This window comes from Oryza sativa, chromosome 1 (genome assembly GCF_034140825.1).
Source record: "Oryza sativa Japonica Group chromosome 1, ASM3414082v1".
Taxonomy (NCBI): Eukaryota; Viridiplantae; Streptophyta; class Magnoliopsida; order Poales; family Poaceae; genus Oryza; species Oryza sativa.
This window is the reverse complement of record NC_089035.1, coordinates 18,544,791-18,666,011: the sequence shown is the minus strand read 5'-3', so window position 1 is coordinate 18,666,011 and position 121,221 is coordinate 18,544,791. Positions and strand designations below refer to the sequence as shown.

The 121,221-nt window shown below is 41.6% G+C and overlaps 9 protein-coding genes, 4 long non-coding RNA genes and 1 pseudogene across 29 annotated transcripts; 8 read left to right on the top strand and 6 right to left on the bottom strand.

Moving 5' to 3' along the window:
* The first annotated feature begins 4,327 nt into the window (after positions 1 to 4,327).
* LOC4323983 (probable protein phosphatase 2C 3) lies at positions 4,328 to 12,219 on the top strand. Its single transcript, XM_015766952.3, has 8 exons — positions 4,328 to 4,835; positions 5,259 to 5,430; positions 5,521 to 5,674; positions 6,221 to 6,284; positions 6,436 to 6,543; positions 6,727 to 6,852; positions 6,995 to 7,227; positions 11,650 to 12,219. The coding sequence occupies exons 1-8, from the start codon at positions 4,458 to 4,460 to the stop codon at positions 11,870 to 11,872; spliced, it is 1,458 nt and encodes a 485-aa protein (XP_015622438.1). The 5' UTR covers positions 4,328 to 4,457; the 3' UTR covers positions 11,873 to 12,219.
* Positions 12,220 to 21,635: 9,416 nt separating this feature from the next.
* Positions 21,636 to 22,345, bottom strand: LOC107276156 (protein SGT1 homolog; annotated as a pseudogene).
* Positions 22,346 to 25,234: 2,889 nt separating this feature from the next.
* On the bottom strand, positions 25,235 to 26,291 carry LOC9266166 (zinc finger protein GIS3). Its single transcript, XM_026022554.2, has one exon. The coding sequence runs from the start codon at positions 26,240 to 26,242 to the stop codon at positions 25,514 to 25,516; it is 729 nt and encodes a 242-aa protein (XP_025878339.1). The 5' UTR covers positions 26,243 to 26,291; the 3' UTR covers positions 25,235 to 25,513.
* Positions 26,292 to 35,548: 9,257 nt separating this feature from the next.
* LOC4323982 (STOREKEEPER protein) lies at positions 35,549 to 37,670 on the top strand. Its single transcript, XM_015788585.3, has one exon. The coding sequence runs from the start codon at positions 35,854 to 35,856 to the stop codon at positions 37,381 to 37,383; it is 1,530 nt and encodes a 509-aa protein (XP_015644071.1). The 5' UTR covers positions 35,549 to 35,853; the 3' UTR covers positions 37,384 to 37,670.
* A 7,473-nt stretch (positions 37,671 to 45,143) lies between these two features.
* LOC4324036 (AP-3 complex subunit delta) lies at positions 45,144 to 48,277 on the bottom strand. Its single transcript, XM_015766572.3, has one exon. It carries the CDS (start codon positions 48,214 to 48,216, stop codon positions 45,379 to 45,381), a length of 2,838 nt encoding a protein of 945 aa, XP_015622058.1. The 5' UTR covers positions 48,217 to 48,277; the 3' UTR covers positions 45,144 to 45,378.
* Positions 48,278 to 49,744: 1,467 nt separating this feature from the next.
* On the bottom strand, positions 49,745 to 57,952 carry LOC4324035 (chaperone protein dnaJ 15). Its single transcript, XM_015766688.3, has 12 exons — positions 57,843 to 57,952; positions 57,589 to 57,733; positions 56,450 to 56,573; positions 55,627 to 55,709; positions 55,426 to 55,537; positions 55,250 to 55,354; positions 55,085 to 55,135; positions 52,246 to 52,335; positions 52,054 to 52,162; positions 51,831 to 51,979; positions 51,680 to 51,733; positions 49,745 to 50,127 (listed from the first exon to the last, which is right to left on the bottom strand). The coding sequence occupies exons 2-12, from the start codon at positions 57,717 to 57,719 to the stop codon at positions 49,924 to 49,926; spliced, it is 1,212 nt and encodes a 403-aa protein (XP_015622174.1). The 5' UTR covers positions 57,720 to 57,733; positions 57,843 to 57,952; the 3' UTR covers positions 49,745 to 49,923.
* Positions 57,953 to 63,252: 5,300 nt separating this feature from the next.
* On the top strand, positions 63,253 to 66,113 carry LOC9270562 (uncharacterized). 2 transcript variants are annotated; one of them, XR_010739766.1, is made up of 4 exons: positions 63,253 to 63,521; positions 63,621 to 63,861; positions 64,556 to 64,621; positions 65,841 to 66,113. It is a non-coding gene; the product is annotated as an uncharacterized lncRNA (long non-coding RNA). The 2 variants fall into 2 exon arrangements; XR_001546945.3 differs by having other exon boundaries at positions 63,598 to 63,861.
* Positions 66,114 to 69,179: 3,066 nt separating this feature from the next.
* On the bottom strand, positions 69,180 to 77,878 carry LOC107279866 (uncharacterized). Of its 9 annotated transcripts, XR_010742080.1 has the most exons (4): positions 76,301 to 77,878; positions 75,157 to 75,438; positions 74,638 to 74,768; positions 73,722 to 74,510 (listed from the first exon to the last, which is right to left on the bottom strand). It is a non-coding gene; the product is annotated as an uncharacterized lncRNA (long non-coding RNA). The 9 variants fall into 9 exon arrangements; XR_010742074.1 differs by adding an exon at positions 69,180 to 70,102 and having other exon boundaries at positions 74,471 to 74,510; positions 74,638 to 77,878; XR_010742078.1 differs by lacking the exon at positions 73,722 to 74,510 and adding an exon at positions 69,180 to 70,102 and having other exon boundaries at positions 74,638 to 74,751; positions 75,157 to 77,878.
* Positions 69,440 to 73,275, top strand: LOC4324034 (uncharacterized). 7 transcript variants are annotated; one of them, XR_003242777.2, is made up of 5 exons: positions 69,440 to 70,498; positions 70,595 to 70,657; positions 71,388 to 72,280; positions 72,745 to 72,806; positions 72,961 to 73,275. It is a non-coding gene; the product is annotated as an uncharacterized lncRNA (long non-coding RNA). The 7 variants fall into 7 exon arrangements; XR_003242778.2 differs by having other exon boundaries at positions 70,745 to 72,280; XR_010742082.1 differs by having other exon boundaries at positions 70,198 to 70,498; positions 70,595 to 70,833.
* Positions 77,879 to 82,812: 4,934 nt separating the features above from the next.
* Positions 82,813 to 86,154, top strand: LOC4324032 (plastidal glycolate/glycerate translocator 1, chloroplastic). Its single transcript, XM_015773000.3, has 8 exons — positions 82,813 to 83,179; positions 83,278 to 83,593; positions 84,228 to 84,489; positions 84,606 to 84,721; positions 84,797 to 84,906; positions 85,061 to 85,238; positions 85,381 to 85,510; positions 85,831 to 86,154. Exons 1-8 carry the CDS (start codon positions 82,883 to 82,885, stop codon positions 85,979 to 85,981), a joined length of 1,560 nt encoding a protein of 519 aa, XP_015628486.1. The 5' UTR covers positions 82,813 to 82,882; the 3' UTR covers positions 85,982 to 86,154.
* Positions 86,155 to 87,227: 1,073 nt separating this feature from the next.
* Positions 87,228 to 87,909, bottom strand: LOC107281399 (uncharacterized). Its single transcript, XR_001546728.3, has 2 exons — positions 87,567 to 87,909; positions 87,228 to 87,453 (listed from the first exon to the last, which is right to left on the bottom strand). It is a non-coding gene; the product is annotated as an uncharacterized lncRNA (long non-coding RNA).
* Positions 87,910 to 96,967: 9,058 nt separating this feature from the next.
* Positions 96,968 to 100,474, top strand: LOC4324031 (26S proteasome non-ATPase regulatory subunit 13 homolog B). The gene is made up of 6 exons (XM_015766902.3): positions 96,968 to 97,164; positions 97,446 to 97,892; positions 98,022 to 98,102; positions 98,823 to 99,019; positions 99,115 to 99,214; positions 99,953 to 100,474. The coding sequence occupies exons 1-6, from the start codon at positions 97,018 to 97,020 to the stop codon at positions 100,136 to 100,138; spliced, it is 1,158 nt and encodes a 385-aa protein (XP_015622388.1). The 5' UTR covers positions 96,968 to 97,017; the 3' UTR covers positions 100,139 to 100,474.
* Positions 100,475 to 102,112: 1,638 nt separating this feature from the next.
* On the top strand, positions 102,113 to 105,281 carry LOC4324030 (uncharacterized). 2 transcript variants are annotated; one of them, XM_015770537.3, is made up of 3 exons: positions 102,113 to 102,402; positions 103,348 to 104,189; positions 104,870 to 105,281. In XM_015770537.3, exon 2 carries the CDS (start codon positions 103,356 to 103,358, stop codon positions 104,154 to 104,156), a length of 801 nt encoding a protein of 266 aa, XP_015626023.1. In that variant the 5' UTR covers positions 102,113 to 102,402; positions 103,348 to 103,355; the 3' UTR covers positions 104,157 to 104,189; positions 104,870 to 105,281. The 2 variants fall into 2 exon arrangements, with proteins under 2 accessions (XP_015626023.1, XP_015625946.1); XM_015770460.3 differs by having other exon boundaries at positions 103,343 to 104,189.
* A 929-nt stretch (positions 105,282 to 106,210) lies between these two features.
* On the top strand, positions 106,211 to 108,983 carry LOC4324029 (universal stress protein A-like protein). Its single transcript, XM_015765504.3, has 4 exons — positions 106,211 to 106,517; positions 106,635 to 106,744; positions 107,409 to 107,527; positions 108,622 to 108,983. Exons 1-4 carry the CDS (start codon positions 106,322 to 106,324, stop codon positions 108,698 to 108,700), a joined length of 504 nt encoding a protein of 167 aa, XP_015620990.1. The 5' UTR covers positions 106,211 to 106,321; the 3' UTR covers positions 108,701 to 108,983.
* Positions 108,984 to 121,221: the final 12,238 nt, after the last annotated feature.

The window sequence follows — 121,221 nt, the reverse complement described above, 5'->3', positions numbered from 1 at the left end:
GCACCGCCATTCACCCTCTCTTTCGGTTGGGTCACTGTCCAGTGGGCCCTCATGACAGTGCACGATGGTTATCCTCAAATATGTCAGTTTTGCTATGGTTTGTGAACCCTTCAATCCATGTACTCGCTTCTAATTGGCCAGAGGTATGTTTCTTCGCATGGTGGGTGGTTTTTGTTCATAATTCACCTTTATACAAATATTCACCAAGACTTATGGAAATGGTTAGTAATAACCACTACCTCTAAGTTTGATATCTATTTTATATTCTTTCATTTGCTTTTATGCATGAATTCACAATCAGATCTGGTACTTAAGGACTGTTAACAACACCCCCACACTTAGCTTTTACTCGTCACTGAGTAAAGATCATGGATCACAACAAAGATATGATTCTCTTTGTAATGATACCTGCATAATAATTATTCCAAGCCATACTTGTACTTGTGAATCTTGAAGTATCTACCACGTCATCTTGGGTGATTGAAGAACGGAACGGTCTTGATTCAAGTTACCTCCACTCCTCCTGATGAGTACATTGGGTTTTTCGTTTTGCTCATAAAAACATAACTCTACTTTATTCCTTAATTGTTTGTCTCGGATCACTCAATGTGTATAATTCTTCACCAAGGTATTGATTTTGCGTTTTTTTTCTTATCCTACTTCTAATAAGGATTATGTGGAGCTCAGGGTAGGGGAAAGAACAAAACATTACTTACATCACATATCTATACTTTCTATATAGTTAGTACCCACTAACTCCTAAAGCTCAACATGCAAGTGTGCCACATCATCACCGACTAACAATTATTATCTAGAGTATTTTAGATCTCATGCTAACATGACATATCATTTGTAATTTTGTTGTATGTTTAGAACTCAGCATGCAAGCAATGTCAAATCACCATCTTCACATCATTTTCACATTATTTAAACATATACTCGATCATTTTTATAATGTATAACATGCATTCATCCACATATTCCACAGCAAAGCGCGTGGTATCAATTAGTATTGCAAAATCAAAGAGTCAATCCATGGAGAAAACAAGACATACAAACTTGATCAAGATGTGCATAGTGTATGGATATGTGGTGGTAAGTGGCACTCTAATTTTGTTGCTCTCTCATTTTGCTTTTGTTTGGAGACAGGCTATTTCTTTCAACATTAAGTCTTTGAGAATGATTGCACCTCCTTTTGTGAGTATGCATCTTTTCTCTTTTTCTCATATGCTTGTAGAGACATTTTGCAAAGCTTTTGGGAGAGGCACTTTTGTGGAGTGTTTATTTGGCGGATGGATGACATGTTTTTGCTAACTTACAGTGCAGAGGTCAAGCATATATGGTGGGTGCGCGTGAATCTTGATCAAATAGGCAAGAAAAGTATCTCACTAAGGTCACATAATTTGATAAAACTCAATGTAATGTCAAGTAGCATATATATAAGGTTTATCAATATGATCAATCATATGGCTTTGGTGAGAATAAGAATATCACCTCGAGCGAAGGGGATGGAGTCCCGATAGCTTTTGGTGAAGGCAGAGGGGTGGCTGAGGTAGTCTTACATGGCGGAGCTAGGGAAGGGGGTGGAGTGGGCCGACGATGCCCCAATAGCCGGTGGCGGGTGACTAGAAGTGGGAGTGAGCGGCCGCGGTTTGGGCGTGCGGTGAAGATGGCACTCGGGCGGTGGTTTGAAGAGTTGGAGTGGCGACCGAGCTTCTACACGGTGTGGCGATGACGATAGAATCGGTTGGGCGGTAGGAGGCGGCCTCGAGCAACGAGACGGGGCGACCGAAAGTGGTGGTCGACAGCGACGCTTGATGCTCATGATGGAATTGGTGCTTCGCTAGCCATTGGTGTGGGAAAAGATATGGCCGAGGTGCGGCACGACACAGAGAAGTCGGTGGGGGTGGCGGCACAACACGATGGCGCACGGCTGGTATACGGCGGTGGTAGCGGAGTTTGGAGGGTGGTGAGGGAAGCGCGAGAGAGTGCGTGGCGAGCTCGAGGAATTGGGTAAAACGAGAGCGGGAGGCACGATGAACCTTTTTACAAGCTCAGGAAGTGGCGGGAAGTTCGCGGAGAAGTCGAATCATGTGGCAATGGCCGGCGGAGGCGGGTGCGGCGTTGTGGGTGACATGTGGCTCTACGCCGCGTGATTTTTGCGAGGGAAAGTAGGAGAGATGGTGGAGGAGGTAGAGGGGAGGGGGGAGGGGGCTCGTGAGCTTGCGGGAGATATGGCGACGTGGGGGAAGTGGTCGGCGGTGTCGGCCCGAGCGGCTAGAGGTTAGGGTTTGGAGCTGATAGGTGGGCCCTACTTGTCGGCGCTCAAGGGAGGAGGGAGGTGTAGTAGACTTCGCAATGGGGGAGGAGGCGAGCTAGGCTAGGCATGAGGAATTGGATTGGGCTCGTGGGGAGTAGAATGAAGCCGAGGCCGAGGACGAGGGAGGAAGAGTGGACTGGCATGAAACATTTCTTGTTTGTAATGATGTTTGTATTATTAAAATTACTTGTTGAGCTCTAAAAATTCATGGAAAATTCCAGAGAGTATTTTAGGGCATGGAGAATATTAAAAAAATATTCACCGTCATGATTTCTAAAGGAAATTTTATTTCCCACATTAACTTTACTTGATAAATTGCTTTAACATTTAATGTAAAATCTAGAAATGCATTATTAAATGATTTTTAATCCCCGAAAGAAAATCGGGGCGTGACATCGGCGTTGGGGCTTGCCAGTGAAAACCAGGGTTCAAAAACCGATGGAATTTCACGAAAATTGGTCAGCTTACGTGAAACCGCTAGATTGACAATGCCCCCGTGGGCCGTGGCTGGCTTTCCGACATTGTGGAGGCGAGATCGTGGCAGCAAGGAACAACAGCAGTAGCCCCATCGGCGGTGCACTTGAGCTCGAGTGTCGAGCTGCAGCAGCAGTAGCCCTAGTCAGCCTTGGCAATCACGGTCGCTCCTCTTCTTGTGGTCGCTTAGCAAGCCCTAGCGATGACCCCTTGATCACCTAACTGTCACGAAGCTCGAGGGAGCTGACGGATGTTCCTCTCATGACACCCCCACCGCTAGCTTCCTGATGGCGTGACAGCTAGATCGGGGCAAGTGGACCAGATCAGGGCAATGAGGAGCAGTAGTAGCAGCAACCCCAGTGGCAGCGGTGGCTCCTCGTCTCGTCATCCCAACGAGCCCCAACGCCGACCCTTTACCACTGCCACCGCCGACGACCCCTCCACCACTGCTGTAGATGTCGCCCTACCACCGCCGGCCTTGCTAAGCTAGAGGAAGAGTTGGGGAAGAAGATAAGTCTGACTTATGGGTGCCACTTGTCAACCTCTAAGGGTTGAAAGTATTTTGGTGCATACGAAAACACGTTATGAAAAACCCAATCAAACTGTGTCCAAGACATATATAGTAGCATAGTTCAAATGTTATAAAATACTAATGACACACAACCGAATTGTGAATAATAGTGATTTTCAATTTGACAAGAGTTATAATAACATAGATCCAATTAACCTTATTATATATGGTACACAAATCATACACTCTCTAATTCTGTGGCTTCTTCTGTTCTTACGGGTTGCCAAGCTATTTGAAGCCACTTGCCAATAAAAGTATTTTTTTTTCTAAAATCTTATTTGGAAATAATTTTAGAAAGGTTTATAAATAAAAAAAATATTTTTTTGAGAGAAGATAAAAGAAAATATTCTCTAGCATTGGCACGATAATGGCCTGTTTAGTTCGCGAAAAGAAAATTTTTAGGTGTCACATCATATGTTTGACCGAATGTCGGAAGGGTTTTTCGGATACGAATGAAAAAAATAATTTCATAACTCGCCTGGAAGCCGTGAGACGAATCTTTTGAGCCTAATTAATCTATCATTAGCACATGTAGGTTAATGTAGCACTTATGGCTAATTATAGACTAATTAGACTCAAAAGATTCGTCTTGTAATTTCCTCTCTAATTATGTAATTAGTTTTTTTATTTATCTATATTTAATGCTTTATGCATGTGTCCAAAGATTCGATATGATGTTTTTTGAAAATTTTTTTTAGAGAACTAGACGGGGCCTAAGCCATGGTCCATGAAGAGTAGCTAGGTGACAATCGAGTTTACCACACCCGAGGCGTGACACCATCCCGGTGAACACGTCGTGAGTGAGGCGAGCATGAGGTACCAAAGGTCCAGGTGGATGGCGATGAAATTAAAACCAAAAAAAAAAAAAAAAAGGGGGAGAGCAGCAACTGGGCTGGACTCCGCTAATAGAAAAAAAAAAAAGAAGGGCGTAATAAAAACGAGACAAAACCGCGTCTCGTCTCGTCTCGCCCCTCGCCTCGCCATCTTCCTCCTCCCCCACCTTTCCGCGTGCCTGTCCGCCCCTTCGGCCCCGCCCCGCCCCCTGCCCTGCGCCCTCCCCTCCGCCTCGATCCGATCGGGGGAAGCGGGGTAATGTCGTCGCCGTCGCCGTCATCGGAGGCGGCGGCGGCGCACCACCACCACCACCAACGGCGCCAGCATGCGGGCGCCGCGGGGGGGAGCGGGCTCGTGCCGCTCGCCGCGCTCATCAAGGAGGAGGCCCGCGCGGAGCGGCCGATGGGCAGCGGGAGCAGGATCTGCGCGCGCGACGAGGAGGACGGCGGCGGCGGCGGCGGCGCCGAGGGGGGGCGGCGGTGGCGGAGGCCGCTGCTGCGGTACGGGTGCGCGGCGCAGTCGAAGAAGGGGGAAGACTTCTTCCTCCTCAGGACCGACTGCGCCCGGCCCTCCACCTCGTCGTCGTCCTCCTCCTCCTTGGCGTCCTCGCCTCCCCACACCTTCGCCGTCTTCGCCGTGAGTTTGTGTGCTCCACCGTCGTGTTCGTGTTCGTGTTCGTGAGTGTGTGTATGGCAGTGCGGCTCGATTTGGCATTTCGGGGTGCCTGCTTCGAATTTTCCCCTTCCGGTCCTTGGGTTTGTGCTCCTGAGTAGCTAAATAGCCAGCTAGTGGGGTATTACCATCAGCCGTGGCATGCGAAGCTTGGATTTCGCTCCCGTTTATGGGGTGTGTGGTTGCTAAATTGCTATGCTGTGCTATGTATATGTTATATAGTTTCAGATCTTGGTATGCTAGTTCTTTGTATGGCTTTAGGCATGCTAGTGAGACCTTGGAAATTGCAACTACGCATGTAACCATTGTATGGAGATGCTTTGAGTTGTGAGTGCCGGGATTGGACTGTTTTCACAATTCACTAATTGGGTGTTTCTCTGTCTGTAGGTTCTTGATGGCCATAATGGTAATGCCGCCGCAATATACACCAGGGACAATCTGCTCAATCATGTCCTTAGCGCAATGCCAAGAGGACTCTCCAGGGAGGAGTGGTTGCATGCGCTCCCACGTGCGCTTGTCGCAGGGTTTGTTAAGACTGACAAAGAATTCCAACACAAAGGCATGATCCTGTATTTGGTGTTTGGGATTTACCTCTATGTATAAGTTATGCCAAACGTTGAGGCAATTTTCCTTTTTGGCTATGCACCAGGCCAAACATCTGGCACAACTGCCACATTCGTGATCATTGACGGATGGACTATCACCGTTGCTTCCGTTGGTGATTCCCGGTGTATTTTGGATGCTCAGGGTGGCGCTGTTTCTTTGCTTACTGTGGATCACAGACTAGAAGAAAATGTGGAGGAGTGAGTATCTGTCGCTTACCATTAATATGGTATTTTATTTAGAGGCTCTGCAAGTCAGCATGCATTGCATATTCTTTGCTTTGCAAATGGAATATGAAAGGGTTAACTAGAATATCTTGCATGACTGTTTTCCATATATTATCTAATTAGTTATTTGTATTGTTCTATTCAATTTCTATTTAGAATGTTCATATGTCTTCATGCAACTGCTACTTCTCCCTTCAATAAAAAAAATGATATCCTGTTTCTATTTGCACACAAATTAAGTGGACCATGCTACTACAATTACTGGAGTTGTACTTACTACTAAAATAGTTCCTCAGATCAACAATTAAACGGTATGGAGTGAAAATGTGTCCATTTGCTGTATTCTTGATTTTCATTTAGACTCGTAGTCTTACACAACTCCAAGTGATTTGTTGTTTTATATTTTTCTGTTAAGTTCCTTTGTCCCTGAGCAATAGCATGTTTTTTTTTTTTGGTTGACTGCTGAATAGAAAAGTAACTTGTAAGCTTTAACCAACCTTCTATATAAAATGATTGTAGGAGGGAACGTGTCACTGCGAGTGGAGGTGAAGTTGGAAGGCTTAGTGTTGTTGGTGGGGCAGAGGTGTGTTTCACTGCCTTTCTGTTACAACTTACAACGATATGGTTGCAAACATAGCTTGCTATGCTATGTAAGATAGCTCCATTGGATACATGTGCTTAGTTTTGGAAGGATTACAAAACAATGCTAACAAGCTGTATCACCCTTTTATCAGATTGGTCCACTGAGATGCTGGCCAGGAGGTTTATGTCTATCAAGATCCATTGGAGATATCGATGTTGGAGAATTTATAGTTCCTGTTCCCTATGTCAAGCAAGTGAAGGTAAAACTTTGACACTTTGCAAATAGACGCCTGGAATTCCTCCTAGGTTTCTGTTTGGCAATAATATATTTTTGACAGCCCAACAACAAAGAGACAAGAACACATGTTCCTGCTCGATGTCCTATGTTATTGGTGGAAGATAGCTAACTGCCTTCTTTATTAATTTATTGTTATTTTCCGTAGTTGTCGAATGCTGGAGGGAGGCTTATTATTGCATCAGATGGCATTTGGGATGCCTTGTCATCAGAGGCAGCTGCAAAGTGTTGCAGAGGTTTGCCTGCTGAGCTTGCTGCTAAGCAAGTTGTTAAGGTAAGAAACTATCTAGTGTTCTCTAAATTCTTAGCAATCCTGCTGTAAAACTAGTTATTGTGCCTCGAATGGGTACCAAATTACTAATGTTGCATCATCAGACATGTTTCCTTATAAATGAGTTGTTTCCCTAATTTTTTAGGAGGCGCTCAGGACAAGAGGGCTAAAAGATGATACGACCTGCATCGTTGTTGACATGATCCCACCTGATCAAACAATACGTCATCCATCTCCACCAAAAAAGATAAACAAGTTGAAGTCTTTAATCTTTAGAAAAAAGACAAAAGACCATCCTAATAAACTGACTAAGCAGCTGTCAGCAGCGGGTATGGTGGAAGAGTTATTCGAAGAAGGTTCAGCAATGCTATCAGAGAGGTCAGTTGTAGCTCTCCTCTAAGAGTGTTTATGAACTTTCTAAGTGTTTCACTGCTAGCTCCCTGTTCTTGGGTGTAAGCAGCTGGATTCATAGTCAACCATACATCAGTGTTTATGTGTATATACATCAGTAGTTTATTTTCTTGAGCTAACTAACCACTATGTTAGTCCAGTAGTCCTGTTTTAAGTATAGCATGACGCCATGACACCCTGTGGATTATATACCCAGTCAGATTGGATCGCCATGACCCAGTCTCTTGCTTGACCAAGACCATTAACACAGGTTGATTGAGTCCATAAACTTGGCCGTGGTATTCTTGTTGAAGGTCAATGAAGTACAAAGCTATTTATCATAGTACAACCCACATATAGGAAAAAAAAAAGAAGCTGTTCTCCTTGAGCCTAATAATCCATCTGAGCAGCATTGACCACTCCTGTAGCCTAACAGCCCATAAAGGCTTTTTTTTGGATTTAAAAACACAAACAAACACGGAGGGTTTATGGATATATTGCAACTACACAGGCCGCTGGTGCCATGAATGTGAATGGAGTATGAGTCGTTGTCCGCCATCCTCTTTTCTCATGTTCTCTTCTCTCAAGCTAGCAAGCCGTGATGATGGTGATCAGCAACTTTGCCAGTGATGAATCTAGCAAGCAGTGATGGCAAGGGGGTGGAGATAGCAAGTAATGGAGGTGTTAACTGACATTTGTAGCTAGTTAGTTCAGGTTCACTATCATCTTGTCCTCTATTGTCTATCAGCAGTGATCAGGAACTAGCACAGTCTGGTCCGGTTTTGAGCCAAGACTGTTTCAGCAAGGGAGTCTCCCTGAGCTAGTGACCACTGTGAAGGGCTGGTTTTGTGCTGAACTGACATTATTACTGGAGCAGTTGGATGAAGTTGAAGCCAATAAGGTCTCTCTGTGGAACCCGACTAGTCTATGTTCTACAACCCATTTAACCAACTAGCGCACGATGGTATTGCCTTAGGAGGGAAACATGTACTGTAAGGCCTGTTTTCTATGCCATACCGACAATGACTTGTTTTATTAATTCTTTGAACAGTCGGTTGAACTGGTAAACCTGTGTTCCTATTGGGGAACCACTAAAGTGAGTTATTCACAGGCTAACATCTGGTTCAGTTCTTTAAACTATGCCTACGATCCCTATCCTGACAGTGACAACTCTGGTTGAAACCATACCAGATCGATTTTGTTTTCTTGCAAGTCACACCCAATTGGTTTAGTGTCACACTGTCACCATTAGTTCAGTTTGACTAAGCAATAAGTGTGTTCAAACTATGCAAAAGTTCACATCAGTGGTTATCATAGTCAAAAGGAATAAATTAGTGATCACAGCCCCCGTGTGAAAGCACTGGAAACAAGATCCAATTAATATTTGATACATATTGGCCACTGACACAGTGCCAGTTAGACCCTTTCTTTTTCAGATAATAGTTAGACCTTGGTTTGAACACATTGTTTAAAATTGTGCTTCGTCTTGGCTCATTGGCTGCGTTTTTGTTTCAATTTCTTATCCATCTCATTCCCTCCCAGATCTTACTTTTTTTTGGTTCAATTCAGATGATAACAGAACACAATAATCCTAGTCTGCTCACCTATGATTTTCTGGTCCATTGTACTCCTAATTTTGGAGTGCACATTTATTGCTTACTCAGTTCTCTGATGGTACTATATTATGTTGGCCCAAGATTGGCGCAACTTACTTCCTGCAAGCACAATACTTGAGCAATATGTTCCGATGTGGTGACACACTTGTCAGATGGGATGAGCTCATTGAGCCCTGGCATTAGTATTGTTCTTATTATTTAATATTAGCTCTGGGAGAGTTAGACAGTAACTATTACTACCTTGGTAAGTAACGATCAAGTAATAATGAGCAAATACAAACAACTTGAGCTGATCTTATAGGTGGACATTGCATGCTTCATGCTTATCTAGAACAAGGTGAGGATGCTTGAAAATGGACTGCTTAGATAAATAGCATTTTTGGTTTGGGAAAATAGGCCAATTTGGTCCATCAAGTTCCATTCCAGGGTCGCTTTGGTCCTTGAAATTTGATTTTGTCCAAACCAGTCATTTAACTTTACCTTTTGGGTCAATATGACCCTTGGGCCCACCTTATGTGCCATGTGGGCAAGACAGATGGCAATCCTTATCGTGAAAACACTATTTGTCCCCCTATATCTCTAGTTAGAAAAACATCATGATAAAATTATCCAGTCATTTCCTAGCCAGTCGATCGCATACTTGTTCATGCCAAAAGACAATGATAAAGCGCAGGGGCGTGCCCAGGATTTAGAGGTTGGGCGTTCAAAATATGAAGGGTAATGTAAGTTCTTTTAAACACCCAAATGCCTAATAATTGGCTTCTATAACATCAAACACTAGTGTTTGTACGATATCTAACATATATATAACACAAAATTGAGGCTAAATTCACATTTTCATAGAATTGATCATTACTTGAAATTGTTCAACATATAGAAGTGCTAATAGCCCCTTGTCCCTCTTCATTTTTGGACCTAGAATTTAATAGCCAACTGTACTTCTATTCTTAGAAATTAAGCCATTGCACAAGTCTAAATCCTGGTATATATACAGTAAGCATCTAAAGCCATTCCACAAGCACAAGTTCCTACTTCCCTAAATGGCTAAATCCTAAGTGTGAAATTGTGAATAACTCAGATGAGTAGAGCAAATCAACTATTCAGAAAAATTCACTAACTTCTGCTTGAGATTTTAGAAGGCAGAGCAGATGAGTAGCAATAGTTGTCAGCCGAGCTCACCCAACCCAATCACCCTTGTGGCCTCACTGGCTTGCCGCCTAGCACACCGTCCAGCCCGACCCCTTGCCCTGTCACTGCTCGGCGCCTGCACCTATGCCGCTCGGCCACTGTGCATACCTCCTTGCCACTAACATCGTGCAGCCGTAGCACGCGTGAGGCGTGCTGCCATTGCCGGTCGTCGCCAATCAGCCACTAGCAGCCTGTGCCACACCGCCAGCCACCGCCACCCGTTGCCCCTGCCTTGTTTCCGCCCAGCGCCCTCGGCCGCCCCTGCAGCACCGCCCGGCCACCGCAGCCCGCGTGGTGGCGCGCCGCCGTCACCCGATTGCCGCTGCTCAGCCACCAGCCACCCATGCCATGCCCACGCCACCGCCACCCACTGTCCCTGCCCTAGCTAGGGTTTGGTTTATGTGGGTGCCTTGGTGGTGGGTGGGCCTGGCCGGCCTGTTTGGCTGTTTGGGAGTGGGGGAAAAGTTGGGCCTAGGCTAGCGAATGGGCCAAAAGATAGGGGAGGAGGGACACGGCCTAGTAACGTGGCTTGTTTGTTCTATGGGCTGATTGAGGTCTTTTTTCTATTTTTTAACACATATACCAAATACATAGATATATGTTAGTTTTTTGCTAAAAATCTTGGGTATACATCTGAATACCCTTGAATAATGCAGGGCCCACCCCCTGATAAAGCGGTCAGCTTGTTCTATTCTCAAATAGGTATACAAGGGTAAACTAGTTTTCACCATTGAGATAGCCACCAAGCTGAACTTATACTGAGTTGTCTTGCTAACATGGTGCTCTCAGTCCACTATTAAAACAATTCTTTGTATGTGTACACAATCAACCATTCCTTTGTCCCCTTCGTATTCTCGTATATAAGGGAGGATTGGAGGAACCCTGTTGGCTGGTCCACCAAGTTGCCAAAATGCTTAGAGTCTTCCTTTCAACGTGGGAATGAGATGAGGAACATGGAGAATTGGAAATAGATAAGCTACATTTTTTTTGTGGGGGTGGTGGGGGGGTGTACATTATTCTGTTTGAGCACTTAGATCACAATTTATTTTGTACAGCTTAGAGGAATACCCTCTTCATTCATCCTTTAATTGAAAGGACCACAAGTTGGTTTGTACAAGCCTTGTGTGAGACAAATCCAATGTTTTGGGAGTGGTTAGTAATGTCATGCACATAAAGATTATAATGCTTTAGCATTTTAACTTGTTCGTTTTGATTGAATCAGCTGTTCGTCTTGGTTGATTTCCCTAATCTGCATGAATAACTTGAACAAGCTCTTTTGAGCTTGTTTGCTTGCTGCTTTATATATATAGATCAGCTTATGCTTAGTCTATATGTTGGCAAAAGTCCATGTAACTGCTGATTTACCACCCTTCTTGCTGACTATTTTGACTGTTAGCTTGGTACTATACTGTGCTACACATAAGAATAATGCAACCATATGTTTTTTGTAATGTGATGTACAAATTTCTCTTCAGCTCGGGTTGTTTGCAATTTTTATTTCTAATATTCGTTCACTATCTTTCTTTGCAGAGATCTTATGCTTTCTGTCCATAAGACGTGCACTTTAGAATATATTTTCTGATTTCATATGCTTTTTACTACGCAGGTTAGGCAATGACTCAAGTGGTCGGAGAACATCATCAAGCTTGTTTACATGTGCCATCTGCCAGGTGGACCTTGAACCAAGTGAAGGTATATCAGTCCATGCTGGTTCAATCTTCTCTTCCAGCTCCTCTAAGCCATGGGAAGGCCCTTTCCTTTGTTCCGATTGCCGCGACAAGAAGGATGCCATGGAAGGTAAACGACCAAGTGGCGTCAAGGTTCTATGATATCACTTGCAATCAGCCACCATTGTAGCTCCCGCAAACTCACCTTCTTTTTCAATTGTGAGCGCTCTTTGTGTTACAATTTTTCTCTCTCTCGATTTTAGGCGATTCGGATAATTTTAGGTTGCATTTTAATTTATTATGTGAGGAACTAGCCGCCGTGTTGTAAGTAGTATTGGGGAAAGGAAAATGTGAAGCGAGTGAATAGAGTATGTCTCCATTTTTCTCTTGTAGGTGCATGAACTAACTGCAGCTTGCCTCTCGCGAGTTGAGTATGATAGTCCGATTATTCTTTATTTGTAACTTATCGGTGCCTTTATTGCTAATGGAATATCCTATTCTTGCGTTCTCTTCTTTTTTTCTCCTGCTCTTCTTTTTTACACGATAATCCATTGCCGAAGGATATGCCAGTGATCCTAACCTGATTAACTTGTGAAGGCCAAGCAAAAAAAAAGGTCTTGTGAAAGGCGAAACCATGCGAGATATTGTTACGCCACTGGTGGCGCTGTCTAGCACAAGAGTTTCGAGTAGCCAATCAACTAATGAATTGTTGTTGATGCGGCGGAATTAACTGTCAATCGCCTCTTCGCTAGTCATCTATCGTCTTGTGCAAGTTGATCAGCGTCGTTGCTGGACAGCACCCCTCCTTTGCTGTTGCAGATGCGCAAGGTCAATATTATCTTGGGTCATAGATATCTCTCGCGTCGCTCTCCCGCGGCTCGGGAGGCGACGACCTAGCCGACCCTCTCCCCCACCTTCCCTCTCTGCCTCGCCGTCACTTGAGCGGCCACACGGCTTCCGCCTGTCGAAACATGAATTCGGCAATAATAAAACGGGGTAGCACACGAGACCTAAAAGTGGATGGATGCGGAGACAAAGTATTTAGACAGGTTCAGGCCCTCTCGATGGGAGATAATACCCTACTCCTGTTTGGGGATTTAAATCCGCCGGGTGTAGTATAGATCTGATGATCATATGTGCTCATACCCCCTAGAGGGCCTCCTGCCCACCTTATATAGGGTGGGGGGCAGGATTATAAGATAGAAACCTTAACCAAATACGGTATCGGTTTCCTAAATCTACTTTACAATATTATCAAACCAGGACTTTAGGCCGTTCCGTAATATACAAGGAAACGTAATACCCAAGTCATGATCTGTTACATATTCCATAGATATAACTTATTCCCTATAACTAGTCGGATAACCATGCCGTGTGGCCCACATGGCATGGTTGTGGGGCGGGGCGGGACGGCCCGCAACCCGTCCCACTTGCAATCCTACGTGTGGGTATGGGTACCCATAATCTCCACAGTAGCCCCTAAGACCTTAACAGACGAAAAGATAATCTTCTCTCGAACCAGATTACTCCAAAGCCAAGTGCTTCAATCATCTTTGCCATGGTCTCCCGAGTACTTTTACCAAATATGAAGACTGTGGAGGGCTGAAAAATAATTGAATGTAAATTTAGGTGCATCGAGTATATGCACCTAATAGGTGTAGCCTCCGACCATGTGATTAGTTGAACAAACCAAGCATATAGTCAAGGAATAAATAATCTAACTAACTGAGTGGTTTTGATAATTGTAATAAACCAAATGACTTGATATCAATATATAGCATATGCGATGTGAATCCCCGAATAACATGATCCAAGTGATATACCGACTGCTTTGTAAACTATGATGAGTACAACCTAAAGTTGCCTACATCATTAAAAATTCACATAGCAAAACAGCTATAAAGAAGCTTGAATGCTGCGAATAAAGAAATTTCCAAAGTATTGGGCATACGCCATGCGCACACTGCTTTAACAGATGTGCTTAAGTCCCTAAAAAACACATGGTTTCACCATACCTGGAAATATATGGCATATGTGGTGTAAAATCTGAGTAAATAAACTCATAAATGATTTACCAACCGCCTGGAAAATGACCACAATGTATAATCAGCCTAAGCCATAATATTAGTCAATAAAAATGCACACTTACGTGGCAAAAAGCAACGATATTGTATCCAATCAATTGCTTGATAAACCCAAACAGTGCCTTGACTATATAAAAAAGTCAGCGAGGCAGCTATATAAAGCTTTACTGTTTGACACCTTTTAAGATGCATTGTACTAACTCCTAAAAAGTTGAGTAACTGCGGTATAAAATGATTTTAAGGTATTGGACACTTGATCACGCGCACTTTGGCCTAAGCAAAAAGTGCCTAAGTCCCTAAAAGAACGTGACAGGCCACACCTGAAAATATGGGCTGCAGACATATTAGGCCTAGGCCAAAAAATATGCCTTCGACACCCTTTAAAGGATGACGCATATAACATGCTCCCGAGTAATACATCTTCCGGGTGATATAGACCAAGTGTAGCTCATATCAATAGTTTCTGATCTGAGTGATTATCCCTTATGGGATACTCCAAAATAGATATAATAATTGAATCCCGACTGGCGCAAGTATTCGGTTGATAACCCTTATGGGGAATAATAAATAGTCCAGTCTTTGAGCATAGAAAATAGACCCATGATCATGAATTCATGTTGCATGTATTCGGAGCAAGTCCAAATTGAAGGTATGATACTTGTGTTTGAGCTAGTAAGCCCTAAGCACGTAGTCACAATTGTTCATTGATGGTAGCTGACGCAGTTGGCATAGAGACAAGACGACCAATATAGAGATAATATTGCCCAGCAGAGGTGGCAAAAATATTGGTGGTAGTGAAGATAGTGATACCAATCAAAAGTGATGAAGTTGCATAGCCGTGGAGGCGAAGAAACCAGTCGGCAGCAGTCAGGTCAGCCATCAATGAAGATGAAGGCGCCTAGCGATAAAGTTGTGTAGCCATGGCAGCGAAATAATCAGTCAGTGACAGACGAGGCAGATCAAAGGCGATGACGAAATCCACCAATCATGAAGATGAAGAAAAATAGTCGACGACGACAAACGCAACCGACATGATGAAGATGACGATGTCGGTGATCCAGTCAATAGCAGTGTAGCAACCAATGATAATGACGAAGACACTCATCAGCATTTGCATAGTAGGTCAACCATGAAGGCGAAATAACTAGTCGGCAATGACAGAAGCAGCCGGAGGTGAAAACGTAGTCATCCATTAGCAACGGTAGAGATGTCAGGGCCGATGAAGTAGAGGTGCTGGTGATGATGTCAGTGACAATAATCCATCAAATTGTTGAGAAGATATCAAAACTCGAGTAGTTTCCTTGATTCGAGTGTGTGCATAAAGAAGACTGATGCAAAGCTTCTTGATTTACGAAGATGACTGCAAAACTTAGTGTTATAGCTAATGTAGATGCTTCACTTGAATGAAAGTAGAAACTGTTGTTCAACTCATTGGATCTGATCTGAGTTGATTGGTTGATGACTCCAAACTCCCAGACATGTAAATTAAATCTCAAACTTAAGAAATTTGGAGTAGATTGTGGCGGCATGAAGAAGCCAAAATTGCCGATGTAATAATTGGAGTCGCTGAAATTAAATGTCGGCTCTGAAGCGAAGACGAAGATAATAACTCCCCGAATTGATTCGTTGATTGATTGATTGCTTCATCTTGACATAAGGCTTGTCGAATTTTGAGAGTCTTGTATTTGTGTAGCTCCCGACTCTTTGGTTAGTTGAGAAACAACTGAACATAGAGTCGAGAACTGTAGCTTCTTGTCGTCGAATAGTCATTGCTTGAGTGAAGATACGTGTTGAAGATGTCCGAGTAGAAATATTGGAGATTGGAACACCACTTGTTGTAGTAAAATAACACGGCATAATATTTCGTGACACATGCCGAGATGCTCGCTCTTGTAGACATCGTGGTTGGTGAAGTGGCAAATCATGCAAAGTATAGGCTATAGAGTTTGCCGATGTCGAAAATAATAAATATGAAGTAGCTCCACCATGGTGACAAAGTTGCACAGCAGTCAACAGCAGACGAGACGACCGGCGGTGAAGACAATAAGGCCAATAACTAGTGGCAGAATCATGCATTCAAGGAAGTGAAGAAACCAGTCGGCTGCAGACATAGACAACTTGAGTTGAAGGTGATGACGCCTATTTGTGGTGGCGGCAACGTGGCCAGCCGTGAAGACGATAGCATCAATTGGCGTCATATGAAGCGGCCGGTCGGTGAAGATGTAGACGTCCGACAACGGCGGCATAATAGGCCAGCCGTGCAGACGGAGACACTAGTCGGCGGCGGACAAGGCGGCCGGTTGGTGAAGACATAGACACCCAACAACAGCGGCATAATAGGCCAGCCGTGCAGGCGGTGACACCAGTCGGCGGCGGCGAAGGCAAACCGGCAGTAAAGATGTAGACGCCTAACAACGGTGGTGTGACCAACCAACCGTATAGGCGAAGACACCAGTCGGTGGCGACGAAGGCAAGCCGGCGGTGAAGATGTAGACACCCAACAACGGCGGCATAATAGGCCAGCCGTGCAGGCGATGACACGAGTCAGTGGCGGCGAAGGCAAGCCGGCGGTGAAGATGTAGACGCCTAACAATGGTGGTGTGACCAACCAACCGTATAGGCGAAGACACCAGTTGGCGGCGACGAAGGCAAGCCGGCGGTGAAGATGTAGACACATAACAACGATGGTGTGATCAACCAACTATATAGGCGAAGACACCAGTCGGCGGCGACGACGGCAAGCCGGTGGTGATGTTCTGACTGATCCATTCCTGGAGCGTAAGAGATAAGCTTAAAGCCATGAATCCCTTTTATGCATATCTGGATCTGGATCCTGCAGAACAAATATATAGGATGAGTAGTATCTGATGTAAATATAATACTCGAGGAAAATTCAAGTATTTTAAAATATTTATAAATATGTATTTCTTCTTTTGTCAATTTTGATTTCCCCGAGCGGATGACTCCTTACGTTTAAACACTCTGTCCGACTAGTCATAGCCCCCAAGCATCGGGAGTCGGCCTAGGCACTTCCCAAACATGCATATGAGTGACATGAGTTTGTCATTAATGGAACGAAGTTTCACGAATTGGAATTTACTACTCGGGTACTTTTGCAATTGTTAAGAGTAGAAAATAAATTATCTTATCTTTATGCTTTTGATTTCTTCCGAGTAATACTTAGCACCTTGCGTTACTCGGTCCATCCAACGAGCCTCCGGGTGCTAGGAATCGGCCCAAAGGCAACTATCCATTGGCAAACCAAACGGAAAGCATAGGAAGATGGAACTCCATAACTCGATAGGCACTTTTGTACTCAGATTATGTCGCGAGCAAATCAAGATAAATATTATGAAAATTGTTGAAAAAATATGACATAACGTCTATAGCCCCCGACTAACAACTCAACGGAGAACCAGTTGATGGAGTGAGGCAGAGGAAAAGGAAAATATCATATCAGAAATATAATAAAAGATGACTTAGCTTTGTAATATTCTCCTTGGTGATGGCATAAGTAGCCGATGTGGGGAGAAGGTCATCCATCAATGGCAATAAAAACACCCGCCGTGGAGGCAGCCTAGGCGGTCGGCGGTGAAGTCGTAGACGCCCAACAACGGTGGCATAATAGGCCAGCCGTACAGGCGGAAACACCAGTCGGCGGTGGCGAAGGCCAGCCGGTCGGTGAAGATGTGGACGCCTATGAACGGTGGTGTGACCAACCAACCGTATAGGCGAGGACACCAGTCGGCGGCGACGGAGGCAGGCCGGCGGTGAAGTCGTAGACGCCCAACAGCGGCGGCATAATAGGCCAGCCGTGCAAGCGAAAACACCAGTTGGCGGCGGTGAAGGCCAGCCGGTCGGTGAAGATGTGGACGCCCATGAACGGTGGTGTGACCAACCAACCGTATAGGCGAGGACACCAGTCGGCGGCGACGGAGGCAGGCCGGCGGTGAAATCGTAGACGCCCAACAGCAGCGGCATAATAGACCAGCCGTGCAAGCGAAAACACCAGTTGGCGGCGGTGAAGGCCAGTCGGTCGGTGAAGATGTGGACGCCCATGAACGGTGGTGTGACCAACCAACCGTATAGGCGAGGACACCAGTCGGCGGCGACAGAGGCAGGCTGGCGGTGAAGTCGTAGACGCCCAACAGTGTCGGCATAATAGGCCAGCCGTGCAAGCGAAAACACCAGTTGGCGGCGCTAAAGGCCAGCTGGTCGGTGAAGATATGGCGCCCATGAACGGTGGTGTGACCAACCAACCATATAGGCGAGGACACCAGTCGGCGGCGACGGAGGCAGACCGGCGGTGAAGTCGTAGACGCCCAACAGCGGCGGCGAAGTCCGCCAACCATATAGGCGAAAACACCAGTCGGTGGCGGTGAAAGCAAGCCGGTTGGTGAAGCCCCCGGGCATGCGACGTGATGCCTTGGACGCATGTGCCACGGGGGTAGTCGGGCCGCGTCAGCCACGCAAAGGATGAAGCCCCCGGGCGTGCGGCGCCGTTCCCCGAGTGTACATGCAAAAAAGGAGAAATCAATCTTATAAGCAATCATAGATTAAAGCATATGTATATGTGTAGATGAAAAAATTAAGGCGTGCAAAGCACTCCTAGCCAAGATCCTGTTGCAAGGTGTTGTATGGTCCTATAGCCTGGCGATGATGTGTCTTCACCTCATTGGTCGGCCATGTTGCCATGGTCTATAGTGTAAGGATTGGATCTCCCAGCCATAAGCCATGCATGGCACAGAGGCGACGCTCGCGCTTGGGCGTCATGCGCGGGTCACGTGCGCATGGGCATCGGGGAGATCGGCAAGGTCAGGCGTCCGTGCCGTAGAGGATGGCGACAAGGCCGACCACCGTCTGCAGCTTGGCCTGCTGTCATTGTGGATGATGCTGGCGGGAGATGTGGATGTGGCCTCCTATGATCGGAGGGAGATCGATCGGTGGCGAGGCGTGATGCTGTTGATGAAGATGATACGGAAGTTGCATCTCCTCCTTAGCTAGATTGAATCTCTCCCGACTGGTTTGAATCCAAGTCAAAGAGCGAGAGTTTGTTGTAGTCGTCGGCAGCGAGGAAGCAAAAAGCTCCCAAAGCGAAGACGAAGCGAGCTACTCATCAAGTTGATTCCATCACACTTTTCGACGGGAAACTCGACGCACCCCTACCTAATGCGCCAAATGTCGAAACATGAATTTGGCAATAATAAAACGGGGTAGCACACGAGACCTAAAAGTGGATGGATGCGGAGACAAAGGATTTAGACAGGTTCAGGCCCTCTCGATGAGAGGTAATACCCTACTCCTGTTTGGGGATTTGAATCTGCCGGGTGTAGTATAGATCTGACGATCATATGTGCTCATGCCCCCTAGAGGGCCTCATGCCCACCTTATATAGGGTGGGGGGCAGAATTACAAGATAGAAACCTTAACCAATACGGTATCGGTTTCCTAAATCTACTTTACAATATTATCAAACCAGGACTTTAGGCCGTTCCGTAATATACAAGGAAACATAATACCCAAGTCATGATCTGTTACATATTCTATAGATATAAGTTATCCCCTATAACTAGTCGGATAACCATGCCGTGTGGGTATTGGGTACCCACAATCTCCACACCGCCGGCAAAGCCGCGCGGCCGCAAGGACGGTGGCGGTGGGGACGGGTGATGGAGGCGGTCGAGGTGAGTTGCGCTGGGTGGAGTTGTGGGTGATGGCCGGCGGGAATGGCGATGGCGATGGAGCGGCGGTGGTGGAGGCCACAGATCCGGCGGCGGCGTGGCGGCCGGCGGTGGGCAGCGCACGCAGGCATCCCGCGGCTGCCACTGGCGTTCTCCGGCACTCCTTTGGCGTCGGCTGGCATTGGTGGTGAGGAGAACGGCCGGATCTGGCTCTCTTGCCCAGATCCGGCGCGTCCTCGGGTGGGGATGGGAATATTGCAGGTACCCTCGGTGTGCAGGTAACATTTGGTGGCTCCCGTCGTAGATGCTATGGTTGATGGGTGCTCCAAGGCGAAAGCCTTGCTCCGCTCTCGGTGCTAGCAACGGCGACGCCCTTGGGCGCCGTTCACCTTCTTGAAGGCGTTGCTACTGGAGCCCTCATTCAACTCCACTTCAAGAGATTTCTCCGGGTGAAAACCTAGATTCATTAGGATCGGATGATGTCGCTGTTCTGTCGGCGTAACCTTCTTGAAGGCTTCGTTTTAGGAGCTTTCCTCTTGTTGGACGGTTGTACTTAGGTTCAGTTTGTCAATGTCGAGGTTTTTGCCGGTTTTCCTTTAATAAACCGTGCCGTTGTAAGATTTTTAGGTCCGGTTTTCCTTACAAACTGAATCAACTCTCTTCTTCTATAGTGAAATTGCAGGAGCTCCCTGTTTGTCCCCTCGAAAAAAAAATATTATCTTGGGGAGGGGGGAGAGCAATTTTTTAGCCCTTGTTATTTTTAGATTATTCATCGAATTATCGAAACTATGTGCTTTATGTTTTTTTTAAAGAAAATGTTGTCTCAAAAATCCATTTTCCCAGGAGTGGATTCTAATCTCCTGTGGGGATGTCCCCTCATGTACCTTTTCCTTCCATATTCGATACAAATGGTTGTGAAAAATTCTAAAAATGACATTGAAGAGTATCGTATTATCTACTGGTCCACCAAAAATTAAGTTCAAACTCGCCCTACACATTGAAAAACAAAAAGATAGATTCATATGTAAACAGTACGTTGCTATTCATATGCTGAATTTGTCTTTTTTATATCTCAATATGTGAGTTGAGTTTGGACCTAAGATCTTGTGGAGTTGTATATGTTGTATGAGTGTTGTCAATTTTTCTTTTAAGAATTTTTCATAACTGTTGGATGGATTTTAAGTAAACGAGGAGATATCTCATCGAGGGATCATAAATAGTTTCCCTTTTTTCCCACTACATTACATTACTTAGAACACTTATTTTAAGCTATCAGCTAAGTATATTTTCTAAAATATCCAATTTATCCGCTCAATAATTTTAAAATAAATTTCACTTAGGGTCACTTTTTAACCTAAGTTTTGCAATGGACCAGAACAAACTCAATATTTTCACTTATCAATATGTATTATCGCCTTGAATTATACTTAACAATATGTTAAATGATTTGGTCTGGTCCATTCAGGCATGCAGGCAGGAGCTTTGCCATCTACCACGAGTAGCTGGCACGACTCTGCCACCGTAATCGCTAACTTACACATAATAAAAGTTCCAACTGAGTTTATTAAACTTGTAGCACATTAGTAACACGCCCAACAAAGAACATGTACTACTATGTGTATAATGATACCTTAATAAGACAGTACCACATTTTTAAGGATACTGACAGAAAAGGTTACAAATAACAAAAATTATATAAGGTTACAAATAACAAGAATTATATACCTATAATACCTATAAAAGAGAGTAATGATGGTGGTGAATTAGTGATAGGTGAATCTGTCACCACTTCTACCACCAACTCCCTACTTTTTAGAAAAGAAAAGTGAATCTGTCACCATTTCCACCACTAACTCCCTACTTTTTAGAAAAGAAAAGACACCACTAACTCCCTACTTTTTAGAAAAGAAAAGACATGTAGGGTCAGAGGGTCTATATGTCAACCACCCCCACTATCAACTCCCTACTTTATATGAAAAGGTAAAAATTACCCCGCAGAGTTTAGAACATCCACATATAAGTAAGAAACAGTATATATGATGTATATAGAAAATAATGCTAATACTGGATTAAAAATATTTTTAAAATTAAAATCTCATTGCAACTCACGGACAATATCCATTCCTAATTAGCCCGACTATATATATAATAATAACACTATCAATACTCCCACTTGTGCAGCTCCATGCCTTCCGGCGCGCTGGCCTCAATCTTCTTAGAGCCGACGTCCTTCCAGTCCGTGGACAGCACGTAGGACTCCACGTAGGACTTCATGATGGCTCGCCGCATGTCCTCGTCGCCGTTGCCGTACATCTGCTGGAAGAACCTGTTCACCACCGGCGTCGCCGTGTCCACCTCCTCCTCCTCCTCCTCCTTCTTCACCTCGGCTTCCAGCTTGTCCCAGTCTACCTTCTTCCTCGTCGTTGTCGTCGCCGTCGCCGCGAGCTTGTTGTTGGCCTTGCTCGTGTACTCCAGCGACGTCCATGTCACTTGCTCATCCGCCTTGGCGAGACGCACCTCGATCTTCGATGGGAGGATGCTGTAGCGGCACTTGGCCGGGACGACCTTGCGCCCGACAGCCGTGGCTGGAGGTGGTACGGCGCCTCGCCGGGGACCTCGACGGAGACGCTCAGCATCTGCTCGCCGAAGTCCACGGACACGTGCTCCGCCGCCACGCTCTTGGCGAACACCGTCACCACCACCTCGCTCGCGCCGTTGTAGAAGTCGTGCTTGTACTTGGGCTTCCCGGAGCTCGCTGCTGCTTGGTCTTCTGATGCTGCCGGTGGCGCGGCCGCGGCCTTGGGCGGCGCCTTGTCGTCGAGCTCTTTTGCCAGCTTCGCGAACCGCGCGTCGCCGGGCGCCAGCTCCATCGACGTCGCCATATTAGTCGTCCCTGAGACCCTGACACGTAAGTAGCACGGCACTTATAACTGGTGGAGAAGTGCTTTTTAGTCCCGGTTCATAACCCTCTGTAGTCCTGGTTTTCAAACCGAGATAAAACCGGGACTACCAATCCAGGACTAAAGATCTTTAGTCCCGGTTGGTGTTATCAACCGGGACTAAAGAGAGGGTAGCGGCAGTCCATCAGCTGGTCCTTTTTTTTCTTTTTTATTTTCTCCTGAATACGCATGATTGATTATGACCACGACGACTGAGACTGACTCGAGATCTCGGTTTCGTCCACCACGCATATATGAGCACTAAACGAACTCTAACTAGATGACACCCCGCGCATTGATGTGGGAATATAAGAGTAATGTAAAGATGAAAAATTAGGTATGAATGATCGTATTGATATACACTGAACACTTCACCAACAATGTTATAATAATAAGCAACTGAAATTTGAATCATAACAGAATACGCTGATTGTTTAGTGAATGGTCAATTCCTTTTACTGGAACCAAGGCCAATTGAACACAGATGCAATAAATAGAATGGTACTAACATAGATTGTTCTATGCTATGTTGCAAGAAAGAAAAATGGTAGACAATATACGTCATGGTGATTACACAAAGATGCTATGTAATTGCTTATTCCAAACTATAGTTTTAATGAAGTAGAAACTTTCAAAAGTTCAGTCGAAGATGTCAATAACCTACTGAAACAAAAAAGTATTCTTATTTATTTTAACCAACTGAAACAAAAAAAATGTTCTTATTTATTTCAACCGGTATGTGAATATAGTAATGCACCAACCCTTCAATTCTCTCTATAAGATCTGCAACCTTCACAAAGAACAGAAAATAAGAAATATTTGAAACTGCTACTTCTTTTCTTCTCTTCAGATTCTACAACTAAACAAGAAGTGATATTAGTAAGAAAAAGAAAAATAAATCCATGAGCAAGCAAGCAAGAGAGAGATGACCAAAGCGGATTGTGCATGTTGATCTGTTGAAGCATCAGCATGAGCAGAGGAGTGGGCAAATAAATCAACTGGATGCATGGAAAGACTGTCAAGCGCAGATGATCGATCAGGAACAAAGTCCTAGTGAATGAGAGAGTATATAAAGGCATAACTGTTCATCTGATTCACCGGTTACAGGAGATAAAATAACTTCAATGGAAGATTAAAGAGCTTATAACTGCTGGGGTACTACATGCGTTGCTGTTGGTATTCCAACTGTATGTTTCAAAATTAAGAGATGGCTAGGTGGGCCTCTTTAATTAGTCATTGCTAAATGTTTATTTTGATTGCTATCTCCAGTTGATTGATTGATTGCTATCCAAACGTTTATGAGCAATCCGATGGCTGGAATGAATCAAGGTGACGTGGCTTACTCTCAAAACAGGAAATTAGTTTTAATTGCACTTAGTGGGGATGACTTGTATATGTATATAGGATTAAGCTGTAGTCATAGTCATACACAGATTGCCGCCACATAATTTGTGTATGACTCTCTAATACTTCCCCTATTTCATAATATAAGTCATTCTAGTATTTTTCACATTCATATCGATCTTAATGAATTTAGATAGATATATATCTAGATTCATTATCATCCATATAAATGTAGAAAATGGTAGAATGACTTACATTGAAACGGAGGGAGTAATATCGATGGCTCTATTATTGTCCTCGGAACTACGTAGGAAAGAAAATTGGATTTACAGATAACGGGAAACCCAATTCATCCTTTAAGGAAATATCCCCTTATTTTGCATGTCACTTAAAAAATCATAAAAAATTTGAAAAAATTTAGTAGGATAGATCAATATGTGATATGTCACTTCACAAACATGCAAATTCAAATTCAACTTATATAAGTAGAAACAAAAATAACAAATTTGACTATAAAAACGTGTAATTCACGGTCAAATTTATTATTTTTGTTTCAAATTGTATCAGAAGAATTTTAACTCACATGTTTGTGAAAAAATATATCATATATTGATCTATCTTAATAATTTTTTTAACGACATGTACAAATAAGGATTGTCACTCGAGTTAGAAAATCCACTTCCGATGAAACGTCGCCAGTATTTCAGCTTGACCTCAGTCGCTTGTTTCTCGCCGTCGTGTGTTGATCGGTGTGACGCTGTAGTGTCACTGTCCCTCTGCAGTACTTCTTCTCCATCCCTCTAGTAATTTGTGTTTGCTTGGGTTAATCTATTCTTGTTAGATTGTTTGTTAACTCGAGCTAGCACGTTTAGCTTGTGAGCAAATACAGACAACAATAGTGGGAGTAGATTTTTATCCTTCGAGGGGATATCCCCTCATTGTCTGTATATCACTTAAATGGTTATGAAAAAAATTTGAGAAAATATATTAACATATGATATATTACTCCGCAAACATGCAAGTTTAAATTTAACTTCTACATCTCACAACGAAAAAAAAACAATTTTGACCATATACGTTAACTAGTTGTTTTTTAACTTATAGTGTACGTATCTGTTTTGGCATATATTCGTCCTATATTTGTGACCGATATTATCCGAGTTTATATCTATATTCAGCACTATCCGTGATTGACCCAATTTCAATTATAAAATACGGGTTAGGATACAGGAAGGGTAAGATCCAACCAAACTCGACCTGTTTTCACCCCTACTAATATTGACGATGGTGAAGAGAGGTAAATAATCCACGTCTTACATTGATCATCGAATGACTAACAAATAATTAAGGCTTTGTTCGGTTAGTCCCCATGTGGGAGGGATTGGAGGGGATTTATTCCACACATATTTTGGTGTGGAAATATTTCCCCTCAATCCTCTTCAATCTGCTCTAAATCGAATAAGGCATAAGATGGTGTGACTTGATAAGAGAGAATTATAAATTAGCGATAATTACACCAAATGCAGTGGGGGCAACTGTGTGAGTATACATAGGTATATTAGCTTGATGATTGATCAAGCATGTACTGTATATATCTCGAGCTCTTGCATTTTTGCGAGATGTGCAAACAACGAAAATAACAGGGTTTGCCCTAAAAAAATGGGAAGAAAATGAAGGGGATACACACGAGAATAGTTACATGTTAAGTCGGCCGCGGTGCACCAAATAAAGTTACTACTCCCGGCCACCGGCCGGTCATGCCGAGCTCGCCGGAGCTAGGCTGAGATGGAGGTCCAACCCCATCGCCGAGGCTTCCTCGTCGCTGTCATCCGCCGGAGCCGCAGGAGCACACACCTCGTACGAGTGAGCGCTGCTGCCTGCAGTGCTGCTGCCCCGCCCAGCGGCGGCGACGCTGAGCAACCGCGTCTCGACGTCGCCGCCGCCGTGGCACGCGCCGGCTGCTGCCTGAACGGTGGCGTGGAACGGCAGGCCCACCGCCGGGGGCTGCAGGTGGTGCGCCGCGAGGTAGACCCACCTGGGCAGCGCGTAGGAGGCAACCGACCCCGCGTGATGCCCTACGGCGATCACGTGCCCCGGCGGCGGCGCCGGCGCCTGTGCCGCCGCGAAGCCCATGCCCGCCGGCGTCCCCGCGGCGGCGACGGCGAGCTGCAGACGCGCCCGCTTCAGCTGCTGCCGCTCCTTCTTGTGCGCGTTCTGGTGCCCGCCCAGCGCCTGCGAGTTGGCGAACTCGCGGCAACAGTACTGGCACTCGAACCTCCTCCCCGCCCCGACGACCACGTCCGCCGCCTCCCGCCTTGCACCCGCCGCCGCCGCCACGCCTCCTCCTCCACCACCACCCCCCACCTCGTACCCAAATATCCTCAGCGACGCCGCCGCCGCAGCCGCAGCCGCTGCCTCCGCCGCCTCCGTCAGCTGCTGCTTGCTCGGCTGGTCGCACTGCACGGTCTGCACCACGCCCGCCATGGATCGAGCGAGCGAGCGATATTATCGGTTTAGGTTGGCAAGCTGCACCGTTGAAGCCGAAGCGGCGAGCTCGCCAAAGCTTTATGTAGCGCGTGCGGCGCAGCGGCAAGTCACAACCACACGGAGAAAACGGGGGTTTTCCGCATGTGTGAGTGGTAAGATTTGTGGGGTTTTGGGTGGTAGGTGGGCATGGGGGAGAAATGGCCACACGCAAGCTTCCAACACAAAGTGCCCGTTTCTAGAAATAATTGGTCATCAGATACTCCTAGATAGCAGTAGTATATATATTCAGGTGTTCAAGTACAACATCTATATCTACCTGTACACAACAACACACACAACCTTTGGGGTTGGAGAGATTTGCTCCTATGCATGCATGTAAAGCTACTAGGTGTTGTCAATTTCAAGCATTGTGACTTTTGTCATCTTGTCAGTTCGAAGTTTTGTGAGCTAGCTTGTGACAAGGATATATGGAAGCCTTTTTCTTGCATGGATGGATGCATACAGGAGTACGTAGTAGTGGATTACCTGCATGCGTGTGCCTTTTTTCCTTAGCTTGATCGTCAATACCAACCAATAAGGAAATGTTTCCACAGGGTCTTGGCCAACTACGTACGGATATATGTACCTCGTAGTTTCACTTCACTTGGAGTAGCTTGTCATATTCTTTACTATGTTCTCTAACCAATTTATTTGAGTTTGTTCAATTTTTCCCCTTACCTGTTAGTCTACTATGCATGGTGTCACTTTTCTAATTAGCATATTTATGTGCATAATATATTTGTTACTCTCTCTGGATTGATAATACTTGTTATTTTGGACAAGAACATAGTCTCCAAAAGACCATTATAATTTTGACCATTAATATATATATATATATATATATATATATATATATATATATATATATATATATATATATATATATATATATATATATATATATATATATATATATTAATAAATATATGATTTTATTGAATTACTTCTTAAAACTAATCTATACATATGGTCTCATAAATATTTTAAATGTTATTAATAACCAAAGTTTATAAAGTTTGATATAGTTTTCACCAAAACGATAAGTGTTATTAACCCTGACAGAGTATTCTAAAGTAGACATTTCGAAAAGACGTGAATATTAGGGGAAGAATCTAATACTACCTTGTGAACCTAAAGTATTAAATAATTAGAAGGGGTGAGGCTTCGAACCCAGGTCGTCTAGCCCACCACCTTGTGGAGCTAGCCGGAAGACCCATGTGTGTTTCTCAAAATAGACATTTCTAAATTTGTATTACTCATCAAAATTAATCATAATATATTTACGACATTTTATCTCGTTCTTAACTAAATAATCATATTAATAGATTTGACTTAAGAAATATTCTTCCGAGAGTACATTTTAAACTCTCAAGGGGATGTCCCACGTTGTTTGCATATCATTCAAATGATTATGAAAAAAATTAAAAGAATATTGAGATGATGTAACATGTGATATAGCACTCCATAAACATGCAAGTTAAAACTTCTACATATCACAACAAAAAAAAACAAATTTGACCGCGGATATAAGTTTACTAGCTGTAGTTCAATTTGTTTTTTTTTGCGAGATGTAGAAGTTGAATTTGAAAGGTACATATTTGTGGAGTGATATATCACATGTTAATACATCTTCTCAATTTTTTTTTTCATAACCATTTGAGTGACATGCAAACAACGAGTGGACATCCCTTCGCGAGAGTTTAGAATAGTTTCCCATTCTTCTAGAATGTGCAAGTCCCCAAGTACATATTTTCATATGGATTCTAAGAATTTTAGTTATAGAATCTAGAAAGTGAACTAAAACCAGAAGTTGAGAGATTCAACTTTAGATTCTCATCCCACTACTACAAAAACCCTTATAGGGACCGGCCTTATAGGTGCCGGTTCATTTATAACCGGCACCTATGAGACTTTTCCCACATCCGCACGTTGAAAAAATATACGACCGACACCTTTAAGGATTATAGGTGCCGGTTCATTAGGAAAAACCGGCACCAATACTATAGGTACCGGTTTTTAAAAAGAACCGACACCAATAATATATAATAGGTGCCGGTTAATTAAAAAACCGACACCAATAATATATTATAGGTGCCGGTTAATTAAAAAACCGGCACCCATACCAAACCGAGCCGAACTGGGCGAGCCGAGCCGGCCTCATCTCCGGACTTATCCGCGCGTAGGTCCCTGCTTCTCTTCCTTATCCGCGCATCTTCTCCTCCGGCCTTATCCACGCGCGAGAGAGAAGTTTCGACTCCTCTCCACCGCGGCACCGCCCTCCCCTCCTCCTCCCCCTCCCGCCCACTCCTTCTCCTCCGCCGCCCTCCCCTCTCCCTCCCCCTCCAGCACCCGCCGAGTCCCCCTCTCCATCCGCCTTCACTCTCTCCGGCCGGACGCTTCCCTCCCCCTCCGTCCCCATCTCCTAGCCGGCGAGCAGCGACGCATGGACTGGTGGCCCACGACGAGGAGGAGCACATCTGGTCCCCTCTGCCTCTCCCTCTCCATCGGCTTTATCAAAGGCGGCCAGATTAGGGGAGGGGGAGGTCGGGGTGGTAGGTTGGTGGCGGTGATGTCCGGCGGCGGCGATGGCCAAGGGAGGTGGCGGGCGGCCTCCCCATAGGTGACCGGGTGCAGATCCGGTCTCCCTCCTCCTCTCCCTCTCCGGTCGGGGCAGCGACGTGCGGCGGTGACGTGCGGCAGTGGCCGTGGCCAAGGGAAATGGCGGTGGCAGTGGCGGTGGCAAGGGACCCCGGCTGTGATTGGCAGCAGCACATTGACGACGACAGAGTGAGTTCGTGCATTTGCTTGTGTTGTTGATCTGTGATTTGTGATTGATTGGATTGTTGTTCACTTGGGACTTGTGATTGTTGTTGTTGATTAGTGATGGATTTTGTTGTTGTTGTTGTTGACCGGATTGAATTGCATATGTGATTGTTGTTGTTAACCGGGGAATTGCATCTGTGATTTGTGATGGAATGCATCTGCTTGAATGGTGTGGCTCAAAAGCATTGGCTCGGCTCGGCTTGGAGCCGGCTTCTTCATTTTTTTTTGAATCTGGGAGAGCACAAAGGTACCAGTTCTACAACCGGCACCAATGACATACGGTCATTGGTGCCGACCAAAAGGTGTCGGCCGGGAAACTGGCACCTATTGCCGGTTCCCAACCGGCACCTATAAGGGTTTTTGTACTAGTGTCCGCTGCTTATCATAATTTGGCCTATAATTTTTTTAGAAGGAGGGTAACTTTTTAGAAAGTATGTGGTGAGTTCTATATTAGGTTTGCCTGAATGTCCTATATTTGAAGCTGGGTTTCCAGTGATTCTTTCAAAAAACATGAATCACTCTGGGGTGATTCTCCTCTTGAGATATCAAATATTTGCCTGTTTGGATGTGATTCTACTTATTATCCTGAGAATCAGGGGTGAGAATAATATTTCAGCTTATAGTTTGTATGAGTGGGACAATATTTAAGTAGTTAATATTATATCTTTGAGACAATCTCAATGTCCAATGTTACAACACTTTAATTTAAATAAAGTAGGAGTATTATAGTTCAATTCAATTTATATAGATGATACAAGATGGTTGTTCTTAGGCATGAGCAATGGAGGCTACTCTTACTAGTGGTCTCGAGGAGAGAGAACACGTCACCGCTACTGCTACGAGCAATGGAGGTAACTCCTACGTATGTGCCACCTAAGATGAAACTACTGTGAAGATACTAGGTCTACAATGCAAGCCACTCTCCAATGAATTTTTGTGTTACAACCCTTGTCAACCTTTTACATTTCGTATTTAAATTATTAGATTTTTTTTGCAATTCAGATATATATAAGTCCAACATTTTACTTTATACACTCTCGAAATCAGAAACTGATATAAAATCCCACCCCTCCTCTTTTCTCTCTCTATCTCGGTCACTTCTCCTTTTCCCATCACGCTGCACCAAGAACGAGCAAGAGAAGCTACTCTAGCTAGTCGTGTGGGGTGGGCGCTCGCACTCAGAGACATTCACGGCGGTGGTCTCGAGCTCCCCTCCTCCCTAGTTCAGCGTGATAGGGGCCAACAGAGCTCTAGGTAGTGTGAATCAGGGCACCGTAGGCCGGTCGACCTCCAAGTGGCGTGGATCAAGGCAGCATAGGTGCACATTGTGGCAACGTGGTGTAGATCAGGGTAGCACATCAACAAGCTCTCTGGCGCAGCCTCGATGGCAAATCTGCCCAGGGTGATGGGTGGATTTTCCCATGGTGATGGAGTAGCCAGCAATGGCACATCCCCAGTCCCCACCATCACGGTGGGTCTTCCAAGCTGCACGGATCAGGGCATCGGACCTGAGTGGAAGAGCGCGCTAGGTGTGGCAATTGATTGGTCAGCGTGAAAGTGGATGAAGGACGATGATACTATATCTGTGGCGGGTGATGGTAGATTCACCATCATAATTAGTCTTTGAAAGGAATGTAGATATGTGTATGGGTTTTCCGCTCTATTAAGTTGTTTTGTTCATGCTGTGAGAAAGAGAGGTTAAAAACCGCTGATAATCATTTCCCAACAATAATCCCCGAACAATGAGAAATCGCGTGTTCTTTTTTATCTTAAAGGGATGATTGGATTAGTTTATCTCACTTCACACTAACTGGCCTGGCTTACCTCTGCTTCAATCTCTCATTTCTTGAGTCACTGATTTCTCTTTGGCAGTCTTCTACCGAATCCTGCCAGGGCCCTCAGTTGTCGCCTCTAGCTGCAGCTGTTAAAATTAATTGAGTAGCTAGTTGTGTGAGTCCATGCGAATCTTAGGAAGAATAGCACAGATTTTTGGCAGGTTGCGGAAAACAGTCGTACCGACCGATTAAACGGATGTGTCCGGTTCTTTTCTCCAATAAAAGTTAATAAACTTTTGGATACTCGTGGCACGCTTTTCAAACTGCTAAACGGTACGTTTCATGCAAAAACTTTCTATATGAAAGTTGTTCTAAAATATCATATTAATCCTTTTTCAAGTTTGTAATAATTAAATCTCAATTAATCACATGTTATTACTATTTTGTTTTGCGTGAAACATTTAATCTTTATTTTTATCTTTATATTTAGGAGATTCAAACACTTAATGAAACAGTTTGTTATCGTGATACGGTCGACATTTATTTTTCATGAACATTAAAAAATTATTTTAGCGATTAATTCACCATCTTCCGTTTAATTGTTCGTGGCATGTGTATTTGATGACTATCCAAAGTTGTTTTTGGGACTTTGTTTAGTATTTCTTATATTCTGTTATGTTTTACTTATTGAATATAACCAAACATGCCATTGTTTGCTGTATGAATGACCGTTAGAAACTATATTTTAAGTTGATGTTAATTATAACCATTCAATTAAAAGATAACATTAATATATTCAAATTATATAGTTGTAGCCATTTAAATGTCCAAATTACGTACTTGCCAACGTCATATTTGCCAACATCAAATTTCCACATAGTTCTTATTAATCTTGTATTCTGATTATCAGTGAACGATACCCTTTTCGTCTGAAAGCATATTTCGTCTTCCACAACAATGGTTTTTCATCAACTTTGATTTCCACGCATTCTTGTATTACGTCCAGAAATATGCACCACCATGGCATCATAAATTTTAGGGGTCTGCTTATATTGTAGCTAAAATAAACCTTATCAAATTTTGGCATTGTCAAAATTCCATCTTACTAAAATTTTAGTAGGATTTCTTATGTGTTTACCAGATTTGATAACAAACTAAACGTAAATATTTTTAAAAATGGTATGGTTAAAAATAACATTAATTTGAACAGCCCCTAGGCCATGCGTGTGTTTGCAGTCACTATAATCTAGTCACAAACTAATACCTTTTGACCTAATTTAGAGTAGATTATAGTTATTTTTTAACTCAGAATAGTTGCATATACCTATATATTTGAGTTTTGAGATTGCAAAGCAAAGCACGGTACAATACTAATGTTTGTATAGGGGAAAAAATATAAAAATCAGCTCAAACGAATTACCAGGTCTAAACTCTAAACACTGGGCATAATGCCTTTCTGATGTTCCAGAATCAGATCTCCACCGGTGAATGTTTTTTCCACAACAATTCTGTCAAAATGGCTTGCTTGCATCCATCCATCCATCCACACATACATATATATATATACACCTACCGGTCTGTAACTAACAAAAATTATGCACAAACAAATTAAACAAATATCCTCTTCTAGACATCGGTGCTGTCCAGCCAACCCCATGTCATCAGTTCGCGCCAAGTTTGAACTAGCTATGAATGCTGTTTCTTTTTTTCTTTTCTTGAGCACATAACCTTGAGTTTAACCAAAACCCTGGGAGATCTGTTTGGTACATGTACAAAAGGTAGCTCATGTGTGTAGCTTGTTTCCTTCCTTTTCCTGCCTCCTAGCTAGCTTTCTTTGTCCACAAGACAATATGTATATTGTATATGCATGCAAGACATAGCTAGGCTTAGAAACTAGTAGAAACAACTATTGGAAACTATCAAGCCAACCAAATGGGCTCAATTTCTGGTACGACTCCCACGAACACAAGGTAGTGATTAAGAAGTGAACCTCTTAATTAGTTGTGTAATTAGAATAATATATAGAAATTCATGGTAGGGGAAATATCCATTGAAAATCATCAAATAAGTGAAAACCCTTGAAACCATATCTAAAAAATTTGTAAATTTACAAAAAAAAATTACATGAGATAGGCTTGAAATACATTCATACCAAATCTTAAGTCCAAACATAACTTCATACGAGAGAAACATAAATGACAAATTTCAGGTGAATAAAGTCTTGTTACTATTCGCTCAAAATTTATCTTTTTTTGCTCCATAATAAAGTTGAGTTTGAATTTGAAATTGGTGAGAATGTATTTCATACCTATACCTGTCTCTAGTAATTTTTACATGAATTTGCAAAACTTTTAGGTTTGATTTTCACGGGTTTTCACCAGATATGTCCCCTTCTTGGTAGTTGTCATCATAGAGCTATGCTAGATTCTCCTTAACTTGTTCAATTGTGTATAGTATCACTGACATTTGTAAATTTATTTTTTTCTTTCTAAGCCTTAAATAACCTTAAGCACAAAGTTCAAAGCCAAAGCCATGAGTAGAGGAGCTATATATGAGCTTAAGCAATTATGATGCTTGTATTAAGCAATAAATTTGCTAAGAAGAAAAATAAACAGAGCTCCAAATTGACACTATTGGAATGGTAACAGGTTTTCTATCCAATGGTTAGAGTTTGATTTCCCACCAAAGTTGTAAGTGTTGAAGTATGTGAAGCCTCCTCCTTATAGAGCCTCCATATTGCGGTTGTGGCTTGTGGCAGTCATCCAGGCCGAAAACCGGGAATAACTGTCATTGGGAAGGCATCTGGGACCTACACGTGGAAGGCCAGGATGGGGCACCACTATGGCGGTTCAACCGAATCCCCTGTTCGGCCGAACTGCGGGCCCCACCTCCTAGCCTCTCTCTTGGTTGGGAGGTTGACAATGGGCTCCTATGGTGGTTAAAGACAGTTTGGTCCCATCTTAAGTCGGTTTCAACAGTCAAGTGGGCCCCTATGGTGTATTTTCTCCTTAATTAACCTGCATACATATATTTACCAAAACTGGTGGAAACGGTTAGTAGTAAACTCCCACCATTAAGTTTTGATAATATATTTGATATCTTTTATACATAAGTTGACGGTTAAAGTTTGCACTTAACAACTGTCAACATTCGCCCACATCACCGTGGTTGTCGGCCATGGTCTTGAGCTTGTGGCAGTAGTCCGTGACGAAGAGGTCGCCTTGGTGGAAGTTGTGGAACTCCACTTGGAGGTTGATGGCACAGTGCTCGCAATTGCCAAGGAATTGCTGCTCGAGGCCGCACCAAATGAGGCGAGCCATTGTGGTGACTTACATAACGGACTCGAGGAGATCGCCGAAGATCGTTGTAGAGCCATGTAAGGATGACACAGTCTATGCGCATCCAATCTGGTCGGTCAGGGCGGAAGATGTCGGCGAGGGAGTACCTGCCGAGCGTGGCGAAGAGGAGACCGCACTAACGATTATAGTTGCTGGCATGGATGTCGAGGGTGACGGGGACCAATGCCTTGATGTTCAGGATGGCGATGGCTTGAGCGTGTAGAGACGCGGTTGGGCGGGAGGTAGGCCGGTGACGCCGCGGCTGGCGCCCGTGGGGGCGGCGTGGGGCATGCTAGACGCGCTGTGGAAGGCGACGTTGAGGACGCTGAGGAAGTCGGCAGTAGCACCATGGGCATCGGCGGACGCGGTAGGACCGGCGTGGGGCGTGCCGGTGCTGGTGGCGTCGGGGGCGTTGAACGCACCATGTGAGATGTCGATGCTGGGAGGTAGAGGTGGCTCGCCAGTGGTGCAAGCGCCTGGGCCAACGAAGTGGCGAGCTCCGACGGAGTGGCGTCTGCCGCGAACGATGACGACTTGGAGGAGGAGGACGCATCAATTGTGGCGTGCTTGGCGAGGAGGGCAGTGATGGCCTTGCGAGCGGTGGTAGACGTGGTGGTCACCACGGAGGCGATGAGGGTGGGATCGCCCGAAGCACCATGCGGGTGGTGGGCATTGAGCACGGTGTCGGCAAGGGCGAAGGATCGTGGAGACAAAGGCTCAGAAGGTGTGGGCATCATGGCGGCACCAACAGTGAGCATGGGAGAGAGAGGTAGAGTTTTAGGGTTTGGTGACGGAAGCGAAAACAACTAATACCATGTTAGAATAAGAGAATTGGACACGATAATTCTTTTTTTTATATATACCGCTATAACATTCCATATATATGCTCCCTCAAAAAATAACATTTCATTTATCCTCAACCGATTTATAGAAACAACGATAGAATATGAAAGATTCATCAATTGGAGATTAACACAAACAAGGAAATAGGAGTATATCTCTAACATTGCCTACACCCGTAATACGAGTCAGGCATCGTGCAGGTAACCAAACTTACTCCCTCCGTCTCAAAAAAAAAGACAAACCCTAGGTTTTCGTGTCCAACTTTAACTGTCCGTCTTATAAGAAATTTTTTTATAATTCGTATTTTCATTGTTGTTAGATGATAAAACATGATTAATATTTTATGCGTGACTTGTCTTTTTAATTGTTTTTATATATTTTTTTTAAATAAGACGGACGGTCAAACGTTAGACACGGAAATCAGGAGTTTGTCTTTGTTTTTTTTTATATACGGAGGGAGTATTTCGGTAAATACGGCCAAACCCGCCCTGCTGCATCGTACTCCCTCCTCCGTCCCTGTTGAGTTTCTCGGCGCTTCGTTTCTCCACCACCACCACTCGGCGAGCCATGGACCCGAGGAGGCGTTCGCTGGCTATACGAGTCCCCCCTGAAAGAAACCCTGCAAAACCCCACAAATCCTGATCGATCCTTCCACTTCGATCTCATCCCCAAGCAGCAGCATCCATCCATCCACCCATGGCGCCCAAGCGGGTGCGCGTCGCCCGATCGCCCTCGTTGCCTCTCCCTTCCAGCTCTTCCCCCTCCGGAGGCGACTCTCCGCAGATCGACAATGCGGCGGAGGTCGCCGCCTCCTGCTGCGGCCCAGCCCCCTCGACCGCCGACGCGCGCTGCCGAATCGGGGGAGGAGGGCGGCGATCCCGGCAAGGACGAGGTCGCCGCCCCGCCCAAGGGGGACTCCGCGCTGCCGCGGAGCGGCTCCGGCTTCGGCTCTGGCAATGCCGCGGCGCCGGACGGCCCCGCCAAGTCGCCGATGAAGCCCAAGAAGAGGGTGACGGCGCCGCCGTCGAGCGACCACGGCTCCAGAGAGAACCTCGCCGCCGGGTCGCCGTCGAACGAGGTGCCAACTCCGCAAGGAGATGATGCGGCGCAGGAGGACGATCTCCCCGAGTCCCCTCCCAAGTCGAAGAAGAACCGCAAGAAGAAGAAGAAGGCCCTGCGAGCTGGCGACTCCGGCAAGGTCGCTGCTCCGGACGATCCCGCTGAGCCTACGCGCCCCCAGCAAGATGTGGGGGAGGTGGACGGCCGCTTGGCCGAGTCTGAGCAAGAGGTGCCACCCAACGCAGGGAAGGCAAAGAAGAAGGCATCAGCGCAGGCAAGGAAGAAGCCATCGGCGAAGCAACATGCTGCTGCTCAAGAGGAGGAAGATGGTGATTTGATGGCAGAGGCTGAGGAGGAGGTGGCGCCATGGCAAGGGGATGAGGAAGACGGCAAGGGTCCGTTGCCGCAGCGGAAGAGCAAGAGGGTTGCCGCATTGTCAGGCAGCATTTGCCCACCTGATCCCAAGAGGGCCAAGATTGTGGATGCGCAGAAGCCCGGGTTCGGGCGCAAGTGGAATGGCAATGACGAGATCATGATCCTAGAGGCTCTTGTTGATCAAATCCGCAGTGGTGGAAATGTGCCGCAGGAGCCGGGCCACCCCTTGTTCCATGAACTCGTGCAGCGCCTGGAGGGCCGCACCTTCAACCACAGTGATGTGAGGGATAAGGTGCGCAGTCTCAAGCGTCGGTACAACGATGTTGTCTTGTCGGGCCTTGCTATTACCAAGGATCATGACCTTCAGCTTCATGAGCTCTCCTGTGAGATCTGGGGGCGCTCTGTTGCTCATGCCGGGGACGACAAACAGAGGTGCCTTGCCAGAGACGAGCAGAGCTCCCTTGCCAGGGATGAGCAGAAGTCTTTCGCCAGGGACGAGGAGAAGTCTTTGGCCAGAGATGAGCAGAGCTCCCTTGCCAGGGATGAGCAGAAGTCTTTCGCCAGGGATGAGAAGTCTTTGGCCAGGGACGAGGAGAAGTCCTTAGCTAGTGATGAGCAGAGGTCATTCGATGATATGTGCAAACAGTTTCCATTGCTCGCAAAGGAAATTAAGGTGCTCATGGAGGGACAACCTGCTATCATGGAATTGTTCCCTAGGTTGGACGGCGACCAAGTTGTCGCAATTGAGAAAAAGTTGGAGAACCTGAGGTGGATTGATATGAAGAGGAAGAAAAAGATGGCAGTTAAGATGGCCAAGATTAGAAAGGGACTAATTTACAAGCTCGAAGGAGCTGCGATCCTAGCTGATGGTAATATGATCCACTAGTCTCTCCTCGTCATCTTCGGTTCCATAGTTAAGTATCAGTTAGCTCTATACTCTATAGGTTAATTAGTAGTGTCCTTTTGTGATGGTAATTATGTCCTTTTGGTGGTTTGATAGTGAATAGATTGGGCAAGTATGCAAAATCCTGCTGACATTCTAAGTTAATATGATGCTTATGGAAGAAGCTGTATGTTGGGAAAGTAACATCATCGTTATGTAGTCTGTTCCCTATGCTATGGCAAAAACTTAGTTCCGGCATTATATGTTTCTACATGACATTTGGTTTGCCATTCTGATGTCACTTGTGATTATTGTTGTTTTGATACTGGGTCATAAATTGCTCTTTCTTTCTTTGGCATGAAATTCAGTTGACAAAATCTTTGTCTTGGCACGCCTGGCATAACAGCTCTTTGTGCAATAGTACAAACTACCAGCTTAACATGAGATGGCAAGTTAGTAGTAGTAGGTGGCAAAGTTGATTTGATATCTATTTTATTAGGAACCACATAATTTTTTTGTACAGACCATCGCATTCACACATTTCGATCCATGTGACCATATTAATAATTTTGAAGAGGTTCTGTTTGCTAGCATTTCCCTTTTGATACTTGATAAATCCTTGTTTTTGCTTCTTTTGTGATTGGCCTGGCGAGGGGGAACAATGAAGTATTCATCTGGATCATGTTTTTCTTAGGTCTATTGTGGAATATTGCTAGTTTTTCATCCGACAATAGCAAAAGCCAGATAATAGCAAGCCATGTGTACCATTTGCAGTTGTGTATGTGAGAATCACATAGTTGAGTATCTACCTTAAACTTCAGGGTAAATAGCGGGACCCAAAATTTGTACTAATCCTGCGTAGATTCCTACTGAAGATTAGTAGTACTGTCTTTGTTGTTCCTACTGAAGAATGTCAGCCGCCTCCTAGCCAGCTGAACATTAAAGGGAAAGAAGATAATTTTGGCAGTAAGATCAATTAATTTTTCTCCCGATTAAATCATATCAGTTTGCAGATAAGCAACTATACAATCAAGAGTTCAAGACTTGACCAGCTTAGGCAGGTAACGGCAGACTTCAAGTTTATTTAGTTGTAGTAGTTCTTTCCTGCTGAAGGATTTTACAGCGCCCGGCCAGCTGAGCAGGAAAGGGAAGGCAGTTAATTTGGCGATCCTGCGGAGTGAGTTAGGGTCAATTATCTTATCTCCTGATACAATAAGGTTCTGCAGGTATGCAACAACAATCAGGGCTTAACTAGCTTCCCAGTTAAGCTAGTTTCCTTATTTAATTGATTGACTAGTTAAATTTATTTGATCGACAGTGAAGATGACGGATTGGCGGCCCTTTTGGATAATTCGATATTGAAATGTGGATTATGCCAGGATGAGTTAGTTTGTTGTTTGGAATTAGTCTTCTGCTTGTAGGACAAATTAGTCTTCTGCTTTTATCATTACATTGCAATCTCTTTCAATATTCCTAGATTGTCTTCAGCGTTTACCATTACGTTGTAACTAATATATTTCAGCATCCTTGGAATTTCTGTTAGAAACCACCAATTGTGCCAACGGATCAGTATGACAGAGTAAAGTACACAAAGGTGAAAACCATAAGGGCAATTAAACTAACATCAGAAAAAAAAAATGCTCGTGCATGTACATTATTTACGCGTGCCGACGAAAATAGTGTATGATTAGGAGCAGAGCAGAAGTCCTCCAGATCAATCGAGGTCTTAATTTACCACAAAATCGAAGTTATTACCGTGCAAGGAATACGCTCACTGTTCTTTTGAGATCACGAAAGAAAAAAAAAGTTTCTAAGTTGATATATTCCGTGAATATATCTCGTTGTTTAAATCTTATCCACTAGTTATGTTCACTCTGAAGTAATGTTATAAATATGTATGGGTTACCCAAAGAATCAGAAAACAATGAGTTAACGATTATTATAGACGGTTAGCAAACCAATGTTTGGATCGAAATTTTGATTGCAAAAGAAAAAAAAACAATTATCAAAAACATTGTTGACGTGTTTTCAATTTCATTGAAATATTTTTACTATCTACTTACGGTGATTACATGCATGAAAATTTATCAACACCTAATTAATAAAATTACTAATTTCCTAGTACTCGACTTCACATGAGCGAATGGTGTTGTTTGGTCTCTGACCACAGGAGCCAAAATGTGCGATGTGCTTGGCCCACCCACTCACACACGCCAAACAGAAAATTTTTATATTTTAAATTTTATAAAAAATGCCCATGTGTTATAACGGGTAAAAACGTTTATTGAAACGTTTAGATCGGTATACATTATAATTGAAAAAGTTATAAAAATCCATCCTTGGTTTTGGGATGGGAAGGCCCTGCATCCCTTCCTTTACGGCGCTACCTCTCTTCAGCCTGCGGCTCAAATTGTGGACATTCATTCCTTCCTTTAAAGCAAGCCCTGGCTCAAATTGTGGGCTGCACGCCTGCGCCTAACTCGTATAGCCGCCGCTATCGTTTTCAACCTTCGAAAGATTCTCTCGATATCCCAAAATTAGTTGATGGTTTTTTATCCACTTGATTTCTATTTCCGTTTTTTTCAAATCGGAGAGAATTCGCAAAACTCAAGATAAAAGGTTGGATAAGCTTACCGGTAGGCCATCTGAAATAGAGATTAAATTCGACGAATTAAAGTTGAATAGAAAAGAAAATTACGGGGAAAATATTAAATTCGATGAATTAAAACTGAATAGAAAAGGAAATTACGGCGAAAATAATGAGGGAGTGAGATTTTTGCAATAGGAAACATATGTGGAGGCAAATCTATGATCGCAGTGGCGTACGGTTCGGTCCGGGCGGGGCGAAGGCGCGTTATGCGCGTAGGTTCTTCCCGGGCGGATCGGAGGCGCGCTGCCTGCGTGGGATCACGTGGGAGGAGACGGAAAAAAATCCAAAATACTTATGTACATATAGATGTATCGATGAAAAACTATATAAGATATAAGATACACGAACCTCAAACAAAACAACTGCTCCAAATCGAGCTTGTGTATCAGTGTATGCTTCTGGAATGTTATACATGAAAACAGTACTACGAAAAGAAATATTTTTTGGGTTGAAGAGCTAAAGTTATCTAGTTTGTAGAGCAATTGATAGATTCTCTGAATCTGAATCACTGGGATTGAGGAAGTTGAAGTGAGAGCAAAACAGTTAAAATTAATTAATATTATCAACATTAATGACGGAACACAACGATATAGAGAACTATGGTGTAGGGGTATACCTCATCGGGATGTTTGTACGAGGGATGAAATGCGTTTCATATATATATTTCATATATATATATACAACTACAGCACAAAGAATAAGCTTCTGCAAAAATAACTCTTGGGCAGGTATGGAAGAAATCATTTGAATGAAAGATGAATGACTTTTTCAAATATTAATAAAACCAAAGGGCTAATGAAAGAATTAATGATTTTTTTAATAGAAGACGGCAAGAGAGTTGCCGGTTATATTAAAAGGAGAATAGGTGCCTTACATATACACAGGAGACAATGCAATATGGATACACTTTAACAAGAGAAGAAAAAGAACATTAACGCTTAAGGCGGTTTGAAAGCAAATTCCCTATCTCGTATGTCATCTAGAATGCACGCTACTGCACGGCTGGTATTTGGGGGTGTCTGTTTGAAAATTTTATCATTTCTCATTAACCATATATGCCACCAGGTTGTAATTAGGGCACTGCAGGCAGAAAGAATTAATGATGGATAGCATATATTTTACCATCTCATTCGGTCACCCCATCTTTTGTTCGGTGGGTCATTTCATCTCACACATGAGTGGGTAATCACGTAACGCACTCCCCCATCTCAGCCTCTGCTAAGTGCTAATAACGCTGATTAGCATTAATGACATTAATTAGTTTTAATGATAATTGTTAGTATTATTATTTTTAAAAAAATAATACATAAATAGAACTTTAACTCAAACTTTCAAACCTAGATTTGAAAAAAATTCAAGTCAAGATTTGAAAACTTTCAACTCGGATTTAAAAACTTTTAACTAAAGATTGAAAACTATCAACTCAGATTTAAAACTTTCATCTGAAAATACAAAACATTTTATTCAAATTTAAAAATTTTCATCTCAAAATTCAACTTAAATCTTAAAAACTTTCAACTCAAATTCAAAACCTTCAACTAAAATTACAGATGAAAGATTCAACTTCTAAAATAAAAAGATCACGAAAAAAATGGCAAAAAGAAACGAAAAAAATGCGTGGACGTTAGCTTTTCCGGGGAAAAAACATACGGACATGGACGCCATCCGCCTCACGCATGCACGCTAGGTTATGCGTGGGCCTTAGCCCTTATGGGCCTAAAACGGGCGCCGTCAACGCGCGCGCGCGAATTAGCTATCGCGATCACATCAATGTCAGACGTGAATCAGACAGGGAAGTCGCGTGGACGAGCACGGGAATCGGACTATGGATGACGTACCAAACTTTAGCAAAAAAAAATACCTTTAATTTTTATAACATTAGAGTAGATAGATTTATTAAATCTTTACAAAAATAATTTTTTGTTTCAAAGTTTTACAAATCTACGCCCCCTAACATCCTTTAGGATGTCGTTTTTTAAAATGCCCTTCCAAAGGGCGTTATTTATGACGTGATGCATTCTAACGGTCACATGGAGAGCGGTCGGCCATTTTACAGGCAACCCCTGGCCGCCCTCCCAAAGGGCTAAAGGGGGCGCTTGCAAAACAACCGGAGCTGACCATTTACAGGCAAAACTCTTGCCACCCTCGTAGATGTTCACCCGACCATTACAACACCAACGGGCGTGTGCCATATCATAAAAAACGCCCTTTGAGAAGGCGTTATGGGTGTAGATTTTTAAAACTTTAAAACCAAAAATTATTTTTAAAATATTTTAATAAATAAAATTAAAAATTAAAAAAATTCCGCCAAACAGATCCGATCATCATACACATTCGGTCTTTTTGTTTGTATATATATATGACACACATGACAAGGTTATGGACAAAAATATATTTTAAGCACAAGTTTAAGAACCATTCGTGTATTTTACTCTTATGTTTTTAATAATTTTTATGAAGTATGATTAAAAAATTAATAATCAAATATGTTCATGAAAGATAGTCATGACAATATCCTAATGTTATCTAAAAAAGAACATAGGTACTCCCTTCGCTCAAAATATAAGAGATTTTGGGTAGATGGGACACATCCCTTCATTCATAAAAACAAGTTGTTTTAGACATTGGGGCTACAACTTTGTCCGCTATTTTCCATCGCAAAATATTTATAAAAAACACTAGTATTGTAATATTATGAAAGTACCTTTCAAGGTAAATTCTAGACATAATTCCACACGTCTAATGTAAATCTTAACTACTTAAAAAATTGGTAAATTTCCGTTTGTCATACTTATTTTCGTCCATCAATCATCTGATTCCCTCTCCCCCTCTCACTCGTGTGTGCGTGACGCTGCACTTTGTCTGTCTCCGATCGTTAGCACGGGAAAAAAACACACGTCGCATCGTATTAAAGTAGGAAAAATAGGGTTTGGATAGGGCTTTATTCACAGCTAATACGAAACAGATTTGCTCCGATTCTCAGAAAAACGGAAAGAGGACATAAAGATTGAAACCCCCTCAATCAATTTCGGATTATCTCCAAGGATGTGGCCCGATTTGACGGAGGCGGCGACATCAGGAGGCATCGGGAAGATGAGGAACCCTGGACGGAGGTAGGGGACGACAATGTAGCGATAGGCCCACACAACAGTGAGAGAACCATGGGGAGGCTAATTGTACTTTCGATTGCTTGCTGGGCCGGACGCGTGCTTGCGGGCCGAGGCGGAGGGAAGGGATGAAAGCAGGCCGGCTCGGTTGTGGGCTGAGGGAGGCTATGGGCTGAAAATGGCCCAGAGTGTAATGAGGATTTTTATTTAAATAAATATTGAAATGATGTTTGTATTATTAAAATTAACAATTAAGCTCTGAAAATTTCAAGAAAATTTAAGAGAGTGTAATTAACTATGGAGAATTTAATAAAAATTAAATCCAGCCATATCATTTTTATTTCCCACACTTACTTACTTTTCAATTAATTTAAACACCTACCAGCTTAAAAAAATACAAGTATTCCGGAAATTTGTATTTACTTAATTAAGTAATGTAAATATTTCTTAACCTCTCCTCAATTTTCTCATCTTTTCTTCATGTTGCAACGCACGGGCACTTTTTCTGGTAATTAAAAATATATTTATGTGTAAAGTTGACTTGAAACATGTCCATAACACTATAACAGTACGTTTTCATACCTGGAGGGAGTAATAACTAAATAATGTACCTCCATCTTGAAGGTATGGTTTTCAAAGGAAAGAGTTTCTATAGGTTTTTAGGTTGAGAAGACTGACATTGCGTAGCATAATGACATTTAACCCTCAATGTATATATAAATGGGGCTCCTAAGCACAATATCATACATTATGTAACATTATGTTGTTACATGACTACTCTATATATCTCAAAATAAACGAATGCAGTACGAAAATGAATCTTGTTTTACTACAAATCCTGTCCAGATTGAAGAGTTGCCCTCGTGTGTATATCCTGCGAGTTTATTTTTTCTTACTCTAGTTCCCTAACACGTGGTAAAGAAAAAGAACAAATCGGACCACTGGTTCACCCGTCCAACCGCCAGTTTATCGGTCTAACCGCCGGAGCAATAATATATTTACTTCATGTTAGGCAAAACAGAACAAGTTGTGAAAGGTAAGTACATGTATGTTTAAAAAAAAGAAGAGTGAATAATACAAAAGATTACAGTAGCATCAAATCAAGAATAAAGAAACAAAGAGAATCTAATAAAATCAATTCCATAATTTATGCACTACAGAAAACATTTTAAGTAGTCTGGATAGTCTCTACAAACATTTTATTTAGTCTGGATAGTCTCGAGAGTAGAGACTAGATCTGATGAAAAATTACAAAAGTATAAACATTCGAACGGGTGACCAGGCTTCAGTTTGGTGGGCCCAACTGCGAACGTGACACTGGATCCCATCTAGTCGTAGACGTGGCAAGCTCAGGCCAGATGACAAATCACCGCACTGTGAAAGCCCTTAGAGCCTGAACCAAGCTGATAAAGCCACTAGTTTTCGCTTTTCCAAGTTTATTACGTGCGATCCGTCCAATTCTTGTACTGTGCCTGACATCCTTGGCTGGCTGCCTGGCTGTTCTAGGTCACCCTCTCACCAAATGGTGTCTGGCCTAGCGACTAGCATCACTTTTCAAATCATCACGGTCTAGCATACTTCTGAAGGATCTTTTCCCTCGGTATGTACTGTAGTACATCTTGAAAAGAGTTTTCCCTTCTAAATTCAGTTCATCTTATTTAGCATCTATAGGACATGTTTGCATTGTTCAATCTAGATTGTACATATATAACTGGATTTATGTTATGTGAAGCAAGAACATGAAAACGATTTATGAATGTGTATAACTGGTACATTCCAGTAACTATGTAAGCCTATGGGGATATGCATAGCGAAAGTACCCATGGTCTTACAGTATTAGGGATAATTAGTTTGCAAGGTTACATCAATTTCTTAGAGGTATAAGGAGGGATGTAAAAGAAGTCTACATTAATACTACCACCATCCCAAAAATAGTGCATTTCTCACTACCTGGACAGCACTCTTTTTGGGACGGAGGTAGTAAAAGATAAAAACATTAAGTCTGGTTTTGTACACTATGAACAAATATATTGCCATGGAGCTATGAAGAACATCAAGTGCTATGCTCAAGAAAGATATACAGGATACAACAGTGGCAGTTAGACCAGCTGCCACAGATAAACCAACTAAATAACTTCCATGAAATGAAAGTGAAAACTAAAAACCGCTGAATGTGAATGAACAAAAGGTAACATGTACTTGGCAATAGAAATGTATCAAAAACAAGGGAGTCCTCAGCAACTATAGAAGAAAATCCTGGATTATAGGAGCTTGAGGTACATCAGGTTGAGTGCAATGCCTTTCTCTATGCTTATGTTTTCCTTGACGATGCCCACTCCTAGATCTTCTGTGTTTTCTCGCTTCCTTCCCATCACTTTCAAGAGGGTTTGTACTCTCTTTATCATGGCTCTGTTGAATACTTGGTCTAGAACTTGAAGTGGGATGGCCTACGAAATCAGCATCTACATTATTTTTCCACTGAGAACTAGATTCACCAGAGTCCATTTTGTTTATAATTCCTTCGTAAGCCTTATCTGAAGCCTTTTGTGAAGATGATGGCTTGAGATCTCTACCCAACAGTACACCACGTACAGCACCAGATAAAGAATCTTCTTTTGGAACACTTGCACTAGCCACCATAGAACTTAGGAAATCCTCACCATCCAACTTCACTACTTTTGGTCTGGACTTGACGGCCTTCGGTTTTTTCCCACCGGTAACAGGCTGGATAGTCTTCAATTTATCATCCAGAGCACTTTCGCTGCTAGCAGGCAGCAGAGGATCATTGGCATGAGGATAATCAACTGGCCCATCCTCCGCTTTTCCTGTTGGAAGATAGTACAGTCCGTGCCTTTTACGGTGCTCAGAAAGAAGAGAAGATGAACCAAGTGATAATGCAGGTTCATCTCTGGTTTCGACTGAACCACAGCTACGAGGGTAGAAAACAATTGAAGATGACAGAGTAGTGTCATCTTCACTGATGATGTCAACAAGCTCGGCAAGATTTTCATTCAGGACAAGATCATCTGGAAGGGATACTTTCTCTTGTGCATTTAAAGAAACAGGCCCTATTTCGTGAGATAATACTGTTTGCATATTCTTAACAAGCTCCTTCACCCTGCTATGCTTATCATCATCAAACTTGCTTTCCTTCAATTCTTGAATCTCTCTTAGCGAATAAACAAAACCAATCAAGTTTCTTGCCCTTTCCAGGACCTCAACCTCATTGCACTCAACAAGTGGGCCAACTGTTGTTTCAATCAAGTTAATCATGTGAACAACCGATTTAAGTGAAAAAGGGTCCTTTTCCATCATCCTAGGGACTGTAATTTGTCCATTGCTAGACCCAATTGGAGCGTCACTTCCCCCACTAACAGTTTGATCCATAGATAACCCATTCAATGCTACAGACACTTCCTTGCTTGAATCACTCAACCTCTCAACATACAAATTGCAACAGAAAGTGATCACTTTAAGTACTGCCTGGATGTAGACAGCTCTCACGGACATCGGCAGGAGGCTGATCCTTGGCTGCAGAAGTGCCTCAACAAGCTCAACAGGATCCTTCGTGAAGTTCACATACTCACCTGAGACCCATGCAGCAGCAGAAAGAACAGGACAAAGGAGGTGGTTCCCAAGCAAAGCAGGATCAATGAGAAGAGTTCGAGATGAATGAACAAGCTCTGGCCGTGCATCCTGCACCCTCAGTCCCACATCAACAAGCTGCCGACCAATCTCATCCCCCTGTGCACAATGAAGGTTCCTACCCATATCTGTGAGGAGTGAGACATACCAATCAAAGTCCGATACCAGCTCATACACATTGCGCCCACATGCTGAAAGAACAGCGCCAAGAATGTCATTTGCAAACTCTGGGTCTGACTTCGAAGCATGACTGACCAGCATGCCAGCAATGTCCGTGACATTGCTGTCATCGATCAACCCCATCATGAGGTGCAACGCCTCCCGGCAGATGTTTGAGTCAGCATCACCCAGTGATTGGGCAATCACACCACGGCATTCATGCAACGTCGATGCATATGCCGGTCCAAGCATACCAAGCGCAAGGAGGCCAAGGTACCGCAGGTTGGGATCATCCTCAGCAGCAAGGAACTCCTTGGCCTTCCCAATGGCAAGGCGCACGGCAGCATCATGTGCCGGCAGGGCAGTTAGAACAGTCCGGATGCACTCAAACGTCAGGGACATAGCAGCAGAACGCGCGAGAAGCTGGCACACCGGGTCGACAATCCGTGCGGCGAGGCGTGATTCCAGAGGAGCCAGCCGTGCAAACACCTTGAGCACCTTGATGAGCGCCCAGTTGGAGCGGGACGTGGTGAGCAGATTGTAGAGGTCGGGCGCCAGCGGCAGGAAAGGAGCAGCATCGGCTGGCGGCGCCGACAGCTCACAGAATGCAGCTGCGGCAGCAGCCGACGCCCGCGGGTCAGGCGACGCGAGGCACGCGGCCAGTGGCTTGAAAAGGACCGGCACGGCCGCGGACGGCGAGGCGGCTATGACACGCGCGGCGGCCGCGATCGCCCGGGGGCTCCCGCGGGAGAGGTGGGGCACGAGGTCGTGCGCGAGGTGGACGGGGAGGTCGGGCGCGGCGGCGGCGGCGGGGGAGGCGAGCAGCTGGAGCGCGAGGGCCGTGACGTGGTGGTTGGCGGCGCTGGAGGTGGAGGGGGAGAGGTCCTTGTGGAGCTGATGGGTGGCGAGCGGGAGGAGGGAGAGCGAGGCCGGGTGGAGGGAGAGCGAGGCGGCAAGGTAGGCGAGGCGCCTGTGGGGTAGCTGCGGCGAGGCGATGAGCTCGATGGCCGGGAAGGCGAGCGGGTGGGAGGCGACGGGGGCGAAGTGGAGCGACGAGAGGTAGGTCAGCTTCTGGAGCGCCACGGCCTTGGTGGCGGTGTCGGGGGCGCGGATCTCCCGGTGGATCTCGGAGAGCGCGCGCGCGACGGCGGCGGACTCGCCGGCGGCCGACGGGTCGGCGCGGAGGGACTTGACGAGGTCGTCGAGGGAGCGCTGGAATAGCGTGTCTACCAGCGATGGCGCCGGCGCCGGCGCCGCCGGCGGGGCGGAGGCCATCGGAGGTGGATCGGCGTGAGTTGGGCTTGTGGGGGATTTGCCGGCGCGGCGGATCGGAGATGGGGGGGAGGCGTGGGTTTGGGTCTGAAGAAGACCAGGGGACCGACATGTCAGTGCTGGCCTCTTCTTTCTTTTTCTTTTTTCTTTCCTTTCACTACTGATGAAATTTTCCTTATGCAACTCTCTCCTTTACCGTCAATTCGTTTCTTAAATCGCCAGAATGTACAATTTCTAAAAAATTTCTATACAAATATTTTTAAAATAATTTTTAAAATTTATAATACTTAATACTCAATTGATCATACGCTAATGAGATTTATCGTTTTGCAAGCAACTCAATACTCATTCCTAAATGCATGAACGAACAGACCCTTAGCTTTATATTACCTCGATCTTTAAAGGCAAAATTGGTTATATAGCATCGAAAGTTCACGTTTTTGGTTTTATAGCACCGAAAGTTACCGGTTCACTTTAATAGCACCCAAAGTTCACCATGTTCCTATTTTTAATACTTCCGTCAATTCTCGATCATTTTCCGTCCGTCTTGATCCAGCCACACACACGATATGACGTTTCTACCCCTCACAAGTACAAGTATAATGCATGTCAATGAGGGGTAGAAATGTCATATCATGTGTGTGGCTGGATCAATAACGATCAAGACGGACGAAAAAAATAACGGAAGTGCTAAAAATGGGAACATGGTAAACTTTGGATGCTATTAAAGTGAACCGGTAACTTTCGGTGCTATAAAACCAAAAACGTGAACTTTCGATGCTATATAACCAATTTTTCCTTTAAAATATAGCTATTTCTAGCATGATGTCTTGTTCTAAAATGAAGCTATTTCTCCACCTACCTTCTCCTCACAACCAATTATAACCATTCTTCTTTAACTACTTTTTTTTTCAACTAATCATAATCTTCTTTCAATCATTTCCACATATTTTCTTAATATCCGTACTAATCTCAAAAATACTATATTTTAGGACAAACAAAGTACGAGACTTTACAAGCACCAAGGCTACATAGTTACAGGTCATGCCCAGCACGATGATGTGTCGAGTCCAAAATCTGGTGATTTCATCCCCAAATTTTTGTCGGAATGCTAATCCCAAAAGAAATAGCTCATGTCGTCCTTTGATCAACGTGATGGCAATTTAGCAGATGACCTCATAAATAAAAAAGGGTCGCAACTGCCATCGTTAGCATGAACAAAAAAAATACCAGGATTTTCTTGCTACCTGCGATCAAGTCGGTAATATTTCTTCTGATTAATGAAAGTTTTGACCTTAAAAGGCCCAAAGTAGTGGCTACTACAATACGTCCATAAGTAATGGGTAATGCCAAGGAGCTCGTTCTGACAATGTAACTGCTGAAATGGGATAATTAGCACCGAAAACAAACAAATAATCAACAATTGCAATAAAGAACCTACTCGAGTTCCCACTTCCAACACCAGTGCGAATTACCTTAGCAATTTCTCGACCGGCAACAGAGGTAAAAGAGCAAGAGGAAGACGAGATAGTGGAAGAAAAGTAAGACAGGAACATGGAATTTAAAGAAGGATAATACATGACTTTCTGTGTCCAAAACTTCTAATGCTACAAAACTCCCAAGAATTGGTAACCGTTATAGCTCACAACGCACAAATACAATAGGGCTTCTGAAATGTACAACAGCGGAAGATCCTTGATGAAAGATTACTCAAGCTTTCTTGTCAGACCTATTAAGATTCAAATTGAACCACTTCTTTTTACTTGATTTATCTTTACCATCTATGTTACCATTCTCGGGACTCTCAGTGGGGTATCTACTACTGCTGCTACCAGCTCCAACAGAGTTCACCATAGTTCGTTCGGTCGTGAAGGAGGAGTGGATGTCATCCCTTTCTCTCAGCATATCATCAACCTGCAGACCTTACAACTCTTTAGCAATAATCCAATATTATTAGCAAAAGTAATGAAGAATCATCAGGGTTCAGCCTGAGAAAAGAATATGATACAAACTTTATCATATTGGTAGATATAACTATTTGATGAATTTTTGTGAAGGATAAATTGATGCCATTTGGTTTCAAATTTTTACAGCGCACGGTTCTGTAAGCTACACTACTATGTACTCCCTTCGTCCCAAAATAAGCGCAGCCATGAGTTTCCGTATTCAACTTTAATCGTCTGTCTTATTTGAAATTCTTTTGAAAAAACTAAAAACCAGAAGTCACACGTGAAGTACTATGCATATTTTATTATAATCTAATAACAAGAAAAATACTAATCATAAAAAAAATTAAATAAGACGGACGATCAAAGTTAGACACAAAAAAATCATGGCTGCGCTTATTTTGGGACGGAGGGAGTATACTTCAAACTATTAACAGCTAGGACACTATTTAATTGACGAAAGCTCAGAAGAAACTGCATGTCAACTGACAAAATAATTTAACAAGTCAATTCTTAATAACAGTATTTCTGCTGCATTCACTGAACATGGCTGCACCAACCATGTAAATCCACTGTGCAGACTTAATTATACGCAATTTCAGTTTGAGTGGGTACCAATATTCATATAACCAAACATCAGTGTTGGCAATCAAGTACTAGCTGCAAATATGCAACTCACTTAGAATTTGAACACAGCATGGAGCCAAGCACTTATGGCCTCATCTTTTCGCTTATGCTTATGCTTATCATCCAAATTTGAATTTTCAACCTTAAATTTGGAGTTGATTTTGGGATTTTTTTCATCGTAGTTTATTTTTCAGCCTTTGCTTTTAGATCGTTAAGAACACGTATATAAAAGTTTTATTTACAAATATGCCATTTCGCTTATGCTTATAAACAGCCAACTGATGGGGCCGTTAAAAGGTTCTAACAATGCAATGAGAAAAGCATACCATGGATTCACACAATTCAGAGTCAACGTTCAGACTGCAAGACTGATAGAAGAAGAGATATATGCTAATAAGAAAGATAACACACGACTGTTAACCTAGGCTACAAGTTATAACACATTTCTTGCAAGTTATAACACAGTGATTGCTTTTCAAAGTGCCCTCCAAAGGAATGTTTGAAATCATATTCTAGTTTGACTTATTTTCTATGAAAGAAAAGTTTGCCGGTGCAAGATAGACATCAAGAAAATGTGGACATGTAAGAATTTAGAGACATTGTTTGAGAGCTAGCCTGACACCCTCTGTCTAGAAGAACAGAGAGGCATCTACATAGTCAATATGCTGCTGTGCCAGTTCAAACAGGCACAAGCTCACTACAAAAAAACGGTAGGTGTGATATGTCTAAAAAACATCACTATGTAGTCTGCTTCACCCTTACATAGTTATGTTAGACTCTACAATTAGAGGGCAAAAATACGATGACTATTTCTTTTGTCTCTACAATATCCACAATGAAGTATCAATTGTGAAAGAAGGAAAAGGCATTCAGAGGAGAAAAGATGTGCTCACCGCTTCTTTTTCTTGGGTGTATCTGTTGGTCACTTCTTGAAACCGCGCTAAAGCCTGCACACCATTTAACTCGATCAAAGCTCTCTCCAAATTGAAAAGAAAACTAAATACATATTTCATGTGTTATGTAGAAAAAGATGTAGTGGCTGACTTTTCTGTACTCAGTTTCAAATTGGCGCAAATCATTTCTCTTCTCTAGAATTTTAGACTCTATTTCCTTTAGCCTCTGTGTTGTGTCTTCGTAACTCTTTGCACACATTGCTTCAATTGTATAGCTAGCTGGCTTGAAAAAATTATCACCTGAACATATTAATTAGGATGGATCAGAACGGAGGTATGTCATTCATATAAACAGATAAAGTAAGTTTGCAGACCGTATACAGCAAATATATGAGTTCCAGATTTGAGAGCCGACACTTCGCACGGCTGGAGACCTTCCAACCTTTTAAAGAATGCAGCCTCAGGATCCTTGGCCATTGCCAACTGTAGTAGGAAGCAGCAAAGTCTCACATCACATCAGGCCCAAAGAGCATAAAAACTAAAGCTATATAGCAGAACATACATACCGCATTCACTGTTGAATCCATACGATACACTTGAAAATGCAAGAAATACATGCCTGCAGATGTCACCTTACCAGTCTTCTGACTATCTTCCTGGAAGTGCGGAAAAAAACTGGAGGTTATTATTTTTCTTGAATATGCAAGAGAGCTGCGTATCATTTAATCATTTAAAGAAGAAGAAAAATAAAGAACAAACAGATCCAAGTATCCAACCCCTTACAACGTTTGACACATAAGAGCCACATAAAGAAAATACACAACCAACACTAGTAGCAATGCAAACAACAAGCTCTCAAGCTCCTTTGCTCCAATACCACACCAAAGGGTGCCCTCCATTTCCACCAAACGCACTACTAATACAACATCCCTGGCTACATCATTTCACTGCAATATGTCCATATCTCCCAGGCTATTACAATAATCAAAGAGTTGAGCCTTTTCGTTTCAGTTTGTGAACTTGCTTGCTCGGTACTACTAACTCGAAAACCTAACCGAATCTGGTTGGGTATCATAGCATGTAGACCCGAGCACTTCAATCCATATTTGCCGGGCGACCATGCAAGAAACCAGCAGGTGTTGGATAATCTCATCGTCTTGATCACAAAGACGGCAAGCTGCTGGGTGTGGCAAGCCACGTTTAGCAAATCTATCCGCCATTCAACAACGATTAAGCATGGCGCCATAGAAATAACTTACAATGTAATGGTGCCCAGGTTTACCAAATGCATTATTAAGCTAGGCTTCTAATTTTTTTTATATGCAGCACATTAACATACCCAAAATGAAAAAAGAAAAAAACTGCAGATTAATGTAAAATATTAAGATCATGTTCATAGCTGGTTAACAAAAAAAAAATCATTGTTGACCATTCATACTACTCCCTCCAGCCACAAAAGGTGAGTTGTTTTTTACTTTTCACACTCAAAAGACATAAGTTTGATCACTTAGTTTATTGCATGAACCAAAATAAGAACTTAGACAAGTACAATATTAATGTTCTTGTTGTCACAAACTTGGCTACATAATGTCCTTATGCCTAAAAACTTACGTTCCAAATAATAATTACGGTCAAAATTAATTTGTGTTGACTGTGTGCATCCTAAAACGACACTCTTTTGTGATTAGAGGCAATAAAGAAGTCAATGGCAGAACTAGAGACACAGATGCAAACTTGGAGACAGCTAGAAAAACATTGGCTCTTATCCATTTGGCAGACAGTTATGTACAGCATGCATTGGTCACTTACTGCACAATTGGTATCAAAATTAAAATTGGAGAAGTCCAGAAATATCACATTTTACATAAATGATAAATTTTTATATACTTCTAGTCTACGCCATGGACTCTTGGAGAGCTCCCACCCCTACCACTCGCATTACTCATAAGTGGTAGCCCACAATAGTAAATGGGTCAATCTTGGCTGTAATAAACTGCTTCGACCATAAGCAGGTATAAACAGAGTACAAACGGTCCAAAACCCTAACTACCCACTCCTCTTCCTCCCTCCTCAACAACCGCCTCTCAATCCTACTCCAGCTGACAGCATCCCAACCACTCCCACTTCAACACCAATGGTGACGATGGCAGTGGCCTCCAACGCTCAACATGGCACCTCCTCTCCTCCACCAGATGGATCCATCAATGAGACAATGACACACCATTGCTCCCCCAGCCCAGCAGTGGCAACCTCAGGAGTTGGAATAGATCTGACAATAGCGGAAACCTCCAGCGCTCTACAGGCGGCCTTGTCTCCTCTAGCCGGATATATCGACAGCACCCCTGTCCTCCAGCACTCGATGCCACCGCATCCAAAACTCCTTCAACCAGATCCATCAATGGCATCCCACTTATCCACCAGAATGGTGATGAAGGCAGCCTACTGTGCTCGACAAGCTCAAGCCACCACCACCAAACCTTGTCACACTGTTGGTTTCACTGCCTTCCTTCCCTGACAGAGAGTCCTTGCATGCTGGTCCTTGCAGCCTCCTCTCCTATCACCTCAACCTCCCATTAGAGAACACAAGGCAGTTACTGCCGTTGCGTCACCACTAGGGCCTTCTTTCTTTTTGTTGTTGGTTTGGGTTGATAACACAGAATGTAATGGATCTACATGTACACGCATTATTTTTCTTGTGGTCGTAAACAAGTACCATTGACTGTAAGGTCTCATGAACATGGATGTAAATAGAATTTGCTTGATTATAATGAAATACTAATGGGATTGTAATGGTAGAACCTTTTAGCTCAAAGTGTAATCAAAATTTACCCCTAAAAAGTGCCATGGAGCTATATTACAATTCTGATAGTATTTATGGCTGCGGACTACTTCATTTACAATTATGTGGTGTCATTTTATCTATGTTACGATTACAGCCATGGAGAAATCATTTACAATCGCTGTGAATCTCCTTCATTCGAGGGAGGTATTTGTAGTTGCAAGGGAGGCATTTACATCTTGCTGTAAAAAATAAAAGGATCTTAGCCACCCATATAAAAACTCATATAGATAAACGGTTTTTATATGGGTGGCTAAGATGCTTGCCTTTTTTAGGGCAAGATGCTTGATTCATTTATGGAAAGATAAGGGTGCATTTTCTTTTCATTAAGGTGGCCAAGATGCTTGATTTATTCATGGAGGCTAAGGGTGCAACAGAGAACCTCATTATCCACCAAAATGCAAAATGTCACGTTGTTTAATATGCCGAGTGTAAAACGCCAGGTATTTATGAACAGAGAAAGTAATACTAATCCATGGCCGCATGGCATTCCATTGACAAATAATGAGAAAAACTACAGAACACATCAATCATGCAATTATATAAAGGCGAAGGCTCGAAAGTACCTGAAGAGCTAGTCCATAACCTCCATTAATTTCTTGTTCAAAGAAAAGCAGCTATAGAGAAATATTTGGCAAATGAGAGAATTAAATAATATCCTGAAATTCAAAGAGATGCAGAACATAAAAGCTTCAATTCCAGAGCAATTGAAGGAAGAATCAACCTCATACCTTAAATTTACTTTGTGCGGCTGAGGTGACTCTGACTACAATGCCTGACTGAGCTTGTTCTTCACTTATTGTTACACCATAAAAATGAGCACTTTGCTTGTCAACCTATAAATAGAAAAATATATATGGTAGCCGTCCCATTATAAACAAGACCATAAAACTGGTATTGGCAGAACCTTTCCCGTTGCTGATGATCCAACTGGGAGAGGTCTCACTGTAACTGTTCCACTCATAGCTTCTTCAAGAACATTAGGAGATACTGTGGTCTTGATTGGAACACCGAGCTTGCTAAATGGTATAATATGTAAGAAAGTTAGCAGGCAATTAGTGATCCTCGATTCTTTCTAGAAAACAATTCATACAGATGCTACAGTCACCTGAAAAGTGCAGCAAACATTGTGTTCACAGTTCCAAGATTAGATAAGTCAATTTCCATATCCATTCCTTCATTCTCCAATGCCTAAGAAAGCATATTACAACAGATGGTTAGATTACAAACCAACAAAGTTACATTATTTCTGCCAACTATGTGAAACTTGGCAAACACATCTTAACCTACACGCCCAAAATAATTGAAGTGCCCAAAAAAAATGCCACTGAGTTCAAATTTGTAAAGGATAAGCTGTGGCCCTTGGCTACTTGGTACAATTATCATCTTAAGCATATTATCCATGACAAAGGTACTTAGTCAAATGGTTTTGGAATTAAAATAGTTATACATGGTGGAAATGCTTCTAATAGTTTGTCATTGTTTAGAGGATACAGGTTCTCCATTACCTCTTAAGTGGTTTCCAGGGATTGTCTATCTATGACAATAAATATCAAGCTAGATGAGTAATCTCCATTTCTTCTTTGACAGATTCCAGGGATTAAATCTCTCTCTATGAGTCTACGACGTTATATACCAAGCTGCCTTAGCTAATCTTCATTGCAACAGAAGAAAGGATTGGAGATAAATAAGCATCCAAAAATCTCATCAGTTATCACATGGTCTAATAAATACACAGCAACAGTATGATACATGTCGGTGCAGCACCACCAAAAATCACCTTGCTGGTCATTTATCCCAGCCAAACTTCTCCTTATTGATTGATCAGAAAAGGAGAAGAATGCAGAACCATTGGAGTAAAAGCAAAATACACACAAAAAAAACTGTTCGAAAATAGTCTGGTAGTCAGCATGAGATTATGAGAATAGCACCTCAAAACCAGCAGTATCATATTGCCTCCGTTTCTCAGGATCTGACAAGATACTATATGAATATGCAACCTCTTTGAAGAGTTCTGATGCTTCTGGGTTACTAGCATTCTTGTCAGGGTGATACCTATCAATTATATCAGGAACTATGAGTACAGAAAATCATCAAGACTGCAGATGCAGGAATGAATAGATAGAGCAGCCAAGCACATCAGTACATCACACATGTAAATACATGACAGACCTAATTCAGTAATCAACAGGGTGTAATGGGGTGACAGTATTTGAGATGACACATTAATAGAGAGGACTAATAACCCAAAGAAGAATCATGTGGTCATCAAAAGGTAGTAAAGTATAGATATCCAAAAGAAGGAAAAACTCATTGCCATGGAATTTGCTCATATAGAGCATGCTAATCCAACCCTTTATGACCAAACAGTTTCTAATCCCACGTAAATAATCTACTATTAGAGTACAAGTCACTCTAATGTTCTCTTTTCTGTTCCATTGTTAGTATTGCACCAATCAAGAAACAAAATGTTCTATGGTAACCCAGAAACAGTACAAAAATAAGGAAAAGACAGTAAGCTCTTATGTTTGTGGTAATAGCATCTAACAAAAAATGTATCTATAGAAAAGAATGCAAGTACAACAAAGAAACTTTTGCTCTCATTCAATGCTTCCTCCCAAATTTAATCCAAAACAATAAATACACTTGATTCAGTTTCATCTAGAATGATGTTTGCGACATATCGTTTCTTCAGAAATAATGTTACATATCTACTCAGCACAATAAAGTAAGAGCATCATTCTTCATGTTGCATTGGAAAAATGCGGTTGTTATGCGTTCAGTGGTCCATTCAATAAACACAATTGGCACATCATTAGTCAATTACACATGGGCATAAAGTTCAGCGCTGTTAAATGCATCTGGATGAGAAAAGTTCAAGTGATTCTGAGGAACACCACAGCTGATGTGGTAAATTGCTGCAGCTGATCCAAACAATTGTGACCATGAGCAATGAAGCCGCAGAGAACGCATTCAACTAAACTAGCAGCACGTTCACATTCTGCAATCTGAATAGCGCGATCGAAAGCAGCAGCAAGAGCAGGGCGGACAGGTTAGGGGGAGCACGAACTTGAGCGCGAGCTTGCGGTAGGCGGACTTGATCTCCTGGTCGGAGGAGTCCCTTGGCACGGAGAGCACCTCGTACGGGTCCCGCCGCATCGCCGGCGCCGACGGCCCCTCCATCTTCCCCGACGACGCCATCACGCGACGAAACCCTAACAACAACAACAACAACAACAACAACCACACGACAAGGTCACCTCGCCCTGCCCCCCCGAATTGGCAGGAAACCCGCACGAGATCGGGCCGGGAGATGGGGCTCACCTGACCACGGCGCGAGCGGGAGCGCGGCGCAGGCAGATCTCGCCGGCCGCCTCGCGAGAGAGGGAAGGCGTGAGCCGGCGAAGCGGAGAAGGGAGGCCAGGGGGAAGGATGGGTTTGCCTTGCCTCGAGGTCGGGGAGAAGGAGCACGAGCCGCAAGGGGATTCAGTTTTTTCCTCCTCCTTTTTTTGAATTTTTATTCGTGGAATTTTCTCTTTTTTTCTTCCCCTCGACCTTGGATTCGGTGCTCCTCTAGTCCTCTCTGCTCCAAGGAAGGGGAGGCCGCTGCTGCTTTGAGGGGCGTGCGCTTTTCTTTTCTTTTATATTTTTTTTCTTTCGATTTGATTGATTACCACGTCGATGGATTGTTTCTCCGTGCTTTTTGCCGTTTTGGGTTTTCCAAGTCGAGCTGCGAAATTTCGCTATGCCGAAATTTCGTCACTTTTGGGAACTTCCGCTGGCGACAGCGTGTCATCAAGTGGCGTGGACGGCCGCGGTATGAAATACTCTTCCACTTTAAAATTAATGGTATTTTTAAATATTATGATATTTATAGCAATAATATCATAATTATATAAAAGTAAATACAAATATCGATCAATAATATTATTTTTTTATCAAATAAAACTTAATTTATAATCTACCCTATAGTTCATCATTGATATCCTACGGACCTTATTCATCAAATCTAACGTCCGAAAATCATCCAATACATCAGATCTGACAACAGCGCATGCACGCAGGGTCACCAGCTGAAAATCACACACGCCAGCAAATCAATCACGGCCCATTTTCCTTCGCATGCCTTCCTCTACAACCCTCACCCACTAATCACCGCGTCCCTGTACTGTCTGCCACCGAGGTCGCCCAGATCGACGCTTGCCCTAGCCTTCCTAGATCCCTCCCACCATCTACCTCCTGTGACTCCCGTCTTTCGCACCCTCTCCCACCTTTTTTTCACACGCTCAATGCCCGCTGGCAGTCGCCCACCTCGCCGATCTCCTCTGCGTCGCCACCACCGAAACGTAGGTCATCATAGTGCTCAGCTTGATGATTGCGGCTTCACCAATACCAGTGCTATATTATATGTATTTTCTTTAGTATTGGTTATGGCACACATAGGATTTTGTTTCCAGATAAATTGATGAGTGTGAAATTCTCCTGACTTGGTAAGAAAATCTATAATTTGTTGGCCAAGTAGTTCCTGCTTAAGTACTTACTAAACAACTTTTGCAAAGACGTCCTTTTTTATAGCAGACTGTGAGACTTGTCTATTCTCGATCAATTATATAGATTCGACAGACAAAGCAAGTAAATTCAACTAATTTCTTGGTGTTGGAAAATTTGACTGTTCCTTGCTGCTTCATGAAAATGTTAAATATTTTGTCTTTCCATTGAAAGAGAGGCAAAGAGATGATAGATTTAATCCCTTCTATCTGTTTTTATATGCTGCATTGCACTTTGACTAGTGCTTTTGCATTCTCAATTTCGGTTAAAGTGTTGGTATGAAGGTTAATGAATTGTCTAATTCCGAAGTCACCCAATAATTTGTTCCGTTTTGTGTGAATCTTATACCAATCTCATTATATATTTAATTGTCAAAATAACTGTTAAGCCGTAGCGTAAGCATGTGCATGTTACCAGTAAATTATTGTTGGTTAAATATTTAGGGAGTTAAATCTTAAAATGTGTGCACGCTTTATTGGGATGGAGAGAGTTCTATAAAGTTGCTATTGTTTTCCATATATATAAATAAATTTCATGAAACCTTAAGTCTCATATATTTTTATTTGTTTAAAGAAAGTATTGAGGCAAAAAGTTTTGTACAAGCTTATATTATATATTTGATTATTATATTTATACTAGTAAAGTGTCTCAGCGTTGCAACGGAAAAAACTACCACATACCATGCATGCACGTTGTATAGTATTTGGGGGCAACGGATCGTAATGTTGATGTAGTACATCGTGTTCTCTTTACCCGATCATGAAAATTGCAGGGATTCCTATTTCGCGTGCACACTGGCTACGGAAGTAACGCGCAGCCACGCCCCCCTCGACGCCCTGCGCGGTTAGCTCTGTAATTAGTTTCATTAGTGCTAATTATGGTAATTAGCAATATTTTCCTTTTTTGGCAGGGTTTTTTACTAGTAGATTGAAAAGAAATCTACGTTGAAGTCAAATTTTAAAAACTTTCAATCGAAATTTGAATTTTTTTCAAGTCAATTTTTGAAAAATTTCAACTTTTCATCTCAAATTTGAAAAACTTTCAATTCAAATTTGAAACTTTCAACCCATATTTGAAAACTTTTAACCTAGATTTTAAAACTTTCGACCCAAATTTGAAAACTTTCAAGTCGAGATTTGAAACTTTCAATTCGGATTGAAAAATTTTTAGGTTAAGATATAAAAACTTTCAAATCAAGATTAAAAAACTTCTAACTCAAAATTTTGAAAACACATGTGTTGAAGATTGAAAAAAGTCAAAAAAAACACGAAAAGAAAACGCTAAAAATAGGAGAAAATTGAAAAAGGAAAAAAGAAAATCGCAAATAAAAAAGGAAAAGCGCCATGTGGAGGGGTGTGGAGGCTAAATGGTAAAAGAAATCTGACCATTGCCCTTGGATGTAAATGAAAATAAAAAAATATAAATGATGAAAATAAAAATCTTTATTTGGCGATGATTTCACTAGTGACCGGTAGTAATAAGGATTTTACTACGTTGGGCATGTTCGAAAGCTAGAGCAATGCTGCGGTCAGCTTTAGGATGGATGAAACACATAAGGCCATCCCTAACCTAATGACTAAAATGGTGTCAATAGCATTAAATAAGTTGTCACCTAGGATGAAAAATGATGTAGCAAGTGAGTAAATGAGGAAAGATAAGAAAACCAGATCTTGCATGACACATAGTTTCTACACATCATCTAAGACATCATGTGATATAAGAAACATTAAATTTAAGTATGGAAAAGTGGTGTTTGCATTGAAAGAGTATATCTAGTACTAGTTTCTTGATGATATGGAGTTTATGACAACTATGTCTAGTGTCTTGGGTTGGGAATGGCCTAAGAGTTGCATGGGAAATTTAGCCGAAATTACTTGTAGCTTCCTATCTGGTGCTTGATGAGAGCAGAATTAATGTTTCCTCTGACCTTGTTGAACATTTTATGGAAGGTGAAGGATCCCTGAGCAAGTGCGAGGTGAGAGACCGCATAGGCCCTCGAAATTTAGGGCCAAGTGCAAGGTGATTGAAGGGCCAGTGGCTGCGATGCAGATCAAATAAAAAGACAATGTTAGTAGAGACATATCAACGTTTGTGAAAAACATATAGCCTTGCTCTATTCATATAATTTGTATTTTTTAACACAAGGCCTTATTTTGAATTTGGCACGGGGCCCCCAAATTGCTAGGGACGACCATGGAAAGTTGTACGGCATTTCCCTAATTCTTATACACTTGCAGTTGCAATTATCATATCTTGTAGATTTTTTTCAAGTCACTCGGTGAACTTCTGTTGCGACATCAAGTGTATGTGGTATCTTCCTCAAATGAAATATTCTTGAGTTCTGGCTTTGTAGACTACTCTAGAGAATCTGTTTCTGCCGTCAGGTTAGACCAAACTGATGGCAATTGAGATGTTCAATTGATAGTTCGGTTTGGGCCTCTTGCAAATCGAGAAGGAAAAAGTCTATATTATGGTATTACCTCCTTCGACTATGGACCGAGTCAGATTTTCCTCTCTTAACCAAAAAAACAGACACATAGTCTCCCTCAATGATGTGGCCATCAAGTATATGCATACAACCAAGCATGAGAAATATAAAACATTGCCAAAGAATACGTTGGATGAATGGAGGATCTACAAGATATTAAAGTCCAATGAGTTTTGGAACCCAATTCGGCCTCCGGAGACAGCACTGACTTCAAACGGACCTAGCACCTTCATGCCAACTCGAATTTGGATGATCTTGGACTTCGTGGAAAGCTTATCTCGCTACCTTTCAAACGCATCCAGTCTCATGTCCAAATTCATCTCGAGTCAACGGGAATCGCCAAAACAAGACAGTGTTGTTGCTGAAACCGAACTTGGGCCTTGGGCCTTGTAATAGACTAGGCCCATCTCGGAAGTGTCTCCCTCCACCTCCACGAATTAGCACTTAACCCTAGCTTTATTTTCCTCTACAAATAGCTTTGTACATCCTAAAAAAATAATTGGGTTTTGTTTAGTTGAATTTTGCCAAGTGCCATTCACCTTGTCTCTAGTCCTCGTTCGATTAGTCGGCGACTATTGATTCAGAGCCCACAATAGTTGGTGTGTTGATTTGCCGGGTCGATTAGATCTACCACTTCAATCGCAACTATTCCTTTGTGCTTAATCACCTATTCGCAATATTTAGATTGCATCTTATCTTGTTCTTGCAGTGTTCTCTCGTTTGCATTGCAGGGATCATCAACCGCGCGTCACGGTTGGTATGACATCGTTTGTGGTGTAGCGATTGCACGACGTCCTAGACTTGTTCTGTTGGTAGCCACGTCGCAAACGTCACACTCGATCAAAGCGAGAGTTATCCCCTCACCAGAAGATCGGGCCACGAGAGAAAGCGTCATCACTCAACTATCAAAACGGTCAGTTTACCTCATTTAGTAGTTAGCACAACAGTCTCGTCTAACGTGACGCATTGACTTGGCCCACTTGTATCTACGTGACATCATAGTCAGTACTTCAACTTTTTTAAAATAGCTGCCATATTTGTCCCCCATTCCTCCACCTCTCTCCTCTATTCCTTTTGTAACAGCCCTACATTCATAACCAGGTATTTAGAAGTGCATTTGTTGTCGTTTAGATTTCATATTTACTATATTGCAATTTGATCATTGGCGATAACAAAATTAATTCTAATCGGTAAAATTGAAACCACTTCTATTTGAACAATAACTTGAACAGAAGTTACATGTGTAATAATTTATTCAAATACTAGTTTATTTATCACCAACAAATATAAATTTTGTGGAATTTTTACTCTCTGTTTAGGCCTCCTAAGAATTCAAACCAACTTTCAGCCTAACCAATTTCATCTTTTCACCAGAATTAAAATATTTCGAATTTTTGAGTGAAACTTTGAAAAATGGAACCTAGAAACCAACACCTATCACCACAACAAATCCCTTAATTTTTGAACTAGTTTTACCTAGTCAAATTGAATTTACCAAGAGAGGGAAAGAAAATAAATCCTGGAAATTGCAAAAACGAATATGTACTCAGTTTTTCACCTACCTCTCTCACCCTCATTAACAGCCACGACTTGGGCCCACTTGTCACTGACCTTGGGTGCCTCTTTAGCCCCACAACACACCCATGGGCGTGCTTCCACCTCAGGACTTAAGGGGGGGGGCAGAGATAACCCCTTCTTCTTCCTCCCCTTTCATCTTCACTGCTTGTTCTTTCTTTTTTTTCCTCAAGCTGAGCTCTCATCTCACTTCTCCTCCCCAAATCCCATCCAATAGCCCAAGATCAATTCATGCATGTTAGATCACAACAATCCCCATCATCCAAGCTTTCCATCCATCCCAACATCTTGCACATGCATGGAGAGTTGAGAGAGATTGAAATAGGAGAAGAGAGTGGTGGTTTCAGCCTGCATGGTTGCAGCAGCAACATGACTTTGTTTCCCTCTATTTGGTGAGCTTCCTTGCCATCCATGGTGCCTTTTTTTTTATTTCCCTTCATGTTGAACATCTACAGCAACATTCAACAGGTCATCCATCTCCATTATTGCAGCTAGGAGGTGGCTGCAGCTCATCCGGTGTTAATCTCTTTTGATTTCGGTTGAAGCAGCCCTAGGCAACGTCTCTTACCGTCAGCCCGAGGCCTTGCTCCGTCTCTTGCCATCAGCCCGAGGCCTTAGCCTCATGACCCTACGTCCAGGTTGCTACCATGTGAGCGAAGTCTGGTGGAATTTGGAGAAAAGGGGGAGCGAAAATAGAAATCGATTTCTGAGATAGCTTTTGAGCTGAAAGAGGTTTGCGCTTTAAAAATTCATAACTAGTTCATATGAACTCCGAATTCAGTGAACCAAATTTCTGTGGATTAAGAAAAACGTGATCTTCAATGTTGTAAAATAAAAATGACCAACATTTGTACTGGTTTTCCCAGTAAAAATATAAATAGCTATATGTATCCCTTGTGTGGTCTAGCTCTTATGAAATTCGTAAGAAATTATTGGTAAAAGCTAAAATTATGAAACCAATTTTGTTGAGCTTATATTTTAGTACTCTTTGCTGTTGTGGTGTTGTTTTTGGAAAAACTACCTCTTAAATCATGTTTAGGAGTTTATTTAGCATTCCTATGTTTCTAACTTGTAAGATCTATAAATAAATAATGACAACACATATAGCTGTGAAATAATTTTTCATAGGAGCTGTGAGTGATGTAATTTACTCTAAAAATAATCATTATTATGAAATCTTGGTTTGAAATGCATTTTACTTGTAATGTACTAAAGGAAACGTTAATATTTACAGAACTGCCATTTTCAGCACCTAAGAGCTTGTCATTTTCATATCTCCCAAACCATAAGTGATAATCTGGTGATTCTTTCACCTAAATTCAAGTTAAAATATGATCTACCCACTGTATTTATTTCATAATTTATTGATCATTTTGCATGTGCATGTTTATTTGGCTCTTATTCGCATATTGCTTCTTTTCGATAGATTCGGAGATTCCGGAGAGTAACGAGCCATATCCCGAGGAGGATAGTGACTACCCTCAGCAGCAAGGCAAGCACCTAAGCATATAGAACCTATACTTTCTCTAAAAATGATTTGGTTGCAATCTATACGTATATATATGCATGCATTGCCTAGATATTAATATTGTCAGTTTATGGTGTATGGGTAGAACCTATTTATGCATTTAGTTCTTGTGTTATTGCTGTCCTTATATCCTATTACCACTTGTTGGGATTACTTGGGATTTCTTATTCATTAATGCTTAGCCATGCTTAGTGCTAATAGAACTATAGGGATGGACAGTGCTATTAATTGTGGTATATAAACAACTTGCATTATTGGGCATAAAACTTGAGCACTTACACTAAATAATGGTTGATGAAATATGTTGGACTTGGACGGGTGATAGGGCGATGATGGGAGGTTGGTTTCCCCTGATGCAAGTAGCCCCGTCTAGGTCGTTAAGGACCGAACATTTTGACATCTATTCAAGCACCCTTCGTACTTACCACATGTCTTATTTGGGACCGGCTTGTTCTTACTAGTTCTACTGTGATCATTTATACCACATTGGAGAGTTGTGAGGCAGGTAGCCTTTGGAGGGCCTCGGGTGCCTAGGTTTGGCCGGGGGTGCCTCCTGCGTGGCGCGCCCACCTTGGTCACATCACGCACGCACGTGACTGAGTCGTCGGGAACCCCAGCGTGGTATAGGTGGTTGGGGTGGGGCTAAGAAAGGGCATTTAATGAGCTTGAATCACTTGTGTACCGCACTTGACGGGGTGTGTAGCATTTGATCTTTGTTCATTTCGTGTGGGTCCAATTGTACACCTCTGATCAAAGTATAATCTATTCGAATAGCCGCGTCCTCGGTTATGGACAATGCTTGATGTGTTAGCTAGTTATGTTAGCATCAAATGTGGATTATTATGGATGTGATTATGCTTGATGGTGGTGTTGGCATGTTGTGCCATGTTGGTATGGACTTTGGTAGTCCATGGATGATGATGAGAGCGCCGTTTGGGCTCATTTGCTTATACATTTCAGAATTATATACTTGCTGTCCATAAATTAAAATGATGCTAGATTTACTTATCCTTGCTTATTTTACTCATTAATTGCTCAATAAAATTAGCTTTATGCAAATGTTGAACCTAGAGACCCACTGTAGGCTAGAAAGCTTGCATATTTCTCTCTCCCTTATGTATATATAATTTTGGGTAAGACTTGCGAGTACAATCTTGTACTTAACCGGTGTCTGCAATTTTAGGAGAGGATTCCGGTTATGAGTTATGCTTCTTGTGTGGTCATTGCTCTGCCGAGGGCGGCGAGGGCAATGAGTGATCTCTTGCAGCTTGGCTCTTGCTCGGTTGGTTTGCCCTAGTGGAGTTGTGGCACCACCGGTTTTATCTTTTGCTTATGAACTCTATTTGAGACTTCCGCTGCTATATTTATGTGTTGTATGTTGAGACCTCGGACCCTATTATGTGTCATATACCTCGCTGCACTTTAACCCTATTATGGTACTTGCTATGTTTATTAATTGCTTGCGATGAAAGTGTGAGACTAGTCGCATTCCTAGGGACTAGCTAAGCACGAGTAACGGGTTTTGATCGCTTGAGATAATTGGGGATAGCGCTTTGGATCGAGTCACTGGGGTATGCTTTTGGTCGCCACCTTCGAGTGGTTGACGGGCATATGACGTGGTGGACTGGCAAGCTATCTTACGGTTATGTCTTGCGCTCACTACTCGACATTTCGTTTATTATAATAGAAGGTTGTCAACCGCGATCATGGACACATTGAGGACGAGTGGCTATTTATGCGTGTATGGATCCCACTTCTCCAATAGTATGTGGTGGTCGCGTTGGACACTGGATGGTATAATACTCGGGGTGTCCACACCTTTTATCTACCATCTCTCTATAAATGGGTGACATCCAAGCAAAGCCATACCATCATTGTCAAGTCAGGTGTACTCTCGTCAGCCTTCGTCTTCCTAGTCAAGTCTGGTACCCCATCATTCGCTTCTTGCGCCTCTTCTTCGCCACCTTCTTGCCTCCTCTGCCGCATCCCATCATTTCTGGCCGTCGATAGATGCAGGAACAACTGTCCTCATTGTTGGATATCGAGCTCGTTGATGCTCCTCCTCCAGTCAGCACTCAGACGCAAGCCTATCCCCACACCCCCACCGTCGAAGGAGTCGATTTGCACCGGTTTTGATTGATGTGGAAGGTGTTATACCCGGTTTTATGGTTAGAGAGATGATTCGATCGAGGGTAAGAGACGAGAGAGGCAAAGTAGACTTATTCTATCCCACGACCACACCCACCCAGGACCCAGCTATCGAATCGCCACTTTGCCAGCCGACGAGGCGACGATGCACACAGCCACGTGCCATCCTGGCGGAGATGCGGACTCACACGAACGGAGGGCGATGGACTGGGGCCCGCCGGGCCGTGCTGGCGCTGGTGAACGGAGGCCGGTTGGCGCCTGGCGGCGGAAGAGCGGTGAAACTTGAAAGATGCAGTGGATGGCGGAGTGGTTCGGCATCTGACCGTGGTGGCGCGGGAAGCCAACGGCCGCTGCGCTCCCTTGAGAGTTGAAGCCGAGAAGTCGATGGCTCGCGGACGACGCGACCATGGATGTGGTCTTCTCGTTGCCCACTGCCCAGGCATGGAGAAGGTGATTCACCGGTGCTTCGGTTTAAACTAAAAACTTTACTGTAGTTGGGGGTTTTCGGCTTGGGTTTTATATTTTTTTCCCCTTCGTAGTTTTTGTTAAAGTAACTAGCTGGGTGGCCCGCGCAGTTGCGTGGCTAGCACCAATATAAAATTATATATTTTTTACAGAACTTTTTATTTTTGTTGCTTTGAAAAGTCACACCAGTCCACTACTTATTCCTTTGCCATCCCTTTATTAATTTGCTTGCTTGATCTACCGCAACTTCTATTTATTCTTGTTGGAATATTTCAAAATTAGGTTTTTAGAGTTAATTGTCTCATTGGGTTTCTTTTTATAACTTTTAGAAGTCCGTCAAATGTCGCTATTGTACTCGTCTACGGCCTGCCCGCTGCCTCCCCTCTTTATCATTGGGATTTTCAAAATCGAATATAATTATTGTTGGGTTCATTTTTTACTTCCTAGAAGTCCCGCCAACCGTCGGCGGCTCCACCACTATACTACTCTACAACCTACTCGTTGCCTCCCCTCTTTATTGTCATTGAAATTTTAAAATCGAACATAATTATCATTGGTTTTTTTTTTCTTTTGCTTTCTAAATGTCCGGCCAACTGTCATGACAGTGCTACTTAATGGTTTACCCATCGTCTCTTTTCTTAATCGTCGGATTCTATTTGGGGTTTTGTTTATAGCTTTTAGATGTTCAATCAACCGCCACCACTCTGGTCCTTTATAGGTTTGTTGCTTCTCCCCTATTTATTGTCATGTGTCATCTTTATGTTCTAGATGTACTATTTTTAAAAAAAATCCATATTTTTTATTCCGATATCTTGTTGTATTCCTACTTGAACTTTTATAATTATTTTTCTATTTTGGAATTCATTTTATATTTTATTTCAAATTTCAATTAATCTTCTTGTCCTTTAAGCAAATTATTTGCTTTCTTTTTCTACCATTGATATATAGAGGTAGATATCTATATCTATACTAATATAAAAAGGGGGAGTTATCTCCTTGCAATGCTGCAGGCTAAATCAACATGTTGGTCCTATCATCATCTGCATCCTCATCCGCATAGCTCTCATCCCTACCGTCCACTGCGATTCACCCTCGCACAGCAACTCCATGGAGACCACTACACTTCATACGTCCGATGGATAACAGAAAAACGGACGCTTGTTATGTTATATTTCTGACACATGCACTGATATGTGCAAAAACACTTTAATCTATTTTTTCTCTTAAATTATGTATACAAATTATGATCCGATTACACTATTAAATTCGTTGCAATTAAATCTTCAAAACAAGACCACACATGAATATATTCTGACGAAATTTTTTTAGCTAATTATTGAATTATTTTTAAATGTTGCACGATGTTCCACCAGGTATATTGGAATTGTTTCACTGAATAGATCGAAAATGTTTCAATCGTTTAAATCAGGCTTTGTTTCACCTTATATAAAAACAATGTTTCAGCAAATAACGAAATAATGTTCCAGTTCACGGCAACATTTGATATATACATAGTGAAACACTATAAATACACTAGGTGAAACATTTTTGGTAGAACAAAAAAATAAAATAAATTCTCTTAATAGAGGGTTTCTAAAATATGTGGGTAATTTGTTGCAAAAGAATGTTTCAATTCACTTCAACATTAGATCTATACATAGTGAAACATTTTTTTGAACAAAAAATGAAACGAATTCCCTTAATATAGGGTTTTCAAAATATGTGGGTGATTTGTTGTAATGGAGTATGTGGTGGAGACACGTGGCAGTGTGACCGGGGAGACGTGGTGGGTCCCAGGGGGAGCATGTGCGCACGTGGTGGGGGCGGGGGGAGCGCCTGATTTTCTCCCCCTCCCCCGGGCGACCAAGGCGGGATCTTTATTGTAAAGATTTAATTGAAACGAATACACTGAAATAAACGGATCATAGACTGAATGAGTAGTTTTGGAGAAAAATGATTTTAAAGATTACATTCAACTTACGTATGCATATATACTTGCACAAAAGTTGCATCCTGAGTTTCTAACATGATAAAGAGATGAGGAGGTATTAGCATGTAACATTAAAAAGGTGATTCAAATGGGGGAGGAAATGATGAGGCGTCCGAAGTTTCGCCGTGATCGGACGCTAGATGGGAAGTATTTCCGCAACTCCATCCTATCTCCACCGTGATTTTCGCTCCCATCACCGCACGAAGACTTCGCCCGCGGTACTCGCTACTACCGCTCTCGAACCCCTTCCTGCCACACCCCCGCGCCGCCGAATCTCCCTGACCTGCCACCGTCGCCGTGTCCTCCTCCTCCCCACCCACCGCCACTGCATCGCCTCCTCCCCATCGCCTCCGCGTCGTCCTCCTTCACACTCACCGCTGCTGCATTGCCTCCTCCACACCGCCTCCGCGTTGTCCTCCTCCTCACCCACCGCCGTCGCGTCCTCCTCCTCCCCATCACCCGCCATTGCCCGCCATTGCCTCGCCGATCTCCTCTCTCAGCGCCACCATCAATCCCGCGGCGGTCACCATCCCCGAGTCCCCTTCGCCGGCTCAACAGTCGTCGTCAGATCCGCCGACGGGGTGAACTCGGCAACGGTGGTCCAGCTCTCGATCCCTAACACATGTCGCGCCGTCCTGTCCACCGCCGCCGCGTCCGCCTCCCCATCACCCACCGCGTCGTCCTTCGCCTCGCCGATATCCTCTCTCCGCGCTGCCATCAATCTCGCGACGGCCACCGTCGCTGCCATGCAGCCGTCGTCGTCAGATCCTCCTCCACTGCCCCAACGCCGGTTGTGTCGTCCTGTCCGCCAACACCTGCGCACCCTCCGTCGCTTGATATTCCTGCGAGTTTTATTAAGAAAATTACTTTTTTCCTGCTGTTGTTACACTTGCTGTGTGGAGAGAAAACTTTGTCAGAAGCTAAATATTGTTGTTAATGTTCTTGGTCAATCTTTTTTCAGGCATTACAGTTTGCAACCAACTGATGACGAAATTGTGATGGCTCCATGTTATTTGCACCAACTGATTAACTGAACTATGCTATACACATGGGAGACTTTGGTTAAAGGATTAGAAATCAGAGTAATTAGAAAAAGATACATGTCCAATGCTAATGCAAAGGCTTGTAGAAAGATTATGTAGAGTGTTTACCCGAAATAATCTCTAGACACTACAACACGATCATGTATTCTGAGAGCCTTCTAGCTACTTCAGACGGTGACAGTGCTTACCTCTAAGGTATTGTTTCCCTTGCACTCTGAATTAACATGACAAATTCTATAATAAATTATATGCAGCAATCAATTTGATTTATCTCCGTACATGCTGCAATAGAAAAGTGCAGGAGCTGAAATATTTCTTCGCCAGGTCAAGAAGAATAGGAACCTAAACGGTCAGGTATAATCCTAAGGTTCTTTATTATGTTTCACCCGTGAGTGGTCATGTGGTGGTTTGTGTGCATCTAACTACTGTATCGACTAACAGTTCAACATGCCCTATTGATCCGGTGCTAATCCCCAAGAGCTACTTGATTAAGCTCACTACACAAAACAGCGTGGATATGACTTCATTTGGTGAATATTCATGTATATACATTATGTTTCGTGATATGTACATATAGACATATCAAGGAATGGTTTTGTTATTTATTTGTAGTTTTGTTCCATACTCCACAAAAGTAGAAAATCAATGATTAAGCTCAATTATGATTTATTCCTAGTAGCTTGGTTTATGTGACTTGGGACTGCTAAACAGTACACAGCTAGCATATTTTGTTTATAGTGCTCTAGATAATATGGAGGCTCTAGACAATGGTGTCTTGGAGCTCCTTTTGGTTAAACAACATATCCACACAAACAAGGTACATTATGCTTGCTCTCAAGAAAAAAAAGGGTTCGTTTATTCAGTGAGTATGCTTTTCCTCTAGAAATCATTAGCTGTAGTGTTAGATTCACAATTTCATTCATTTGCAAGATATTCAATGGAATTTCTATGTGAGTAAATTGTTGTGCATATGAAGGTGCATTTGACAAAGGTCAAGGGGAATTGGCGAACTAATCAGTACGACAACTGTTAGTCAACTAATTAGACTGTCTAGTGTTTAGTTTTAACAATTCCATTGTTTCAGGCTACCCAAACTTCAGACAGAGGCAGAGGAGCAGGACCACATGAACTCCTTAATATAGATGATCAACATGTCTCCATATCTATCCAGGATGTTGGTCGAGGAGATTTTGTTCTTTTATTTAGCATTGATTGGTCTCTAGTTGATGTATCTAATTTCATATACTCCGTAAGCACAACATGAAGGTAATATCCATACGTGCAATTATTTCTTTACTTTTAGTTTTTACTATTTTATAAGATAACGGTTCACTGGTCAAGCAAGGGCAAAGACCTATATTTGAGTAGTACCTATTAGATGAACTAAACTTGGCATGGAACAATTCTAATTCTGACTATGAAAATTGATCCATTTCTCTGGTCCAGGAATTTGAGTGTTTATCTTTTCATTACCAAGGCTTAGATTGCCTCACAATGAACCTGCCCAAGGACCAATCTCTTAAAATTTGGTTTGAGTGGATCCAAAGACAGATATATTAAAAGAAATGATGCATCTTTCTTTAGAGACATTTTATTGAAGCACAAGGTGTGTTGTGTTCCCGACCTCCGTGCTAGGAGCGTGCAACCGAATTGCATTCCATGAATCTAATTAATTTTGCCTTCATATTGGCTTGTTATTTTCAACCTTGATTGGCATGGTCCGGCATAGTAGTAGTTCTTTAAATTTCACAAATACAAAAAGGTAACTACTGTTTTTCTTGATATTGTTGTCTGATTGCTCTTATGTTGTCCCCCTTGAATTTTTCTTACATCCCTGATCAAGCAAATCAATGATGTGTTGAAGAATATTATCATTGTGCTGCAGGTTCGTGGTACCTAAGTGGTCCTTATGTGTACAAGGATCAATCTGCTGATGATATAAAGATTTTGGGCTACTATTAAAAAAAAGTGTAGCAGGTACCCAAATCTCACACCTTATTATGACATAGCTAGCAGAAAATAGCTTGAATTGATATTCCAGTATCACACAAGTATAAGACCTCATCTAATATAAAGATCTACTGTTGCCACCTTTTCTTTTATCACGGATTGGCCCATTGGATTGGTTCTGAGTTATTCGCTACCTGTAACCTGTTGACCTCAATAAAAGTTTTAGCAGTTGAACTACAGATCATAACTGATTTTAATCTGAATGTTTTCTAAATGCATCCTTGCTTGATGGATCTCTTTAGCATAATCTGGTGATCGATACGATGCATGCACTTCATAAGTACAGTGCAAGTTGTGTTAGTTTTTCAATGTTGCTAGCTAGCTTGAGGGAATGGTTTGTTTCAAAACAAACGAGTTAGTTGTATCTTCAATTCTTCTCATTCTTCATATTCTGCGGAATTGTTCGTTAAAATCTCTCTATGTTCAATCAGATATTGGCCTAGCGATTCACTGCCAGTAAGCTTGGGATTACATTGGCTAAGTATCATTAAGTGTAAGTTTTTTTTTAAAAAAAGAAAGCTATTCTAAGAGCAGGTTGCAATATATGCTACTTGGAGTTACAAGTTAGCTGTTCTTTTTCTAGAAATATTGCAGGGTTTTTGTATTTTCTAACAAAGCTGATTGACCATGCTATGCTGTTTTGTCAGGTTCAAAGGATCATAATATATATCTGCAACTCTACTTTATTTAAAACTTCTAGGAGAAGTTGAGGATCACACATTCACATATAAGTGACCATTTCTTATACAAATGTAAGCACAATTTTTTTATGACCAGTAGCATCGGATGATCAAAGTGTCTTTTATCTCCGTTTTCCACATTCTCTTGAACCCTGAGGTTTTTTTTTCTGTCTAATCCTTAATTCATACAAGGAGGACCTTGTATTATTTTATCTTATGCTTTTGTATTTCAATGAAACATGGCTTGAATATAAGTTTATTTATTCTTTATTTGATGTGAAATGAATCGTATACTTTAAATTTAATAAACTTATTGTTGTTGTAATATCGGTGATATGCTAATCTCAAGTTAATTTATATTTGCATGACGTGCCTTGCACTTGCACGATTACTAGTATTATTCAAGCTTTGCTTTCACGATGTAACACGCAACATGCAAAGACGACAAGACATTCAGTGCACTAGTTATCGTGCAGATGTTTTGACAATAGAATTAACAAATGAAGAAAAATCTATGCAATCTTTTTTAATGTAATGCACTCCATAATCTGAATGGTTATCTCTATAAAACCACTCTGTTGAATCACTACTTTCTGACCAACAAAGATAAAAATATTTAGAGGGTACAAAATTGCTAAGCACAATTTATACATTGCGATGTTGCTACTTTTTGGAAGCCAACAATTATAGATCAGAGCTTGGATGTGGACATAGGAGTACAGAATTCATTACTTTCATCTTTGTCCGTGACCATTTTCATTATCTTGTCATAAACAGTTCACAAAATACAATTCGGTAAAACAAAAGAATCAATTCTAAACTCACTATTTCTTCTCCATTTATTCATCAGCAAAGTGACTCTTCGACATTCATGTATGCAAATTGTAACATCTGAAAACAACAGCCCACCATAAAACATACCTATCATCTAGTAAGAGCCATATCTTTGCAAGGACTCTTTGCTGCAATTTCTATCTATTGGTATTCCCTCTTAAGGCAATAAAAATATACAACTATCTGTGCTGAATAACAAACCATTAAAAGTATATAACATCTTTACTCAATCATTATCTAAAAAAAATCTTTACTCAATCAACCAATTCATATAATAACTGCGACGTAACGTCAACAAAAAGAGGCAAACATGGGCCAAGAGAAAGCTACAGAGACCTAGTTTGGCACAATTTTCTGGAACGGCAAGATGCAGTTATTGCAGATATCAAATTACCATCAGTCAATAGGTGCAGGTTTTACTAAAGCCAAAAGTACATCAACAGAAAAAAGAAGCCATGACATGCACTGTTTATAATAGAAAAATCGAAGCTCCATTTATCAATTACTTCTGTGTTGAACTGAAACCATCCATGTCCGTGTAATATACAACTTAAAAACAGGCAACAAGGCCATTAGTTGATCCATCTCAATTGATTTAATCTTCAGACTGACAGACCATATTAATAGCAAAGCACATAGTTACCTATGTAAAACATTCTGCATCTGCTTTCAATTCGCATAATCTATACAATACAAACGAAAAAACAGTAAAAAACATGACATGTGGTCAATGGTACTCTAACTTCTACACCTACTGAAAGGTTCAATCTGAGGCAAATACATGATCAACAGGATATATTAGATTTGTACCCTTATGGAGAGCTCGACAGCTAGCTTCTGCCTGATCAAGTGATGATGGGGATGGGCCAATATTTGGTAGCGCTATAATCATATACTCGATATGTACAGAGAGATTTGGAATACCTATCGAGAGGGTTTAACTGTTAAAATCAGGGAGCCAGTTAGAGACCATAACTTGTCTTATAGAATAGCATCATTCAGTGGAATGAAAACACAGATGTATTGAGCTCTTTCTTAGCCTTCAAAAGGTTATCAATTTTTAGACAACAAAAGATATAGATAAGTGGCAGTCATATTAGGAACGTCAAGCAGTAGTCCTAACCCAACAAAATAAAGAGCAGCAAGTAAGGCATGAAGAGGGTATGGTCAGAAATGAAAAATGAGAGTCAGCTGCCCAGCAACAAGTCTCGTAAAATCACTTTTTAATACACACACTACAGTTGAGTATTTCTATAGGCCAATAAAAATTTTCTGCAAGTAAAATAAAGGTAGCAAACAAATCAAATGTCAGACAAAAAATAATAGTACCTGTCGTGGCACAATTTTGCATTGTAGGGCTTCGTACATTATCCATTGAAAGTAATCAGAATGAACGGCTATGTCGTGGAGCACGATTATGGTATAGAATTGCAAATGCAAGACACTCTTGTGCATCAGTACACCATATGACACAAACTTCACGCGAAGCCCTATCCAAAGATGGTTCACTATAATGTCTTTGAATATATGTAAGCCATATAGGGTCCTATCACTAAACTTGTTGAACACCTGGCAAAGATGGTTCCCTATAATGTAGAATCCTCCTAGTCCCTGTATATGCAAGCTCAATATCTATACATAATGATTCAAGAGTGCCACCATAAAACAAAATAAAGAATTCTCATCAATATGCCAAATCAAGGCCAAAAGATAATTAAATAGCCAATGCCTGTGTCTAAATATTCCCTACTGTAGCTGAAATGCCATGACTATTAAGAAGTTTACACTTAAATCGTTGCCGGCTATTATTGTTTGACAATTCTAGTACAAGGCATCACTTCTCTATTCTCCTCTGTAAGTATTCCCACTGTTGGAAGTTAGTTCATATTGGATTTGTTATAAAACAGTGATTTGCTATACAGCCATGTGAATCGCCGGTTCCAGATTATATCCAAATTTTGGTACGAAATGGCATATTCATATGTTATCTTCATGATCTGTCATTGCCAAATTTTACTGTATAAATAGAAAAGAAGCTTACTTTTTAGGTCAACTGTAGAAATAGAAAATACATGTTCATATATATGTTTTCTTACTTATCTACATGGCTGGATTTTACCATAGAAATATAAAAGATGAAGTGAAGCAGAAAACAAGCTTACTTTTAATTTCAATTGTTTGCTTGTTTGGTTCTTTCCCTCTCGATTTCAATGAGAAACCCATTAAAAAGGAACCGAATTAATTACAAACTTCAGAAAACTGTAAAATCCTCTAACGACAACATGCTTACCAGTGACAACAAATTAGGTATCTGTCTATGTGAAGCTCTAGTTTTCTAAAAAAACATGAATATGTACTTACCTCATGATTTCATTAAACATGGCCACTAAAAATCTTTATAGTAGATGAGATTTATTTAATTTCTGTAACATCAAAATTTCGGTTCAAGTTAATATAACATTGATTTACTCACATTGCAAGGTGGTAGAAACAGAAGATGAAACTGAAACTGCATATAGTTATACAAAGTGCAACATCAAATTGAATCCAAGCCAGACATGTGATGCCTCATCTGCCCTATGTGATGCTTCAGTTGTAGCTCTTGTAGGTGTGGTTGTCGGCAGAGCTAGAAGAGTAGTGGGCTGCAGCAATGAAATAGCCTGCAATATGAAACAGAGGAACCAAAAAACAACAAATTTAGTATTTAGACCATTACAAAGCTGAGAAAGGTCTGGGTATGTACTCTCCTAACAATTGTTTTTGAAGATCCAATTGTAGGAGGATCAAATGCTGCTCCCTAAAAACCAAAACATCCATTCAGGATAAGAAGCTAAGTAAGTAAATATGCAACAGTTGAGGCGGAACTGGGAAAAATTATTATTAGAGGTTAGAAAGCAGTACATTGCAATTAGCCTGAATTTACCACCAAGAAATTTACTCTTCTGAATAATTCTAATAGAAATACCATTAGTCCACTAAACCTACATAGCCATTAACAAACAAATACCAAACATTAATTTTCTGATTCATGGTGAAATTAGCATTTTCTTATTTTGAACGAACCTGAATGTTGGTACTTTCACATGTAAAGTACGATGATTACTAACATACACACCAACCAAGAAATTTATCGAGATAAAGTTTCATGCCTTGATATCCTTAAGATATTCGGATCAGAAAAGCCAGAGAAATTCCTGTGTTTGTCACGCATAAAAATAAGTTGCGGACCTAGAGTTGACCATGGATTACTACATATTTTATATACAATAATCCTACCATGGCCTAATACATCTCAACAATAGAGTCAAATAAAACAAAATTATCAACACGGAGATCAAATGATTCCCCCTATGTGCGAGTTGTAGATGAATCTAACGTACACTCTATCAGACAAATATATAATGATATAAAAGAGACAGAGAGGTATAGGCTTGCCTCCATGGCTATCATGGCTTGCATCCCTACCACTGCTATTGTTTGGCTAATTGCCTCATCCAGTCGAACCAAAAGTAGGTGCTTGAGAAAATCAAAATATCATGTCTCGGTGCGCCAGTAATGGAAGCAAACCAAACCTAATGGAGTATATATAAAGGGGATTCTTCTTTTTCACCTGGGAAGAAATCACCACAAACCTATCCTCTGGTCTCCTCATCACCTCCAGTATACCGGCCGCAGTCGACGGCTTGGAGGCGATGTAGCCGGAGGCGTCGTCCTTCACATGGGTTGCTCAGGCTTGTGAAGGGGATCAAAGTGACTTCAGAGGAGGAGAGTCGCAGACCAGAATGGCGTGTGCCGCAGCTAGTCCAGGGAAAGGGCATACCACCCCGGCGCCGTCGGGGTAGTCCAGGCAGGGCTCCAGTGGAAAGGGGGAACCACCCCGGTGCCGGTGGGGGCAGACCATGGTCGCGACGACGGGAAGAAGCGAGGAAGCGCGGAGCGAGGTGTAGCGCGGGGATGGGAGGAGGGAGCGAGTAGCGCTTGGGGGCGTAGTCATCGCGTGGGGACGGGAGGAGGCGGAGTCATCGCAGCGCGCGGGGGCAAAGGCGGAGTCATCGCGACAGGAGTGCGAGCGGTGGGGAGGATAGGGTCGTCGAACCACGAATTTTTTTTAAAAGCAATATGATTTTAATGGAAAATCGCAAAACTATAGGTCAGTTAGGCAAAATCGCAAGTTTAGCACCCTGTCGAACAACCGCGGTTCGACAGGGATACCTATCGAACAACCACAGTTCGACAGGTACATGTCGAACTACGTGAGTTCGACAGGGTAGGTGGTCCAAAAACAAATAAAAAATTACATGAACAGTATCACTACAATGCTAGTCAGGGACATATCGAACAGCCAAAGTTCGATAGGGTTGCGTGAACAGCGTGCTACAGTGATGCTACAGTGCTCGCAGGCACATATCGAACTGCCTTAGTTCGATAGGGTATTGTGAACAGTGTGCAACAGTGATTTTTCTCTTTTTTTTAATTATTTTAATCACCTGTCGAACTACCGCAGTTCGACAGGTACCCCTATCGAACTGTGGTTGTTCGATAGGTACCTTGTCGAACCACGGTTGTTCGATAGGGTGCTAAACTTGCGATTTCGCCTAACTGACCTATAGTTTTGCGATTTTCCATTAAAATCATATTACTTTTAAAAAAAATTCTCGAACCACTAGGGCGCCCGGACCTGATGAGATTAGATGTGATGGCAGATGGACGAATGAGATGAGATGGGGTGATTTCACCTTTAGGATTGGAGGGGTGCAACTTCGAAAAAGCTAATCGGCGACCAGTCGCGCGCGCCCTCCCCTGCACAACTGGACACGTGTCGCACGCGAAGGAGGCGGCGAACGGCGCCCGCGCGTGAGTCTTTTTTTTTCGGTTTTTCTGTTTTGGTTTTTTTTGTTTCTCTTCCGTTTTTTTGGGTTCTCTTTCTGTTTTGGTTTTTTTTTGTTTCTCTTCCCTTTTTTCGGTTCTCTTTCTGTTTTGTGTTTTGGTTTTCCGGTTTTTTTCTCTTCCTTTTCCGGTTTTCTTAAGATGTACATATGCAAAGTTTATATTCGTATGTATACTAAATTTTGTATTTGTACACATACAAAGTATGTATTCGTGTTTTTTTCTCGGTTTTTAATATATACATACAAAGTTTGTATACGTGTATGTAAAGTTTATATATTCGTATGCAAAGTTTGTATACGCGTATGTAAAGTATTTTTTTAGTACACATAATTTTTTTATATACGTATATATATACTTTGTATACACATATATAAACTTTGTATTTTATTAATATAAAGTTTATATATATGTGTATACAAAGTGTATATAAAGTATATACATACGTATATACACACTATACACATCGTAGTAGTATTGTTGTAGTAGTACTACTACTGTAGTAGCAGCAGCAGCAGCGCGCGCCAGTAGCAGTAGCAGGAGCAGAGTAGCAGCAGCAGCAGGAGTAGGAGTAGTAGTACTACTAGTAGAAGAGCAGTAGCAGCAGCTGTAGTAGGAGCGGACTGGTCGCGCGACCAGTCGCTCGTTAGGGATTCCCGTGCAACTCATTTTTATATTACTCCCTCCTTCTCATAATAGGGATTTTGAGTTTTTATTTGTAACGTTTGACCACTCGTTTTATTTAAATTTTTTTAAAATTATTATTTATTTTATTTATGACTTACTTTATTATCTACATTATTTTAAGCACAACTTTTCGTTTTTTATATTTGCAAAAAAAAAATTGAATAAAACGAGTGGTCAAACGCTGCAATTAAAAACTTAAAATTCCTTATATTATGGGACGGAGGGAGTAGTACGGAAGTACTCCATTTTTCGTGTACAACTTTGACTGTATGAAATTTTTTTATAATTCGTATTTTTATTTATGTTAGATGATAAAACATGTTTAATATTTTATGCGTGACTTGTCTTTTTAAATTTTTTTCATAATTTTTCCAAATAAGACGGACGGTCAAGTGTTTGGCACGGAAACCAGGGTTTATCTTTTTTTAGACGGAGATATATATTATTATCCATTATTGTAATTGTAGTGGGGAAAGTATTTCGTAGTGCTAGAGATGGGACTAGCTAGCTGTCTTTCGACAGATTTCACAGCCCATATCACACGGATTTATCGATCATTAGATTAGAATCCAACGTATATTAATAAACAACTATAGTAACTATCTAATGGACCTCCATATGAACGAACCCAATAATACACATATGGGTTGCAAAATATTTCATAATGCACCAGTCTATTAGTAAAATATATATCATGTTAAAGTTACAAATGTAATTACACTATAGTTACGTGGTACTTACATCGTAGTTACAAATGTAATTACTATGTAGCTAAATTGTAGTTACGTGGTAGTTACAAATGTAATTACACTATAGTTACGTGGTAGTTACATGGTAGTTATAAATGTAATTACACTATAATTACAATGTAGTTACGTGGTAGTTACAAATGTAATTTTAGTATATTTACAATATAAGTTCTAAAATTACACATGTAAGTCTCTAAATTATATATATAATTTTAATGTATTTATAATATAAGTCATAAAAATTACATATGTATATCCCTAAATTACATATGTAATTTTTTCATGAAAATACATGCTGGCGAAATGAGAAATTTAAATTTAATTGTTTGGATCTCTTAAAATTTGGATTGAGTGGATCCAAATACAGATATATTAAAAAAAATGATGCATCTTTCTTTAGAGACATTTTTTTGAAGCAGTGTTCCCGACCTCTGCGCTAGGAGCGTGCAACCAAATTGCATTCCATGAATCTAATTAATTTTGCCTTCATATTGGCTTGCTATTTTCAACCTTGATTGGCATGGTCCAGCATAGTAGTAGTTCTTTAAATTTCACAAATACAAAAAGGTAACTACTGTTTTTCTTGATATTGTTGTCTGATTGCTCTTATGTTGTCCCCCTTGACTTTTTCTTCCGTTTCTGAGCAAGCAAATCAATGATGTGTTGAAGAATATTATCATTCAGCTGCAGGTTCGTGGTACCTAAGTGGTCCTTATGTGTACAAGGATCAATCTGCTGATGATATAAAGATTTTGGGCTGCTATTAAAAAAAAGTGTAACAGGTACCCAAATCTCACACCTTATTATGACATAGCTAGCAGAAAATAGCTTGAACTGATATTCCAGTATCACACAAGTATAAGACCTCATCTAATATAAAGATCTACGGTTGCCACCTTTTCTTTCATCACGGATTGGCCCATTGGATTGGTTGGTTCTGAGTCATTCGCTACCTGTAACCTGTTGACCTCAATAAAAGTTTTAGCAGTTGAACTACAGATCATAACTGATTTTAATCTGAATGTTTTCTAAATGCATCCTTGCTTGATGGATCTCTTTAGCATAATCTGGTGATCGATACGATGCATGCACTTCATAAGTACAGTGCAAGTTGTGTTAGTTTTTCAATGTTGCTAGCTAGCTTGAGGGAATGGTTTGTTTCAAAACAAACGAGTTAGTTGTATTTTCAATTCTTCTCATTCTTCATATTCTGCGGAATTGTTCATTAAAATCTCTCTATGTTCAATCAGATATTGGCCAATCAATTCACTGCCAGTGGATGGATGTACTGATATTGAATTTTAAGACTTGTGAAATGTGAAATGCATTTGATATTGCAATCATTTGTGGAATGTTAATTCATTTGAATCTGATTTTGTATGTACTGAAATATTGTATCTGGGCTGAATTGTATGGGCTGAAAAAATCAGATGAGTTGTGTGGGCTGAAAAAATTATATGGGCTGGAAAAATATATGGGCTAAATTGTAGGGGTTGAAAAAATCATATGGGCTGAATTGTGCGGGCTAGAAAAATCATATGGGCCGAATTGGTGTGGGCTGAAAATTTGTACAGGCTGCACTCATTAAAAAGAAGCAAATAATATACTGGGCCAGCTAGAAACAACCCCAGAAAAAAAAATTTTGTAGCCCGTGAGCTACATGGGCTTTAGCAAGCCGAATCTTATTTTGTGACTTTTTTTTTCAACCATGTCAACTGCCAAGTCAGCTGCCACGTGGCAAGCCCCAGGATTTTGTGATAATAAAGCAATGTCATATGCTTGTGACAATAGATGTACAAACGTCACATACTAAATTTATGACGGTGGCTTTTTGACGTTTGAAATTACGTCAACTTCATATATTATGACCTAATAAAATGTCAAAAAGCCACACACCTCTCGTAGTGTTAGCTGTGGGATTGCTTGGTATTTATTGGATGCGAATCCGATCAGCATAGGAATCAGCCGGTTCGGTGAATAGTAGTAGTAATCTGTAAAAGTTTTTGCTGTAAAAGTTTTGGCCATAGGAATCTCTAGAAAAGCTATTGCATGTGAATCCGTGTATTATAGCGTTTCGTAGTAGTATTTTTATGTCATGTGACAGGAGTAGTAGTCTGTAAAAGCTTCCAATTCCATAAGAGCTATTGGAATACGTGTAATAAACCTTTTCGACTTTTGAACTTCTAAACCGGTTCTGACTTGATATTACCTTTTGTCCGGTTTTTATTGTTGTGTATATACTTTGCGAAACTCTGATTAAATCTTACCGCTAAAATCTAGATCTATTATGATCCAATGGTTTAGATATTTTTCTTTTTCTTCGATTAATGTGGGAATTTTTAGCCTGCACAATAAATACGGTGTCTCCTTTAATTTTAAGGCTGTTTTAATAATTTAATTTAATAGATAGATAGATAGATAGATTTTTTCCAATCATAATTTCAGTTTACTTTTCTTCAATGTTAAAGTTTTACCAAACATAGACCATACTAGTGTAAACCGAATCGAATACCCACGCCTAAAAGCAACGACGATATGCTGGCGCGTGGTAGCCCAACAATCCCAATCCCCAAATCATCCCAATTTTCTGGCCACACTTGCATCCCTCTGCCGCCCTCCTCTCTTCCACCTGGCCTCTGCCACTGCTCCCAGCTCCCTTCTCATCCACTGTCACTGCCACTGCTCTCTCGCTGGCCAAAGGAGAAGGAGAAGAAGAGAAGAGAAGAGAAGAGATGGCAGCGACCTCATCATCATCCTCCCCCTGCATGATTGCCTCGCTACGCAGCAGCCATCGCTGCCGCCTTTCGCCCTCCGCCACCGCCACGTCGCCGCCCCGCCTCCGCACGCTTCCTCCCCGCCGATGCCGACGCAACCCCTCCTCCTCCTCCTCCTCCTCCCGCCAAGCGGCGGCAATCTCCATGGCTCCCGCCAATCCTCGCCACCGCCTCATCGCCCCGATCCACGCCGCCGCCGCCGCCGGAGGAGGAGGAGGAGGCGCGGGCGCCACCTCTCCCTCGGGCCTACCCAGCGTGAGTCGTCAATCAGTCAAAATGCACGCAGCCTCGTCGCGATTTCGCATGACCTGCCGATCGAACTGACATGCGTGAGCTATGTATGGATTTTATAGCTCGTCGGGATCGCGCACCTGCTGGTGTCGCTGGGGATCGTGCTGGCCTCCGACAAGTTCCTGAAGCAGGCGTTCGCGGCGGCGTCCATCAAGTTCCCCAGCGCCCTCTTCGGCATGTTCTGCGTCTTCTCCGTCCTCGTCGTCCTCGACGCCTTCGCGCCCGCGCTCGCCAAGGGGTTCATGGACTTCTTCGAGCCGGCCACCCTCTTCATCCAGAGGTGGCTGCCCCTCTTCTACGTCCCTTCCCTGGTCGTCCTGCCGCTCGCCGTCAGGGACGTCCCGGCTGCTTCCGGCCTCAAGATCTTCCTCATCATTTGTATGCACATCACTACGCTCCTATCGTTGCATGCATTCTGCTACTTCTTTCTTCCTCCTGATCATCGTGCTTATCTGCTCCGCCTCTGCTTCCTCCGGATTTTACATTCTACTACTTCGTATTTGATATGCTGATCAATTAACTTGCAGTAAATATTACCACACCAACTTGCATTGTGGATTGGCCCCATTCATAAATCACAACAATTTTACTTAGAGGGTGTTTAGATTCAGGGGTGTAAAGTTTTACCGTGTCACATCGGATATTATATAGGGTGTCGTAATAGGGTGTTTGGATACTAATAAAAAAAACTAATTACAGAATCCGGCAGTAAACTGCGAGACGAATTTATTAAGTCTAATTAATCCGTCATTAGCAAATGTTTACTGTAAAACCACATTATCAAATCATAGAGCAATTAGACTTAAAAGATTCGTCTCGCAAATTAGTGGCAATCTGTGCAATTAGTTATTTTTTTAGCCTATATTTAATACTTCGTGCAAGTGTTCAAACGTTCGATGTGACAGGGTGTAAAATTTTAGGGTGGGATCTAAACATGCCCTTGGTTTCAGATTAATTTGCATTCAATCTGAAAAAACCGATGGTGTGATGTTATCTGGTTTTCATTTCCCAGTTGGTGGCTGGTTTGCTTCACTCATGGTGGCCGGATACACAGCACTCACCGTGAGGAAGATTGTCCAGACACAGCTTATACCAGCTGAGCCGATGAGCAAGCCGTCTCCGTTCGCGACGCTGGAATTCTGGGCCTGGGGTGCTGTCTTTGTCGCATCGTTTGCTGTTGCGTATGTTAACCCCACAGCGCTTGGCACCACGGCAAGAACATGTCTTCCTTTCCTCCTCGCTTCAACTGTACTGGGATACATGGTTGGTTCTGGGTAAATACATATGCTTTTTGTATACACTTAATCTGTAAGATCTGACGAAGCCACCAGCTGCCTTGTTTACTCCATTTCTCTAACAACATACATGGGTCTTATTGATTACTTGGCAGGATACCATCTGGTGTCAAGAAAGTGCTTCACCCAATCATTTGTTGTGCACTCTCTGCAGATTTGGCAGCAATAGCATATGGGTATCTCTCCCGGTCTGGAGTTGATGCAGTGCTAGGTTGTAAACTAAACCCTGATCAATAGTGCTCTAATCAAGTTGTGAATTCTGAAATAAGTTGGTTTTAATTGCCAGGTGATTACCTCACAAAGGCGCCATCTAATCCTGGAGCTGGTGACGTCCTGATGGGATTTCTTGGTTCAGTCATCATATCGTTTGCATTCTCAATGTTCAAGCAGAGAAAGGTAGTGCTTGCTGCTGTTTCTGCAGAATTATTCTCAGTTAGCATGCATGGTTATGGTGTGAGATGATTCATATATATCCTGAGGCTCTGTGTTTGTTGTTGCTGGTGTGTGTTGGCTAATCAACTAATAATGTTTTGCGGTGGGTAAAACTCAGCTTGTGAAGAGGCATGCAGCGGAAATTTTCACATCAATTGCCATCGCATCAACATTCTCGTTATACTCAACTGCCATCCTAGGACGGGTGATAGGGCTAGAGCCTTCACTGACCATATCAATATTACCGAGGTGCATAACCGTGGCGTTGGCTCTGAGCATCGTGTCTTTCTTTGAAGGTACGGACCTAGTACATACTTATATTGCTGGAAATCAATTTCTGTTCTTGCTGGTCGATCAGCTAGATATATAATATGGAGTACTCAGCTAGCTTATTATATATGGTATGGATGACTTAGTTTGTGTGTCCCGGGCATGCAGGTGTAAATTCTTCGCTAACCGCTGCGGTCGTCGTCCTCACCGGGCTGATCGGCGCAAATTTTGTGCAAGCAGCCATGGACAAGCTTGGCCTCAACGACCCCATCGCGCGAGGAATAGGGACGGCTTCCAGGTACATATATACCTTTGAGTTTTACTTTTGAGATTTGTTCCGGTCCAACAAAAAGTATTTCGAGATACCGATACCTCACGGGTTCACAGTATCAAATCGTTTCCGATCGTTAGATCTAACAATGTCCATCCTACATAACTAGATCCAATGGTCGGAAACGATTTAGATCAAATGATCGAAAATGATTTGGTATACCACGAGATAGCAAATTTCTTTACTTTTACCTACCTGCTGGCTGCTTTTTTTAGTAAGTTAAGCTGCATATATATACATACATACAGCAGTATGCTCTATGAATAATGTTTGCATTTACGTTGCAGTGCTCATGGACTGGGAACAGCAGCGCTGTCGGCCAAGGAGCCTGAAGCGCTGCCCTTCTGCGCCATCGCTTACGGCCTGACGGGGATCTTCGGTTCGCTCATTTGCTCGGTTCCGGCCGTCAGGCAGAGCTTAGTGTTCATAGCTGGCTGACAACACGCACGGTACATCAGTTTTGTTTTTGTTTGTTTTTTCTTTTTCACTTTCTTTTGGGTCGTCGTGCGTGTATAGAGCGATGCTCGCAAGATTGCAAGAATATATGTATACAGACACATTTTTTGTGATTATGTCTCCGTTGTAATAAGAAGCAAGAGAGTAATTTTGTACCCCTCGGTGCTCACTACCACTAAACTAGCTCCAACATTCCATGAAGCAGCAGCAGCACTGCAGCAGCCAGCAGGTGAGCAGGGTACAGACAGTGTCGTACTGCTAGAGCTTGCATTTGACCATTTTGTGACCCAACGAACTAAATGCTTGTAATGTCTTAGGTCAAACATCATGTGGCATATATACGCTAACAAAAATCTTGACCGTAGCAAATACTCCCTCCGTTTTTTAATAGATGACGCCGTTAGACTTTTTCTTACGTGTTTGACTATTCGTCTTATTCAAAAAATTTAAGTAATTATAATTTATTTTGTTATGAGTTATTTTATCACTCATAATACTTTAAGTGTGATTTATATCTTATATATTTGCATAAAATTTTTGAATAAGACGAATGGTCAAACATGTGAGAAATGTCAACGGCGCCATCTATTAAAAAAACGGAAGTAGTATCTACTTTTCAGAAGCACCAATGATTTAGCCTTATAGCAAAACTTGAAATTTACTGAAGAATCAATAGTCGTGTTGTGTGGAGTTATGGATGCATCCTAATCGGGGTTTAAATTTTGATGCCTACAAATATTACAAACATGCAGTTGTGCTTTAAATAGGAACTAGCATGGTGGCCCGCGCAGATTGCGTGGTTAGCATCATTATATTTTCTCTCATGTAATAGCATATATGTTTTCTCATTATATTATTCAAATATATTAAAATAACAATATAATTTTAAATTTTGCAATAACTTTACAAAACTACTAATGTGTAATATTCATATCATATTTATTTTAGGGGTAATTGTGTTCTTACCCTTGCTTTACAGTTCAATTGTGATTTTACCCCGCTTTACAGTTCAATTGTGATTTTACCCCTTTTTTTTTTAGGGTTTGTAATATTGCCCCTGCTTTTTTAAATGAAGCAGCTGCTTGCCCCTACTATGTTACCTCATGTAATGGTTTTAAATGTGTAGTGAATGGACAAATATACCTCTACTATAATTTTGGCATGAACACCGGACATGTTTCAAGTTAAATTTGTGCGTATTTAATATGGGACCTAAATGTTAGACAAATTTTGTACAAGTTGACAGAACACTATATTTAGGATAGTTTTGACAGAATTTTAGCAATAATTTTGACACAATTTAAAAAAGATGACAGAACACATTATTTGGGACAATATGTACAGCATCTCCGTCATATGATTAGAACACATTATTTGGGACAATAAACTCCTCCGCCGTCGCCCTGCCGATGCCGCTGGCGCCGCCGGTGATGACGGCGACCTTCCCAGTCAGCCTACAAACCCGCAAATCACATTCACATCCATCCCCGATTCGCAATCAAGAAGATGAAATCAGCGTCCCCAACCAATGGCTCAATGCAACTCCAAGCTGAATCGATCAAATCACCTCTGCGAATAGGAGGCGGTAGCGAAGGCACTGACGGAGGAAGACGAAGCTGCAGGTGTCCTCCTCCCCCTGAATTACAAAAGTTTTGATCCCTGCGCGTGCGCCCGCTGCTCCGCGCCCTCCTGCGCACTGGCCGCGGGGCTGCCGCGCCTCCCTGCGCGTGCGCACGCCGCGCCGCGCCCTCCTGCCTGTCCGCCTAGCGCGCGACGATGCCGCTCCTCTCCCCAGCGCCTCCCTGCCCGCGCGCAACACCGCCGCCCTTCTCCGCCGCGCCTCCCTGCCGCGCGCGTCGCCGCCGCCGCCGCTTGTCGCTAGGTTTTCGATTTGGGGAAATCGTTCCAGCAAGAGAAGTGGTTACTGGCTAGCCCTTTTAGTGAACCAAGGGATGGTCATTCACAAACTATAATATCATTTTCTTTCTTCGTTTTATTGGGAAATTCCGGGCCCATCAAACTACCGTGAAAACTAGGGGTAAACGGGTGCTTCATTTAAAAAAAAGCAGGAGTAAAATCACAAACCCTAAAAATTAGGGGTAAAATCACAATTAAACTGCAAAGTAGAAGCAAGAATACAATTGCCCCTATATTTTATATACATGTTAGTTATTAATTATTTTTACTATCAAATTTTAGTTATTTATAAATTATATATATTCCTATATGGACTCTAGACTCGTCTTTTAATTTCTTTTTTTATTCTGAATTTTCTGTAAATTGTATTTCTATATAGACTCTATGCTCTTCTTCCAATATTATTTATTTTTATTTATGAATTTTTATATTATATTTTATATACGTGTTAGTTAATAATTTTTTTTAATATCAAATTTTAGTTATTTGTAAATTATATATATTCATATATGGACTCTAGTCTCGTCTTTTAATATTTCTTTTTTTTATTCCGAATTTTCTGTAAATTGTATCTCTATATACACTCTATGCTCTTCTTCCAATATTATTTATTTTATTTTTGAATTTTTATTATTTCTAATTGTATTTCTATATGGACTCTAAACTCATCTTTCAATATTTTTTAATTTTTAATTTCGAATTTCACTTACTTCTAAATTGTACTCTGACCTTAAACTCTTCTTCCCATGTTTTTCTTAATTTCGAATTTTAGTTATTTGTAAATTATATTTTTATATGGACTCTAAACTCTACTTTTAATTTTATTATGTTTATTCCAAATTTTAGTTAGTTTTTAAATTCCTATATGGACTCTATACTCTACTTCTAATATTCCTTATTTTTTAATTTCCGGATTTCTATTTTTTTTCTTAATTGTATTTATATATGGACTCTGTACTCTACTTCTAATATTCCTTATTTTTAATTCCAAATTTATATTATTTCCTAATTGTATTTCTATATGGACTCTATACTTTACTTCTAATATTCCTTATTTTCTAATTCCGAATTTTAGCTATTTTCTAAATTGTATTTCTATATGGACTCTGCTTTTTCTTTTTCTCCTATTAATGTAAGAATTTTTAGACTATGGGAGTGAACGTGGAGGCTCCTTTTTCTATTCTGAATTTCAACTATTTCTAAATTGTATTTCTATATGGACTCTAGTCTCCTCTTCTAATATTCCTTATTTTTTAATTCTGAATTTCAGCTATTTCTAAATTGTATTTCTATATGGACTCTGCTTTTTCTTTTTCTCCGATTAATGTGAGAATTTCTAGGCCATGAGAATGAACGTGGAGGTTCTTTTTTCTATTCCTTTAATAATATAATAGATAGATTTAGTGAGGTTTTGAGATTTGCTGCCGACCTCTGGCTATTTGAGCACGTGTTTAGGGGTGGGTTCGTGGATGTGTGAATATGGTAAACCTTTTGTATAATCCTCACAGGATATTGATGACTCTAATCTTACTCCTCCATCCAACATATGAAATACCCCATGCTTGCAGGATACCAAGAATCCTTTTTAACAGAATTTCTTAGGTCGCCTTAGTACAGCGACTCCATATGTGACAAGCCCTAGCTCAGTTGCTATCCTTAGAGCAAATCAATCTAAATCGTTTTCGCACCAGTATTTTGAATTTTTTTTAAAGAAAACATGAATACACCTAGAAGGGAAAATGCTAAAGCTATCTTCACGAAATCTAAGACAAACTATGAAGTCCAAGGGAAGAGCCAAGGTAGAACGAAACTAGTGGGGTTAGAACGTTACCAAGAGATATTAAAAAAATATATCCTCAAAAAAAAAATTTGAGAACCCTAAACAGAATTTGATGCATGAAAATAGTCGTCTTTTCCAATGGATGCCTAAAACTGATTCCCTACAATTGATAAGTGAGCTCGGTAGAGAAGAAATCTGATTTTTCAATATAAAAAATCACCCATTCCTACCAACAGTTCCTCGTGCTCGCGTTCGGATCCGTGGATAGAAACAAGGAGGACTCCCAACTTATGGAGAGCGAGATATGTGGAGATGGGGTTTTTAATTTTTTTTTGGCACCTCTCTAGTGGAACTGGAATCCTATTTAACACATATGCACTAGCAAGATAAGTAGCGCACACCTTATCCAATCTCCTTTTTCTCTTGTTGAAAATTTTTAACTCGGATTTAAAAACCTTCAACTTAAGATTTGAAAACTTTTAAGTTAAGTTAACTTAAAAGTTTTAAACTTAGATTTAAAGACTTTCAGGTCAAGATTTAAAAACTTTTCAACTCAGAATTGAAAACTTTAAGTCAAGATTTGAAACTTCCATTTCAGATTTGAAAACTTTTAAATCAATATTTGAAATTTTTAACTTGGATTTGAAAACTTTCAGCTCAGATTTGAATTTTTGAGTTGAGAGTTTTAAATTTTGAGACGAATGTTTTGAAATCTGAGTTCAACATTCGAATTGAAAATTTTCAATAGAATATTTTAAAATTTAAGATGAAACATTTAATTATAAAATACAATGAAAAAATTGCCAAAAATCGGCATGCTAACGCTAATCGCTATTACCTTAACATTAATCTCTACTAGCGCTAAGCGTAGGAGGTATGCTGCGGGCGGGCTTGCTGGTGTGGTGTGCTCTAGGAAAATGCGGAAATCCAAAATTATACTCCCTCAGTAATAAAAAAGTCAAATCTAGTCCATAAAAAAAATCAAATCTAGGACGTACAACGAATCTGGACAATCAGATTCATTATATTAAACGGGAAATCTATTTCGAGAGCGCTCTCGGTTTAGCTGTATAGTGCGACACATCTCAGAGCCGTCTAATCGTGCACGTCATCGTGGCGTCCATCCACGTGGGTGTCTTTTTCCTCTTCAAATAAAGTTTTCTCTCAAATTACTTATCCGATCTATAATCCGATTATACCATTGTGTTCGTTACGATAAATCTTCACAACAAGATATTACATGATTATATTACGATGAAAAAATATTTATATTTGTTAATTACTTTTATTATATAAATAAGTTACTTTTATCATATATATATAAGTTAGTTTTAGATTTGACTAAATTACTTTTTAGACATATAAAAGTAAATTCAATAAAGTCTAAAAGTAATTTACATATATTATAAAAGTAACTTAAAACAAAACGGAAGTAACTTTGTCACAACATTAGAAGTAAATTCGTTGTAGGGATAAAAATATGACTTTATCTAGAAATTAAATTTAATCAGCACAGATCAACACACGTAAGTTTAACAATTTTTAAAAGTAACTTCAATGTTTTTCAAAAGTAACTTCAATGTTAATTGGAAGTAACTTTTGCATGGTTAAGAAGTAACTCTCTATAAATATGTTTAATTACCGATTTTTTTTCCTTTCATTTTTGTTTTTCATGTAGAAAGAGAAAAGAAGATAAAACCTTTGATGGATTGTAAATAACATTGATGGAATAACTAATGAGAATTAACCATGTATAAGATGTAATAGTTACTTCCTGATAACATAGAAGTTACTTTCTAACATGTAATAAATTACTTTTAAATTAATTAAATGTTTGAATATATTCAATAGGAAAAAGTATGAATTACCCCCTCGAACTATCGCGGTCGTCTGAATTACCCCCCCTGAACCACAAAACTAGACATTCTTCACCCCCAACTATGCAAACCGGACGAATTACCCCCCTCGACCCAATCCACGGTGGTTTTGGTCTACGTGGCGTACACGTGGCAGTACAGTCAGTGTTTTTTTAATTAAAAATTGTGCGTCCCGCATGTAATACTCTTCTTCCTCTCTCTCTCTCTCTCGCAGCGCGCACGGCGAGGACGAGTGCGGGGACGGGCGGTCGGCAGGAGGCTGCACCGCGTCAGCAAGAAGCCTTTGGCTGGGAAGAAGCCTCTGCTGCTAAGGTGGATTCAGACGAGGATGACGCGGCGGAAGAGTGCGACGATGGTGCGGTGGTGCTCGGCGGCGTTGAGCGAGAGGTAGCAGGCGAGGAGGTCCTGCAGGTCCTCCAGCCACCAGACGCCATTGGTGCACAGCATCTTGATCATGCTGTCCACCAGCTTGATGAGGACATCCTCTACTATTACCCACTGGCAAAGACGCAAAAGTCGAGCGCTAACCGTATGAGCCTCTGAATAATCCTACCTTGCTTAGCTTGGGAGAAGGAAGACACCTTAAAAGGGAGAGCCACCCTTCCCCTATTGGACTATTTTTTTAGGGGAGATTGGGCCTTTCCCCGAGTGGGTGTGCCTAAGAACTGTTGGGGTCTGGGCAACCTTAATTTGTTGGGCCTCGGCCAACCCCACCTGGGCCAGATCTTTATCATTTGGTATCAGAGCTGGGCCCTTGTTAAGAGGGTGGGAATGATGAGGACATCCTCCACTATTATCCGCTGGCAAAGACGCAAAAGTCGGGCGGCGACCGTGTGAGCCTCTGAATAATCCCACCTTGCTTAGCTTGGGAGGAGAAAGACACCTTAAAAGGGAGAGCCACCCTTCCCCTATTGGATTAGTCTTTTAGGGAGATTGGGCCTTTCCCCAAGTTAGTGTGCCTAAGAACTGTTTGAGTCCAGGCAACCTTAATTTGTTGGGCCTCGGCCAACCCCACCTAGGCCGGATTGTTATCATTTTGGTGGAGATGCGGGGTATTCTTGAATACAAAGAATACAATACCGTGAATAGATTATTCCAATTTGCTTGCAAAGCTGAAAGAGAAGTGCAGGGACGCAACAAGCATAGGAGTTCTTTTGCAGGTGCTACTTCCACACGACAATCAACACCACGTCAATTTACTACGGCCGTTCGTCCACCTACCTCCACGCCATCCCATGCTCAAGAAACAAGCAAAAATGCTTCAGTTCAGACTCCAGCCAAGAGTGCAACTTCGGTAGCTTCCACTGGACGTACCCGTGATATTACATGTCATAGGTGCCATGGCATTGGACACATTGCCCGCGACTATCCAAATCAGCGAGCTCTATTTGTGAATGATGATGGTGAGTATACTTCTACTAGTGATTGTGATGATGAATATGCTTTAGTTGCCACTGACCATGTAGGAGGACAAGATAACGATGACATCGAGGAAGTCCATTTGCATCCAGAGTCGCTAGATCAGTATCCTAGCCTAATTGTCAAGCTAGCACTTAGTGCTAAAGAGAAGTGTGAAGAGCAAAACCAACGCCACAATTTATTCCAAAGCAAAGTTCTTGTGAAAGGCCATACCGTCAAAGTGATTATTGATAGCGGGAGTTGCAACAATTTAGCAAGTGAAGAGATGGTCAAGAAGCTTGGCTTGACTACCCATCCACATCCACATCCGTATCATATTCAGTGGTTTAATACATGTGGTAAGATGAAGGTAACCCGCTTAGTTAAAATACTTTTTCTATAGGCTCCTACCATGATCAAATTGAATGTGATGTTGTGTATATGCAAGCTTGTTCTGTTATTTTGGGGCGACCATGGCAATATGATAGAGAAGTTGTTTTTGATGGTAGGACTAATACATATAAATTTATATTCGATGGTAAAAGAGTTGTTTTGCATTCTATGACTCCAGCCGCTGCTTTGAAAGATGATCTTGCAAGTCTTGAATGTGAAAAGAAAGCGAAAAGTGAAAATCAGATTATTACTAAGAATCTTGCTTCACCTAGTACAACAGAACCAAGTGCCACAAAGAATGAAATTAAGTTGACGGGTGCTTTGTTAGCTTCTAAATATAATATTTGTGCACTAGAAGAGCTAGATTCTTGTTGCTATCCTCTATTTTGCAAAGATCATATACCCACATTGGCTACTGCTTCCAGTACTTTATATTCTTTGCTACTCGCTGTTACTAACCTTTTGCAGGAATATGAGGGTGCTTTTCATGATGAGATACCTCCAAGGATGACCCCTGGACGACAGAGTGAACACGATCAAGAAGATGGGATTGAGTCGAGGACGACTCCAATTCAAGAAGGGGAGGATGATGAGGACATCACTTCGTCGGAAACGCACATAACTTCACACGTTCCAATGATAATTCCAAGTCCAAGTCCATTTCGGCCTCCGGAGACAGCACTGACTTCAAACGGACCTAGCGCCTTCTTGCCAACTCCGATTTGGGTGATCTTGGACTTTGTGGAAAGCTATCTCGCTACCTTTCAAACGCATTCGGTCTCATGTCCAAATTCATCTCGAGTCAACGGGAATCACCAAAACAAGACAGTGATGTTGCTCAAACCGAACTTGGGTCTTGGGCCTTGTAATAGACTAGGCCCATCTCGGAAGTGTCTCCCTCCACCTCCACGAATTAGCACTTAACCCTAGCTTTATTTTCCTCTATAAATAGCTTTGTACATCCTTAAAAACAATTGGGTTTTGTTTAGTTGAATTTTGCCAAGTGCCATTCACCTTGTCTCTAGTCTTCATTCGATTAGTCAAGGACTATAGATTCAGAGCCCCTAATAGTTTGTGTGTTGATTTGCTGGGTCGATTAGATCTACCACTTCAATTGCAACTATTCATTTGTGCTTAATTACCTATTCGCAATATTTAGATTGCATCTTATCTTGTTCTTGCAGTGTTCTCTCGTTTGCATTGCAGGGATCATCAACCGCGCGTCACGGTTGATACGACATCGTTTGTAGTGTAGCGATTGCAGGCGTCCTGGACTTGTTCTGGTTGGTAGCCACATCGCAAACGTCGCACTCGATCAAAGCGAGAGTTATCCCCCTCACCAGAAGATTGGGCCACGAGAGAAAGCGTCATCACAGCTCCAGCTCTGCTCCGTCGACTCCATCACCACCGCCTCGCTCTCGCGCAGCCACATCCGCCACCACCGCGGCCGCCGGCTCGGCCTCCCCGCGCTCACCGACGACGACGACGCCGGCACCGGCGCTGGCACTAGTGTGCCGGCATTGTTGCTGTCGTGGCCGCCGCCGCTGCTGCCGACGCACGCGCGGCCGCCGACCCAAGCTCCATGTGTCATCACCGAGCTCGCATTTGGATCTGGGGTGGTGGAGCGGGATTCCCGGTCGCCATTCACGCCTGCGTCCTCGGTGGAACCGCGTCCGCCAGTCTCCATCGCCGATCCTGGCACGGGGAGGTGGGATGGGGCGCGGCGCGACGGCTCGGAGGAGGAGCTGCAGTGGCGGTGGTGTCCCCGTGCGTCCCCGTGCGCCCACAACGAGGAGGGGGAGCCTACCGGCCACCGCGCGTCCCCGTGCACCCGGTTGGCCTCCGCCTCCGGTGGCCGCCGTCGTCCTCGGGCCCGCTCCGCCACCCACAACTGGCTCCGCCCCCCATGCGCCGCCGTCCTCACCTCGCCAATCGAATCAACGATGTGTCCGCCTCCGCGCCGCCACGCTCGCCTCACCTCGCCGACCGCCCACACCGACCGCCCGTCCCCGAGCTCGTCCTCGCCGTGCGCGCTGCGCGAGAGAGAAAAGAGCGAGCGAGAGAGAGAGAATAGAGAGAGAGAGAGGAAGAAGAGTAAGATAGGCAGGCCCCATAATTTTTTATTAAAGAAACGCTGACTGGACTGCCACGTGTACGCCACGTAGACCAAAACCACTGTCGATTGGGTCGAGGGGGGTAATTCGTCCAGTTTGCATAGTTGGGGGTGAAGAATGTCCGGTTTTGTGATTCAGGGGGGTAATTCAGACGACCATGATAGTTCGGAGGGGGGGTAATTCGTACGTTTTCCTAATCAATATGAATCTCGTTTTGTCACATATTTTGGGTGGAGTACAATGATGCAAATAGATCTTAAAAACAATATGTGATTTAAAATATATAATTTATTAAAGGGATTAGAAAAAGATACATACTATTGCATTTTTCAAGTTAAAATGTGACATTAGATGGAGTACAAACCAGCTATCACTAACTGTGTAGTCACGTCCACAATGAAAAAAGTATGCATTAAAGTTACTTTCTCTTTGTTATAAGTTACTTCTATAATATATGTAAATTACTTTTAGGCTTTATTGAATTTACTTTTATATGTCTAAGAAGTAATTTAGTGAAATCTAAAAGTAATTTAGATATATTATAAAGTAATTTATAATTTTTCATCAAAATATAACCATGTGAGATTTTATTATAAAGATTTAATTGTTACGAACACAACGGTGTAATCGAATCATAAATCGGATAAGTATTTAAGAGAAGATTTTATTTCAAGTATAGATGGATAGGGTTTCTCATAGATGATGTGGTAGTTGATTTAGACAAAACAATTACCACTAGATATGTAGTCACGTCCTATATTAAAATAAGACACATTCAATTCTATATTTATTTTTTATGGGATGGGGTAAGTATGATTGAGTGTTACATTTAACTATTTGCCTTTTTTAAGATGTGACAATTACGGATTTAACACTCACTATTTATGACATGTGTACCATCATGTGTCTATAACATATGAGTTTAATGGCAAATCCTTTATGACCATTCGTAAAAGTGGAAAATAGTTAATTATTCCTGATTGAGTAGTATAGGGACGCACACTTACACACACCACGCGTGTAAGTGTGTCCCTGTATTACTTACACGTGTGGCGTGTGTAAGTGTGCGTCCCTATACTACTTACACGAGATTGGAGGCACTAGGCCTCAGTACATGGCACGCGTGTATACCTTATTACCGCCGGGACCAACTGAAAGAAGTCAGTCCCGGATAAAGAGGGGAAAAAAAACCCGGGCGAGGGACGAGCGTCGAGTCTAGGGGGTCGAACCAGACTCGTAGGCTGGTCGGCACGGAGCGAGCCACTGGCTCCTGCCACCCGCGCGTAGCGGTCCTCGAATCAATCAATTTCCTCCCACGGGAACTCCATGGTGATGGTGGGCTGGGCCAGTCCGGGCCGTGTTACCATCTGCAACTTCGTGCCGGCCGGGCCCAGTACGGGAATCCCATCCCAACCTCCGGCAGGAGCCCAGGACGGCACGGCGCAAGTATCCTTGTTCCTCCGGCTCTGCTCCTCCTCCTCCTCCTTCCAACAAGAGTTGATTCTACAGTACAGATCCCTCCCTCCTCCAAGCTTTCCCATGGCGCTGCAGTACGTGGAGGCACAGCGCCAGGCGCGCCCCGACCTCGCCGACGCCTACGCCGACCTCGCCGACCTCTACCAGCGCAAGCTCTGGCACCAGCTCACCCTCAAGCTCGACCACTTCCTCCAACTCCCCGCCGCCCAGGTCTGCACTTTTCCCCTTCCTCTTAGATGCGCCTCTTCTAGGTTAGCCACTGCCCCCCATACGGATCTCGCCGCAAACCCTACCCGCCGCGTTTGTAGGTGCTCGATCTCAGCCCTAGTTGAGTTGGCCCTGCCCTGATACCGATCCGGCCGCCGCAAGAAGCCACCACTTTGTGTAGACTTAGCTGAATGTTTCAATCTTGGATTACTTCAACAACCATATGCTTAGGGTTTTAACTGATGGGCAATCCTGCAATTCTAACGGCATTCATTCTCCCACAGACTGGCGACACCATCATACAGCTCTACAACAATTTCATCTCTGACTTCGAGACGAAGATCAATCTTCTCAAACTTGCCCACTTCGCGGTCATCGCTTCACGCCAGTACCCTGACAAGGATGCCGCGATTAGTTTCCTCGAGGGGGTAACCGCAAAACTGCGCGAGACGAGGGAACGGCGCATCGATGAACCCGTTCTCTATGTCAAGATGCAGATAGCTGCAATTAACCTTGAGAAGGGAGATCAAAAGGAGTGCAAGAAGCTTTTGGATGAAGGGAAATCCACCCTTGATAGCATGACTGATGTTGATCCCACAGTCCATGCTAGCTTTTATTGGATATCATCTCAGTACCATAAGGCTTGCCAAGAATTCGCTGAATTCTATAAGAATGCTCTTCTTTATCTGGCCTACACTACTGTGGAGTCGCTCTCTGAGTCATTCAAGCTGGTATTAACAATGCCAATTACATAACAGAAAAAAAATAGCATTTCCTCCTCTCATTAGTTAGTTTAATAACAACATACTGTGCATATTGTTTGTATTGATAATTTACCCTTTGACACTGTCATGTGTCAGGATTTGGCATTTGATCTCTCCCTTGCAGCCTTGCTTGGTGATAACATATACAACTTTGGGGAATTATTAGCTCACCCGATTGTAAGTTGGGCTTTTCTTGGGCATGATTTCTTTGTTCCCACTGCCTACCTTTCATTTAGTCATATCATTTGTGCTAGTTGATTACTTGATTATGGCATTAACTCCACTTGCCTCTATAAACGTTACATGCGGCTTGTTGTCATCCTCAGGAATAATCAGTTTACAAATTATGCTTTGTAATGTGAACTGCAGGGCTCCCAAAGAAGTTGCATGTGTGTTATAGTAGTTAGGCTTCGTGGTTTTGTAGTTCTGTACGCAGATTAACAACATTTATTGCTAAATTGGCAACAGTAATTTCATGAGTTGAATGTATGGAGTTAAGATTGACATGATTTTTGCTATGTAGCGAATATAAAATACAATGAAAAATCATGTGATAACTTGTGATTGTTTTTTGGCTGAAATTTCAATAATGTAAATGTAAACCACTGAATTGTTATTACGGAAGCTTTGTACTTTCTTTGAATGGAAACAGCGTAAACTTAATTTTGCATAAATTAACGGCAAACCATCTTTAGTTGAAAATTAACTTAGGTGTACTAATTTTTTGTTGGGAAAATTGATATTGACCTGTGGAAGCCTTCAGCCCCCAAACAGAATTATTCCACAAATGCGTACAAGGTGTTTTTTTAATGCTTGAATGGCCCCTAAATCTATGTCAGCATATAGTTGTCAATTTGATACATCTCTGTTCTGAAACTGCTATTTTTTAATCCTTAGATCAACAGTCTAATTGGAACCAAGGTGGAGTGGGTCTATCATATGTTGCAAGCATTCAACACTGGCAACCTAGCTCTCTACCAAGAACTTTGCAAGGTCCACAACGCTGCTCTTAGTGCACAGCCAGCTTTGGTGCAGAATGAACGAAAACTGCTAGAGAAGATCAACATTCTATGTCTGATGGAGATAATCTTTACGTATGACTTTGCTACTTGCTTTTATATGACAAGAACAAATGCCCTATTCCATCGTTTTCTTTCTTCTAAACCTTGTGTTCTTTTTCATATTGTAGCCGGCCATCAGAAGACAGAACTATCCCATTAAGTGTTATAGCTGAGCGCACTAAGCTTTCTATCAGTGATGTGGAATATCTTCTTATGAAGAGCCTCTCGGTAACTGCATTTCCTACTTTCTATCTTCCATAAGATATTATTTGCATTTTCATGGAAATTCATTGTTGTTATGCATAAATTGATTTTAAGCTTGGGAGTTGCTGCCGGTTTATGTTGCAGCTGGATCTGGAATAGTGATTGTTGATAACTTGTGATGCATATCACTGCTGTCAATTCCTTGACTTTCTTAACTTGTAATTTACTTGGTGATTCTTTATGGTTTGTTTTGTGAACCTTTAGTGGTGAGTAATGACCTACGAGTGTGTTGGCAGTTCAACTAGTCCTGTGATTCATGTCTTTTCGTTTGGATGATCACAGCCCTGTTTCTTTTCTTGTTGCATGTCACTTCCTTTTGCCTTAATACTATTTCAGTGTTTGCACAATGCATCAGCCAGTATTCCTAGTGCTAATGCATCAGCTTCATTACCGTTCTTTCCAGTTCCACCTTTTTCAGACTTCCATTACAGTTTCTTTCTAAATCATTAGTACATGATTCTCACCCTGAAAAGCAGGCTATCTAGTACTTCCTCTGTTTCACAATGTAAGACTTTCTAGCATTGCCTATATTCATATAGATATTAATGAATCTAAACATATATATGTGTCTAGATTCATTAGCATCTATATGAATGTGGGCAATGCTAGAAAGTCTTACATTGTGAAACGGAGGGAGTAGTCAAATATTGAAATTATTTTAGTCGCTAGTGTATCAGCTGCCATGCATTTTCTCCACTGCAGGTTCATCTTATAGAAGGGATAATTGATGAGGTGGACAGCACAGTTCACGTGTCATGGGTCCAGCCTAGAGTACTTGGAATTCCACAGGTGAAGGCCTTGCGTGAGCGGCTGGACGCATGGGTCGGAAAAGTTCACACTACACTGTTGTCAGTTGAGGCAGAGACCCCTGATCTTGTGGCTGCATAACTTATCGACCACTTGTCCTTTCGCTATACGAGCTTGGTCAACAAGGCTGCGGTGCTTAATGAGAGGTGATCTGGCTGTGGTGCTTATAGTTTTCTGGAGAATGAGAACATGTTGCCTTGGATATTTCCCTGCGTCCTGTTGATCAGGATCTGTAATTTCACCCTTTCTTTTATCCTTTGGGCATTGAGTCCTGGAGCTATCACGGAAAAGATACAAACGGGCCAAAAGTTTCATACCGGCAAGATGTTATCGTAGTTCTTTTAGTCAAATTTAGATTGTAATGCAGAGGATATTTTCCCCTTTTATTTTTACATGGATGCAGGAAACTCTAGCTGATTCCCGTTGTGTTAAGAGGCTGGTGCAGTAGTGCATGACGTTTGGACTGGCAAACAGGGAGCGCTTATTCGTTGTGCGTTTTGGTGAGGTGCTGCATAGTGCTTACAATACTTTTTTTTCGAATAATTATAATTTAATGAAATTTTGCAAAAAAAAAAAAGAAAAAGGACCAAGTTCTAAAAAATCAGTAACCTATCGGCAATTGGGTGCCGACAAGGAAAAAGATCCCATGGGGCATCGCTAGGCTAAGTGTACAATCTATGAAAATAGAGCTATAGGAATGCATGCACATTTCAATCCATAGAAATTTTTCAAAAGGTTTGAGTGGATGAAATTTTTCAATATGAAATAGAGGGAGTAGATTTTGCACCCTACACGCACTCGCATTCTGAACTTTCACTTTTTTAGTCTAGCCAACAACTCTATCGACAACCGTTAGACGAGCTTTTGACATCACACATCCAGCTAATCGTATGGTGACCGTCTGATGTAACATGTTCGAACTTTGATTATTCGATATGGTGTTACACTTGTGATTTCCAGCCAACCGACTTCTATTTTTGGGAATTGCTAAAAAACTATCGCAAGTTTTTCTTTAAAAGAAGACTTTCAAATATAATTATAGTATATTTTAGACTGTCGACCTATATTTTTGGCAAATTTTAAATAAATTGCCGTAAGTTTTTTTAGATAAAAAGCTAAGGGCCTGTTCAGATTGTAGCCAAAATAAATCTTACCAAAATTTTGGCAAATTGACAATATTGCTAAAATTTTGACAGGATTTCCTATGTATTTATCAAATTTAGCAACAAACTAAACGTAAAAATTTTTTGACAACTTAAAAAAATAATGATATGATTGAAAATAGCATTAATCTGAACAGCCCCTAAACACCAAGGCACTCTCTAGGCAAGCATCCCACCTTCGTCGACCCACTGCTGCCGGCCTCGCGAGTTCACCCACCACCGGAGCCGATCTCCATCTCGCGAGCAGCAATGCGGGCGCCACACCCCCCCCCCCCCCTTGCTATTTCTCGTCGTTTGCTGGTGAGTATCCGTCAGTCCGGCACTCACATCCTCTCTTTCTCTTTCTCCCCCACATTTTTCTCTCCCGTTTGCATTAAACCCAAATGTTTTCTTCTAGAGGTAGAAGCTTTTCTCTTTGCCTGAACTTACTGATAGCATATAATTTTTGCCCCCAAAAGTCAAATGAATCCCCAAAAGGCAGGCCCACCGTAATTCATGGGTATTCAAATGGGTATTCATAAAGTATATATATTTAATATGCACATAGATATGGTGGTGTTTAAAATTCATGTAGATGAAGATTAAGTGTTTTACGTAAAACAATGTGGTATTAACGTTTGATTAATTGAGTTTTTATTATTACAAATTTAAAAATATATATATATCTGATATTTTAGAGTAACTTCTTTATAGAAAGTTTTCATGCAAAATATACCGTTTAGCAAGCAGTTTGAAATCGTGCTATAAATATCTACATTTTCATCCAACCTTTTTTTGAGAAAAGAACGGTTACTTAATTGGGCTTGCCATCCTCCCACCCTCCTTCTCTCCTCGTCGTTTCCGGCCCATTAACCCCCAATAGAGAGAAAAAAACCCAAAACCAAAAAACCCTAACTCTTCTCCCCATCGATCTCCTCTCTGAGCTCTCTCCGACAGCCGCCGCCAGGCGAGGACGCGCCGGCGCCCGTCGCCCATCGCGCCGTAGCCGACCTCATCACCTCTCCGGCGCCCCGCGGCCTGCGCCGTCGCCCCGTCTCGCCGTCGCACCCGCACCGCCCCGGCGCCCCGCGAGCCCGCGACGCCGCCCGGGCCTGGCGAGTGGCGTCGGCGCGCTGCCGTCCTGTTCGTCCACCGACCATTCACCACCGCACTTTTCCTGTCCCGAGAGCCGAGAGGCCGAAGGTAACTCTGCCTAAATCCTAATGCCTACTGTTAGATGGTAGTGCTAAGTGCTGTGAATTTAGGATTTAGGAACTTTTTTACCATTTGAATCCAGGGGATGGTTCATGGTTGATTTATTGCATATATTTGAACAATTGAACTTTAGTAATTTAATTAGTAGTTTCATGGTTCATGGTTCATGGTTTCTTATCATTTTGCCATTTTCCATCCTCTATAAATTTGATATGTTTTGTCAATTAGTAGTTTAGTACTTTCATATGCTAAGCACATTCAATTTATGGTCAATTTTATTTATCTATGACTTTATGAAATTATGCTTATACCGCTATATATTATACAACTATTAGACTTTGGGTTGTAAAAAAAAAATGATCTCTTCCCATTGCGAATAACCAAGTTCAATCCTGGGCCGGTGGGCCCACCCCCATGGCCCCCTGAGTCCTGATGATTACAAGCGTTTATATTGCTTTGTCAGATTAACCGCCGCAACTCCGCATGTTCTCCTTGTGTTGCTGTTTCAATGCTTAGTCATCTTCATTGTTTCTTGCTCTGTGGCACATTAAGGGAGTAGGAATGTAAAATTGTCTCTTGTGCAGTTGATTCAGTGCAGTTTGTTTGGGCAACTTTTATGTTCTCGTTAGCTATCTTACTTGCTGCAGCCTGCAAGTATATAACATATCTATGTTTTTTGAGGAACATGTTAGTTTATTACTACTTTTCTGTGTTATTAAAAGGAACCTGTGTTATTGCAGAAAACTCGAGGGTTAAAGTGTTCTCTTACCTGTTCCTTTTTGTGATATTTTTAGAGTTTAATTTAAAAATATATGTATATATTTAGCATTCTTATAATTGACAATACCACCTGTCTTGAAAAAAAAATCACCCTTTCACTATGAAAGACACAAAAGATAAAATGATTTACACATGGTGATTCATGCAGCTTAGGTGGTGCAATGGCTTTAAGTTCATCCATTAGCATGTCTCGGCGTCTTTTCAAGGGACTTACTATCAACCCGGCATTGGCATCTGGGATGACGTGCCAGCATCACCAGCTTCAACAGCATGCGCCAGTGAGTGGAACAGCCAAGGGTAAGGCTAAGCTCAAGTCTGGCCAACAATTGAAGCGTAACACCATTGGAGCAAAGAAGGGCGGCGCGCCTTCCACTGGTGGGGGTGGTGGCGGTGGGCGTGGTCGTCGTGAGGCTATTGAGCGTATTACTCAGATTGCAGAGTCTTGTCTGAATGCCTCAACTCCTCTGCGCCATCTATCCCCCAAGGAGCGTCTTCGTGAGGCCAAACGTGAGGAGCTTGGACTCATTTCTAAGGAACGTCAACGTGAACTTGATTTAGCCAAGGCTAAAGCCAAGTCCAAAGGTACCCGTGAGGGTGATGGTGGCCGTGTGCTGATGGGTCCACCAGGTCTTGACTACATCAGTCTTGGATTGGTTGATGAGGACGCAATCCCTAAATACGAGCTGACAGTCGAAGATGGCCGGCGACTTGCCAAACAATACAGTCAGGTGCTAATGCGACGGCACCGCGCACGGCAAACTGCAGAATCGTCTCTTCTAAGTCTCAAGAAGGAGGCCATTGCAGCACTCCCTGAGAAGCTGCGAGCTGCTGCTATGATTCCTGACATGACACCATTCCCTGCAAACCGATACATGGCAACACTCACGCCACCAATTGAAGGGTATATTGAAAAGGTGCGGGATGCTGCCAAGAAGTATTCTGTGAAGGAGAAACTTCGCTGATTTTTACCTCAAGGGAGGAAAGGGTATCTAGAGGTAATTATTTAAGTTGTGCTTTTGGCCTTATATAGTAAACTAAGATGTGCAATGCTTGCTATATTTTATTTTACTGAAATAGTGTGTTCAATAGCTCACCATCCAGTTTCCAGTATTTACTCTGTAACCTATATTAGTAATGTACAAGTCCTCTTGGAAGATAAATGAACTTAATCCAATTCGTAGCAATGTGTACATATAATGATTTTGGCAAGTGTTAGTTTCTAGTGCTACCAGAAATTAGCTTGAGAACATGAGTTGAGAATCGTGTGCTATTTTAGACAAATTTGTTGGGAAGTTTGACCTCAAGCAAACTGTGTTGATGTTGTTCACTTTCTATAGACAAACTAGTTTGGAACTCTGACCGCAAGCATGAATGGGCAAAACTGCACAGGTTTTTTTTTTTCATTAGACACAATGCAAGCTGAGTAAACTAATTTGTTTCCTGTGTCTACTGTCAATATCCTCTAATCTAGCATATGTTTTTATAGTCTAGAAACTGGGCTTAAGTTTAATCTCACATCCAATAAAATGCTAACCACTATCTTGTATCTCTAGTGCATACTGTCTACTAAAATCCAGTATCTGCTCTTTTATTGGTGGGGTTTCATCAACTGATTTCTCTCGTGTGTCCATCTTCTAACTCACTTCTGTTTTTTTTTTCCATTACATATGTATAGGTACATGAACATGTCAGGCTGTCAGCTATGACAACAGAGCATACTTTGTTGATTGGCATATCAATGCAAGGAGAAATTGGGAAGCTTGTTCAATTTTCAGTGAGTTTTTGGTCATTTTCTTCTGGCTGGGATGCTGCATGAATGGCAATTTCTGAAGCTCGATGGGCATTCGCTTTGTTTCATTGTTTGTTTGTTACGAATGTTGTATGCAGCCACTTCTGTAATAAGTTCCCGGCAGTTAGATTTGCTTCTGCCATTTAGATTTTGCGAACTTTTTTTTTACTGCTAAAATGGCTGTAGCAAAGCAATGCCTCACTTAGGATCTTGATAATGGCTCCCGTGTTTCTCTCGGCAAAATAGCACTGCTGTCTGCTCCTGAATTTAATCTGGATAGTGCTGCTCCTTAGTTTAACCTGGATATGTGTTTTTTGGGCCTGTTAGCAAGCACGGAAAGGGAAATATTTCAACGAAAGCACTAATTGCAGAGGGTGTGGATGCTACTGTATTCGGGCGCCCAGCGCGGAAAACGGTTCAATTAAGTATTAGCTAAACTTTTGTTAAGAAAAATGGGTCAATATGATTTTTTAAAGCAACTTCATTTCATATAGAATGTTTTTTAAAAGCGCACCATTTCAGTTTGAAAAACATGTACACTAAGTGCGGGTAGTTGGGAACTTTAACAGACGAAAACAGCTGTTATTGTGTTCTTTGTTGACAATGGATTAGCATGGGCACGCCTAAAGTTATTCTGGCCTAAAATATAATAAGTTAAAGTTAGTTATAACTCTTATTTAGATGTATAGGTAAAACGTTAATTTATTTTGAGATAAAGGGTGTAAATTGTTTTTTTCGTGCTACAAAGAGTTTACTTTTATAAGGGCATTTCCACTGTACTAATATGTGCAAAGGCATCTAAATGTCATTTCCCACGATACTAATATTTAATTTATTTATTTGTACTCTTAATAATTGTCAAAAACTTAATTTTATCCATCATCACTTTATCACACCCTAACTAAAACTGATCGAGAAAAGCAAACTCCACTTGATTACTTCATCGTGCCGACGTCGACACGCAAAATGTCGTACTACTGCATCGTCGTGCCACGTGGCTATGCAGCGGTCGTCGCGGAGCTCTCGTGTCGTGCAAGTGTCCACCGCATTCGGGAAGCTCGGACCTGATGAGGCACATCCAAATTGATCCAAAGCCAAATTTTGATACTTCCAAGTCGCGCGTGATTTGTCAGCTGTTAGTTGTCACACCTACTCATCAGCCAACCAATTCGCCATCAATAGCAAACCAAGCGGATTGATCATCTCATCTCATCTCATCGACCGAGCATTCTAGCGAGCGAGCGGCCAAGCCAGCAAGATCGACTCCTCACTCTCTCACCGATCTAGCAGCAGCAGTGGTAGTAGCTAGCAGCGTCAGCGTAGCAAGGGGTTGCGAGAATGGCCTCGCCGTCAGCGCCGGGGCCGAAGCTGCAGAAGGCGATGGTGGCGGTGGACGAGAGCGAGTTCAGCCACCACGCGCTGGAGTGGGCGCTGCGCAACCTCGCGCCGACCATCGCGCCGCCGCTGCTCGTGCTCACCGTGCAGCCGCTCCTCCCCCTCGGCTACGTCTCCGCCGCCTCCTTCGGCTCCCCTCGTACGTGACGCGGATCCCTTTTTCCTCCTCTTTCACCGGATTGATCCCTTTTTCCCCTTCTTGAATCCGTTGTTGATTTTGGGATTGTGTGCTTCTTCTGCTCCGCGTGTGTGATAGTGGGCACCCCCGTTGTAGCCCCGGAGCTGATCAAGGCGATGCAGGAGCAGCAGCAGCAGCTCTCGCAGGCGCTCCTCGACAAGGCCAAGCAGATCTGCGCGCAGCATGGGGTATGTATTATGTGCTTGTTTCCGCACCTACTATGACCATAATTTCTCCTCATTAAACTTGTGAGAAGTTGAATTATCAAGCAGGATGTGCAGTACATCAGTATGAATGACCTCTTGTGTTTGTTTGGTCGCTGCTCAACTACTCAGCACATTGTTGTTAGTTGTTACTAGTTCAAGATATTCAGCATTTTTTGTTGTTTGGCCATATCAGTAAGGGAAAATGCCATAGGTGTCCAATTTCATGTGTTTGCAACTGCAATTAGGTAACTGGAGATACTAGCTTGTAGTTACAAATAGTAGGAGATACTAGCTTGTAGCTTGTGATCGGTTTGGCTCTTGTCTGTCTCGTCATCTTATACATTTGACTACATTTGTATCTACTAACCCTGCTCTAGACCACATGGACTGGGTTTATATTTTACAATCGACACATCATATCAGGGAGGGTAGAATTGTGATAATTGTTTGGATTGTCGTAAATTTGTCTATGTTATTTTATAACGAATGGCAACGTATGACCGACTAACAAAAATAAATTAGCGTGAGGTCATAAGGATAAGGCAAATCACAGGAGATCTTCAGTTTATTCCGTGCAACACTGTGCTATGTGGATGGATTAGTGTTCAGTGATTGTAATCCTTGTAATATTGTACCTACAATTCAGGTGGCTGTAGAGACAATGATCAAAGTAGGAGATCCTAAGGAGATGATATGTCAAGCAGCTGAGGAATCAAAGGTTGATTTACTGATCGTTGGGAGTCACAGCCGTGGACCTGTACAAAGGTATAGTTTGAAATATCGTGGTTTCTTTATAGATTATAGTTGATAGATTATATTTTCTGCATGAACAATCAAAATAGAATTATATGTTCGATGAAAAACTGAAAACATGTTGCTCTTTTTGTATGTATTATGGTTGGATTAGGCTCTTTTTGTATCTTTTCATATTTTTTTTAGATAATGGATTAAACCGGCCTCTACATCCAAACGGATGTACACAGCCAACAGATATGATCTTTTCATGAACCAGACTAAATGGATTGGTACAAGACTGTAACACCTTCCGATCAATAAGGAAATCCACAGTTGCACCTAGCACCTATGGAGATAATTACTGTTAGCTGATATGTTTTTATAGGACTCCTTATATACCGCTTGCAATCATGGTTTTACTGAGGAGCACAATATAAAAACAAGAGTAATATTTTTTATGGGTGAAGATAAATAATATTTTTTGTGTAGATCCTAATAATATGGTATTTTAGTGAGCAAGACTAGATGGACTGGCAGAAAACCTCCATTAGCTTCAGCAAAGAAAAGCCTCAGTTTCACCTATGGGATTAATCGTTGTCAACTGAACATGTTTTGGTGGTGCTCTTTATAAACTGCTCATAATCATTAAGTTTATTGTACTCTGTACATTATAAAGATAAGAGTAATATATTTTACAGGTGAAGATAAAATATTACTTCTAATAATTTTATCATTGAGTGACGCAGATGTAGTGATTGCCCTTCTTTTCAGTTCCATTCCTTTCTTTTGTTTTTCTCAACTCAACAGCTTCTGTTTTGTTATGTTCCTTATAAATTCCAAAGGCCTAATACATATCGGACATTCTGCATTTCTACAATGACATTGATACCAACTCTTTGCATTCAACTATCTTTTCTTGAACAACAGTTTTATCAAGTAAAAGAATAACTCTGATTACATCAGACAACTATTCAGTTACTTATATAAAGCTCTCCTGATTCCAGATATAGCATTATCGAAGACAAGGATATAGCATAAATCAATTGCTTGTTGCATGAATTAATTTCCAATTTATACATAAAACTCATCGTGGATTATCTAACTGTTGCCTATTGCTGCTGCAGGTTGTTTCTTGGAAGTGTCAGCAATTACTGTATGCATCATTCGAAGTGCCCAGTTCTTGTTGTGAAGAAGCAGGAGTAAATAAGCTTTCCGAATCTCAATAAAAATCTTTGTGTATTGTCGATGTGTTATCCTCAACAATGCAATAAACAAAGCCGTATTAGATGATATTCAGATAACTGAATAATGTATTGTGTAAATAGTCAAGATTATCTTGCAAATAAATATCCGCTTCTTGTTGCTGTAAAGTAAGGGCGTTTCCTTTAGGAGTATCATCCATGTAGCTGGCATCTGTTGCAGAACCGAAGACGATGAACACCCAACTTGTGTATATATGTGATATGTGTGTATGTTTTGTTACTTATTCACAATGTGTCTCGTTCATCTTGATGTCTATTGCCGCTTATTGGTTGGTTATTCTTGTACTCTCTCTAGCCAGCCAAAAAAGGAAGTCGTTTTGAGATTTGCATAAAGGTAAATACGAGAATCGTTAAGCCAACGTGACAACTGCCTCTCGTGACAAATATTATAGCTGTAGGAATAAATACAACAATCAATCCCAAAATTACGTACTAAATTTCATTTTTTTTTTGCAGTATTTTTTGTTTGCATCCTAAGGTGGGGAGGGGATGGCATGCATGCACAGGTATTAGTTGTATCCTCCCAACTTTTGGTGCATCAACACATGATAGATAATTTTTATTTCGAACATTAATTTTGTCTTGGGATCAAAGATGTGAACTCGTCAGGAACAAATCAGATCTCGAAAAAGGTTAGTGAAATACCACATCAACTCTGGTTTTAGGAGTCGACAGACGCGTCATATCTAGTAATGCGGTTTTGAGACGAATTACAAACTAGGCGACAAATTAAATGACCTAAGTGAACTTATTATTTCCTTGGTTTGCAAGAAGAAGCCATACATTTTCTCTTTAAAAAAAGCACGCACAGGCCCACTGATGCGAAGTCTACAGAAAAATCACATACTCCAATTTGTTAGTCTAAAGGCCGACAGAGAACCACAGAGACAAAAAGCCCACAAAACAAATAAAACCCACAAAGCCCGAACCCAGGAAGCATTTACTGGGCCTGAAGATATACAGATCCAAAGCACATTATGTGTGTTTCAACATCCACCCTATATTCTATATCGAACGGCTTAAGAAAAATGCTAGACAACACAATTTCATTTTATAGATGTGGGTGTACATAGACTTATTTCTAATATAAAATATGTTTTATACAATTTTGTGGAGGAATTATCAAGGGAAAAAATGATAATGGTGTAGGGGAAGCACTTAGTTTTAGTGTCTGCCATCTAATTCAATATGCATAGACTAATCAGTCATATCTAGCAAGCTATGCAAGCACGTTTGTTGTTTGCCGGCCCCCACTGCCATACACGCAAAGTCTTCGAATTATATTTTGAAAATATTACTATTTTTTCGTAATTTTGCAAAAGTACACCGGTTTCAAAAATTCTACAAAAATTTTTGTGTATAATACAACGTTAGGAAGAAACAAGAAAGATAAATAACGTTAGATAGTAAAGCGAACCATTTTTAATCTTTTGGAGGGGTAAATAAGTTTTTTAAAAAATAATAGTTAGTAAGTGATCCAATGAAATAGTTGAGGGTAAAATTGACTTTTTTTATATGAAAAGAATTACACAAGAATCATTAGAGGAATTGGCGAAGCCATGTCCCTTTGTTTCCAAGCCATTTGGCAACACCATGCCGTGCCATCCGATGGATTAGCGCCATCCGATGGATTAGCCAATCCAATTGGCGAATCGGGTATAATTTTACAATTATTCTGAAAACCAGTATATTCCTTAAAAAAATATGTAAAAGTTTATATTTTCATATTTAAAACAATAGTCCTCAAGCTATGCTACTCCCATGTTTTCTTTACCGTTTGGAGAGGTTAAACTACCCCCAAAGAAAAAAAAACCGTTCTTGCAGTTTCTGTGGTAACAGTCAATAACCGCATGAATTTCATCTAAAAAAATGAATTCAAAATTTTCAAAAATCACACGGGTGTGCTGACCTTAGCGTAGGCCTATATGTTATGCTGCCATAATACTTGTATAGCTTTCACCGTGGGTATATTGTGACCTCGAAATATTCTGTGATGAGCATACGGGAAAACCTTCTTTGGATTTCATCCAATATCTTTGGAATTCATTTATTTCTTGTAGGGGTGGCTTTCTTTAGCTTTGGCAAATTTCATGTAACGGGTTTGTATGGTCCTGGGATATGGGTGTCAATCCTTATAAACTCACTGGGAAAGTACAAGTTGCTGTTACGCTAGAAATTCAAGGTTACACACGAGTTCCTATTCACAGCGTGCTGCTAGGGGATTTGTTCTAGGTATAGGTAAGGTCAAATCCGTAGGGGTTATACAAATACATAGGCCCCTTTTCTTCTATCGAGTTGTTTAGAAGACATTTCCGTTCTACGGTCCTGGCTCTAATGTTGTGTTCATCAGGTTGCAGGTGGATAAATGTGGATGTGGGGACTCGGGTCAGGGCACAGCGTAACTAACATAGGAGAGTGGTTTGTGCACGATAAGCCATGGTAACCGTATGCTATAACCGTGGTATTTGTGACTTAAATAATGAAAGCCACTAAGAAAAATAAAAATCACAACCTCACGTTTGACAACAACAAAAATAAACCATAATATAACTGTCATAACCACAGAGATTATTGTGAACATAATATACTATCCACGAGCATCAAATCTTTATTTTAAAGCAATGCAGCTTTGTTGTTATGCTAAAATATGAAGTTAGCCTTAGAATATTTCAAAAAATAAAAAATCACCATACCTCATTACAAATAATGTAATATTTCTCCAAATGTTTTGAGATTTTTCCTTTTTCTTTTTAAGATTGAACTCGAATAAATTTCTATACCCCCACGCTGTCGTGGTTACTGCGGTTATCGGTAGTTGTAGAAACTCTGGTTGACACTGGTGTGCCTATGTGGGAGGGAGTGTAAATTTTGTGCAGTAAATACTCCCTCCGTCCCAACTATATTTTTTTATAAGGTCTTCAATGACATATTTTTACTATTAATTTATTCCATGTTATGTTTCCAATAAATATGAAACTAGCATCACATGAATGTACTTTAAAATATGAATCTAGTGATATAACATACATAATACTTAGCATATATATGTTTAGTATGATTATTAGTCAAAATCTATCAAGTTTAATTTTCTTTAAAAAGAGGACGTCCTATAATTTAGGGATAGAGGCAGTAAAATACTAGTAGTGGTATTAATTATGTGCTATTACAAAATTCGGACATCACATGATTAATTAAGTAGATGTTAAGAACCTTTCCCATGTAAAAAAACGAGGTTGTTTATTAGCACATAATTAATTAAGTATTAGCTAAAAACTTAAAAGTTAAATTAATATGATTTTTTACAATAACTTTTTATTTTTTAAAAAAACACACACATCAGTTAGTATTTTGGGAAGCGTGTGTATGGAAAACGAGTGAGTAGTGGTTTGGAACCTTGACTAACACAACTTTAGGCCACCCAACCCTCTATGTCATCTAGTGTCCATAGCATTAAATACATTACCACATAAGAAAAATCTTATGTGGAAAAAGAGTTAATGAGGAGAGAGAGGGGTAAAAAGGTAAAGAAACAATTTCTCATGGAAGAAACCATCTCTACACAAGAACCAAGAATGAAAAAAGGGGATATTTATGTGAATAAAAGGGGAGGGAATGGATGTGGTTGGATGAGAACTTAATTTGAAGATATTATCTATTGAATACATAGTTTCAACATAGTGTTTATATAACATGATAAGTATAGAAACTTACTTGATAGTTTCTGAGTTGGGATAGCCTTAGGCTATGTTCATTCCAGTCGATTCCCAACCCCTCTCACTCGTTTTCCACGTGCACGCTTTTTATACTGCTAAACGGTGTGTTTTTTGCAAAAAGTTTATATGCGAAAGTTGCTTAAAAAATCATATTGATTCATTTTTTTTAAAAAAACTAGCAAATACTTAGTTAATCATGCGCTAATGGACCACTCCGTTTTCCGTGCCAGAGGTAGCGCTTCCAGCCCAAGGAGATGAAGGCAGCCTTAGTCTGTGTTCCCAACTTCACTCTTTTGTTTTTTTCGCACACGCTTACTAAACTGCTAACCGGGAAAGTTGTTATAAAAAATCATATTAATAAATTATTTTTTTAAACTAATACTTAATTAATCACGTGCTAATGAGTCATCATGTGTTCGGGAAGTGATTAATTAAGAACTAGCTTAAAAAAATAAAACAAATGGATTAATAGCTGAGTGTGCGCGGCGGTGCAGCTCGCGCCGCCCACTTCTTCGGACCGCCCAATAACCTGTCATATCACGCGGCAAGTGCCCGCCGCTAGATTCTCGTACCAACCCACAGACTCTCTAGCCAATCCAGGATTCAACCCGCGAGTCTTTTGCCAATCCAACCAACGGTGAGAGCGACGTACGGGTTCCAACCCTGAGCAAAGGGGGATGTAACCTGTAACCAGACGCCCATGGTCCATGGATTCCTTCACCCCACCCCCCTCCTCCCTTAAAAAAAAAAATGCGGCTCCGGCAACTCGGCACGCAAGTGGCGCCCGCGCACCACTCGCCTCGTCCGTCCCCGGATACGTGATCCGGTCACACGTACTATACTACATCATCCGTAAGAATCAGCTGGCGAGGCGGCCAACCACGGGCCCCGGATTCTCTCATCTCCTCCTCATCAGGCTTCGGTTTCCGCCAAACAGTAGTAGTAATAAAATAAGCACAGTATTCCATTCCAAGTTGCACGGAGGAAAACCGCGGAAGTGGGAGCCGTTGGGAAGTCACGAGCCGCGGCCGCGCTTGCTTTGCTTGCTTCTCGCCCAATATTTTTTCTCCCCGCCAAGCAAAACCGCTGCACCGCCCAAGGCATCGGGGGCGGGCGGTTGTTCTCCTTCCTTTCCTCGCTGGTTTGACTCTGGATTGACAGCCAACTTGGGCTCTCTAAAATGCTGGAATCGCTCCAATCCGTGGGTGGCATATGCATGAACCTGTGCGAAACCGACCGGTTTGGAGAGGTAGAGACGGTGGCCCCCAGAGTTTTGGAAAAAATCTTCCTTTGGCCCAGCCGTGGCCCGTGGGATTGGGGGATGCAGCTTCCTGTTCCCTCGGTGGTATTCCCATCCGTGTTCCGTTAGTATCAACGGCTGAGTTTATAAACAGCGGGACCCACACCTTCTTCTTCCTTGAGAACCAGCATTTATTGCATCGAGCTATCCATATATATGATCAGTGCCCTTTAATTTCATTCATCGGAAAAGATCACAACTCACAAGAAAAGGAATCTTCACAGTAAAGAAACATGGGAGATCCCTCAAAATTCCGATCACCCGCACGCGGCTAGATTTATAATCGTGTTTAATTACCCACTAGATGGTTGCTGAAACAAAATCATGCCGTCATGGACGTGATGACTCCATGGCGCTGAATATTTGTCTTTTATGAAAATTAGATGGCACTTGACTCGTAAATAGTTGAATTACAAATATATTTGAGAATCTTAGTTATGATATATTCAATTTCTGTTCAACTTTTTGATACAATTCAAGTTGATCATGGTACGAGAGGTTTCGTCGTCGGCTTGCCAATTTTATTAGTAATGGCATGTTTGTCCAAGTCTAATTAGTTTGTTTTGGAAGGAAGAGATGGTGGCTCGATACTGAATCTAATTAGTTTGTTTAGTGGTTGATGCCATTAGCCGGTTCTCAAGGAAGAAGAAGGTGTGGGTCCCGCTGTTTGTAATCTCAGCCGTTGATACCAACGGAACACGGATGGGAATACCACCGAGGGAACAGGGAAGCCTCATCCGGGATTGGGAACATCAGTTGTATTTGTGTGCTTTGCCACGTCTCTTTTTGCTGAAAATTTCATTAATCTTGAAGGAGTACAATAGCAATTTACTGGGATAAATATACATATAACCGCACTGGTTAATAATTTTTTATTTCAATTATATAATATATAATTATCTGTATATATTTTTGAATAACTATTTCCAAATTTTTTATATGTTGAAAACCATATAAGTTTACAAATTAATTTTTATATTACATAACTAGTTTTTATTGTTTATACAATAAATACTTAAAAATTGCAATTGATATATACCAAGTTGTACATGATGAAGAGTCTTATAAATCTAGCTAGAATTCAGATCTAGTATGTATAAATTACTTCCTCTGTCCCATAAAAACTTAATCTCCTCTTAGATTGAGTTTTTTTTGGACGGAGAGAGTAAACCTATAAATTTTGGAATTAATAGTTAGTACTGCGTAGTAAGTTGTTGGAATGAAGTCCCTAAATCTCTACTTAATATATATATCTTTTATCTAGATTGTGTTATCCTGTGACGTGGAATTGAGATTACATAAACCCATTTTTTAATTCATGCTAAGGGGGCGCTGAGCCATTGTCTTCAGGAAATAAAAGAAAAGGAAGACATAACCCTCTATTTTATTTTGTCGTAGAACACCCACTTGACGTTTTCCCAACAGCTTGAAGAAAGCGACACAAGAATCCCACGATAGAACTACATTTGTATCCATCATACCATCATGGCATCATGCATGCTTGCGGACCAAAGATCTTTTTTTTTTCCAAAATTGGGCCGGAGAAGATAATGCTATTCCTATACCACATTTATTAGAACACACGGATTTTTTTTATTGCTTCTAAAATTGAGCTATACATTCTCTGGGCTGATAATACTTGTCTTTTTATATAAAGGTGATGTCAAACGTTAGAATCTTTGATTATAAATCTTTTTAAAATATTTGTCCTTCAAATATGATGGCTACATGTATAGACTGGTTTTAAATAGTACTTTAATAAAATCATATATTTGTTAATATTTTTATACATATTATTATAATAGAAAATAAGTGTTAATTTTTTTTTAGAGACCGTACTTTTGTCAAGACGATAAGTACTCCCTCCGTTTCGAAATGTTTGACACCGTTAACTTTTTAGCACATGTTTGACCATTCGTCTTATTCAAAATTTTTTTATGAAATATGTAAAACTATATGTGTATATGAAAGTATATTTAACAATAAATCAAATGATATGAAAAAAATAAATAATTACTTAAATTTTTTAAATAAGACGAATGATGAAACATGTGCTAAAAAATCAACGGTGTCAAATATTTTGAAACGGAGGGAGTATTATCGTTCCGGAAAGAGTACTAGTAACAGTAAACGCTTCCACAGTTATTTTTCCTTTTTCCGTGAGGACATTTTTTTTCTGTGAGGATATTAACAGTAAACGCTTCCAAAGATTCTTTTTCCCCCTTTCTTTTCGATGGGAAAAACGCACCAAAAGTTCTGAAAGGATTCGTGCAGCCCCATATATAACTCCTCTCAGAACGTTCTCCTCCTATACGAGTATAAATGCTGCTGTGTGATTTTCTTTTTCCTTTTTTTAGAACGTTTGTGTTTTCTCACGACAATCAATAAAGGCCTCAAAGAAATGGTAGACCCCAGAAGTAGCCACCTGTATCCAGATTCCATGGGGAGGAAAACACACATGCGCCGGTGGGGCCAGGACGATGGCCGGGAAGTTGGAGCTCTCTCTTTCTCGTTCTCCTACTCCAACAAAACCGGAAACCTGGACTCCCAAAACCGCGGACGCAGCTGGCTGTTTCGGACGCCCCCGCGGACCCGCGATGGCGACGGACGGCCGAGCCGAGTCGTCCCGGAAATCTAGGGAATATAATTGCGCACAATCACGACGCCATCACGCTACAGTAGTAACCAGTACCCCTCTCCTAGGACAGGTGCCAGGTGGGACGCAGGCACGGCACGCGCGCGATTTTCACATCGCTGCAAAAATGGAATCACGATGCGCGCGCTCACCGGGTCGGCGTCACCGGCCGCACCCCCACCACCACTGCGTTGTGAGCACGGCCACTCCGCTTATCCGCAGCCGCTGGTTATCTCCATTATTACTGCTCCGGCTATGGTGTGGTTGAGATTGATGGGTAAAATATACCTTACCAAAATTTTGATAAATTGATAATATTACTAATATTTTTTATTAGAATTATCTTGATAATGTTGCTAAAATTCTATGCACATTGCCAATATTTGATAACAAACTAAACATAACCACATAATTAGCATTCTTACCAAATAAACAATATGGTTGAAAATGTCATTAATCTGAACAGGCCCAATATAATTTCAAACCATACTCCCTCCATTCCATAATATAAGTCACAACCACTTTTTTTAAATATTCTATAATATAAGTCATGCATGCATGTAGACAATTAACTATAACAATTTCTCCATTAAATTAGTACTTTTTTAATTCATCCACTCTCATGTTCTCTAATTCTATTGGATGCATGTATTGTATTTATTAGGATGATCCAAACTACAAGATAATAATTATTTTCTTGGTTTTTGGGTTATGGGTGGTTATGCCTTAGGGCATCCACAATGGTTATCTATAGGCTCTCTACAAGATATCCATATCAGCATATTTTCCTACTTGGAAGAGATTAAATGAAGAGAGAGCAAAGCTATCTACTAACCTGGAGATAGTCTATAGAGAAAAACGAGGCAACGGATTAGAGAGCTATAGATACCCATGTGTAGATATGCTATTGAGGTGGTATATTATTAATCTAGTTGCTGAGATGTACATATTTTATAGATAGCACCTTACTTTACCATTGCGGGTGCTCTTTTATTTTGGAATGGAGGGAGTACCATTTTTGATAAAGTTGTTAAATACGTGTATTCATTTAGTTTTTTTTATCAAACTCTGGTAAATAGATAAGAAATCCTGTCAAAACTTAGTAATATTATCAAATTGCTAAAATTTTAGCATTGCCAAAATTTGTTAAGATTTAATCAAAATATTGCCCTGTACTAAAATATTACTGCCCTGTTTCGCATGCGTTGCGTCCGACGAGTGGGAGCACCGGTGTCCTGGAGTACCACTTGTGCTGGTCAAACGGCGGTATGCTGGTATGGGTGTGTTAGACTGTTGTACATTGTGTTGGGGGTGTATGGTGTGTTGTGTGTGAACAACTGAACATAGGTAAGGGAGTGGGGCTTAAACAAACGATCAACTGGGCAAAATGGTGCGGGGCTGTCTCCTGGATTACGCGAACCTGGCGCCTTGGATTCAAGAAGACCGGTTAGGGGTGAGAGCATTCTCCGGATTAACAATCCTAGTACAATTTTTTTATATCTTTGGCCGGTGAGCCTTCTTTTTTTTTCATTCATACCCGCTATATAGTAGAGATGCTGGCAGTTACACACGGTTGGTCTTTCAAGGCTTCCCTCGAGAAAAATAGCTGTAGTTTATAGAAGTTGTTTCGAAAGGCCGGTAAGCTTTATAAAACTATGGGAGGTAGGAGTATATATAATATACATGTGCAGATCTAGTGTCAAACTTATGAATAAATTACGTTCATAAGAATAAGTTCTACATAACTATGTTTAATTCTATAGCTCACATCTCCAAGCTACAGAATATTCCAAAACTCTATGAGCCTGCATTATGCTTCAACGGTGGCAAAGAGATAAACATGTGATTTTAGGATACAAATTGCTTATGCACTTAGGCTCCATTTGTAACATACAAATTCAACGACATCTTCGCAGGAGTTCGATAAAAATACAAAACAAAGTCTTTTTTTTTTTGTAAAGAAAAGCACTCAGTTCTCCCTTTGTGTTATAAAAGAAACCCATGTTTAGTAACGTTGATTCTTGAACAATAGTTCCCTGGCAATTTTGATTAGTATTATTTGTGGAAACTTGTACGAGAACATGTATACGCATTTATGGTTCAATTCATCAATTATATTAAGCCTCAAGCGTCGATATAAATAGAGCTACAAGGTTTAGATCTCAAGTAAATGAGTAATCCTAGAGATAAACTGCAAACTAATCATATATGATAATATCCTAACAAATCAGCCGGATCATATATGATCCTATCGTTCTACATAAAGATGTCATCATTTAGCAACTAATTAGCTCTTCATGTTTTGTGCGTAAGGCCCACCGTTTGTCCATTATTGTATTTCTTCCATAACTCCCACTAACTTTGTATTGGGTAGGTCATTCGCGGATTCCGCTGTTTAGTCATGTATCAACTGCACGCACGGGCTAATTTTTGCGATTTTCATACTTTTTCAAATTTCGTAGGATTGGGGTAAGATCTTTTATGAAAGTCAACTTAAAAAATGATCTACATATTAAGAGAAAACATACATACATTATTTTAAATGGAACAACAAAACGGAGTAAGACACTACTATACAAAACGTTTTTCTACACGGACAAAGTAGATTATCGCATATGGATGGCTGACCCGCTTGCCTGAAGCTATATATCTATGAAATGGGGGTTTTACATAGACGGCCAGCCGTGCTGCATGAGTTAACTCCTTTCGCACACGTGCACTTGTCCCTCGAAGGACCGAGCATACCGCAGGCATGAGTTGAGGATTGTCCGTTAAAACCAAATTTACATAGTGAGATCCAATTCATTGAAGTTGTGATACAATTTTTTTTCTCTTGTGCATCAAAGTTTGAGTTGAATATTTCCATGTTTTATTATCAACGACGAGGATCCAATTACTTGAAATTAAGAATTTGAGACATTTTATACATCCACGCCCTTCTTTTTCTACTAGTAGTACGTGAACCAACAGTGAGAATTGACAAGTCCATATGAAAGTTTGACCATAACACATCCTATCAGTAGCCTGACGAAAGAGAGAAAATTGGACGCAGCTTAAGTAGGAACTAGGAGTGCCTGCCATACTAGTACATTGCTTTACTCTCAGGGTGTGTTTTTTCCGTCAAAATTGGAAGTTTGATTAAAATTGGAACGATGTGACGGAAAAGTTGAAAGTTTGTGTGTATATGAAAGTTTTGATGTGATGAAAAAATTGAAAGTTTGAAGAAAAAGTTAGAAACTAAACCAGACCTCACTCACTCCATCCAAATATGCATGCCCGTGGTTATCTTCAAAATATTTTTTCTTCTCAACCACTTATCTGATTTTCAATCATCTGATTTTCAATCCGATTACACCATTGTACTTGTTATAATTAAATCTTTACAACATAGATTTCAAACCGTTAAAACTTAATGTTTATATACAACAGTGGCATGTTTCACTATGGGTTTTTACTGTGTTACACAAATTTTTTTTCAAATGTTTCAATGTTTACTTTTTATTTCACCATATATAACTTAATATTTCATCGATGGCTGATATACATAGGGTGTGTTTGGTTGGTGGGATATACCCGGATAGGCCGCCGCTTTTTGGAGGGTGTTTGAATGCTGGGCGAGAGTGGGATAGGGCGGCCCAGAGGGGAATATTCTCTCCAGATGCTGGATAGAGGGATCCGGCCGATTTGGCCGGATACAACCGCCCGAGGCTCGGTCGAGCCGGGCAAGCGAGTTGCGTGACTCGCGTCACCCCTCACCACCACGACACGAGCGAGGCGACGAGCGCAGCGGCCGGCGAGAGGGGCGACGAGCTCGGCGGCCGGTGAGAGAGGCGACGAGCTCGGCGGCCGGCGCGGGCGACGAGCGTGGCGGCCGGCGAGAGGGGCGACGAGCTCGGCGGCTGGCGTGGGCGACGAGCGTGGCGGCGGCGGCGGGAGGAGGCGAGCCGCGGCGGTGGGAGGAGGCGGCCGGCGGCGGGAGGAGGCTGCCAGCGGCGTCGGCGAGGCCAGATCTGGCGCTGCTTTTTTTCCTTTTTCTTTTTCTTTTTTCTTTTTTCTATGTGTATTTATAATGGAATGTGTTTTTATAATGGAGTGTGTATTTATAATGGAATGTGTATTATGTATTAATTTGATGAGGTATATTCACCATCTCAAGTGAGAGGTGACCACACCCACAAATCCACCATACTTCCTCCAACTAAACAAAAAAATTGGATCACCAAATCTACCTTTGTCCTTACAACCAAATAAAAAATTGGATCGCCATATTCACACAACCAAACAAAAAACTGGACCGCCATATCCAGCAAAATATGGACCGCCGTATCCCATCCAATCTTGACCAGGAACCAAACACACCCATAGCTTACTGTATACTCTATCAATGCATATATGCATGTAGTGATCTTCAAAATATTTTTTTTTTGCTAAAACTACTTATTTAATCCACAATCTGATCACACCATTGAATTCGTTATAATTAAATATTTATAACAATATATCATATAATTATATTTCAATGAAATAAAAATATATGTTTCAAACAACACATTGTTTCATACGGGATAGCGATGTATTTCAACGTGTGGTTTTACCGTGTTTTACAGATATTTTGACTGTTTCACCATGCACTATTTAATATTTCACTCGATAATCAACTGAAATATTTGACCATTTAATTTTTTGGTAAAATCAGGCACTCGATTTGTAGGTGTTCGAAAGTTTGGCTCTCATTTTCGCTGGAAAAAGCGAAGAATATGCATGCCTCAGCTCAGCGCAACTTCAAGCGGGCGACCCAAAAAGCCAATTTCCTT

Coding starts and splice junctions, on each gene's coding strand:
- LOC9266166 (XM_026022554.2), bottom strand. CDS start 26,242: ATGGCGGGCGTGGTGCAGACCGTGCAGTGCGACCAGCCGAGCAAGCAG.
- LOC4323983 (XM_015766952.3), top strand. CDS start 4,458: ATGTCGTCGCCGTCGCCGTCATCGGAGGCGGCGGCGGCGCACCACCAC. Junction 6,544..6,726: donor CCTATGTCAAGCAAGTGAAG/GTAAAACTTTGA, acceptor TATTTTCCGTAG/TTGTCGAATGCTGGAGGGAG. Junction 6,853..6,994: donor CTGCTAAGCAAGTTGTTAAG/GTAAGAAACTAT, acceptor CTAATTTTTTAG/GAGGCGCTCAGGACAAGAGG.
- LOC4324030 (XM_015770537.3), top strand. CDS start 103,356: ATGGCTTTAAGTTCATCCATTAGCATGTCTCGGCGTCTTTTCAAGGGA.
- LOC4324035 (XM_015766688.3), bottom strand. CDS start 57,719: ATGGCGTCGTCGGGGAAGATGGAGGGGCCGTCGGCGCCGGCGATGCGG. Junction 56,574..57,588: donor TACCGCAAGCTCGCGCTCAA/GTTCGTGCTCCC, acceptor TATAATTGATAG/GTATCACCCTGACAAGAATG. Junction 52,163..52,245: donor TGGATTCAACAGTGAATGCG/GTATGTATGTTC, acceptor TTCCTACTACAG/TTGGCAATGGCCAAGGATCC.
- LOC4324029 (XM_015765504.3), top strand. CDS start 106,322: ATGGCCTCGCCGTCAGCGCCGGGGCCGAAGCTGCAGAAGGCGATGGTG. Junction 106,518..106,634: donor CGCCTCCTTCGGCTCCCCTC/GTACGTGACGCG, acceptor CGTGTGTGATAG/TGGGCACCCCCGTTGTAGCC. Junction 107,528..108,621: donor AGCCGTGGACCTGTACAAAG/GTATAGTTTGAA, acceptor TTGCTGCTGCAG/GTTGTTTCTTGGAAGTGTCA.
- LOC4324032 (XM_015773000.3), top strand. CDS start 82,883: ATGGCAGCGACCTCATCATCATCCTCCCCCTGCATGATTGCCTCGCTA. Junction 84,907..85,060: donor CAATGTTCAAGCAGAGAAAG/GTAGTGCTTGCT, acceptor GGTAAAACTCAG/CTTGTGAAGAGGCATGCAGC. Junction 85,239..85,380: donor CATCGTGTCTTTCTTTGAAG/GTACGGACCTAG, acceptor CCGGGCATGCAG/GTGTAAATTCTTCGCTAACC.
- LOC4324036 (XM_015766572.3), bottom strand. CDS start 48,216: ATGGCCTCCGCCCCGCCGGCGGCGCCGGCGCCGGCGCCATCGCTGGTA.
- LOC4323982 (XM_015788585.3), top strand. CDS start 35,854: ATGCGGCGGAGGTCGCCGCCTCCTGCTGCGGCCCAGCCCCCTCGACCG.
- LOC4324031 (XM_015766902.3), top strand. CDS start 97,018: ATGGCGCTGCAGTACGTGGAGGCACAGCGCCAGGCGCGCCCCGACCTC. Junction 97,165..97,445: donor TCCAACTCCCCGCCGCCCAG/GTCTGCACTTTT, acceptor ATTCTCCCACAG/ACTGGCGACACCATCATACA. Junction 97,893..98,021: donor TCTCTGAGTCATTCAAGCTG/GTATTAACAATG, acceptor GTCATGTGTCAG/GATTTGGCATTTGATCTCTC.